The sequence below is a fragment of the Muntiacus reevesi genome, chromosome 10 (assembly GCF_963930625.1).
Source record: "Muntiacus reevesi chromosome 10, mMunRee1.1, whole genome shotgun sequence".
NCBI classification, from domain to species: domain Eukaryota; kingdom Metazoa; phylum Chordata; class Mammalia; order Artiodactyla; family Cervidae; genus Muntiacus; species Muntiacus reevesi.
The window spans coordinates 12,479,741-12,623,919 of record NC_089258.1 but is presented as its reverse complement, the minus strand read 5'-3'; the positions used below and the strand labels follow the sequence as shown (position 1 = coordinate 12,623,919).

The 144,179-nt window shown below is 40.4% G+C and overlaps 1 protein-coding gene, 1 long non-coding RNA gene and 1 pseudogene across 2 annotated transcripts; 2 read left to right on the top strand and 1 right to left on the bottom strand.

Moving 5' to 3' along the window:
* Window positions 1–61,992: 61,992 nt before the first annotated feature.
* LOC136176649 (uncharacterized) lies at window positions 61,993–127,801 on the bottom strand. The gene is made up of 5 exons (XR_010664605.1): window positions 127,163–127,801; window positions 108,985–109,049; window positions 66,248–66,333; window positions 64,769–65,024; window positions 61,993–64,171 (listed from the first exon to the last, which is right to left on the bottom strand). It is a non-coding gene; the product is annotated as an uncharacterized lncRNA (long non-coding RNA).
* Window positions 81,132–81,235, top strand: LOC136143919 (small nucleolar RNA SNORA70; annotated as a pseudogene).
* Window positions 127,802–129,016: 1,215 nt separating the features above from the next.
* Window positions 129,017–131,442, top strand: GAS1 (growth arrest specific 1). Its single transcript, XM_065947110.1, has one exon. It carries the CDS (start codon window positions 129,156–129,158, stop codon window positions 130,197–130,199), a length of 1,044 nt encoding a protein of 347 aa, XP_065803182.1. The 5' UTR covers window positions 129,017–129,155; the 3' UTR covers window positions 130,200–131,442.
* Window positions 131,443–144,179: the final 12,737 nt, after the last annotated feature.

Here is a 144,179-nt window from a genome sequence, read left to right as displayed (position 1 = left end):
AGACATGCTCCTTCCTCACTCTACATCTGTGTGGTTTGGGGCAGGGCTCTATTTAACCCACATCCCCAAAGATGTATACATGACCCAGACTCAGCCAGTCAGAATACCCTATCCTTTCTGACAACGGTAATATGTTCATGAACAAGCACATACTCAGTGGATTAAATGGGACAAGAATCACTAACTTTTGTACCAACATCCTGAAATCTCAGTGTTCAGCTTCTCACTCACAAAAAACCCAACACAAGCATTCATTATCAAGTGTCTCATCATGATGGTTTCTTCCATCCCTGGTGACCCAGAGATCCAGGCTCCTTTCAACAATGGCTCTGTCATATCCTGGGACCTCGAAATCCTCTGGGACCCTGGAGCCATCCGCTAAGTCATCTGTTCTAGCCAGTCAATGAGTGGAGACAGAGGGTATGTGGAGATCACTATACATGACCCAACAGAGATGCAAGTGACCTGGGAAATGTAGGTTAGCTAACTTGTATGTCCAGGAAGAAAAGGAAATAATTGGGGGACCACATAGTATTAAATGATTCTGCCACACCCAGGTTAATCAGAGCCAAATTCTTTCTTGAATTTACAAGAAAAGTGTTTTGAAGGAGACATATGTGGAAAGGGAAAAGTTTACTAAAATGACAGAATCATGCCTGGACCTTATGGTCACTGCAAGGGAAGAACTACCTGAAAAAGAAGTTAATGTGAAAATAAGAGCTGAGAGGTGGAGATGTCCGAGGGCCTTGACAGGTGATACTAGCAGGATGCCTAAGGTGCAAACACAAGAAGGCAAATCCCGGTAAGCAGGCTCTGGCTCTCAAGGTCAGCACTTACAGTTGTCTCCAAACCTGCAACCTAAATGCTGAGCTTCCCTCCCTGCTGCCCCTGCCCTGAGAAAGATGAGTTCTTGGCAGTATTATTTGAACCCCTGGATCTTTCTGAGAGCTGTCCCATACCTTGGGATTTTTAGCCACATAAGCCAATAGACATACTTATTACCTAAACCGTTTTAAGCTAGGTTTTTGTGCCTTGCTACCAATAGAATCCTGATGACTATTCATTAATGTCAAAGAGAACCAGTGCAAGGTTTTAAACAGGTTAAACAGTCAGATTTGTGTTTCAGAAAGGCCACTGTAATTGCCCAATTGTGCAGCACATGCTGGCCATTCTCTCTGAAAACAGGCAGAGTTATCTCACCTCCATGGAGATCTTTCTCTATGTAATTAATGTTAATGCTGCCATCAGAATTCACATGCAAACACAAGTGCAAAAATTTGTCTTAATCAAAATAGCATTTGTATTTGATGCTTTTGAGTTTCCTGCTTTGAGCACAAAATTTTTGAAGCTGGTACTGCAAGCAAGGGTTCTTCTGTACCTTTCCTGACACCTCCAAATCCAGTAAAATTTCAAATCTTACAGCAGAAAAACATGTTAGAATTTTTAGCCAAGAGTCTTAAGAAAGTGAGGAAGTGAAATGAGTGTTTGCCTTTGGGGATTAAATTTGACGCTGGGAAAGAACCAAAAAGTTTACATATTCTTTGTGGAGCACTGCCAACGTCACTCCCATAGGCAGTCTCAGTGGGGGCAGTTGGGGACATTACCCTAAAGTCCAGAATGTGGAACAGACCCACTGTCATTGTAAACTATATTCCTAGATGCTGAGAGTCACTACCAACATTTCTTTCCCTTGCTCTACTTACTGTTGGAGCAAATGTCAGAGAAGTGCCAGTCTTTACATCAATGACCCCAGTGGACACAAACAAGACAACGGGCCTTTGACCTAACAGCACTGCTGCTCTGGGTGGACAGAGGAGCCAAGTTGCTGGTGGCTAAGACCTGCAGGCTAAGGCTGGCAGGCAGTCGTGTTTCAGCGAGTCTCAGTTGCTACGCAGATCGGTTTCTATTTACACTGAGCATATATGCCTAGAATGTCGTGGTACATGCTGCCTTCTTATTATCAAATACCAAAATTTCTTCCTGTCAGTGATTTCTTAATTTTCAAGAGATAGAAAGCAGACGTTTCCCTTGAAGCTATTTCTACTGATAAATATCCCAGATTGTCTTAGGAATTCCAATTTATCTTATCTTCCCAGCAATACTGCCAAGGGAAACGTCAGACTTCTCATTCAGAGCAGCCAGAAGGTCGCTTGAGTTCATATAGGAAATGAGCAGTATGTATATACTTTTCCATTTCACCATTAATTTTGGTTGCAGACTGTCCCAGAATGTTAATAGGTGATTTCTCCTTCGATCTGTCTCTCCATAGATTTGAGGATGGTATTAGGAGGCTTGGATCTGCTATCCTAGGGAAAATCCCTTAAGTGCTCTGGGGCTGACTTGCCCCAGTAGTAAAACAGAAATAAACACTTTGTCAGAATCTCTGAAACACATTGCTACATAGCCTTATAGTTTTATTTAAAAATGAATCTTGAATTCACATCCTTGTGTTTTCTACTCTAAAAACTCCCTATTATAGACTTCTCCTTGTCTTAGATTGTTTTATGAGAATTCTAGAGTCAAGTCACCATCTCCTTCTAAGAGTCTTTGTGTTCTAAGAGGTAGATCCAAAAAGCTCTTTACTTTGCATTATTTTTAATCATTATAATTCACCCCAGGATCCCTTGAAACTCTTTAATGAAGACATAATGAGCAGTTATATGCTTACGGACAATCAAAACATAAGTCTATGCTAAACATATGGATCTGTTGTCATTAATCTAGGTATTTACCTGAGCTTATCTCTACTCTACCCAAAATACTACTTTGTTGATGGAGTCTATTTGCATTTTAGAATCAGGAAGAATTCCTTCCCCTTCACTAAAGTGATCAGGGCTTGGTAGAGGAGACAAGCAAGGATAATGAGCCCACTCTGGAAATGTGTGGAGAAGTGTTCAGTCATACAAATCCCTAACCATTTCAAAGTGATTTAGCAAAGTGGGGTTTACCCCACCAGAAATGGCTTTCCTTTGGATTCTCAAAAGCCTTCTTGTCATAAAAGGCATTCATACATTCATTCATTCATTTGTCAAATATTAAATTCCTACTATGAGCCAGGTGCTATTCTAGGCACCTGGGATGCACTGTTGAACAAAATCAACCAAATTTTCAGCCTTCATGGTGCTGAAATTCCTGTCTGCAGCCTTCATTGGTTTCTCTTTCTTTCAAAGTACTGCAAATTGAGAGCTGAAACACTGAATTTAAACTTTACCCATGTACTCTCAGGAATGATGCCCTAATTATTTTATGATCTAGACTTACAGCATTGAATTAAATGCACAGATGACTTTTTGTCAGCTGGCCTGAGTCATATCTCACTCAATAGGGTCTCAGCTTGAGCTAAGTCACAGGCTTTCTCAGCCTCATTTTCCTCATCTGTGCAATGGGGAAAGCAAAATCATCAAGCCCACCGAGCTGCTGGGAAGATTGTATAAGATATTAAAGCAAAGTACTTAACTCTGCTTGTAGAACACTGAAATGCACATTAAATATTAGCTGTTATTCAGTGCTGAGTATGAAACACTTGACAAATTCAACCAGTAAAAAATATCTTTAAAACCACCCTCACCCTCACCGTCACCCTACTGAGCAGCATTATTTTTAGACGCTACTGTGGCCGTGAATAGCTCCCCTCGCCCAAGGTCGGGGTTGGGGTGGGGGGGGGGACCGAGAGCGCCAGGCTGCAACAGCGCAGGAGCAGCGGAGAGGAGCTACCCAAGTGCGAGGTCAGGGGCAGAGGCCGAGAGGAGCTACCCGACCTCCAAGGAGCTGCAGCTGTGCGGGCGCAGGAGGGCCAAGAAGAGCTACTCCACATTCAAGGTCAGGAAGGGTGGCCCTCAGGAGATACCCCTCGTCCAAGGTAAGGAGCAGCGGCTGCGCTTTGCTGGAGCAGCCGTAAAGAAATACCCCACGTCTAAGGTAAGAGAAATCCAAGTAAGAAGGTAGGTGTTGCGAGAGGGCATCAGAGGGCAGACACACTGAAACCATAATCACAGAAAACTAGCCAGTCTGATCACAGGACCACAGTCTTGTCTAACTCAGTGAGATTGAGCCATGCCTTATGGGGTCACCCAAGACGGACGAGTCATGGTGAAGAGGTCTGACACAATGTGGTCCACTGGAGAAGGGAATGGCAAACCACTTCAGAATTCTTGCCTTGAGAACCCCATGAACAGTATGAAAAGGCAAAATGATAAGACACTGAAAGAGGAACTCCCCAGGTCGGTAGGTGCCCAATATGCTACTGGAGATCAGTGGAGAAATAACTCCAGAAAGAATGAAGGGATGGAGCCAAAGCGAAAACAATACCCAGTTGTGGATGGGACTGGTGATAGAAGCAAGTTCCGATGCTGAAAAGAGCAGTATTGCATAGGAACCTGGAATGTTAGGTCCATGAATCAAGGCAAATTGGAAGTGGTCATACAGGAGATGGCAAGAGTGAATGTCAACATTCTAGGAATCAGCGAACTAAAATGGACTGGAATGGGTGAATTTAACTCAGATGGCCATTTTAACTATTGTGGGCAGGAATTGCTTAGAAGAAATGGAGTAGCCATCATGGTCAATGAAAGAGTCCGAAATGCAGTACTTGGATGCAATCTCAAAATGACAGAATGATCTCTGTTCGTTTCCAAGGCAAACCATTCAATATCACAGTTATCCAAGCCTATGCCCCAACCAGTATTGCTGAAGAAGCTGAATGGTTCTATGAAGATCTACAAGACCTTTTAGAACTAACACCCAAAAAAGATGTCCTTTTCATTATAGGGTACTGGAATGAAAAAGTAGGAAGTCAAGAAACACCTGGAGTAACAGGCACATTTGGCCTTGGAGTATGGAATAAAGCAGGGTAAAGGCTAATAGAGTTCTGCCAAGAGAACGCACTGGTCATAGCAAACACCCTCTTACAACAACACAAGAGAAGATTCTGTTGACCACCAGATGGCCAACGCTGAGATTAGATTGATTATATTCCTTGCAGCCAAAGATGGAGAAGCTCTAGACAGTCAGAAAAAACAAGATCGGGAACTGACTGTGGCTCAGATCATGAAATCCTTATTGCCAAATTCAGACTTAAATTGAAGAAAGTAGGGGAAACCACTAGCCCATTCAGGTATGACCTAAATCAAATCCCTTATGACTATACAGTGGAAGTGAGAAATAGATTTAAGGGACTAGATCTGATAGACAGAGTGCTTGATGAATTATGGACGGAGGTTTGTGACATTGTCCAGGAGACAGGGATCAAGACCATCCCCATGGAAAAGAAATGCAAAAAGGCAAAGTGGCTGTCTGAGGAAGCCTTACAAATAGCTGTGAAAAGAAGCAAAAAGCAAAGGAGAAAAGGAAAGATATTCCCATTTGAATGCAGAGTTCCAAAGAATAGCCAGGAGAGATAAGAAAGCCTTCCTCAGTGATCAAAGCAAAGAAATAAAGGAAAACAACAGAATGAGAAAGACTAGAGATCTCTTCAAGAAAATTAGAGACACCAAGGGAACATTTCATGCAAAGATGGGCTCAATAAAGGACAGAAATGGTATGGACCTAACAAAAGCAGAAGATATTAAGAAGAGGTGGCAAGAATACACAGAAGGACTGTACAAAAAAGATCTTCATGACCCAGATAATCATGAGGATGTGATCACTCACCTAGAGCCAGACAGCCTAGAATGTGAAGTCAGGTGGGCCTTAGAAAGCATCACTATAAACAAAGCTAGTGGAGGTGATGGAATTCCAGTTGAGCTATTTCAAATCCTGAAAGATGATGCTGTAAAACTGCTGCACTCAATATGCCAGCAAATTTGGAAAACTCAGCAGTGGCCACAGGATTGGAAAAGGTCAGTTTTTATTCCAATCCCTAAGAAAGGCAATGTGAAAGAATGCTCCAAGCCAGGCTTCAGCAATACAGGAGCCTAGAACTTCCAGATGTTCAAGCTGGTCTTTGAAAAGGCAGAGGAACCAGAGATCAAATTGCCAACATCTGCTGGATCATCGAAAAAGCAAGAGAGTTCCAGAAAAACATCTATTTCTGCTTTACTGACTATGCCAAAGCCTTTGACTGTGTGGATCACAATAAACTGTGGAAAATTCTGAAAGAGATGGGAATACCAGACCACCTGACCTGCCTCTTGAGAAACCTATATTCAGGTCAGGAAGCAACAGTTAGAACTGGACATGGAACAGCACACTGGTTCTAAATAGGAAAAGGAGTATGTCAAGGCTGTATATTGTCACCCTGCTTATTTAACTTCTATGCAGAGTACATCATGAGAAATGCTGAGCTGGAAGAAGCATAGGCTGGAACCAAGATTGCCGGGAGAAATATCAATAAACTCAGATGTGCAGATGACACCACCCTTATGGCAGAAAGTGAAGAGAAACTAAAAAGCCTCTTGATGAAAGTGAAAGAGGAGAGTGAAAAAGTTGGCTTAAATTCAACATTCAGAAAACTAAGATCATGGCACCTGGTCCCATCACCTCATGGGAAATAGATTGGGAAACAGTGGAAGCAGTGTCAGACTTTATTTTTGGGAGCTCCAAAATCACTGCAGATGGTGATTGGAGCCATGAAATTAAAAGACGCTTACTCCTTGGAAGGAAACTTATGACCAACCTAGACAGCGTATTAAAAAGCAGAGACATTACTTTGCCAACAAAGGTCCATCTGGTCAAGGCTATGGTTTTTCCAGTCGTCATGTATGAATGTGAGAGTTGGACTGTGAAGAAAGCTGAGCACAGAAGAATCGATGCTTTTGAACTGTGGTGTTGGAGAAGATGCTTGAGAATCCTTTGGCCTGCAAGGAGATCCAACCAGTCCATCCTAAAGGAGATCAGTCCTGTGTGTTCATTGGAAGGACTGATGCTGAAGCTGAAACTCCAATATTTTGGCCACCTCATGTGAAGAGTTGCCTCATTGGAAAAGACCCTGGTGCTGGGAGGGATTGGGGGCAGGAGGAGAAGGGGACAACAGAGGATGAGATGGCTGGATGGCATCAGCGACTCGATGGACATGAGTTTGAGTAAACTCCAGGAGTTGGTGATGGACAGGGAGGCCTGGTGTGCCGCGATTCATGGGGTTGCAAAGAGTTAGACACGACTGAGCGTCTGAACTGAACTGAACTGTGACTTCTCTCCAGACTTTTTAAGAATCTGAGACACTTTTGTTTGAAGTTTGGGGGGAAGGAAGGGTCTCTCACATCCCTTTGGTTGCAATCACTGTGATAAAGCATGGTGGCTCTGAGTTTGGGGACCACACATGAGGCTCAGAATCTTTTCTGAGGCTGAGATTCCAGTTCCTGAGACCCTACAGGTGCCTGTTTCCCCAAGAATTCAACACCTCAACTTGCTTCCTGGTTGGCGGGGAGTACCTCTCTGCTTTCTCCTTTTGCTCTTAAATATACACCTGTTTCAGTCCTTTGTCTCAAGGATACCCAGGAAAATTTCTTTATCAATTTAGGATTTATAAAGACCAGAAGAGGCAGATTACTTGTTTCCAGAAGTTTAAGTTTCCTACTCTGCCACAAAACTCCCCTGAGGCAAAGGAGTTCCTCTGGAAGCATGGAGGGGTTGGGAAAGGGACTGTAGTCAGAACAGACTCAAGAGAATATCGCAATACATTTCCTGCAAAAGCGGGTTGTTCTTTGCAGTTGGAGCCATTTCTTGTGCCTTTTTTCACGTCATCTGACAAATAGCACTGAACACAGGAAACAGATGTGAAATGCATGAGCTAGGCCCATTCTGAGCATGTCTGAGTCAGGTTGAAATGTGTGATTTAGTTCCAGGACTTTGATCCATGAGTCATAGACCCATGGAGTCTCTATGTCACATGACTCCAGATGGTGTTCCCTAAAAGGCATGTCAGCCTTGTTCTTGGAGAGGGAGAAACTAGGAAGCCCAGGAGGACCACTTTGTCTCCCAATCAAGGCCCATCACCTGGACTCTGAGACTTTCTCCCTTTTACTTTTATGGAACTGTTGTAAGTAAATAGTACAACTTATATTTTGTGAGCTACCCAGTCCCATCCTCTGATCCTTGGGACGTATAACTCCACCCTTGACTGTAACATCATTCCTATCTCTCTCAAAGAGTTACTGTTCTTTGTTTCCTTTTAGATAATTTGCCTTCACTCTTAATAGAAACGTTGCAGACTTTATCTTGGAGAATCACCCAAGAACCATCCAAGAAAAAGGAGAAGCACATTCAGAAATATTTGTTCAAAGTTGATAGAAAAGGAAAGAATATATTATCATCAACAAATTTCTTCTTCAGCAAACTAGAAAATATGCATTGTTAAGACCTCTTTATGATTTGAAGTGGAATATTTTAGGGAAAAATACTCAGAGGGATGAAATTAATTTTGATTCCCTTTATAGTACTGAAGAAGGTAGACTATGGCCAAACCAGGGGATAGGACCCCAGCTCCTGCACTCGCTGCCTCTAGGACCTGGGGCAACGCACCTAACCACCCTGGATCTCCATTTCCTCTCTGTCAAATGTGTGTAATAACAGTATTGCTCCAAGTAGGGCAGCAGGCGCTGATGGCCCCTTTAAGGCCCTGGGCACACCGCCTCCTAAACACCAACTTCTTATTGCAGCCTCCTGGGCCTCTCTGGAAGGGGTTCTCTGACCACTTAGCCACCTGTGAGGCAGGCCAGAAGTGCCACGGAGCTAATGGCACCTGGGAGCTGCCCCTTTAGCTACTGAAGGAAGAGATGGGTAAGAAATACTCCAGCATCCTTGCTCCTGTGGGGAGACTCTGAGGTGTTCTCCATCCTCTCTCAGAGAGCCCCAACAGAATCAAGCCCATCTTCCCACAATGGTAACCGCTCCTGAATGCACCCACCTGGCTTCTTTCCTGTCCCCATCCCATTCTCCAACTTGACAAAAATTCCTTGAAGTCACCTCCCAAACAAACTACTTCCTTTCAATTCTCATTACAGGGAAATGCAACTTAAAGCAACTATGAAGGAATTTGTATTATAAAATGCTTTAGAACTCTTTTTTACTCACAGTAAGCACCAAGTAACTATTGGACAAACTGAAAAAGATACCAATAATAATAAAGTAAACATATAAGCTATTTTCCCATCCTTAGATAAGTTGGAGTTGGTAGGGAACCCACAACCAAGGGAAAACTAATGTCTAAGAAAGAGAGCATCTGGTAACATAAGATTCAGTACTATTTTTTTGTGTACCTCTTATGTGCTAAAGAATTGATGCCTTCTAACTGTGGTGCTAGAGAAGACTCTTGAGAGTCCCTTGGACAGCAAGGAGATCAAACCAGTCAATCCTAAAGGAAATCAATCCTGAATATTCATTCGAAGGACTTATGCTGAAGCTGAAGATCCAACACTTTGGCCACATGATGCAAACAGCCGACTCATTGGAAAAGACTGTGATGCTAGGAAAGATTGAAGGCAGGAGGAGACGGGGATGACAGAGGATGAGATGGTTGGATGGCATCACTCACTCAATGGACTGGAGTTTGAGCAAATTCTGGGAGATGATGACAGGAAGGCCTGGCGTGCTGCCAGAGTCCTGGCATGCTGGGATCGCAGTGTCAGCATGACTGAACAAAAACATTATATGCAGATGATGCAGCATTATATACAAATATCTTCAGTAACAAGGGAAAATGTGAGGCTTCATATTTTCACTCCAGGCTCAGAAATTTCCTGACATGTACATATACACATATTGACAAACATATATTATAGATCTGTACATATACACTCAACACACACAATCCTACACACTATAGAAACATAAGCAACACATATTAACATGCTTTCTTTGATAAACAATGATTGGGAAGGCCATGGCCAAGGGCAGAGTAAGTTTCTGTAATAGTCATGGCTAATACTGAGCTAGTATGGTGCAACCATAACCAGATGTTAAAATATTGAAATATCTTCATACCTATTGGTTAGTAGCATTGTCCTTTCCATTCAACTATTTACAATATTTCGTTAGCAGAAAGTGTAGTGGTTAATGTGCAATAAAGTGTTCTAATTCCTAGTCCAGAAATAATTGGAATAGATTTCTTAATATTGTCATGATAAATATATCTTTCAATGAACAGTATGATTTTATGTGACCAAACAACTCACCATCAAGAATGGTGATTTTTAACCATAAGGTCTGATAACCTTCAACTGGAAATACAGTAATAATAATGAAATAAAATAAAGGAAAATAATAAAAACACCTTTGAATTATTAATATGATTTTATACTATATGCTTTTGTGTTCAAGAATTCCCTATGTATGGATAATTAAAGTCAACCTTAGAAATTAAACATAGAATAAACCATGAACATACATCTTTCCACAATTAAATTCACTACTAATAAACTCAAATTTAATTTGAATTTAATTAGCTTTGAGCAAAACACCATTACATTACTGTTGTTAATTCAAATTTAATTGATTGTGCAGTTTCCTTTGTATTTAACCTGAGAACTTTCTATTAAAGCTAAAAAGTTTACGTTCTTACACATTTAAGTGACATCATAATAAGGATGATTTGAGTTGAGGTCCATGGCATCTTTCTCCTTTTACAATAACTTTCTAAAAGTTAAAAAAAACCAGGTCTGGGAACAAAGAGTTTGTGGGCTTTTGCACCCAGCAACCCAGGTTTGCATTCTGACCCTGCATCAGACGCCAACTCAGTTTCTTGGGCAAGTCAGTTAACTTTTCTGAGCCTCTGTTCCTTCATCTTGAATATGAAGCTAATCCCTCCCCCACCCCACCCCACCCCACCCCACCCCACCGGATTCTCTGCGGGGATTTAAAGGATGGTGTCAGTAAAGCATCAGCCTCATTCCAGCCTGGGAAGGGCATTAGTAAATGTAACTTTCCCTCTGTTTTCCCTTTCCCCTTCACTGGGGAGATGGGTCCTTTTGGTTAGCTCTTTGTTTTGTGTTTTGTTTTAATCTGTGAGCGTTAAAAAGTGAGTCAGCCTTTACCCTTGGAATCTGAGCTTCCCAGCAGGGCCCCTCCACAGTTTAATAAGTCGGCCCAGCACAAAACGAAAGTACAAGGCTCCGTTGCAAACAGGGCTGTGGAAGGTGTTAAAATAGAAAACGTTTCCTTTCTTTTTTGGCCTCTTTCCATCTGCCTTGGTGTTAATTTCCTAGTTAACAGCACGCCACCTGGGCACCTGAATGCCCTGAGTTGGGGGCACTCTCATGGACCCCCAGGGACCTGCCCGCAGAGTATGCATATGCACGTGCGCGTGCGCATGCGCAGCCTACTGCCTGCAGAATTCCTCCGGTCCTTTCCCTCGGTGAGTCCCCTGCCTGCCAGGGCCATCATGTGACACCGCTGTCCCCATTCTTGTACCCAGTTCCCCGCTTGAGGCCCTTGCTGGGTGGGAGCTGAAGGAGGCCGGGGAAGACCCAGTGCTCCAGAGAGTGGAGAGGAGAAGGCTGACTGTGTCGCAAAGAGGAAGCAGGAAGCTTCCTTGTGTGAAAAAGCTTTCAAGATCCAACACCAGCCCCGTTGTCCCATCAGACTTCTTGTATAAAACCAAGTTGAGGATCATGTTGTTACAAATTGCAAGATGGCATCCTCAGAGTAGGGAACTCTTAAGAGCGACCCTCCTGAGAGCAGGGCCCTGTTCCAAATTAAGTTGGCCAACCTACATGCTTATGGTGGTGGTTATCTTCCCACGTACTTCGCAGAAATTAGAAAACTCATCTAGCACATAAAAAGGCATGCCTCCGAATGGGAGGAAATAGAAGGGTTTCAGAAGAGCTTTGGGTGGCAGAAGTTAATGCCTTCCACGGAGTAAGCCTATGCCTGCCCCTGCCCCTCCACCACCCCATAAACACCAGGCACTAGGACCAACTGGCTAGTCTCAGATCTGAGCAGGTGTCCATGGAGGGCAGAACGTCTGGGCCATATAGCATTGGGGTGGAACTCAGGTCAGGTAATGTTTTCCCTCTGTTATCACAGAGCAACCGTGCTGCTGTCATGGGAACTGCCGCTCTCTTGACAGCCAAGATCTCCTGTGATGTGCCCCGCATCCAGGCTGGGCTCCATTCATTCCTCTTTGGTTGCTTGGTTTTCTGTTTTAGTTTCCACGCATTCTGCAGCCAAATATAAGGTGAGAGACCCAGAACTTTCCAAAATACTCAATTCTGTTTATATTAATACGTACTGAGTCCTAGAAAGAAATCCAACAAAGTTCATGTTATTAACCACCCCACAAGTCAAACTGAGTTTCAGTTCAGAATATTCCTCCCTCAGAGTGAAGACTTTGTAGCCCCAAGACATAGCATGGTGCCCACGCAGGGTACACACTCAGTGAAAGTATTTGTTACCTCAATGGCTGAGTGAATGGCGCATTGATCTAAGCTTTGGTGTTTGCTGTTGCTGGGATTTCTTTTCCCTCATAGTAACTAAAGGAAAAGCAGCAGAATAAGTATTATTCCCCATTGCACATATGAATAAACTGAGGCTGAGCCTCGGGAGGGATAAGTTCCCAAAGTTAGAGGGCTAGAATCAGAATATAGGTATCCTGAGCCCAAATGCAGGGATTTTGGCTTCTAAATTTTTACAGCAAAATTAAGCTATCAACTTGAGTGTATTTTGATTGTGTTGACAGCCCTACTTTTCTTAGCAAGGCATATTTGCTGTTATCTTATAAGTTGTGTCTTATAAGTTATCCCTTTGGTGAGCCAGAGAGACAAAACACAATTTGAGGGGAGTCATGTTTTATTAGCTAGAGATGATGATGAGCCAACAAAAGTAAAAGCTTTAGATAGATCATTGTCACTGTTGCAGGAAGGGGAACACCTGCCAGGACCCAAAACTGGGCTCTTGTCTAACATTCAGAAATGAATTGTCCAAGGAGACACACGTGCTGACAAAGCAAGAGATTTTATTGGAAAGGGCGCTGGGGTGGAGAGCAGGAGGTAAGGGAACCCAGGAGAACTGCTTTCCCACGTGGCTCGCAGTCTTGGGTTTTATGGTGACGGGATTCGTTTCTGGGTGGTCTTTGGCCAATCATTCTAATTCAGAGTCTTTCCTGGTGGTGCAGGCATTGCTCAGCCAAGATGGATGCTAGCGAGAGGGATTCTGCGAAGTGGACAGTCACGCAGTGTCTCCTTTCAACCTTTCCCAAACTCTTCCTGTTGGTGGTGGCTTATTAGTCCCATATTCCTTACCAGGACCTCCTGTCATAAAACAACGCATGCAAATGGTTACTATGGTGCCTGGCCAGGGTGGGCGGTTTCAGTGCTTCCCCTAACATCACTGTCCAAAGAGAACTGTCTCTCCAGTGTCCTTTTGATACAGCTACTAGACAAGCCCCCATTTCTGAGCAATGCATGCTTAGAAAGACAGGGCAGTGCAAAATGATGACTATAGGCCCAAGTTCTGGAGCTAAACACACCAAAATTTCTGCTTTAGCACTTAATAAGTGGGTGACCTTGGGAGAAATTCATCTCTCTTGGCCTTAGTGTCTCATTTGTAAAACTGAGATCATAAAAATAGAAAACTTGGAAGGTGGTTGTGAGACATTACTGGTAAAGGGCTTAGTAAGTCCCTGGCATGTGGTTAAGAGTATCATGTGTATTATCTACACTCGTGAAGGCAGATGACCACAGGAAGGAGGGGAATGTTGCCTTCAGACATGAATTAATCGGTGAAATATTCCCCTTACACGTAGGTCATGGCACATCCCTGTGTGAGTGCATGAAGAGATTAAATTCCCTTGTCCAGATGTCTAAATAAATTAAAGACATCAACCCAACTGAAGTAAAGGTGCAAAGTTCTGTATTTTCAGCCCACCGTTAGTGGCTTCTCCTGTGTTTTACGGGACTCAGCCGGTAGGCACTAAACTTGTCTCAAGACACAAGGCCTTATATAGACCTTTCTGACCTTTCGGAAGATAGTTTCAGAAAGTAAAGCTGAAAAAAACACAACAGAACTAAACTTAACAAAAACTTATGTTTGTTTCTAAATTCATACGCAAATTTGATTGGGGATTTCATTGACAATAAGAGGATTCAAGATCATTCCTAGTGAAAAATTAATTACCCCAGGCTTGTGTTTCCTTAAATGTATGAGATCTCTCTCTGCAATTTGGAAATGCACAATTGCCTTGTGATCCTATTTCTCATACTCAACCACAGAAAGCTATTACTCCTTTCTTAGTTTTCCTCCTTCAAGACAGATCAGCTCAAAGGGAGGATTAAAGGGGATGGCAGAGCCGTGCCAGCAATCTTCAGACAAGTGGAATCCAACCAATACTTTCAGAGTCTCCTCCCATAAGCCCAGCTGTGGCTGTGTGAGCCTAGTATCACCATAGTAATTACATCTCCACGCAAACTCAGGTCTCATGGAAACTTTAGAATGCACACACCAATTTGCTCGTTCCAGCAGTGTGGAGAGCAAGCAAAACTATCCAAACTTTTGTTTATATTGCTTTTCTTTAGAGATAAACCTGTTAATGGGTTTCTAGGCATAAGGACCCATTTGATTAATGCTAAATCTCCAAATAGTAAGAAAAACTGAAGTAGCTGGGAAGAGGACAAATTTATTTTAAAAGACATTTTGTGATATACCTATTCAACAGATATTGAGAATCTTCTGTTTTCCAGACACTGTCCTAGGTTTTGGGCATGGAGCCCTGAGCAAGACAGACCTGGTCCCCTCCTTTTGGGGTACCTATGTTAATGGGGAAGACAGACAGTAAACAGATCTTTTAGGAAATACATTTTAAGGACTAGATGCCAAAAAAAAGCAACAAAAGAGCAGCACCTTAGATTTCTTATGAAGAAGCAATGTGCATTGTCCTCCTAGAATAATTGGGAATTAAATCTAAGGCTCAATTTCTTCATGAGTAAAACGGGATTGATTCAACTTATAGGTTTATGGTGAGGCTCAGGTAACGAGCATTAAGTTTGGTTTTGAAGTTTGGATGCTATGAGTCTTTATTAAGTTATAATTTTGTAACAAGCAATACTCAGAGCACTTCAACAGAAAACTCCCCATCCACACTTCACAGGACAGGCCTTGGAAATTGGAAATAACACCAAATGAAGGAATTTCATACCAGGAACTGGTTTCACATGGACTTCTTGCCTTGATTGGAATATAAGATTAAGATAAGCCAATTTGAAATCATCCTCAATAAAATCAAGCTGTTAATTTTTTATCCTCACACTCAGTGATACTCCTTCTTTATTTCTAACTCTCTTTAATTTCTCAAATCATTTTGGAATTAAACCAGTTCTGATTTGGGGATTTCTTTTTTTTTTTAAGGAAAATGGTGATCCTCTTGTCTCATGCTTGCATACGTGGGAGTCAGCCAAGATTAGAAAAATCAATTTGAAGCTGATACAGAGAAGCCTTAATTAGTGGCTCATCTTTTAAAGCTTATGAATCCCTTTGATGGTCAATGAGTCACTGTTCATTTTAATTAACTTGGGGAAGAGACACATAGGAATTTAAAATGTGGCTATGGTTAAGAATTGGCCCATGTAAAAAATGACATTGACTTAATGTATTTTGGGGCTTCCCTGGTGGCTCAGCTGGTAAAGAATCCTCCTGAAATGCAGGAGACCTGGATTCAGTTCCTGGGTTGGGAAGATCCCCTGGAGAAGGGAATGGCTACCCACCCCAGTATTTTGGGCTGGAGAATTCCATGGACTGTATAGTTCATGGGGTCGCAAAGAATTGGACATGACCGAGCAACTTTCACTCAGTTAACATATTTTTTACCTCGTATGCCTGATTCTTGGCCATTACAGTCATAGATATAAACAAGTTTGTGCTGTTCAGCATTGGATTAGCAGTTTACTCACCCTTGAACAAATGATGGTGCACCATCTCATGCAACATCGGCAAAATTTTGATTATGTTACTTGCCTTCCAGGAGAGAAGTGTCAGAGGAAGGAAGAAAAAGAAAGCTGCAATCTTTGGATTGTAATTAAGTTCCTCCGTGGTCTCCCCAAGTACCCTATCTCTCCACCACTTTTATATTCTTAAAAAATCACATTGTGAACACACACACACACACACACACACACACACACACACACACGCACACACACATGATATCTCTCTCAAAATGCCCCATATTTAGCCTCATAATTACATATTCACACTAGAGTATACAGCTTCCTACTCCAGAGGTACTTCTGTTGATATCTTCCCCATCTCAGAACATTATTTTCCAAGTTTCAACTCAAAATCACACCTTGCAAAGTGTGTATCTTGAATCTCCTCAAGTCAGGGTGAAGTTGCTTCAGATTCTCTACTCCCCTGCTCATAGGCTTTCTGCTGACCAGGGTGCTGGGTGAATGGGGTGGTGGCCACAGAGAGCCTGCATTGTGGTTCAAACAGAAAACGTAACCACTGCCCCTTACCCAGAAGCAGATGGGCTGCAGTGAGGTACATGCGAACTAGGCAGTGGCAGAACAGCTTTGATTAGGGGCTCCTTACCGAATAATCCACATATGATTCACTCAGCCCCAGGTAATCAAGAATCCACAGAATTTAATATCCTTTCTGATTAGGCTTTCATGAATTTAAGACCACAGTTTTACACCCATGAGCAATCTTAAGATGAGGCCCAACAATCTCACATAAGTGGCAGCATCTGTCTCTTGCCAAGCCTTGCCACCCTTGTCCCACCTCTAGGGCATGGGCCCATATTCACTCTTGTTCTTCAGGTCCTTGCATATCTACCATTGATTTCTTAGGTTTTTAGTACTGCTTGCACCAGTGACTCCAGAACTTGCTTGATTTTGAGTCCCGCAGCCACATCATCTACAGATTTCCACTAATCTGGGCAGTAGCAACATCCACCTTCTCTTGACCTTCGTAAAAACACTGACCTATTAGAGAATAGTTTGCTTGCTTTTTTTTTTTTTTTTTTAATATTTACTTATTTATTTGTTTGGCAGTGCCAGGTCTTAGTTGGGGCATGTGGGATCTATTAATAGTTCCCTGATCAGGGAGCAAACCGGGTCCCCTGCATTGGGAATGCAGAGATTAACCACTGCACCACCAGGGAATTCCCTGTCCTTATAGTTTTGTCTAGTCCAAGTGTTGGATAAATGAGATCCTACACTACATAGCCTCTTGTGTCTGACTTCATTTGCCTAGCATAATGCACGTGAACTTTACGCATGTTGTGTATATCGGAAGTGCATTTATTTTTATAAGTAAGGATGTTTTCAAGTACAGCTCTTTAGATCATCTCTTCACCTGAATCATGCCCGATCTATAAAAATACGTCTTCTTTTTCCTGTCCCCCATGCTTGCTCCAAAGTCACACAACCTTGTACTTTTCACTGCAGTGACCACCACTTATCCTCCACGCTGAGCTCTTTGGTTTAATTATATCTTAACGTGACCCCAGAGCAGGAAAAATGTTATTAAGGCTTTTGAATACCTGAGAAACAGGCTTTTAAGAAGATGTTTTCTGCCCTCTTCTAAGAATATTCATGATGTCTTCTTGGGTCCAAGGTGTCCTCTGAGATTGATTTAGAAAGACTTGAACAAGGCTACACATTAAAGTATTTTCTCCAATTATATTTCTTCTGTCTTCTTTCCTTCCTTTCTTCCTTCTTTCTTTTTCTCTCCTTCTCTCAATTTTTTTCTCTCTCTCCTGGTAAAAAGTATCTTCCCACCTGGAGCAAATCAAATAGGAAACTGGTGAGGTTTGTAATTTGAATAGCTTCAGAGTTTGTAAAGAATTTTTTCTGAATCAACTGCTGGCAATCAACAAGCACATTTTCCATAGAGCATATTAAGTGGTAATAATGCTCTGAAAAAGAATAAGTCAAGAAAAAGATGGGAAACCCCTGGGGAAAGGTAGTCAGTGAGTGTCCCTGCAGGTAGACATGTACAATAGACGTCCGTGCAAAGCAGATTTCCAGCAGTTGGGAGAACGAGGAACAAACCCCTGAGGTGGAAACACATTGATGAATTTCTTTATACTCCAGTTTGCTGATTCTTTAAAAGATAATCTTTTAGAAGTTTCTGATAATAGAAACTGTAAATTCAGTTGATCTTGAACAGCAGGTGTTTGAACTGTGTGGGTCTACCCCTTACATGTGGTTTTTTTTTCAATAGTAAATAATACAATATTATGAGGTCCCAGGTTGGTTGAATCTGGGAATATGGAACTGTAGGTATGGAGGACCGAATATAAGTTACACAAGAATTTTCAACCAAGCGAAGGGCTGGTACCCTTACACTCTGCCAATCCCTACCTCCCCAAGTCCCCCATGTTGTTTAAGGGTCAACTTATTAAATATCCTTTGGGTTAAGAAAAAACCTAACACAGTAGGAATACCAAAGGCCAGGGAAAGCCCTGCATTTTATTTCTGCTGAGGCATCTGTATTCCTGAGATGATGACCTGGTCAGTTTCCTTTGACAGCAGCTCTGACCACTAATCACAAGCTCCAGTCCCAGCCTCTCAGGCTGCCTGGTGAGACTGCTAACTCTGACCCCACTTTATTTTTAGTTGAACCAAGCTCATAACAGACACACACACACTGTGAATGACCCACAAACCCTCAAATCAAAAAGTCAACTGGAAAGAATGTCTGTGGCTGTGCTGTTGCAAAATGGAATAAATTGTTTTCAGGGTTTATGACAACCTTTTAGAAAGACAGTCCATGATATACTTTCTTTTTTTTTTTTTCCTCATGCTGTTGTCTCTTTGAAATCTTTTTCTGTTCCTCCCCAGTCACATCAGTGATCTAGAGGGAAGATCTTTAACTGCAGCCTGTAGTTTGCCTAGCGAGTTATTTTGTTTGAGAGTTTGATAAGTAATTCCTCAGCGGATCATCTGTAAGTGTGTACCGCACTTGAGATGTTCTTGAAATAAGGCATTACTGAAAACTTTACATTCTGCAAAATCGTGCTCTTAAAATAACTGGGCTTATGAATTAAAGGAGATGGGTGCTGATGCCAAGGCATATCTAGAGCCTTAACAAAGCAATGACTTGAACCTGGGGAAGATGTCATGAACTTTCTTGGCAGCAGACATTAAAAATGAATAAAGCCATTAGAGAAAACATGGCAGCAAGTCATTGGATAGGATCACAGCTGCAGGAGCTGAGACCAGACTGATGGAAGGGCCCTGTTGCTAAGGTGGGAGGCAGGGCAACCTGCCCTGAGCCAAGAGCAGCCTCACAGCAGGGAGCCGTATCTTGGGGGAGAGTAGGGGAGAGGCAGGAAAGACAGAAGGCAGGAATTTGTGTGAACTTTCTTTTTTTTTTCCCATTTATTTTTATTAGGAGGCTAATTACTTTACAATATTGTAGTGGTTTTTGCCATACATTGACATGAATCAGCCATGGATTTACATGTGTTCCCCATCCTGAACCCCCCACCCACCTCCCTCCCCATCCCATCCCTCTGGGTCTCGAACTTTCTTAAAGGAGTTGAAGGGGCTCTTTCTTCAGGTACAGCAGCCAGACTGAGGGGTTTTCCTTCTCTGTGAAAGGTTATAATTCTATTCTTCCTTCCTTGCTTCCCATTGGATAGGAAGATTCGTGTGTGAGCTAGCACAAATGTCCTGTTACACTGATAGCATTTTCCTATTTACCGTGTGTTTGTGGACTTCTTCACATTACAGAAGTCATACCTTGCAGGAAAACTGACTGTATTTAATTCATTAGAAACTGGATTCTCTTAAACTAGGAAAAACAGTTAAGGATGTTGCTATGGTTACTGAATAAGAATGGTGACAATGATAGATCCTGTTTATTTAGTGCTTCCCATGGGCTAGACACTTTGCTAAATATTTTGTAGATATTATCATATTCAATCATCACAGTGATCCTATGTCAGAGGAATTTCTATCCCTTTTTCACCCATGACAGAATTGGGATTAAGAGAAGTGCGGTAAATTGACTGATGTCACCTCGACAAGAACTCAGAACTCATTTCCAAGCCTCATGCACTTAGCCATGTCTTGATTGATTCTGTGAACCTAGAGCTAAGCCTTAAAATGATTATTCATTAAAAGATGGATTTAATACCAGGAGAACATTATAAAGTAGGTCCCAGGCTGCAGAACTCTTCTCTGAATAATAAAAAATGCATCATTTTATACTATTTTAAATTTTTTTCCCCTGAAATGTAGTTGATTTACAACATTGTATTAGTTTCAAGTATACAGCAAAGTGATTCAGACATATATAGAGATACAGATATATTCTTTTTCAGATTTCTTTTCCTTATAATTACAAAATATTGAGTATAGTTCCCTAGAGCATCATTTCTGTGCTCCTTTTACCTCGGGTTCCCACTTTCTGTGTACCAAAGCAACAGCTATCCAACCTTAGTGTTGTGGGCACGCCATCAAATCAGGTGGGCTCAACACATTGTTTTGTGCTGTATTTTGCTAAACGCACTCCAAACAGTCTGCTGAGAAGGGCTATAGGAAGTTTGGAGACCAGAATGAGAATGTAAGCCTAAGATGCCAGGCAGATATGGACAAAGAATAGGAAGGTTTAAAATAGCAAATAATTACTCTCTGCCTCTGCTCTTTGTTTTTTGTGTTGTTTTTTGTTTTTCGGCTTCAAACAAAAGAAATTTATCATCTCACATTTCTGGGAGCCAAAGAACAGAAATCCAGGGGTCAGCAGGGCCTTGCTCCCTCTAAAAGAGTTCAGGAGTTCCTTCCTGGTGTCACCTGGCTTCTGGTGGTTTGCTGTCAATCTTCAGTCCTCCCTGACTTGCAGCTGCATCATGCCAGTCTCTTCCTGGTAATCACCTGGCCTTCACCCTGTGTCTCTCTTTTTATAAGGACACCAGTCCTATAGGATTAGGGACTATGTTTTATGACCTACTGCTATTGTGACCTCGTTTGAACTTAACTAATTGTATCTATAATGACTCTACTTCAAAATCAGGTCACAATATGATACACTGGATGTTAAGACTACAACAGATATCTTTGAGGGATACTATTCAACCCATAATATAATCAATTCTTTTTTTTTTCATTTTCACTAAGTATATTGCTTAACCTTTCATGGCTTGGAATAATGCATCTGAAAAATATCTTCTTTATTAAATCCTGTATTTATGCCTACATTGAGCTTCCTGGTGGCTCAGATGGTAAAGAATCCACCTGCAATGCAGGATACCTGGGTTTGATCCCTGGATTGGGAAGATCCCCTCAAGAAAGGAATGGCTACGCACTCCAGTATTCTTGCCTGGAGAATTCCATGGACAGAGGATCCTGGCAGGCTAAAGCACATGGGGTCACATTATGAGCCCCTGAGTAATATTTGACAGTGCTTTTTGAAATGCTTAAAAATTTATATGTTGTTCAGACATTCAGTCACTAAGTTGTGTTCACCTCTTCATGACCCCATGAACTGCAGCACACCAGGCTTCTCTGTCCTTCACTATCTCCTAGAGTTTGCTCTGACTCATGTCCATTGAGTCCATGATGCCATCCAACCATCTCATCCTGTATCGTCCCCTTCTCCTCTTGCCCTCAATCTTTCCCAGCATCAGGATCCTTTCCGATGAATTGGCTCTTCACATCAGGTGGCCAAACTATTGAAGCTTCAACTTCACCATCAAACCTTCCAGTGCATATTCAGTGTTGGTTTCTTTTAGGATTCACTGGTTTGATTTCCTTGCAGACCAAGGGACTTTAAGAGTCTTCTCCAGCACCACAATTTGAAAGCATCAATTCTTTGCTGCTCAGTCTTCTTTATGGTCCAACTCTCACATCCTTGCTTGACTACTGGAGAAACCATAACTTTGACTATACAGGCCTTTGTTGGCAAAGTGGTGTCTCTGCCTTTTAATATGCTGTCTAGGTTTGTCATAGCTTTTCTTCCAAGGATCAAACATCTTTTAATCCTGTGGCTGCAGTCATCGTCTGCAGTGATTCGGAGCCCAAGAAAAGAAAATCTGTCTTTGTTTCCACTTTTTCCCCTTCTATTTGTCATAAAGTGATGGGCCTGGATGTCATGATCTTAGGTTTTTGAATGTTGAGTTTTAACCCAACTTTTTCACTCTTATCAAGAGCCTCATCAAGAGGTTCTTTATTTCCTCTTCACATTTTGCCATTAGAATGATAACATTTGTATATCTGAGGTTGTTGATATTTCTCCCAGCAATCTTGATTCCAGCTTGTGATTCATCCAGCCTAGCCTTTTATATGATGTACTCTGCACAGAAGTTATATAAGCAGGGTGACAATATACAGCCTTGACATACTCTTTTCCCAATTTTGAACCAGTCTGTTGCTCCATGTCCAGTTCTAACTGTTGCTTCTTGACATGCATACAGGTTTCTCAGGAGACAGATAAGGTGATCTGGTATTTCCATCTCTTTAAAAATTTCCCACAGTTTGTTGTGATCCACACAGTCAAAGGCTCTAGCATAGTCAATGAAGCAGTTGTCTTTCTCGAACTCTCCTGCTTTTTCTATGATCCAGTGGATGTTGGCAATTTGGTCTCTGGCTCCTCTCCCTCTTCTAAATCCAACTTGAACATCTGGAATTTCTCAGTTCATGTCCTATTGAAGCCTAGCTTGAAGGATTTTGAGCATTATCTTCCTAGGATGTGAAATGGGTGCAATTGTATGGTAGTTTGAACATAGCTACAAAAAGAGATGGGCTTCCCAGGTGGCTCAGTGGTAAAGAACCTGCCTGCTAATGCAAGAGATGTAAGAGACAAAGGTTTGATCCCTGGGTCATGAAGATCCGTTGGAGAAGGGCATGGCAACCCACTCCATTATTCTTGCCTGGAGAATCTCATGGACAGAGGAGCCTGGCAGGCTATAGTCCATGAGGTTGCAAAGAGTTGGACACTAGTGAAGCAACTTAGTATGCATGTACACACAAAAACAAATCTGATTTCAAATCATGAAGAATCTAGAAATAAATACATGAAGAACCTGGAAATAAATAACAGAGATCTAGAGTTTCAAACATTAAGAAAAATTAAAAATTGACAATAGCATACAAAACAAAGAAAATATTACCAATGGGAGCACTAAAGGGTTAACCTTATTTTCTTCTTTGAACTTATAAGCTGACTTTTCTTCAGAATCAGCTACCTTTACATAACCTATTGTTCTTGTAACTCTTGGCTTCCTTCTGACATCAAAAATGACAAAATCATAAAAAACTGAAAAAAAGAGAGAGAACTTTGAAGTAATAGCAGGAAATAACTGTACCATATCAAGTATTTTGTTATATTTAGTAATATACAACATGGATTAAAAATGAAAATACATTTTATAATTCTCTACTATTCCAAACTCCAAATCAGTGGAAGTGGCTCTAAAACCATTTAAATCTTTAGAATACCTTGAGAAACATTCACATATCTTGTTAACCAATTGTTCTATACTTACTATGTTGATTTATGGTTCTCATAGTTTATGGTCTCAAAAATGTAAAAAATGTGACCCCTGGAAGTTGAAAAATAGACATCAAGTAGTTTGGGTCAAGCCATATTACCTACTGTGAGTAAAAATTTCAGAAGTTAAAATCGTGAATAAAGAGATAAAATAAAAGCATTGATTTTTTAAATCTCACATTAAAATGCCCTCATGGTGGTAATTCAGTGTAATGTTCTATAAGATTTGGGAAATGTATCAACAGTCTAGTGGTCACCAAGTAGATGAAGCCAAATCAATCCATAATCTCACTTCATCTCTGTATCTCTATTCATTTCCGACCTCTCTCTGTATCTATCTTCTGTTAGATAGGAAAATATGGATATACATTGTATACATATTCTTTTTTTTTTAATGTTTTTTGGTTTTACCTTTAATTTTCTTTTTACTGTGATTCCTTTTTAACATTTCAATACCTTGTCAGATTAAAAGAGGAAAAAGAATTATGAAAAAAAGAAAGAAACACGTGTTTGGAGACATAGGTATTAGAACTGTAAGTCTGATTCATTCTGATCCAAGGCTTTCTCTTCAACAATCTCAATTTTTGTGTAAACTTGTTTGATCTTTTTTATGTTTAAGACTAATTAATGCACTAATTTTTCTCTTAAGACCAATTAACACAGTAATTTACACTTTTTTTCCTGAGATAAGTGTGGGTGTCTGATTCACTGTGTTACTTCCTTCTCAGTCATGTTATGAGCAACAGAAAGAAGTCTGATCTCACAATTTTTATAGAGCATATTGTAAAATATTTACCTGTTGAATCATTATAGCAACTCCAGGAGCTAGATTTTTTTATCATTATCATTCTGTAGTTGAGGAAACACTCATGCATCTATTCATTCCTGTAGACTCAACTGTGTCAGGAGAAACTGTGCTTCATATCTTTGGTTGTCTTTCACAATACTGTCCTTGAAGACCAGACCAAAGTGTGGGTAATATAATCAACAGTGAGTATGTGAGCTTCTTAAACTTTTTCTGTACATACTCTACGAGATGGGACAGAAGGAGTTCATTATGTCAACATCGTTAGCTTTTTTTTATTTTTATAGACATCAACGAAAATTTAGCCCAAGATAATCTTCATTTTAATATTTGAATAGAAATAGTTATTTTTCTTAATAAGCAATTACATAAAAGGTAAAAATCATAAATTTTAAAAAGGATAGAGAAAATTTATCATGCTCAGAATCTTACTATCTAGACAAGCTAGACATTAGTAATAGGCAAATATATTTGAAAATCTTTATTATGAGTTGTATGTATGTTAATAACAATAGATTCATTATTGTTATAAAGTATCTTTTTCCAAATGATATGCTTTTGATATTTCATGTCAATAAATACATATCTACATTGTTACTCTCACTAAATGAATATTTTTTCCACTGTATGTGTTACATAATTTATCAATCATCTACTTCATTTAAATAAAGGATACTTTACATCAGAGCTGGGTAGGTATAAGTAATATTGTATGTGAAGGAGAGAAAGGGTATTTATAAGGATATTTCAAAGAAGAAGATTAAGGAGAAACGTCATAGAACTCCAAGTCTAAGATTAGTTTGCATGGAAGACCAACTTACTCTGTCTTCAAATACAGCTGAAGTTCAAGATCACGGGATCTGTGTGTGTGGTAGGGGCAAGTGCCATAGGCAAGGTGTTGAGCCATAATTTGTCAAACATCTGTATTCTCCTTCCATGCTCACACATGTTTATAACAATCCAATGGGTGGTTTTAGCTTCAACTTAAAAAAAAAAAAAGACATTTTAGAGGTGACAGTATTTTAGTGTTCTCTGAAATACTTAAGTAAATTTGACTCAGATCTCAAATATTTACCTTATGAACAATACTTCACACCACATTGCTATACTGTTCACTGATGGTAAATTATGGTAATCCCTTGTTCCTTCAACTCTTGCTCTTCAAACTTTTACTATCTGCACTTAAAAACCAGAAAGATTAGAAAGCAACTTTGGATAAATTCCTTCCTAGTAAAAGAGTTGCTGCTTGCTCTCTGAAACTTAGGAATCAAATCAATTCAGATAACACTTCCTCTCTTGCTATCTAAACTTGATGGCTGAGTAGTCCATATTGGCCCAGAACTCAATATCTTGCTAGGAGATGGATACTTTAATCAGCTCACAAGTACATATTTCATGGGGGAGAAGGAAGGTTGGAACAAAACAGTGTAGATTTAAGAAAACTTAGTAGACATTTTTGTTTAACTGTGATCAGGCAATGGGTTATGAATTAATGAAAAGATCTATCACTCTGTAAGAGAACTGAGAAATGACTTGGGGAGTGGGACTGAGGAAGAGATTACATAGAGCAGAGAAACATTGATACTATGTTCAGTTCAAAAAATCCCTTCTAATTATTCTTTAATGAAATGAATATATAATTTCCTACTTTCCTTCTTCCCCCATCTTCTTTTGCTTCCTCTTTATGTTTGTAGGTTTGTTTATTTTTTTATAATCTAAGTGACAGTTCTCATCATTGTCTCTGTATAGTATTTTATTATCTGAATGCTCGACTCAACTAAAGGCATAAGTGAAAGCAAGGCAGCTAATGAAACCAGAATTCACTTCATAACAGGGAAACATCTGGAAGACTTTGGGTAATATTTTGCTTCTTCAGCTGGTGGCTTGTTTGCCCTTTGCTTCTGATCTGCTCCTAGGTTTTCACATATGAGACAAAAAATACTTTAACTAAAGCAATGTTTCTCAACCTTGCGGGATCATGAGTATTGCCTGGGGACTACTGGTTAAATGAACAGACCCAGGCATCACTGAATCAGAATTTCTAGGGAATTGGTTTGGAAATGTGTGTTTTTAGCAAAGGTCTCAGATGATTCTTATGATCAGATGAGTTCAGGGCTTACTGGACTGAGATATAGACTTTTGTACATGATCTAAAGCAAGTCTACCCATAAGTCAATGGTACGGAGTCCCCGGTATCTGTAAAGCATGAACAACTCAAGTGATTCACATGAGGATCTGAGACTTTCCTCAAAGTCATGAACCTTAGCACTATCATTCATAAGCTTTAATGTCCACCATTGAAATAAGCTGTCCATTTCCTCTCCTGTGCCAAAAGTTTCTAAATCAGTAGGCCTTAGTTCAGTTCAGTTGCTCAGTCATGTCCAACTCTTTGCGACCCCATGAATCACAGCATGCCAGGCCTCCCTGTCCATCACCAACTCCCGGAGTTTACTCAGATTCATGTCCATCGAGTCGCTGATGCCATCCAACCATCTCATTCTCTGTCGTCCCCTTCTCCTCCTGCCCCCAATCCCTCCCAGCATCAGGGTCTTTTCCAATGAGTCAGTTCTTCGCATGAGGTGGCCAAAGTATTGGAGTTTCAGCTTCAGCATCAGTTCTTCCAATGAACACACAGGACTTATCTCCTTTAGGATGGACTGCTTGGATCTCCTTGCAGTCCAAGGGACTCTCAAGAGTCTTCTCCAACACCACAGTTCAAAAGCATCAATTTTTTGGCACTCAGCTTTCTTCACAGTCCAACTCTCATATCCATACATGGCCACTGGAAAAACATAGCCTTGACCAGATGGACCTTTGTTGGCAAAGTAATATCTCTGCTTTTTAATATGCTATCTAGTTTGGATATAACTTTCCTTCCAAGGAGTAAGCATCTTTTAATTTTATGGCTGCAGTCACCATCTGCAGTGATTTTAGAGCCCAGAAAAATAAAGTCTGACACTGTTTCCACTGTTTCCCCATCTATTTTCTGTGAAGTGATGGGACCAGATGCCATGATCTTAGTTTTCTGAGTGTTGAGCTTTAAGTCAACCTTTTCCCTCTCCTCTTTTACTTTCATCAAGAGGCTTTTTAGTTTCTCTTCACTTTCTGCCATAAGGGTGGTGTCATCTGCACATCTGAGTTTATTGATATTTCTCCTGGCAATCTTGATTCCAGCTTGTGCTTCTTCCAGCTCAGCGTTTCTCATGATGTACTCTGCATAGAAGTTAAATAAGCAGGGTGACAATATACAGCCTTGACATACTCCTTTTCGTATTTGGAACCAGTCTGTTGTTCCATGTCCAGTTCCAACTGTTGCTTCCTGACCTGAATATAGGTTTCTCAAGAGGTGGGTCAGGTGGTCTGGTATTCCATCTCTTTCAGAATTTCCCACAGTTTATTGTGATCCATACAGTCAAAGGCCTTGGCATAGAAATAAAGCAGAAATAGATGTTTTTCTCGAACTCTCTTGCTTTTTCGATGATCCAGCAGATGTTGGCAATATGATCTGTGGTTCCTCTGCCTTTTATAATACCAGCTTGAACATCTGGAAGTTCACAGTTCACATATTGCTGTCTTTCAACAACACAAGAGAAGACTCTACACATGGACATCACCAGATGGTCAACACCAAAATCAGATTGATTATATTCTTTGCAGCCAAAGATGCAGAAGCTCTATACATTCAGCAAAAACAAGACCGGGAGCTGACTGTGGCTCAGATCATGAGTTCCTTATTGTCAAATTCAGACTTAAATTGAAGAAAGTAGGGAAAACCACTAGACCATTCATGTATGACCTAAACCAAATCCCTTATGACTATACAGTGGAAAGTGAGAAATAGATTTAAGGAACTAGATCTGATAGACAGAGTGCCTGATGAACTATGGACGGAGGTTCATGACATTGTACAGGAGACAGGGATCAAGACAATCCCCATGGAAAAGAAATGCAAAAAGGCAAAATGGTTGTCTGAGGAGGCCTTACAAATAGCTGTGAAAAGAAGAGACGTGAAAAGCAAAAGAGAAAAGGAAAGATATTCCCATTTGAATGCAGAGTTCCAAAGAATAGCCAGGAGAGATAAGAAAGCCTTCCTCAGTGATCAATGCAAAGAAATAGAGGAAAACAACAGAATGAGAAAGACTAGAGATCTCTTCAAGACAATTAGATACCAAGGGAACATTTCATGCAAAGATGGGTTCAATAAAGGACAGAAATGGTATGGACCTAACAGAAGCAGAAGATATTAAGAAAAGGTGGCAAGAATACACAAAAGAACTGTACAAAAAAGATCTTCATGAGCCAGATAATCACGATGGTGTGATCACTCAGCTAGCCAGACATCCTGGAATGTGAAGTCAGGTGGGCCTTAGAAAGCATCACTATGAACAAAGCTAGTGGAGGTGATGGAATTCCAATTGAGCTAATTCAAATCCTAAAAGATGATGCTGTGAAAGTGCTGCACTCAATATGCCAGCAAATTTGGAAAACTCAGCAGTGGCCCCAGGACTGGAAAAGATCAGTTTTCATTCCAATCCCAAAGAAAAGCAATGCCAAAGAATGCTCAAACTACCACACAACTGCACTCATCTCACATGCTAGTAAAGTAACGCTCAAATCAGTAGGTCTAGGAGGGCAAAGAATAGCTCGAGAAGCACAGATAAATTGTCATCCATCATCCCTGCTAGTCTTCAGACGAGCTTTAGACAAAATACTAAAGTAAGCACAGTTGCTTGCAATTAACTCTCTCTCTCTCTCTCCGTTGAAGTAGCCTTACATTAACCCTCACAATGGTTTGAATTGCCAGGCAGTCTCTTCTGGATACCCATCAGCTGTCTCTCCTCTTCCCCCAATGTTTCATCCCTTCTTCCCTTTTCAACATACAAACTCTCAGACAGTCCTCTCCCACCCATCACCTAATGCTAAGGTCTCCCTAAATTTCTCCAGTCTATTAACATATCTCCCTTGAGTTTCATGTCTTTTTATTAAAAAACTATCCACTTGAATATCTCAGGCATGCTTGAAAATTTGGATGTTTAAGCCATAAGCTCTCATGCTGTCACTATCCACTCATCTGCCCAAGAAAACACTGGGCATTTTTCTTAATTCCCTCCATTTTTTCTCAATATCATAATCATAGGCAGGTTTTGTCACTTCTTTATCAAGTACATCCATTTGCCTGAATCTACTGACATTGTCCAGTTTCTTAGACAAATCCCTTGATTTCTTCCTCCCACAAAACATACAAGCAAATATACCCTGCTCCCATGTCTGACTTTCCCTTCCCAGTCAACGACAACACTGTGAATTCTAGAATCTTATGGCAAAACAACCTGGAGTCTTCACCTCCTCTCTAAGCCCCCTGCTGCTGCTGCTGTTAAGTCGCTTCAGCCGTGTCTGACTCTGTGAGACCCCATAGACGGCAGCCCACCAGGCTTCCCCGTCCCTGGGATTCTCCAGGCAAGAACACTGGAGTGAGTTGCCATTTTCTTCTCCAATGCATGAAAGTGAAAAGTAAAAGTGAAGTCACTCAGTCGTGTCCTACTCTTCGCGACCCCATGGACTGCAGCCCATCAGGCTCCTCTGCGCATGGGATTTTCCAGGCAAGAGTACTGGATTGCGTTGCCATTGCCTTCTCTGCTCTAACCCCCCTACCTGCATCCAAACCATAAGCAAAGTCTCTTGATCCTACCTTTAAAACATAGCTGACATCTGAGCACCTCTCCCTCTCATTGCTGACCCCACACTGGTCTTAACCACATCAAGTATTGCCTCAAATACTGCAATGACTTTTCTTTTTTGTTCTTACTACTACCACCACTTGTTGATCACTCTCCATAAGGTAACTAGAATCAGCATTCTGAAATATAAACTGTTATACCACTCACTCCTCATCCAGTGGCTTTCCACTCACTTAGAATAAAATTGAGCTTCCTCGCAGTGGTCCCCTGAACCCTGTATTACCTGGTTGCACCTACCTCTCTACCCTCATTTCCTACTCATGCCTCTCCCATTCTTTCTGTCCAGCCACATTGGTCTTCTTACTGAGGACTTTGCTCTTGAATGTTCTCTCAGCCTGCAGTGCTTCTCTCTGAGGTCGCTGGGATACTGACACCTTCACCTCAAGTCTCTGCTAACCAGTCTCCCCCCTCAGAAAGTCCTGCCACCTGGCTGGGCTACTCATAAGTGCCTCTTATCCAGGGACAGTCCCCATGAATGCCTCTTTTCATGGCATCTTGTTTGATTTGGCATTTGTCCCTGTGTTTTGTTTTGTTTTTTAATTTTGAAATAAAGTATAATTAGAAATAGAAACAAAAACTTACCAAGATTTTGTTTCATTGGCCTCCATTTTGATCTTCTGGATTTTGCTATGAGCTGGTCTGTCTGGTGACCTGTGAGGATCGTGTGCAGTGAACAGAGTTCACACTGCAACTTGTAATTAAATCTGAAAGGCCTCCAGAGATTACTCTCTTTCTCTCTCTTTCCAGAAACAATATTCCTAAAACTTCCATTTCAAACATAAACACAGAGGGTTTGCTAATGAAACAAATTGTGCTCGGGCACTTAAAGTCCCAGTTATTGGATGGTGGTGGTGGTTGTTCTTCAGTTGCTAAATAATGTCTGACTCTTTTCAATCCGATGGACTGCAGCACAACAGTCTCCTCTGTCCTCCACTATCTCCTGGAGTTTGCTCAAATTCATGTCCATTAAGTCAATGATGCTATCTAACAATCTTATCTTCTGCCACCCTCTTCTCCTTTTGCCTTTAATCTTTTCCAGCATCAGGGTCTATTCCAATGAGTCAGCTCTTTGCATCATGTGACCAAAGTTATTGGAGCTTCAGCTTCAGCATCAATCCTTCCATTGAATATTCAGGTTCATTTCCTGAACTAGGATTGACTGGTTTGATCTCTTTGCAGCCCAAGGGACTCTCAAGAGTCTTGTCCAGTGCCAGTTTGAAAGCATCAATTCTTTAGCGCTCAGCCTTCTTTATCTTTCACATCCATACATGGCTACTGAAAAAACCGTAGCTTTGACTATATGGACTTTTTGTCAGTAAAGTGATGTCTCTGTTTTTTAATACACTGTCTAGGTTTATCATACTTTTCCTTCCAAGAACAGGTGTCTTTCAATTTCATGGCTGCAGTCACTGTTCACAGTGATTTTGGAGTTCAAGAAAATAAAATCTGTCATTGCTTCCACTTTTTTTGTTCTATTTGCCATGAAGTGATGAGGCCATGAGGCTTAGGTTTTTGAATGTTGAGTTTCAAGTCAGCTTTTTCGCTCTCCTCTTCCACCCTCATCAAGAGGCTCTTCAGTTCCTCTTCACTTTCTGCTACTAGGATAGTGTAATCTGCATATCTGAGGCTATTGATATTTCTCCAGCAATCTTGATTTCAGCTTGAACTTCATCCAGCCTGGCATTTCACATGATTTACTCTACATGTAAGTTAAATAAGCTGGATGACATTGTACAGCCTTGTCATACTCCTTTCCCAGTTTTGAACCAGCCAGTTGTTCCCTGTAAGATTCTAACTGTTGCTTCTTGACCCACATACAGTTTGTTCAAGAGACAGGTAAGGTGGTCTAGTATTCCCATCTCTTTAAGAATTTTCCACAATTTGTTGTGATCCACACAGTCAAAGGCTTTTGTGCAGTCAATGAAGCAGAAATAGGTGGTTTTCTGGAATTGCCTTGCTTTTTCTATGATCCAGCAAATGTTGGCAATTTGGTCTCTAGTTTCTCTGCCTTTTCTAAAACCAGTTTATACATCTGGAAGTTCTCAGTTCACAGACTACTGACCTAGTTTGAAGGACTTTGAGTATAACCTCACTAGCTTGTGAAATGAGCGCAGTTGTTTGGTAGTTTGAACATTCTTTGGCATTGCCTTTCTTTGGGATTGAAATGAAAACTGACTTTTTCCAGTCCTGCAGCCACTGCTGATTTTCCAAATTGGCTGACATATTGAGTGTAACACTTTAACAGCATCATCTTTTATGAGCTGAAATAACAGCTGGAATTCAGTCACCTTTACTAGCTTTGTTTGTAGTAACGCTCCCTAAAGTCCACTTGACTTCACACTCCAGGATGTCTGGCTCTAGGTGAATGACCACATCATCATGGTTATCTGGGTCATTAAGACCTTTTTTATATAGTTCTTCTGTGTATTCTTGCCACCTCTTTTTAATCTCTTCTGCTTCTTTTAGGTCCTTACCATTTCTGTCCTTTATTGTGCCCATCCTTGCATGAAATGTTCCCTTGATATCTCCAATTTTCTTGAAGCCTAGCTTGGAGGCTCAGTGATAAAAAAAATCTGCTTGCCAATGCAGGAGACATGGATTTCATCCCTAGTCTAGGAAGATTCCACATGCCACAGAGCAACTAAGCCTGTGTCACAACTATTGAGTTGTCTTAAGTAGTTTAGCTTTCTTAATGACTACAGTGATTAGATGTCCTAGATTTCTCAGGATAATCTAACTAAGAGAATGTTGGAAAACAGGAATATGTATCATACCTTGCTGCAGATAATATGTCCTGATTTTTTAATTCAAAACTTGATCTCATGGCCCTAGTTTCCGATCTCATTATTTTTATATTTGTCTGCACTCTTATTCCCAGTGTCATTCTCATTGAAACAATTCCCTCACTCTTTTTTCAATTTATTTATTTTAATTGGAGTATAATTACCTTATAATATTGTGATGGTTTTTGCCATACATCAACATGAATCAGCCATGGGCAGGCATATGTCCTCCCATACTGAACCCCTTCCCAAATCCCTCCCCACCCCATCCCTCTAGGTTGTGCCAGAACATCAGTTTTGGGTACCCTGCTTCTTGCATCGAACTTGCGCTGGTCCTTTATTTTACACATGGTAATATACATGTTTCAATGCTATTCTCTCAAATCATCCCCTCACTCTTAATTTACAATTGATGATGGTCTGGCCAAAGCTTATTGACTGAAGCTTCAGTCTGAATATTGGCGCTACTACATATAATTCCTACACATTTACCCCAATGCATCATTATTTATTTTGAAATAAAAATTTCTCAGTATGTCAATAATCTTCTCTCTTAAAATGCAGAGCCATGTATTACGATTCTAATACGTGTATAATATATATTCTAATAGTATAATTCTATACTTTCCTTGTCCGTTTCTTCACTTGCTTTTGTGTATGTGTGAGAGAGAAATTTTCAAAAAGAAAACTTTTTGATTTAACTTATTTTGTTAACATTCATGAAAATACACTGACATGGGAAAAAATCAAGGAGATCAACTGGAAAAAAAAGCCCCCTTACTTAGAGTTTTCTTGCATGCCCCTGTCCCTCAGCAGAGGCAGCCACTGCTACCAGTTAGGTTTGTAGCCTTCTAGACACTTCTGTGCATTTTCATATATAGTTTGGTTTTGACTGAAATGTTTGGATAGGCCCTCTTTCTTACTGATTCAGATCTTTTGACATAAACTCTGCAAAGCAAGTCAATTATTAGCCTTACAATTCAACTCCTCCTTACATAGAAGGGAGTCATAGGCATTCAACTAATTTAGTTATCTCTGATTGAGTTTTAAAAATAAATGGGTTTTCAGCACATAACTTCTCAGTGCATTTGATAGCCAGTAAGCTCTCACTAAAGAAACTAACAATTGAACTGAAATTAGCTGGCCCTCTCTCTTGCCGCAAAGGCCTAGTATTATCACTACCTCCAACTGCAGCTTCTGACAGAATGCAGGGATTGGGGGGAGAGGTCTGCGAAAGCCATTTGTAGAGCCAACAGGATTTCCCATCGGTGTGATGTCATCACATCATAAATAAATAGGAACATTTTGGAAAATGGTCATAATTTGATGAGGCTATAAATGGCAGCCGTTAAGAGCAAGGGTATTGTAATTAGAGGTGACTTTTACACCCCAAATGACCACTTAACTAAATTCAGAATTAATTTAGGTGTTAATTAATTGTATTCCCTCGTACTGGCTTCTCTGAGTCTCAGTATTCTTTTCTGTAAAAATGGGAAAACAGTCACCCTTACCTCAGAGTGATGTGAGCATTAAATGAGATACTGTGTACAGAGTGATTAGTTCAGCACCTAGCTTGTAGGACTTCTCAGATGAGCCTCAAAGAGGACAGAGTGACTGTTACTTTATTGATTTGCATAAATAATTCTTTACAGTGCTTTACTTCACTTTGCTTACTGTAAAGATCTCAGTATATTATGGTTGCTCTATGTCCTAGAACTCCAAAGACAGTCAAGACTTCAAATATTACTATTATCAGTATGATCATGTTTCCAGAGGAAAAAAAATATTTTAAAGTTTCCATGTCACTGATTTCTAAGGTGATTGTGCATATGCAGGGGGTAGGAAAGATACTGTGCTTGGATGAACAAAGAAATATTAGAGTCTTTACATCAACTTTCTTTCTTTTGCATTTCAATTTGGCATTAGTGCAAAAGAATGTGTATAGAACTTATAAATAAATGTACTAGTATCACAGAGGCATATTTCTAAGTATACAGTTACAAAGTTTTGGAAGACATTGTTATAGAAAAGGATCTGGCACACTACATACAGTCCATAGGCCAAATCTGGCCTTGACTTGTTTTTTAAATTAAGTTTTATTGGTATATAGCTATATCAATTTGCTTATATATTTTCAATGGCTGCTTCCATGTTATAATGGTAAAGTAGAGTAGTTACAACAATGACTAGATGGCTTGCAAAGCCTACAATAGTTGTTAACTAACCCTTAAAGTTTGCCAACATTACAATGGAGGATGGTTTTATAAGAGGAGGGATATAATGTACACTGAAATTTGCTTTTACTACCTTTCCACACCATTATTACCAGATCCACTTGGCAACTCTAAAAAGTGGTAGATTATGGACCAGCAGCATCAGCATCATCTGGAAGCTTGTTTGAAATACAGATTCTTGAGTCTCACTCCAGACCTTTCAGAATCTGCCTTTGAACAAGACCCACAGCAGTTATGTGTGAACATTAAAATTTGAAAAATAGCAGTTGTACCTCTATAACTCTCAGGTTAAATATTAGTGAACTGCTTGGAACCTCCAAAGAACCTAAGTGGATATTAGTTTTAGATTTCTCACTGTATGTATATTTGCTTCTGCATTGCACTGATGAACTGACTTGCCGTATATGTATAGAAAACCAGGGGAGCTGGCATGGTCTGGCTCTCCTCCAATTCATGTTTAAATATGGAAAGGCTAAGTCAACCGTGCATAAGCTTTGAGGCATCTCTCTTTTATTAAAAGATAAAAAAAGGTATCTTGTTCTTGAAGCTTAAACCATGGTGATGTATTCATTGATGAAGAAACTTGTAATGAAGGACTACTGATCTCTAGATTTTGTTGTTCATAGTGTTTTAGTTTTTTGTTTGTTTTACAGCTTTTCTCTATTGAATTATTAGTTGATTTACTATGTTGTGTTAGTTTCAAATGTATAGCAAAATGATTCAGTTATGCACACACACATACATATATATCTATTCTTTTTCAGATTCTTTTCCCTTATAGGTCATTACAAAATATTGAGTATAATTACCTATACAAGACAGTAGATCCCTGTTGGTTGTCTATTTTATATACAGTAGTGTGTATATGTTCATCTCAAACTCCTGTTTTATCCCTCCCTCTCCCTTTCCCCTTCGATATGCTTAGTTGCCCGGTCATGTCCGACTCTGCGACCCCGTGGACTGTGGCCCGGCAGGCTCCTCAGTCTATGGAATTCTCCAGGCAAGAACACTGAAGTCGGTTGCCATGCCCTCCTCCAGGAAATCTTCCCAGCCCAGGAATCAAACCCAGATCTCCTACATTGCAGGCGGATTCTTTATCGTCTGAGCCACCCGGGCAAGCCCTTCCTCTTTGGTAACCATAAGTTTTTCTTTATTTGTGGGTCTATTTTTTAAATTATGAAAATTCTGTAAGAAGATTAAAAACACATTTATCTATCCTTCCACCTCACACGGAAGAAACAAATGAAGAATTCCCTGCAAGAGAGCAGTCAGGACAGAATGAACTTCCCAAGCACCCAAGCTGATCCTCTGGGCCCGGCATCTGGCTCGGGAGCTGAAGCCCAATCAGGCCCGCTGTGCCGTCTGGGTCAGAACCAGCCAATCCCTTCCTTTCTTGAGGTTCTGTCATGGGGTTTTCAGTTTTCCTAATGAAGTATTAATGAGGTGGGTGTAATTTATTGAAGAGGGCAAGGTACACTTGCTGGGCCTGAAGTTGAGTTATGTTTCCTGAAGGGAAAAGAAAGTTATGAAATAAATCATCCCCTCTTTAATTAGAAGCTTTGGCTAGCCGACTTGAAATGACTGAGCAAAGTGGGAAAATAAGCCAGGAATTTTGTCAGAAACCCAAACATGGGTCTCATTTGCTGCTCACTGAGAGATTTATGCAGTTAGGGGTGAACATGTTGGGAGATCCGAGTCAGTTACATGAAGCACTACAATGAAATGCTCTCCTTCTGTTCTGGATAAACCTTAAATCAGGTTTCTTTCCATTTAATTCCAGTGTTATGTTCAAAATGAAAAAGGCCCGAGAACATTAGGGAGGAGAGGCAGCAAATTAGCACATCTTCCAATATTTTCCAACACCCTCCTACCTGCTTATCTCTACCAGTAGGTTTTCCTTCCATGTATCACTTTTACTTTCTCCGCCAGAATGTGTATTCTATAATTTCAACAGCACAGGCTCTTGGCCATCACTTCATCTAAGCCAGAGGCATAGCACTCTGTATATGATCAGTACATTGAAAACACATGTCGTTTCAGCTCAGGTCAGTTTCTGCAGAGCCTTGTAGAACATGCCAGGTACTGGGCCAGAAGGACATGAAAACAAATCTGTGAGGTAGAGGGTCACAGATGATGTTAGAGGAGAAGAATTTTTGAGCATTCATGGGAAAAAAGAGAATTGATTTTGGAGAAATTTTGACTTGTTTACCATGCTAGTTAGAGTACATTTACATTATTTTCTCCATTTCACAGTACAGATCATGCTCAAAAGCTCAAAAGAACTTTGGCCCATTGCCCCTCAACTACCTGCACTGAAAAACTACACAAGTAAAATGTACATGTTCTTCGTCCTGATATTTCTCAGCAAAGCCCAGTCATGCCCTGAGGCTGAGTTTGAACCTGGCCCTCCTGGGGTTAGTATCCACCTTCTGTGGCCCAAAATGGTTTCCTGCCTTGAAGAAAAATGACTTAACAAGTTTTGTGTACATGACTGCCCAAAACATTTTGGTAAGCTAAATGTAAAAGAATCAAAAACATATGAATTACGCTTTCTTGAATATACATGTGATTTTAAGAGAAATGAATTTGTCCTCAAGCATTTTGTTCTCCTGAACATTCTGTCTGGACTCCAAACCTTACCATGATCCCTAGAAGGAGAGGGTGCGGCCTGGCATTTCTAGGCTGACAGTGTGAATCTATTAGAAACTGTAACTTCTTTCCTGCCTCCTGTTGACAGATTTTTGTGAGGGATCGGCCCAAACGAGCCCACTCTTAGCTTTTAAATCATCCTTCACCCGAATGGTTGTTCTTCACTGCCTGCACCCAACCCCCACCGCTGAAACTCAGAGTAAGCAAAGATTTCCCATACTTTCTTGGGAAATGCTCATTCCCCTAACTCAGGCCTCAAAGAAAAAAATTTATCCCAACAGCCCCCATTTTAGAAAAATGAAAAGACAAAGGATCTGAGGCTTTTTCTCCTGCTGCAGAGCTGTCATGAAGTCTGTAGGTCACATTTTCCTCTTTACATACATCCTGTCCACTTTGTCAGCTAGTACTTCATATTCATGAAATTCAAACCGTGATATTCCAGGCCCTTCCAGGCCTTGCTTTGGAAGAAAGAAACTGCTTTCCCAGAGGCCACTGTCTCTCTCACCCCCTTGATTAAGGCTGCTATGCCCACCTGCTGCCGAGAAAGCAGAGGTGATTCAAACATGGGCATGGCCTCCTGGAGTTGGGGGCCGAGGGCTCATTTGAGGAAGAACAGACCACTAATAAATTGCACGGTCATTACCCTTTATGCATACTTGTTCTAATAGGTGTCGCAGATTCCTGCCTCCTAATAAGGAAAGGAAGTTGAAAAACACATAAATTCTCTCAAGGGAGTCAGACAGCCCGAAGCCACGTTCAACAGCTGCGAACGTTACCATGAGCACAAAAGCAAAACAGGGCTTAAAAAAGTGATACATTGCCAGGGATTTTGGCAAGATTTCCTTGGATCCAGACTATGTTTTACGCTGTTTCAGTTGAAAAGAAGAGCAGTGCGCCTGCCTGCCACATGTGATGGAATTCAGAATTAAATAAACAGTGGCATTAATTGATCTAAAAGGGCTTCATTGAATGCAGCCCAATGTTTGCCTCTATACCAAAGATTTGTTTGTTTGCTTAGTTGCTTATTTTAACTTTTTCTTTTCTCTCTCTTTTGCTTTTTTTTAAGTCTCAGGAGTTCATGTTTTGGCACAAGATGGAAGTTTTCTGTTTGGTTGGTTGGTTTCTGCTTTTTTTTGTTTTTGTCCAATGCCACAATGTCCCTAACTCTAAATTTTGAATGTTTGAAGGTTTTCTTGGGAATGGTTCTTTCTCCTCTCTCCTTTCTTCTTTTCCTTCTTTTCTAGGATTTAGTTTCTCTGAGATGATCTAGAGATTTGCTGGAGATGTGCTTTGTTTATTTATGGTGATGGCAAAGGGGAATTCAGATGCCTCTTTAAGAGGCCATTAGTCTACCCCCCTGAGAGTTTATGGGCTTAAGAAGAAAATCCATGAGAATATATAGGACTGGAGTTCAAAGTAGACCCCGAAGTCCAGGGCAACAGATATGAGTTTCTTTTGTATTTTGATTTGGTTCAAATTTACTTTTGAGTTTTGTTAAGACTCAGTCTTTCCTATGAGCTACAATTTGTTTTTCACAAAGGATGTGTTCCAAGCTTTATTTCATAGCAACTGTTTTGTTTCATCTAGTCTTGCTCACTCTGACTTTGGGAAGTTACTTTTGAGAAGAATGTGTGATTCTGATTTTCTTTTAAAGTGATTTGTTTCATCCACTTTTGTACAAAGTGATATTGGGGTATTGAGTTCCTGGAGAGTTCCTTATCTGAATGCAGAACCCCACAGAACTGGATCACTTTCACTTTTTTCCCTCCATTACTTCCCAATATTTTTAATGCTTGCTCTGAAATGCAAGTCTCCTTTTACCCCCTTCTGGGAACCATTTTTCCTTTGCCACATTAGAAAGTATGTCTAAGAAAATGAGAAGTCAGGTCTACACTCAATTCGCTAGTATCCAGCCAGGCAGTTTTCTTTATTTGTCCATTTTTTATGTCATAGACAAGGAAACTAAGATATTTTACAGAGCTCTACATTTAGCCAAGGACACATAGGCAATCATGGCAGAAACATAATGACTAAAATCCCAAGGCCAGTGGCCTTCAAAATGTTCCAGGAAATTAAAGATTTTGAAACAGTGCTTCAGAGGTAGAAAACTTCAATTCCAAATAAACAGATTTTGGAAAACTATCTGGCAATATCTATTAAAATGAACAATGCATGTAGGCTTTCTATACATGCACACATAATCTTTCTACACACACACACATAATCTACACATGTAATCTACACAGTACATGTGATCTTTCTGCATATACATGTTCTTTGTTGTTTAATGAATCATTCAGTTCTGTGGGGTTCTGCATTAATGAGTTATGCATAAGGCTTAATTAGAGAAGAAAGAAAAGTCACGCCAGGTGGTGACCCCCCCCCCCCCCAGAGAAGGAAGGGTTCAGCAGAGGAGGGGCTATGAATATCTCATCTGTATTTGTAATGTTTTGTTTCTTCAGGTGGATGGTTAGTATAAGAGGATCATCATGTTATTATTTACACCCTTATATGTCTGAAACATTTCAAAAAGTCTTAAAGAGTATTGAACTTGACAATGTTTTGAAGCCTAGAGGTTAGTAGTTTACTACAGAGTAGTAATTCCAGTGAGAACCACTGGCTGATAGAGATGGAGAATAATATTCCCAAAGATGTCATGCTTACCTTCCCACAACTGGGCCTCCCAGTTGCCGTCTGTATGAAAGCATCATGACATTCCAGAGAAGAAAACATTTTAATTTTTGAATACATGATGGTCCATAAATCTTTATAGTATGTGAATTAGCACCGGCAAAAATTGATCAAAAAGAGATTTGGTCACGATTATTGTAAAACATAGGTCACATTTCTATTTACTCATGTAAACTTTATAACTGTTAGTCACAATAGAAACTACAGTGAGCATCATCTCAGAGAAAATCTGCTGTCACTACTGATAATCAGGTCAATTAGATGTGCTGTCCCCCCGGCTCTAGCATAGTGACCAAGTAAGCACTTAACCATGAACTTCAGGAGTAAACAAGATGCCAGAGCCATCTGGTATAACCCTCTCCTTCTGCAGGGATTTTAAAGGATTCAGATTCAGATTCTTCTCCATTCCTACCTTCTGTATTTTGGACTGTATTACACCTGACACCATCAGTCACAGGGCCTCTTCGCAGCACACTTCAATTAAACCATCATCCTAAAACATCGACTTGCTTAATTATATTTAATTCCCTAAACTTTCTCCTGTGGTAGGACAGGAAATGCATCTGGATATTGCTTTCTCTTTTAAATATTTGGAAGAGCTGTGCTGGAGTGTTAGAGTAAGTATCTATTCCCAGGCAGAGGAAGCTGCCTTTCAGCAGTGGTGAACCATGGCCACTTGCCACCAGAACCAGTCATCTATCACTTTACTGTGGAATGAGTTGTAACATCTAGAATGTGCTGCTCCTCTTAAAGACTCAGAATATTACTCAGGAACTTACTTCGAATACAGTTTATTGTCATGGTCAGATCAACTCAATGTGGCTACATATAACTCCTAGGTTATTTCAATCTTTGTTTACATATAATGACTTATTTTGCATTACCATGGGTGTTTTGTGTTATAAAATGCTCTGATTTCTGACAGCAGCAGGAAAGGGAGCGATATTGTGAAGTGTACTAAAGCTGTCCCCAGGAGGCAAGTTGAATAGGAAACACTGAGGCAAACATGCTGGCCTCTTATGTGTCTAGTCTCAAGGGGAGAGGAAGGCAGGAAGAGGAAGCTGGCCCCTAGAGACAAGAAAGAGAGGATAAGGCAAAGCTGGATGCAGCAGGCTCATGGAGAAAGACCATTCGATCAGACAACTCACAAAGAGTGATCCAGGAGCTCTGACTGTTGGTGAGATGCAAAGCTGTGTTTGCTTGTTTTCTTCTATCTCGCAAGACCTCATTCTTATCAGCTGAGGTGGAGCACAAAGATTAAGCAGAATTAAGGCAAGAATAATTCTAGGATGTGTATGCAATGACAAGTTGGTTTTATGTTTCTTCCTATCTGTGTGCAATGTATTTGTTTACTTATTTTTGGAATAGAATACAGTAATTTGTCATATCTTTAATGCACAACTAAAGTCATCTTTTTCCTCCCTGAACCAGCATCTCCCCTTGAACTATCATCTCCTCCTTAATCACTACCCTATACAGCGAGGCCCTCCACCCATAACCATTGAAACTCAAGAACTATGATCCTGCTCACTCCCCAACAACACCACCTGAGCATTCCTTCTTGAGAAAATAAGATATGATTGGCTCAAGAAGCAATTACTGGTTTTTATAATGTCAGTTTATTAAGATATATTTACATATGTGTTATATATATATACACACATATACTTTATATATAGATCTATAAAATAAAATTCACTATTTTTAAGTGTACAATTCAGGAGTGTTTAAAATACTCACATAATTGTGCAACCATCATCAATTTTTTTCACTGTACATCTTTATCACCCAGAAGTGAAAATCTGTGACTTTTAGAGGCCATTCATAATCCATCCTCAGCAACCACTTATCTATATTTTGTCTATGGATTTGCATATTCTGGATATTTCATATACATGTAAACAAACAACATGTGGACTTTGGTGTTTGGCTTCTTTCACTGAGCATAATATTGTGAAAGTTCAATCATGTCGTAGCATGTATGAGTGCTTCAGTTCTTTTTTGGGCTGAATAATATTCTACTTTATGGCTATACCACATTTTGTTTATCTACTCAACAATTGATGGATGTTTGGATTGTTCCACTTTTTGGCTACCGTGACCAATGCTGCTGTGAATATTTATTTACAAGTTTTTATGTAGACATATGTTTGAGTTCTCTTCGGGATACACCAAGGAATAGAATTGCTGGGTTATAAGGTAGCTCTAATTCAACATCTTGAGATATTTCCAAACTGTTTTCCAAGGTGGCTGCACCATTTTACAACCTTACTAGCAATGTATGGCCCTGAAGGAGGGCACAGCAACCCACTCCAGTATTTTTCCCTTGAGAATCTCATGGACAGAGGAGCCTAGTGGGCTATAGTCCATAGGGTCGCAAAGAGACGTGACTGAAGCAACTTAGCAGCAGCAGCAATGTATAAAGGTTCCAATTTCTCCATATCTTTGTCAACATTTTATGTTACCTATCTCTTTTATTTTAGCCATCCTCATAAGTGTGAAGTTATATCGTGTTATGTTTTGACATGACTGTTCCCAAATGACTAATGATATTAAACATCTTTTCATGGGCTTGTTTTCTATCTGTGTATAATCTTTCCAGAAATATCTATTCAAAAAAACTAGTTATTTTTAAATTGAGCTGTCTTTTTATTGTTGGATTGTATGAGTTTATATATTATGTATTCACATGCTTTATCAGATATATGATTTGCATATAAGATATAAGTATTTTCTCCCATCCTGTGGATCATCTTTTCACCTTCCTGATGCTCTTATTTGCAGCATAAAAGTTTATACTTTTGATTCAGTATAGTGTATAAATTTTCTATTTCATCACTTGTGCTTCTAGAGTCATATTCAAGAAACCATTGTCTAATGTAAAGCCATGAAGAGTTATCCTTTTTTCCTAGGAGTTTTACAATTTTAGCTTCTACATTTAGGTTTTCAATTTATTTGAGTTAATTTTTATATGGTGTGAGGTAGGAATTCAACTTCCATTTTGTGCATGTGGGTATCAAATTTTCCCAGCACCATTTATTGCGAGTTTCCCCCATTGAATTGTATTGGTACACTGTAGATGATCAATTGACCCTAAATTTTAGGATTTATTTCTGTATCTCAGTTTTATTCCATTGAACTATATGTCTGTTTCCACACCAGGACAATACTATCTTACTATCTTAAAGACCCTGATACTGGGAAAGATTGAAGGCAGGAGGAGAAGGGGCGACAAAGGACGTGATGGTTGGATGGCATCACTGATTCAAATATGTTTGAGCAAGCTCCAGGAGATGGTGAAGGACAGGGAAGCCTGGCATGCTGTAGTCCATGGGGTCACAAAGATGTGGACAGAATTGAGTGACTGAACAACAACAAAGTAAGTTTTGATATCAACAACTTTAGGTCCTGTTACTCTGTCCTTTTTCAACATTGTTTGAGCTATTCTTGGTCCTTCCTATTTCTGTGTAAAAAGAACTTGGCTTACCTTTATCCCTAAGTCCTGGGAGGTAACCTCTAAACCCTTGGAATTTCTTGAGTGAAAGAAGTATCTTTTATTCACACTGGGTCCCTTGGACCACACCTGATAGTTTGTGCTAATGTAGTGACTTATGGTGGTCCTCTAGATAGTTTATGCTAAGGAGATGACTTGCAATGGGGATTGGTCATTTCAAAGAGACCAACCACATGACTACAGTGTCAGGGTTTCAAGCCACATGATACCAGTCCAACCTCTGGGAAGGGGAGGCAAGCAGGAGATTGAATTTAACCACAGAGGCAATCATTCAATCAATTTTGTCTTTGTAATGCCTCAGCAAAAACTGAATACTGGAGCTTCCCTGGTGGATGATACTCTTTGAGTATGGTCACACTTTGATATTAGGAGGGTGGTAGATACCCAGGTACAATGAAAACTTTCCATTTGGAATCCTCCTAGACTTCACCTCATGTGTCTCTCCCTTTAGCTGGTTCTGATTTGTGGCTGTGATCCTAAAAATAGTACTTCCCTGAGTCCTGTGAGTTGTTCTAATGAAATTATCAAACCCCAGTATGGTTGTGGGAACCCCTGAATTTGTAACCAGCTGGTCAGAGGTAAGGATAATCTTGGGGATATCAGTCACAAGTCCAGGGATCCCCAAGACTATCCAATCTGGATGTCTTTTAATTTCCATTTCTTTTAAACAACTCTGGCTAGAGTTTCCAGTGCAATACTGAATTGAGGTCCCAAGAACAGACATTTTTGTCTTGTTTCTGACCTTAGGAGAAAACATTCACTGTGGCTTTTTCATAGATGGCCTTGATAAGCCTGAGAAAGTTTACTTTTATTCCAACTTTGTTGAGTCTTTTTATTAAGAAAGAATATCCATCATTTTCTGAAGAGCCAAAAAGAGGAGGTGAATGAAACGTCCTATTAAAAAAAAATATGAAATGTTCTTCCATTTAGCTAGCTCCTTATTCTCCACTGAAGTTGTGGTTGTTGTGGCAAGAACCCCTGAATCATAGACAGGCTGCCATTAACTTTGTGTAGAGTATGAGGAGATTCCCCTTCCTCTTGCCTCCACACTGATCTGCATTCAAATCATCTAATCAAGAAAACATCCATTTAAAGTGCTCCTGACTTCTGACTTCCTTAGCAGCAAAGGGGTCCTGAATCAGGAATAACTATTTCAGGGAAATAATTTTGTAGTTCAGAGAAAGCCCCTGCTTCTTAATGGAAAGCAAATTGTTTCTTATTAGAACATTTTTTCAACTGTTCTTCCCCCAAATGAGAGATATTTAAGCAAAGGAAAGATGTGGGACTGAGAATTGAGGGTTCCTTTATTCTCCGTGGTGGCTTAGTCCATCCTTCAAGGTATGCACGAATTCTCATAAGCATGGCCTTTTGTAGTCCCCTGGACCCAACTACACAAGAAGGGAATTTAAATAGAGGAGATTCAGAGAGAGGACCTATACCAGTGAGAGCACTCCCTAGAATATTTTCTTTTAAAAGACAACACTCTATCATGCTATTATTGTTTGCATTATCCCAAGTGTGTGATGAAATTGTCATCCTTTGCACAGCCTGATTAAGTTTTGTGACCACCATATGAGGCTGTCTCAGGACTCAGTGACTCAGAGTGCTCCAGTCAACTAAGGATGCTTGGCAAGGCCAGATGCAGGAAAAGTGGTATCTTCTCTCGATTGTTCCTTCAAGGTAATTAGTAGTAAACTTCCAAAGTTGTTGAGATTATTGCAAAGAAAGGAACATAGGGAAGCTGAGAGGAAATGTTTCTTGGTCTAGGAAGAAGATGGAAGGAAGAGAGGAATTACATTTTTAAATTGCTGTAGACAAAAAAAAAAAGCCAGAAGAAAAAAATGAATGTGACCAAGAGGAACTAAGAATTGACTTTAAAGTTTAGCTGGAACTCTATAGCTGCAAACAATTTTGGATAAAATGCAGAAAAAAAACTTGCTTTTCATGATCTGGGAGACTTACAGAGATGACTGCCTCCATTCTAATACCTTTCACGTTGCATCTGCCACTGAGTGGACCATGACATGGCTTTGAGACTTCCAAAAACATCAGTGTTGAGTCTCTTTCACACAGGTCTAGAACTATCCCTGGTACAGCAGGTGTAAAAGGAAAGCCAGGGTCTTATCTTCCTCATTGATCACCCTACTTTGCCCTGGCTGTAAGAAAGACCAGGGGAAAGTTCAGGCTGGGACAGAAACCAAGCAACACCTCCCAAGCCAAGACAGGCCAGAGCTCCTAGAGTCATGTCATCATGGGAACAGGTGTGTGAACTCTTAAGCAGTGCTTCCAGTGTGTGCCAAGGACGGAAATCAGAATGGGTGATGGAAAAGTAAAAATACCAGGTCACTGCCATGGGATCCACACATGGAAGTTTGAGTGAGTCACATACTCTCTAAAGACACTCAGATAGGAATCTAAATCCTGACTGTGCACATGTAATTTAGAAAACCCTTGACAATGCTTTTATATATATATATATATATATACAATGTAAAGGTTATTTTGCATTTACAGTTAATACAAAATATTGGCTATATTCCCCATATTGTATAATATGTCCTTGAGTCTATCTTACACCAATAGATTGTACCTTCTACTACCCCCTCTATACTGCCCCTCCTCAATTGTAACTACTAGTCTGTTCACTATATCTGAGAGTCTGCTTCTTTTTTGCTCTATTCACTAGTTTATGGTATATTTTAGATTCTGCATATGAGTGATATCATTCAGTATCTGTCTTTTTCTGACTTATTTCACTTAGCACAATGCCCTCTTAGTATATCCATGTTGTTGCAAATGGCAAAATTTCATTCTTTTTTATAACTGAATAGTATTCTATTCTGCATATATACCACATCTTCTTTATCCATTCCTTTCTTATGGAACACTTAGGTTGTTTGGACAATGTTTTATTTCCTCATCTGTGAAAAAGAGCATGTGACTCATGCAATGAGGTGTATAATGAAAACAAAACAAGATGTGTATGTGTGTGTATGTGGTGGGGGGGGGGAGGGATAAAATTTTACCAGATTTCATGAGTAACATTTAAGGCAGTAGGAATAGAAATGCTCTAGTGTAGATTAGAGTTTATTTTTTCAATATCAGGTGTTCTAATCTAAATAGGAATTAAATAAGAATCAGAGAAAAGATCAACTTCAGGCTGGAGAAAAACAACATACTCTTAAGAAAGGCTGTAAGGGGATAGGGAAGAAAAGCTAGAAAAAACCAGAAAAATATGCTTTTCCTTCTCTAGCAACAGGAGCACTTGGCCAGTTCACTGGGCACCCCATTGGGGCCTAGCTGAGGAATCCTGGTGTGGTATAAAGTCTGCATCACTGGGATGAAAACCTTCAGTTGGCAGAGGACCCACTGCAGGGCCGAGTCTCACTAGGTCCTCAGAAATTTTGACATGTTCCTGCTGACACAACTGATGATATACTCATGTGCTTGCTTGACATGTAAACTTCTTGAGCTTTTTTTTCAATATTTGTGAAAGAGTGACTGAATTGGCTTCAGTTTCAAAATGCAAAAGATAGAGATTAGGTGCTCTGTGTTAACTGTCCCCAGTCCGAGGCTGAGCTAAAAGCTCCCAGCTTTCAGCTAGAAGGAGCTCTTGATTTACAATCACACCAGGATAGATTACCTGAAAAAAGCAACCTTCAGGCAAACTGTGATTAACTTGACCAAAGACATCTGGGAGAGCCATCGATGGCCTGAAATTATGACCTTAGTATTCTGGCCTGAAACTAGACACCACTGGAATTGCCTTCCTGCAAGACTCCAGCACAGGGGCCTTTGTTTAGTATTCCAACAGCTTTTTTTTTTCTCTTGGAGCAGTTTAGTAAAAAAACACCTCCGCAGGGACAGTCCATGAAGAAATAATCACAACTTCCCAGCTTAGCAGAAGTTGCTTTTCAGAAAACAAACTCCAACTTGCTCAAAGCATGGGAGCAAAACAATGAATGCCTCCATGATTAGCTACTGCTGAATATGTAGTTTTATCAGAGCAGTGAACTAAATATAAAATTTGGGGCTTGAAAAAATTCATATGCTCACAATTAGCTGGGCTTTCCTGTTGGATACTGTAAAATCGCAACGGGCTGTCAGGATTCATTTTCAGTCGCTGTTATCAGCCTTGAATAAAGGTTGGAGTGAAATGTGAAACAGACTTACAGGTGCTAACACCAGTAATTTATCAGCTTGAGGCAGGCTCCTTTTTGTTCTCTGAAAAGCCCTGGGAACCTCAGTGCCTCCTTTTGTGTGGGGGAGTTGATGATCCAACAACAGTCACACAACTAGGACTTGGGAAAAAACTAAAGAAAAAAAAAAACAACCCATGAGCCCTCTTACACAAAGGTGCCTTTCAAGAAAGTATTTGGGCTTAAAATTAAAGTTTTAGAGACCTAGGAAATATTTCCTTCTGTGCTTTCTGCTCTCTCCTGGCTGTTGCTGTGCCCTCTTATCTGGATCTTTTGGTCCTCGGGGGATTTGAACTGATTTTTGTCTTAGCAGGGTACAAAACCTCATGCCAGGAAGGGCAAGAGGCCTCCAGAGCATGTGCCCTTGGGCTGAGAGGATTGTGTTTACATTCATAGAACAAAAATCAACAAATTCACCTATTCCCTTTCTAGTTGGGCCGCCTTGAAGGCAGAGAAAATGGGTGAAATGAGAATATCTAAATTTATAAAATTAAGTCAGTATTCAAAAAAAAATCACAGAGCTAATGAAGCACATTAAAAAAAAAATAAAACTATTTGTGTCCATGAACTTTCCAAGAAAATTTCTATGGTGGGTTTTCACACTTAAGAAACCAGAAGAAAATAAACATAAATTAGGGGATTAAACTGATCTCAGAAGAATAACAGAGTATTAAGTAGCTTTGGAAACACTGAAAATTTTACTAGAGTTTAAATCCCTGAAATGAATTAAAAATCTTTTGTTTTAATGAGAAACAATCAATGGACATGGTTGGTAACAGATAGCCTCACTTCTTGGATGAAGTTCTCATACAGGAAGGGACAAGGGAACAGGTGTAGAGAGATGAGTTTTCACTATGTCAAAACTGTTGCGAAATAAGCTCATCAATTTAGTTTTTCCCTCAACTTCCCTTAATTTTCCCACAATTTCATTCTTAATATACCTTTTATAGTACTTAAACTTCCTTCCCTAAAGATTTTAAACATGAAAATCATTTTTGAAATAGAGATTTGTTTTTCTATGGGATTATGAAGATTTTTGTGTAAATAATCTAAGTAAGAACCCCTTTAGTTTGAACCTTTAGAGGTTTCAGTAATTTACAAGGAATGGAGAATATTTTCCTAAAGGAAAATCACCACTGAAATATAGGCATACCTCATTCTACTACACTTCGCAGATATTGAATTTTATAAAATGAAAGTTTATGGCAACCCTTCGGCATTGAGCAAGTTTATTGGCACCATTTCCCAACAGCATTTGCTCCCTGGGTGTTTCTGTCACATTTTGGTAATTCTTGTAATATTCTATCATTATTACATTTGTTATGGTGATCTGTGATCAGTGATCTTTGATGTTACTATTGCTACTTATGGAAGGCTCAGATGATGGTTAGCACTGGAATATTTTTAAGTTAAAGTAATACATTGTTTTTTAATATAGAACTTATTGAACACTTAATAGTCAACAGTTCAGTGTAAGTATTATTTTTATATGCACTGGGAAACAAAACAATTTATGTGATGTGACTTATCATGATATGAGCTTTACCGCTATGCTCTGAAACAGAGCCTGCAACATCGCTGAAGTATGCTGGTACAAAAACTGACAAGGGTAAACATATTCCCAGAGAACTTTAATTTGTTGGATATACGTTAAAAGTGCTAACTTCAAATTACAGATTATCAGTAAATTTTGGTGATGTTTCAAAAACATATTCAGGCAACATCCTCTGAGGTTTATTTTCAGGACCACATGTTAAGAATTTTCCAATCTTCGAGTTTCTTTAAAGGCCCCAGGATCTAAACTGACTTCCTCATCAGCCCCTTCCCTTTTGCAGTTCTGTGGGCTTCCTGAGCTGGCAAGGGTGAAAAATAGGAAAGAATCCTTGATCTAAAGGAAGAAAAGTGTTTCTGCAATCGATTATGGTTGCCCCTCACTCTTTAAATAACTTAAACAATGTTGTTAGATTTTTAAATCCTAGATAATTTTAGCTAAAAATGTGTGATTCATTTGGCATAATGTTAAAAGAGCACAAGCCAGGAGTGGGTTTTTTTTTTTTTAAATCACAGATTCATTGGGCAAGATACCATGGTAGCAACACTTTGCTCATCTACAACCTGGGGATAATACACATTACATCACAACATTGTTGTTAGAACCCAAATAAACAATATCCATTGAAGGCACCTCACAGAAGGTAAAGTGCCTTCGAAACAGGAGTTGCTATCAGAGCTGTTTGTGTAAGGCAAGTGAGGGAAGTATATCAGAGCTCACTTGTAATAGAAATGAGCAAAATTTGCAAGTTACATCAGAGTTCCAGACTCTTCTTTTTGACTGTCACTGAGTAACTCCAGCTCTTATCACGGATGCAAAGGGTGGTTCCTACAGACATGATCTGCCTCTTTGGTGATGAAGTTGACACACAAATTTCCAGAGAATGTGCTGGCCTGTATTTCAGGCTTATGTGGTCTTTTCTTGACATACAAAGTCCACAAAGGATGCAAGTCTGGTCATCTTTCTCTAATCCACTCAGCTCCTTCCCCTGATTCTTGCCAAGAATGTGGCAGGACTGGCAGTCAATTGGCACACACTGGGAAGGCCATACTGATTATTAAATATTGAAATACTGACATAATGGTTGATAAATAATGGTCACTTCCTTGAACCCCACAGAGTGCTCCCTTGATGCACACACATGGTGGCCCAACCATCCCTGAGGTTTGACAGTTAGGATGACACTGTTATGGTTGAGTGAGTGAAGTCACTCAGTCGTGTCCGACTCTTTGCAACCCCAAGAACTGTAGCCTATGACGCTCCTCCGTCCATGGGATTTTCCAGGCAAGAGTACTCGAGTGGGTTGCCATTTCCTTCTCCAGAGGATCTTCCTGACCCAGGGATCAAACCTGGGTCTTCCACATTGTAGGCAGACACTTTACTGTCTGAGCCACCAGGAAGTCCTTTCTGTTATGGTTGATTAGTACCAACTGGTTAAATTTTTTAACATGAACTGTGGGGTGAAAGACCTTAGTCTTTGACTCTTGGCTCACCATTCCCAGTCCTACAGTTGGCAGTTCAGTTCAGTCACTCAGTCGTGTCCGACTCTTTGCGACCCCAGGGGCTGTAGCGCACCAGGCTTCCCCGTCCTTCACCAACTCCCAGAGCTTGCTCAAACTCATGTCCATCAAGTCAGTGATGCCATCCAACCACCTCATCCTCTGTCCAGTGTCTGTCTTAACCCTCAGACCTTATTCCTTACTCCCCTACACTTCATCCCCTCAAAGGTCCAGCCTCTTCGTGTCTGGCCTCCATAGTGGGTTTTTTTCAGTCATTCTCTGTTTAGTCAGATTCCACTGATGAATGGAGGACTGGAAGAGAGTGAAGGAGGTGAGAGGTAGAAGCATTCTGCAGAGCAGTCACCAGGAGGAGCATCCAAAGTCAACAAGATCCCATGAAAATCAAAGACTGAGCCTCTCAAGGTCACAAATATTGTAAGATATCACTCAAAATACTGCTGAAAGCAGCTTTTTTTTTTGCCCCTTTCCTATTTGCTCATTTCTGTTCCCCTCTAATCTTAAAAGAAACTAATTGTAGAGATTAGACCAGGAGGTAATTTAACCTAACTCCTGACTTAGGCTCTCCTGAATGCACAGCACGCTTTGCCTAACCTGTGGATTCTTTCCCTAGGTTAAAAGAAGTAGGAATGAAGGATCAAGCAGTTAAAGAATGACTAGCTGTCGACCCTCAACATTGCCCTTAACAATCCTCAGGTAGATCATGTGGGCAAAATAACATCTGAGGAAAGAGTCAGCCAGTTTGTACTCAATGGAGAACAATGCAGAACCTAACCTCCTGCCTGGATGACTCACTGTGATTCTTCCCCATTTTCCCCTTTAAAAATTGCACTATCCCATAGGTTCTCATTAGTTATCTATTTTATACATATTGTCAGTATTGTATATATGTCAATCCCAGTCTCCTAATTCATCCCACCGCCCTTTCTTTCCCCCTTGGTATCCATACCTTTGTTCACAATGTCTGTGTCTCTATTTCTGCTTTGTAAAAAAGATTGTTTATACCAGGTTTTTCAGATTCCATATATATGTGTTAATATGCTAAATTTGTTTTTCTCTTTCTGACTTACTTCACTGTACTCAATGCTCTGTGGTGACCTAAATGGGAAGGAAATCCAAAATAGAGGGGATATATATATACACACACACATATATCTTTCTATAACTGATTCACTTTGCTATACAGTAGGACTAAAGCAACATTGTAAAGCAACGACTATACTCCAAAAAAAATAATAATATTAAAAAAATACAGAAACTGAAAAAAAAAATACAGAAACTGTTATGGCTGAGCAGAATCTTTGGAGTTGCTCTTAGCACATGAGTTCACCTTCTCTCCAGTTGGCTAGTTTTTCTGATTAAAGCACCTTTCTTTTCCATTAACGCTTGCCTTTCAAATTATTGGCCTTTTGAGAGGTAAGCAGCCAACCTGAGTTCAGTAATAGCGTGTCTCCTTCCTCATCTTCTGTTCTATCTGAAAGCCTTCATTCTATTTCCTTGGCTGAAACAGATTTCATGAAGGGATAATGGAGGAGGAAAAAAATCTATGTGGAATAAAGATTTGCTTTCCCATGGGACTGTGAAAGTTTTTATATGAATAACTCAGTTTAGGACACTTAGTTTGGATACTGAGAGGTGTCCGTCACTTATAAGAAATGCTCCTAAAGGGAAAGCGCTGTTGAAATACAAAACATGCCTGGCTCCCCTTACACCTGCCTAACAAAAAGTCATCTACTGTTCAAGTTCAAGTTCAAGTTCAAATCAAAATTGTAAGTCTTTACCTAGATACATTTGATATCTTCCTATTCATTAAAAGAATACTCTTGCTCATCAGAAAGTTTTCTTAAGTTAGTGAAACATTCCTTCCCACTTCTGTTGGATCTAATACAACATCAGACTTTTTCCCTGGGTTCCCCCTATGGAAAATGTAGGGGTGAAGGAGAAGCAAGGGAAGCAGGAAGTGTTCTTGTTTGTGGCCCTTTGTAGCCACATGGTAATGCTCTCTCCCCCGACTCCCTTTCCGCTAATTCATTCTGATCAGTTTGGGTGCAAGGAGAGAGGAGGACTGTGTCTCCTTTGTGAGCACAAAAGGTGGCTCCTGACTGTTCTTGCTCTTGCCACTGATGCGTGGATGAGTGCTTTTCTGTAATGAATGAGGACATGCAAAAGATGGAAATCTATAAATTATCTTTTTATTTTGGTTCCTGTTATATGATAAAATATGTGTGGTAGATATAAAATCATTTGTATAAAATCATTTTACAGTTCCAACTATACAAATATGTAATACCTATTAATGGTAGTATTGCCATTCTTAGAAAGTTAACAATTCATTACATTTGAACAAGATAAGATCTAACTAATGATATTAACCAAGTCAAACATTGATGAAGGGCAGGAACCTCTCTGTCTTTTTCACTACTCTGAGTTTACCAGAGTTCTTCATGTAGCAGAGCTCAATAATTGTTGCTGTTGGATTAAGAGACTAGAATATAAAATGAAGGCCACATGATAATGCATTTGTTTCCAAAAAATAATGTTGGCTCTTCTTTGAAAAAAATAAAGTTACTTTCATACCTCACACTATATAAAAAGTATTCGGATGAATATACCTTATACTATATAAAAAAATTCAGAATGCCAAATGTAAAAACCAAAATTACACATTTATATATAATTTATATATATATAATTATAAATTTACTAGAAGAAAGTAAAGGAGAATTTCTTTTTTTAATTAACTGCTGTGACTTTTTTTTTAACTGAGTGTACAAAAATGGGCTAAATGACAGCATAATAAAAAGTTGAATATTTAGTTGTATAATCTAATAAGCATAAATATTATTAAATAGCATAAAAGAGATGGGCATACCAGACCACCTGACCTGCCTCTTGAGAAATCTGTATGCAGGTCAGGAAGCAACAGTTAGAACTGGACATGGAAAAACAGACTGCTTCCAAATAGGAAAAGGAGTACGTCAAGGCTGTATATTGTCACCCTGCTTATTTAACTTACATGCAGAGTACATCATGAGAAACACTGGGCTGGAAGAAGCACAAGCTGGAATCAAGATTGCTGGGAGAAATATCAATAACCTCAGATATGCAGATGACACCACCCTTATGGCAGAAAGTGAAGAGGAACTAAACAGCCTCTTGATGAGAGTGAAAAAGTTGGCTTAAAATTCAACATGCAGAAAACTAAGATCATGGCATGTGGTCCCATCACTTCATGGCAAATAGATGGGGAAACAGTGGCTGACTTTATTTTTCTGGGCTCCAAAATCACTGCAGATGGCGGTTGAAGCCATGAAATTAAAAGATGCTTATTCCTTGGAAGGAAAGTTATGACCAACCTAGACAGCATATTATAAAGTAGAAACATTATTTTGCCAACAAAGGTCCATCTAGTCTAGGCTATGGTTTTTCCAGTGGTCATGTATGAATGTGAGAGTTGGACTATAAAGAAAGCTGAGCACTGAAGAATTGATGCTTTTGAACTGTGGTGCTGGAGAAGACTCTCAAGAGTCCTTTGGACTGAAAGGAGATCCAGCTAGTCCATCCTAAAGGAGATCAGTCCTGGGTGTTCATTGGAAGGACAGATGTTGAAGCTGAAACACCAATAGTTTGGCCACCTGATGGGAAGAGCTGACTCATTTGAAAAGACCCTGATGCTGGGAAAGATTGAGGGCAGGAGGAGAAGGGGACGACAGAGGATGAGATGGCTGGATGGCATCATCGACTCGATGGACATGGGTTTGGGTGGACTCTGGGAGTTGGTGAGGGACAGGGAAGCCTGGCATGCTTCGGTTCATGGGGTTGCAAAGAGTCGGACACGACTGAGTGACTGAACTGAACTGAAAAGTAACTTAGCAAAGGGAAGAAAATCTGAGGTCCCTCCTAAGGAAAAGCTCTTTATAATCTTCATATGGAGAAGTTTTCCTAAGAAAGATTAAAAAAAAAAAAAAAAAAAAAAAAAACAGAACCCAGAAAGGAAAACAAAATTGGATTTGGTGACTTTAAGAGGGATATGTTATTCACTATGAAAGATACCATGAAAAACATTAAAAAAAAAAAAAAGTAAATAAAAGCCAACTTGGGAGAAAATATTTGGAAAATATACAACTGTTAAAGGAAAGGCAGACAAATTTACCCTGTAGAAAAAGGGTCAAAGGATACGAGCAATTAATGCAAAAATGAAAATACAAATGGCCAGGCCATCCCTAGTGGTCCAGTGGTTGAGTCTGCCTTCCAATGCAGGGGATATGGGTTTAATCCTTGGTCGGGAAGTAAGATCCCACATGCCACAGAGCAACTGAGCCTCTTCACCACAACTAGAGAAGCCTGTATGCCACAAAGATCTAATGCAGCCAAATATATAATTTTTTTTAAAAAAAGAAATACAAATGGCCAATGAACATTGGACTGAAATGTTCTGTCCAGTCCAAAGAACATTGGACTGAGAACGGACTCAGTCTCACCAGTAGGGAGAAAAATGTAGATGAAAAGAAAATGAGATGCTGCTTCTGCCTACCTGGCAAAAATGGAATAGACTGTTAATCTCTAGTGGTGGTGGGCTACAGCCTCCCTTGGAGACTGCTGCATGGAGTGCACATTGGTAAACTTGTGTAAATAAATATTGATACGTAGAACATGTGAGTCACTTTATATCAATAGACTCGCACCTGTAGCAAGAAGCTCAAAAGCATCTTGGACCTGGGTGCTTCTTAAGAGGTAGGAAGAGTCCAGAAACTATGTAGGATGATGAGTAAGAAGCACCGACAAATGAATGGGACCAAAATAGGGCTGTGGGAAGAACCAAAAAGTTAGCAGAAGGGGGAGCATTCAAATGACCAAGAGAAGGTCCTAATGGGACTACTCTGATGCCCAGGCCAGGGACTGGAGAGGAGTTCATGGGCTGTGACCAGAGCACACGCATGTATAGTTTATTGTACCTACATTTCCATGCAGCAGCAATTACCTGGACTCTGGTTTGCTGCATCAACACCGATTACTCTATTGTTTACACTAGACAGTGTCAGGCACTGATGTTACTGGGCGGCCCCCTTAAAAAGCTTCAAAAGTGTTTTTCCTGTGTCTTCTGGATTAAGTCCATGTTGCCTTGCACCAAGAGAACAAGACAGAGCACAAGTGTGAACTGATAGCCTTCCCCTTCCTCCATCTATTACTCTGAAGTTGCACCTGTTGAAAAAGTACCCTGTGAAATTCAGATGATAAAATAATATCTGACTACAGAGGAAGAAGGGCTTCCCTGGCAGCTCAGCTAGTAAAGAATTTGCCTGCAATGCAGGAGACCCCAGTTCAATTTCTGGGTCTAGAAGATCCCCTGGAGAAGGGATAGGCTACCCAATCCTGTATTCTTGGATTTCCCTGGTAACTTAGATGGTAAAGAATTTGCCTGCAATGCAGGAGACCTGGGTTTGATCCCTGGGTTGGGAAGGCCCCTGGAAAAAGGAACAGCTACCCACTCCAGTATTCTGACCTGGAGAATTCCACAGCAGATGGCAAGATTGAACATTGACATCTTTGGGATCAATGAACTGAAATGGACAGGAACAGAAAAATTTAATTCAAATGACCATCATATCTACTACTGTGGTCAAGAATCTCTTAGAAGAAATGGAGTAGCCCTAATAGTCAACAAAAGACTACAACAAATGCAGTACTTGGGTGCAGTCTCAAAAATGAAGAATGATCTCAGCTTGTTTCCAAGGCAAACCACTTGACATCAGAATAATCCCAGTCTATGCCCCAACCACTAAAGCTGAAGAAGCTGAAGTTGATCGATTCTATGAAAGCCTACAACAACTTCTAGAACTAACACCAAACAAAGATGTCTCTTTCATTATGTGGATGTACATGCTAAGTAGCTTTTTTCATGTCCTACTGTTTGTGACCCTATGACTGTAGCCCACCAGACTTCTCTTTCCATGGGGTTCTCTAGGCAAGCATATTGGAATGGATTGCCATGCCCTCCCCAAGGGGATCTTCCTGACCTAGGAATCGAACCCATGTTTCCTGCAGCCCCTGCATTGCAGGCAGATTCTTCACCTCTGAGCCAAAACGCATGCCCTGTTTTCATCATAGAAGATTGGAATGCAAAAGTAGGAAGTCAAGAGATATCTGGAGTAACAGGCAAGTTTGGCCTTGAAGTAAAGAATGAAGCAGGGCAAAGGTTAACAGAGTTTCATCAAGAGAACACACTGGTTATAGCAAACAATCTTTTACAACAAACCAAGAGACGATTCTCATATGGACATCACCAGATGGTCAATATAAAAATCAGATTGATTATGTCCTTTGTAGCCAAAGATGGAGAAGCTCAATATAGTCAGCAAAAACAAGACCAGAAGCTGATTGTGTCTCAGATCATGAGCTCATTATTGCAAAATTCAGGCTTCAGTTGAAGAAAGTAGGGAAAACTACTAGGTGATTCAGGTATGACCTAAATAAAATCCCTGACAATTATACAGTGGAAGTGACAAATAGATTCAAGGGATTAGATCCAATAGACAGAATGCCTGAAGAACTGTGGACAGAGGTTCATATAATTTCTACAGGAGGCAGTGATCAAAACCATCCCCAAGGGGAGGGGGGGAATGCAACAAGGCAAAATGGTTGTCTGAGGAGGGAAAAAAACAGAAGTGAAAGGCAAAGGAGAAAGGGAAAGATATACTCATCTGAATGCAGAGTTCCAAAGAATAGCAAGTAGAGATAAGAAAGCCTTCCTAAGTGAACAATGCAAAGAAATAGAGGAAAACAATAGAATGGGAAAGACTATAGATCTCTTCAAGAAAATTGGAGATACCAAGGGAACATTTCATGCAAAGATGGGCTGAATAAAAAATAGAAATGGCAAGGACCTAACAGAAGCAGAAGATATTAAGAAGAGGTGGCAAGAATACATAGAAGAACTATATGAGAAAGATCCTAATGACCCAGATAACCATGGGGATGGTGTGATGACTCTGGTCACCTAGAGCCAGACATCCTGGAGTGTGAAGTCAAGTGGACCTTAGGAAACATTACAACAAATAAAGCTAATGGAGGTGATGGAATTCTAGCTGAGCTATTTCAAATTCTAAAAGATGACGCTGTTAAAGTTCTGCACTCAATATGCCAACAAATTTTGAAAACTCAGCAGTGGCCACAGGACTGGAAAAAGTCAGGTTTCAATACAATCCGATTATTTGAGAATGTTCAAACTAACATACAATTGCACCCATTTCACATGCTAACAAGTTTATGCTCAAAATTCTTCAAGCAGTACATGAACCAAGGACTTCCAGATGTACAAGCTGGGTTGCAAAGAGGCAGAGGAACTAGAGATAAAATTGCCAACATGGAGAAAGCAACAGAGTTCCAGAAAAATATCTACCTCTGCTTCATTGACTACACTAAAGCCTTTGACTGTATGGATCACAACAAACTGTGGAAAATTCTTAAAGAAATGGGAATACCAGACCATCTTACCTATTTCCTGAGAAACCTGTATGCAGATCAAGAAGCAACAGTTAGAACATTACATGAAACAACGGACTGTTGCAAAATGGAAAAGGAGTACAACAAGGCTATACATTGTCACCCTGCTTATTTAGCTTACATGCAGAATGCATTATGCAAAATGCCAGGCTTGATGAATCACAAGCTAGAATCAAGATTGCCAGAAGAAATATCAACAGCCTCAGATAAGCAGATGGTACCACTCTAATGGTAGAAAGTGAAGAAGATCTAAAGAACTTCTTGATGAGAGTGAAAGAGGAGACTGAAAAAGCTGGCTTGAAACTCAACATTCAATAAGTAAGACTCAAGGCATCCAGTCCCATCACTTCATGGCAAATAGAAGTGGAAAAAGTGGAAGCAGTCACAGATTTTTTTTTTTTAAATCACTATGGAATGTGACTGCAGCCATGAAATTAAAAGACGCTTCCTTCTTGGAAGGAAAGCTATGACAAGCATAGACTGTATTGAAAAACAGAAATATCACTTTGCTGACACAAGGTCCATATAATCAAATCTATGATTTTTCTTGTAGTTGTGTACAGATGTGAGAGTTGGACCATGAAGAAGGCTGACTGCCAAAGAATTGATGCTTTTGAACTGTGGTGCTGAAGAAGATTCTTGAGAGTCCCTTGGAGTGCAAGATCAAACCTGTCAATCCTAAAAGAAATAAACCCTGAATATTCATTAGAAGGACTCGTGCTGAAGCTGACGCTCCAATAATTTGGCCACCTGATGTGAAGAGCCGATTCATTGGAAAAGATCCTGATCCAGGGAAAGATTGAAGGCAAAAGGAGAAGGGACCAGCAGAGGATGAGATAGTTAGATGGCATCACTGAGTCAAAGGACATGAACTCAAGCAAATTCTAGGAGATAGTAGAGGACAGAGGAGCCTGTCCATGAGGTCACAAAGTCAGACATGACTTAGGGATATAACAACAAAAATAACAAATGAAGTTTACAACACACTGGTCCCTGTCTTCCGGAAGTTTACCATTGGGTCTCTGAAACAGAGAAACACAAGCTCCCTGGAAGGCAGCCCCCTCTTTCACATTGCTGAGCCGGCGAGTCCTTGGAAAACCTCGTTTGTCTCCTGTCTTCCCCTCACACCTGCCTCCCATCCATTAGCAAGCCCTGTTAGCTCCACCTGGATAACAGGGTCAGTCTGACCATTTCCCATTGCTTCCTCTGCCACCAATCTGGTCTAAGCAGCTGCATCATAAGCACTCTGACTGCTTCTTATCTGGTCTCCCTTCTCCTAAGCTTGTCCACTTCAATCCAGTCTCAATACTGCAGCCAGGGTGATCCCTGGAAGTCAGGTCAAGTCCTCCTCTAAAATTCTGCAATGGCTGCCATTTGAAAGGAAGAGTCAAGATTTCCATGGTGGCCCAGGAGCCCCCACATAATTTCTAACCCCTCCCCCATGTACGCTCTGACGTCACCCTCCATAGCAACACCCCTCCCCCCTCTCTCCAGTTGCACTGCCATCCTGCGACCAGTCCCTCCTCCCTTTCTCCTCCCTTCTCAGGACTCTTGCACCATTTATTCTGCCTGCCTGGATCACTCCCTTCTTTTGACTAACCTGCTCCCCTTTGCAAGTCTTTACCTAAAAATCACCCTCTTAATGAGATTGACCCAGATCCCCACTCCTCTTGCCCCATCTAAAGTTGCTATCTGTTTTCTCCTCATCTCCCCTCTGGTATTCTGTTTTCTCCATAGAACCTATCATACTATATATTTTACTTATGTATTATGTTTATTCTACACTGACTAGAATTTAAGCTCCATAGTGACATTTTTGTTTGTTTTATTTTCTGATGTAATCCAGAAAGGTTAGAATGAATGAATGAATAAATGACTAAAATGGTCATTAACAAAGACTGTTTATTAAATCTTGAAGCATAGATTAGTGTTTAAAAATTAACAAAATGGGGATCTCGTGTTTTCTTAAATAAATGTATATCAACAAGGTATAAGAGGACTTAATTCGGGGATCATTTCGGCCCTTTCAGGCTGAATTCAGACAGTTCAAGGACAAATGTGTGCAATTTAAAGACTGAGCTCTTCAAAATAAAAGACAACACTCAACTTTCTGACCTTCTCCTGAACTTTGGCATTTGTTTATCCAAGCAATCAATCGGCTCTTAAGTATTTTGAGTTCCACTTCAGTAATTCATAAATGCTTTTGATTACTGTGGTGATTATTTAAGGACAAGAAAATAAAATGCCAAAAAAAAGAAAATTAAATAGGTATTAAGTACTTTTGAACAGTGGATTCACATGCTGTCAGATCTAATGCATGTCAAGTCATGCATTTTCCAGCTGTTTTAAGTCTCAGAGCAGAGCTAACTCTGTCCTGAAAACTGTTCTTACAAAGAAGATAATGAGCACCAATTGGGAATACTCAGGTTGGCTCCAAACTGGCTAATCTCAGAGCTGCTGCTCCAGGAAAGATTTTTCCCATAATTACAGGAGATTGCAACCATGGAAAAATAAAAGGCAGGAGAAATGGAGAAGTAGATATTCTGGAAATATAATCTTGGTTAAAGAGAGAGAAACAACTGTCACAGCAGGAAACAAAGTTATCATGTCTCATCCACAAACACAGTTCAGTCCTGCTAGTCTATTCTGTAAATATCTGAAAATGATAATAGCTCACATCTTTAATTTGAATTAAATTATCTTTTGTGATTTCTGACAACCTTGATTTGTTTGGGATTTTTGTACATAAGCACATACTTAAAGTATTTTACTGTGTTCAGGTTTTGGGTGCCTATTTTAACATTATTTATTTTTAGTGATTTTTAAAATACATTCTTGTAGAGAATTTTGCAAAGAGTAAAAGGAGATCACCTGAAATTTCACCATACAGTTAACTTTTCCACATTATTTCTCTTCAGTCTTTTTTTCTGTGCCTGTGTAGTAACTCCAGCTATCCAATCAAACTGTTAAGAAGTTGTCTCTCTCCTCTTTCCAGAGAACTCCAAACCTTCTTGACATGAGCAAGAGGTCAGGCCCCTTTCATTGTCCCTTGAGGGACAGAAAACCAGGAATTTAAACCATTGACTAAAAGGCTCCTTTTGGGGGACTGTTGCTTTTGTTGTAGCCAGATTCAGGAAGTCTGGAGCCAGGCCAGTGTAATGCAGTGACCCTGCAGGGAGAGAAGTGGGGGCCTCAATCAGGTAAGTGTGTCTGATGGTCTAGACCATCCACCAGCAAAGGAAACATGCATCTCTCTACCATGATCACTGCCATTCTGGTGGAAGCTTCTCTGGAGGAGAGCTCAGAAGCAAAGGAAGCCTCCTTCACTGGTATTGCTCAGGCCATGCAATTGCAGCCTGGAGTCGCCTAAAGTCATGTCAACCTTTCCATTGACACCCACACCCCTAACCCCACCCCACGAGATACACTGTGTTTCTGTAGAGGTTCATCCATATGCAGCAGCATTTGGTCAGGAAGAGACAAATATCAGCCACACACTGTGTCTCCTACCGGCCTTTCTCATCCACGATTTTACAACTCTGCTACTGGGCTCAGTCTCAAACATCCAATCTGAACACAGTCTTGTTTGCTCCAAACTGCTTATCAGTGGAAACCAGCAGTGGGAGTGACAGAGGGCTGCCCCACCACATCCCTAAAAATCATGCGGTGAGATAATATAACACTGGAAATAAAGAAGGATGCCTTCCCCACTTGCCTTGTAAATATCACTGACTCCTAGTTTTGAGAGAACTATAGAGACAATTCATCTCTTCTGCTCTCTGTCTTTATTTATCTGAAATGATTCACCCCAAATTGCTGAAAGCCAGTTACTATAAATTGTTTTTCACTTATTAAAAACAGTATCAAAGATCATATTATAATTGAAGGCAGTTTTTAAAAGAACCAAAAAAACAGGCAATGAGTGAACATCATTGTCAGCAACAATGGTTCGTTATCAAATGCAGTTTTAGCTATGGGTTATTCACGATGGTGTAGTGTCTGCTCGGTGACTGTGCACTCGGAGCAGAAAAACATTTTGAACATCAACAAATTATACTTACAAAAACCACTGAACAAAAAAAACTTAAGTGTTTTGAAATATATACTATATATATATATATATATATATATAGAGAGAGAGAGAGAGAGAGAGAGAGAGAGATTCATTTTGAAAACTACTTGCTAAAGAGTATACTTTCTACCCTTAAATAGGTTACAACTGAACATGGGCATTATTGACACAAAAAAAGAGAATATTTCTACAGAGAACATCTAAGCCATGGATGCAAACAACAACCAATACCTATGAATAAATAATAAACACACAAATAAAGTATACACACAGTTTATGTACAACATTTGATTTCATATCTGGAGGCTCTATAGAAGAAAAACAATAAGGAGAAAAAAAGCTTTTATTATTCAGGGAAATCATGGTGCTTCAAGAAACATGTGAAAGAAGGAGTGGAAGTGCTGGACAAAGCATTGCTGGGATCAAATTCCTGACATGAGAGAGGGTGGGTGCAGACTTGGTCTTGTGAGTGAAAAACCACATGGAAGTCTAATGCAAACACCAGATGGCCTGAGGTGGGGAGAGTGAGTTCATGGGTTCTAGGGAGAGAAAGGACATTTGCAGGACACTTAAAGCCCATCATATTTCTAGATTATTGAGGAAAACAAGGGCCAAGTCTCAATCTGTATTTACTCTTTATAGAGATCCTTCAAGTTATACTGCCTCAGACTAATTCTCCCAGAAGGAATAAATGCAAATTTGCTGTCCAATAAAGTTAACTGTATTCCCATCAGTGACTTCCTTGCTTTGAGAGGAATAATTATCTTGGGAGTTAAAGAGCACAACACCGTGATATGTGAGACATTAGTAACTTTGCGGAAAACTTGAGTTTTCACAATAGGGATAGACAGCGTCAGGAGGGACCTCTTAAAATAGTTGGGAGCAAAGCTGGGAATTCCAAACCAAATTTTACTATGCTAAACTTATAAATCTTTCTTCTCAGTGTTAATTGCCCTCTATCTTTGATCACCACTGAAGACCTTCATCCCATTATCATAAAATGTTCTTGAAAATTATTCCTGAAGACATCACTCCTCCTCCATGGCTCTACCCATTCCCTTTCCCTCTTCATGAGAGTCCAACCAGCATGGTGACCTGCAGTGGGGTTTATTGGCCCTCCAGAGGGCTCTTCAGGAAGGGCACAATTCCACTGATACACACTAGCTCCATCAAACTTCTGGAAATTTTCCCAAAATGTCTCCACCATAGGCATCTGGAGCACATTGACTTTCTCTCTTCAAATGTTTAAGTTTTCTTTGGCTTGGTGGCTTCTTTCTCCTCCTCATTTCCTGTCTTAGGTCAAGATAAATGAATTTTTCACTGGGAAAGTCATTTGGATCTCTGAGGCTTTAACTCCTAATTCATGTTATCTAGTCCATTGCCTTTAGGTTTTCGCCAGCTCATTTTACCCTTGTCTTGACTGTTGTCTTCTGTAGTTCTGTATCCGCACAAGCTAGGAGTCTTCTGAAAGCCCCGCCTATGTGAATAGCTGCCTTGTTTTACCTCTTCAATATTCACTCCACAGATAGAGGATCAAACAGTAGGAATTTCTGACCAAGCAAAGAACAGAATAGATTATATGGGAATTAATTATGTACTTATTTATTTTATTCTATAGAACATGCTTTCTGATATTAAGCCACTCTGCCCCATCATCCATGCAAAGGAAGGATCTTTCAAAGACACCGTAGGAAAGTTTTTAATCCTCGGTCCTAGTTTAGATATAAGAATATGACAGAGTGATCTGAGGAATCAGTTTCCAATATGATATGATCTGTGGGTTTGAAGAGGTCTTGTTTATCTATCCTAGTCCTTAGAATAGTGGCAATAAAGATTTATCCTTTTGGATTAACTTTATCATGATAATATATTTGAAACCTAAAACTGGGTTTCAAATGACACACAGGGACAGAATAGATTATGTTCAAACAGATGAAATGCTCAAAGAAATGTATGTCCTTATTCTGTAAGTATGAACAAATTACTTGAAATGGTATTCCTCAAAATGCTATCAGTCATTCTTACCTTTCTGTGAATTAATCTTATTATGATATTACTGCTTTCAACTACTCACAATAAAGGGAAGAGCATTTTTTTTAAATGAAGATAATCATGAAATATGGAGTTTTGTCCCCCAGTAGACTTACCTTGGCAGAGAATATAGACACCTGGGTAGATAATGGTTAGGAAGTCAGGAGAAAGGCTCTACCAAAATAGGCAAACAGTGCCTTCACACCTGTAGGCGAAAACCTCCAAAAAGCAGGAAAGCTAATCACCATGTTGTTTCTTCCCAAAGGAAGTGCTCAGGGTATAGCCTTGTATCCACTTCATCCATAGTCTTGGTCAAGAGCATCAACTTCTGAAGAGTACTTCCTGTTTCAAGTGACTATTGCAGACAAAAAGCTGAAAACAAATAACATGGAAACAAGTAAAAGGGGCGACTGACTCAGGGAGAAAAACACTAGCCAGTTCCCCCAACAAACCAATGGTAGGTTAATAGACTTCTTAAAAATCACTTCTTTGTGGGGTTTGTTTATTTATTTATTTATTTATTTTTATGGGGTCTATTTAATAAAGATGAAAACACAGTACACTTTTGCAAGGCATTTTTTCTTCAGTTGTGTCATTTACTGTGTTGCATAAGTGGCAAACTCTTTTATACTCTTGCCAAAAAGAAAAGTAGGGGGAGGACTAACAAAGAACATTCTCCAGAGGAGAATCCAAAAGGAAAGAATTGGCAAAATGTTCTGAAATAATGGCAGATAGTTCTGCTGGTCCCATATTGGACTTTATCTTGAAAAGATCGTGTATTAAATTATATAGGGCTCTTAAAAATTCAAAGAACTCTTACTTTGACAAAACATTTTTCTATCATCTGGTTAGAATTCTTGGACCAGTTAGCTCAGATCTGCTATTTCCTCCCCATGTGTTTTGCAAACCATGGGAAGAGGGGGTCATTTTTTTTTTTTTCTGCAGGAGTCAGGAATGAGACGCAATTATGGGGGCCTGTGTACAGGATGGATGATATTGTCCCCCAAGCCAGCCAACATAGAAGACCACTTGTCTGCATCCAGGCACTGCTGATTGAATTTGGCCTGATGTATCTTACAAAGGGCCTTATCGGCCAGCTCTCCTCCTCTGTTTATTTAGAAAGGAACCATTGTGTGATGTGGTTATTCTAACAAGGACTGCAGAGCAAATACTGCTTTTGACATGATGAATCTTCAGAGTGCATGTGTGTATGCATGTGCATGTGCATGCATGCGTGCACACACACACACACACACACACACACACACACACACACACACACACACAGAGTCCCAGAGGCTCTCCTGCCTGGTATGTATGGAAAAGCCTCAGATTGGAGGTTATATATCTGAAGTTCCAGCAGACAGATTTGCAGTCAGCCAGAGGATTTGCTATCCTCCGTCTTAACCAACAATATTTTGGGGGGCAGTTTATATTCAGAAATCCTGTGTGTTGGAATGCTGGAATAACAGCAATTTTTGGTAATTTGCCTGGGTTTGCATTTGTATTTTCTTTGGCCTAATCTGCTTAATTAAGACCTGAACTCTGGCTGGCTGCCAGCATTCACAGAGCATGTAGGCACCAGATTGACTTACCTCTATTTCTGTTGACTGAAAAATGACATTCCTCTTGCTTTGTGAGCCTCTTGCCCTGGGGAAAGGCATATATTGAATCCACTTGCCTGAAAATAAAACTTTAAGTAAATAAAGATACAAAGTGAATGTACCCATTTTCCCATTTATCCCTCATCCTCTAAAAATCAAGATGTGTTAATAAGGACTCCATCTCAAAGGGAAACCAGTAGTGAGCATAAATTAGCTCTTACTGAACAGATGAGGGTTCACTCGGAAAGAAACATTCAGGCATATGCTGACATGTCTGCTGAGCAGCCCCCATGTTCAAGCACCGATGGGAAGTCTAGACAAAGGTCCCCCAATCTTGCTTAAGTCCAGAAAGGGACAGAGACGTGTTCATAGCAAGCTCTCATATGAGCCAGCATGGAAGAAAATCTGTTTTGGAGATGCAAGCAATGTGTGCCCAGAAAGGGACTTTTATTTGTTCTGGGAGGTGGGGTTCCTATAGAGGCCTCATCTGAACTGAAACTCTTTCCCATCAGTAGCAGTCACATGCATATGCCCTGACACGGAACAGCACAAAATGAAACACACTTTCCTTCCCAGTGAATTGGAACATCCATATGTGCATGGATGCCTGTACAAATGTGTTTATAGGTGTGTATGTGTGTGTGTGCTTGTGTATTAGTCACTCAGTCATGTCCAAATTTTTGTGATCCGCCAGGCTCCTCTGTCCATGGAATTCTCCAAAACGAATACTCGAGTGGGTAGCCATTCCCTTCTCCAGAGGATCTTCCCAACCCAGGGATTGAAATCTGGTCTCCTGCATTGCAGGTGTATTCTTTACCATCTGAGCCACAGTGATAAATTAAGGAGAAGAAAAATAGTTGATAATTTTTTATGATATATATATTATTGTGTCTTCCCAGATGGTGAAGTGGTAAAGAATCTGCCTGCCAATGCAGGAGATACAGAAGATGTGTATTTTATTCTTAGGTTAACAAGATCCCTTGGAGTGGGAAATGGCAACCAACTTCAGTATTCTTGCCTGGAAAATTCCATGGACAGAAGAGCCTGGTGGGCTACAGTTCATGGGGTTGCAAAGAGTCAGATATGACTGAGCTTGTACAAATGCACAAATATTGTCTAAACTATTTTTCTATATTCTAAATTCAATTCAGTTCAGTTCCGTTGCTCAGTCATGTCTGACTCTTTGCAACCCCGTGGACTGCAGCACACCAGGTTTCCCTGTCCATCACCAACTCCCGGAGTTTACCCAAACTCAAGTCCATTGAGTTGGTGATGCCATCCAGCCATCTCATCCTCTGGCGTCCCCTTCTCCTCCCACCTTCAATCTTTCCCAGCATGAGGATCCTTTCCAATGAGTTAGTTCTTCGCATCAGGTGGGCAAAGTATTGCAGTTTCAGTTTCAACATCAGTCCTTCCCATGAACACACAGGACTGATTTCCTTTAGTATGCACTGGCTGGATCTCCTTGCAGTCCAAAGGACTCTCGAGAGTCTTTTCCAACACCACAGTTCAAAAGCATCAATTCTTCAGCACTCAGCTTTCTTTATAGTCCAACTCTCACAACCATACATGACTACTGGAAAAACCATAGACTTGACTAAACAGACCTTTGCTGGCAAAGTAATGGCTCTGCTTTTTAATATGCTATCTAGGTAGGTCATAACTTTCCTTCCAAGGAGTAAGTGTCTTTTAATTTCATGGCTCCAATCACCATCTGCAGTGATTTTGGAGCCCCCCAAAATAAAGTCAGCCACTGTTTCCACTGTTTCTCCATCTATTTCCCATGAAGTGATGGGACTGGATGCCATGATCTTAGTTTTCTGAATGTTAAGCTTTAAGCCAACTTTTTCACTCTTCTCTTTCACTTTCATCAAGAGGTTCTTTAGTTCTTCTTCACTTTCTGCCATAAGGGTGGTGTCATCTGCATATCTGAGATTATTGATATTTCTCCTGGCAATCTTGATTCCAGCCTGTGCTTCATTCAGCCCAGCATTTCTCATGATGTACTCTGCATGTAAGTTAAATAAGCAGGGTGACAATATACAGCCTTTACGTACTCCTTTTCCTATTTGGAACCAGTCTGTTGTTCCATGTCCAGTTCTAACTGTTGTTTCCTGATCTACATACAGATTTCTCAAGAGGCAGGTCAGGTGGTCTGGTATTCCCATCTCTTTCAGAACTTTCCAGTTTATTGTGATCCACACAGTCAAAGGCTTTGGCATAGTCAGTAAAGCAGAAATAGACGCTTTTCTGGAATTCTCTTGCTTTTTCGATGATCCAGCGGATGTTGGCAATTTGATCTCTGGCTCCTCTGCCTTTTCTAAATAGTGAACATCTGGAAGTTCACTATTCACGTATTGCTGAAGCCTGGCTTGGAGAATTTTGAACATTACTTTACTAGTGTATGAGATGAGTGCAATTGTGCGGTAGTTTGAGCATTCTTTGGCATTACCTTTCTTTGGGATTCGAATGAAAACTGACCTTTTCCAGTACTGGGGCCACTGCTGCTGGGTTTTCCAAATTTGCTGGCATATTGAGTGCAGCTCTTTCACAGCATCCTCATTTAGGATTTGAAATAGCTCAACTGGAATTCCATCACATCCACTAGCTTTGTTCATAGTGATGCTTCCTAAGGCAAACTTGACTTCACATTCCAGGATGTCTGATTCTAGGTGAGTGATCACACCATCATGATTATCTCAGTCATGAAGATCTTTTTTGTACAGTTTTTCTGTGTGTTCTTGCCACCTCTTCTTAATATCTTCTGCTTCTGCTCGGTCCATACCATTTCTGTCCTTTATTGAGCCCATCTTTGCATGAAATATTCTCTTGGTATCTCTAATTTTCTTGAAGAGATCAGTAGTCTTTCCCATTCTGTTGTTTCCCTCTATTTCTTTGCAGTGATCACTGAGGAAGGTTTTCTTATCTCTTCTTGCTATTCTTTGGAACTCTGCACTTAACTGTACATATATTACATATATGGTGGTGCTAGTGGTGCTAAGTCGCTTCAGTCATGTCTGACTCTGCAACCCTATGGAATGTAGCCTGCCAAGCTCCTCTATCCTTGGGATTCTCCAGGAAAGAATACTACAGTGGGTTGCCATGCCCTTCCCCAGGGGATCTTCCCAACCCAGGGATCCAATCTGCATCTTTTATGTGTCCTGTATCGGCAGGTGGGTTCCCTACCATTGGTACCACCTGGGAAGTGGGAGCCTGGCGGGCTATAGGCCATGGGGTTTCAAACAGCTGGACATGACTAAGTAACTAAGCATACACATATATATATACCCTATAAGTTTACACAAACATGTATAAGCATATATATATATACACCATTATTGGCTAAGTTCCTATCTGTTTACATATCTAAATTAACTATTTCATTCAAGAATAATTTATAAACAATAGTATGTTAGCTCTAGGTGCATATAAAGTGAGACAGTATTTCTTTACATCACAAAGTGATCATACATGGCAGCTACATGGCAAGCTCAGTGCAACCAACCATAATGGAGTCTAACTTTTCTCGTTCAAATCCTGGCTCACCCCATCCACCATGTCTAATCATGAAGTTACTTAAAAGTATTAATATTCTCCTCTACAAAATAAGGATGATGACCATATCTGTGTCATGGGATTGTTACAAATCTTTAGTGAGACAGTATATACAAGACGCTTAGCATATTCTTTGGTACAAAGTGAGCATTCAATAATGTCATAGATTACTATATACAACTGAACTAAATACACACATCATGCAACTTAAACAATAGAATTGGTTTCCTTATAATTAGTTTACTGTATTTCACTAACTGTATAATAATTGAATTATTAAAATATCATAGACTAAGCAATAGGCCAACACGTTCTTTTCTACTTGTATTGATTTTTCTTTCCTGGTCAGCCATAATTCAAGTCATGTTCATCTAAATGCAAGGGCATTTGTAAAGGTCAATAAAGGTGGTGATTCCCAGTTGTTATAGCTCATCAAGACAGACTTAACATCAATGAGAACTGTATTTTGAGATTCCTGTTATCCTTAGTGCCTCTTTGTGATGAATCACCACAGATAGGTCCTCATAACTATAAAAGGCATTCATGTAAATGCAACAAAAACAGGTCATTGCTAGATATTTTGGTTTGTAACTCTTCCTCACAAGACTTTATGACCTTTCTAAAGATGGACACATTTATCACAGCCTCTCCCACAGCAAATGGCAGTACATTTGGCTTATCTAGGACGGTTGCTGACTTCCCAGGTGGCACAGTGGTAAAAAAAAAAAAATGTACCTACCAATGCAGGAGATGCAAGAGACACAGGTTCCATTCCTGGGTCAAGAAGATTCCCCTAAAGTAGGAAATAGCAACCCACTCCAGTATTCTTGCCTAGAAAACTCTATGGACAGAGGAACCTGGCAGGTTACAGTTCATGGGGTTGCCAAGAATCGGACATGACTGAGCAACTGAGCACACACACAAAGGACTGTTGGCATGAATAGGGAAGAAACAAGCACCTCCTTATTTTTGAATGTAGGGCGTATGACATGTGACTTGATCCATTTGATTTAATGGCACAAAACTTCGTGGCCTTTGCCTGGTTACAAATCTTCAAAGACTATCTCTAACCAAAGAGTCACATTCAAAATTTTAATCTATGTAGGAAATGGAAGATATATGCAGTTTTTCTGTAAGAAAGTATGTTAGGTTCTGAGAAACACAAACAGTAGCTACTCAATATTTGTGTTAGGGAACAGTGTCTGTGCCACAGGGCTTAGGAATGTAATCTTATAGAAATTTGTGAGAAAATATCCAGAACTTTAGAAAAAATAAAAACCATAGACACTTAGGCCAGTGATGATAGGGACCATCTTCTTGAGAAGTGCTCAAAAAGAAATTGAAGTATTCATTTAATAAAATTTCCATTCAATACTAGTTTCAAGACTTTCCCATTGACATAATGAAGGTTTTCTTCATCACCCTGGCCACTGATCCTTCTCCACCTTCTAAATTTCTAGAGCAATGGCTGTTTGTGTGCACCTCCTGCCATAGGACATAGAGTATAGAGTTCATTATGTTTTCTGTGAAAATTCACCAGCTCCCAGTCTTGATTCTAAGCTGAGTCCAACCCTGAGCTCTATTCCCCTGTGACTGATCATGACTTAAGTAACACCTTGCCATCACACAATTCCTTGCCAAGTGAATACTTAATCCAGAGTAAGATGCTTGGAGATTAGAATCCTTGATATGTGGAGTTTTCATGTTTCTTCACTTCTTCAGGAAACACTGGACTTTATTGTTATGCAAGAAATTCCCTCACTGTAAGTGAGTCTACATATGCTGTATGCCAGACAAGAGCCACTTGAGTTACTTGAGCTGAGTTACCATCTGCCCAGGGGTTAATCTGGGTGGGAGTGTTTCCAGTTTATGTTGTATGTCTGTGTAAAGACACTGGGCCAATCAGAAAGTCGATAATAAAAATAAGTGAAATTAGTAACAAAAATATATAAATACCATATTATGAATAAACAAATATACCATAAGGAGATTTCAGAAAGACAAATGTGGGTTATTTGAAAATACTAATAAAATTAACAAACCTCTGGTAAGATTGAACAAAAAGTTTGTTTAAAAAAAAGAGAAGATTTTTCATACTTCCATTCCCAGCCTAGACGGAGTATAAGGAATAGGATCTACAAAACCACCTGAAAAAAACAAACACAATGGAAAAAATATTTGAAACAATGGTTTTCAACACTTTGGACATCAGAGGCAGAAGACCATGATCCCTAAGAGGCACAGAAAAAATAAGATAAGGCCTAGGATTGTTTCATATTTATACCTTGCGAGAGATTCTAAGCCACAGCATGGGAATGGAGAGATCAGGCAGGTCCCCAAATCGAAGAGCTGACGATAAACATTTGGATAGGGTAAGGTGGCTGGAGTTCACAGGGCAGCATACAAGGAGGGTAGCTGCATAGAGAGAGAACTCCAGAGATAGCTAGAGGTTTTCCTTTATGTATGCAATATAGTGAGCAGTGCATATATGTGAGGAGGCTACTCAAGTCTGGGGAAAGATCTTCCCCAAAGACTCAGATACAACAGTACCTGGCATGCACACAAGATGGCCAGCAGTGTCTGTTACCACCAGGAAAACAATATAATTCATCTAGCATTGAATAGAATATTCAGAAATGGGAATAATTAGCACTAGACTAAACACTACTCTGGTCCCAACTGATAAATACTAAAATCAATCTGCCTCCCAGTAACTCAACAGCATCCCATAGAAAAAAAATAAAGAATATTTAGAAGAATGCAAGAATATCCAGCATGTTTGGCATCCAATCAAAAACTACCAGGCGTCCGAAGAAGCAAGAAAATGCAAGCCACAATGATGAGAAAAAAATCAATCAAAAGATTATACATTGCAAAAGGAAAGAACAGTTGACTTGAGAACATAGCAAGAGACACCATCTAAAGTCAGATACAAAGGGAAAAGTTTCTCAAAACGAAAACAAGAAATAGAGCTTCATTAAGTTGTGAGACCACATCAAGTGATCTAATATGCACAAAATTGAAGTCTTCAAAGGGGAGGGTGCTGGAGAAGACTCTTGAGAGTCCCTTGGACAGCAAGGAGATCAAATCAGTTAATCCTAAAGGAAATCAACCCTGAATATTCACTGGAAGGATTGATGATGAAGCTCCAGTACTTTGACCACCTGATGCAAACAGCCAACTTATTGGAAGAGACCCTAATGTTGGGAAAGATTGAAGCAAAAAGGAGAAGGGGGAGGAAAGAATGAGTGGTTAGATAGCGTCACTGGGTCAATGGACATGAAGTTGAGCAAACTCCGGGAGATAGTAGAGGACAAAGGAGACTGGAGTGCTGCAATCCATGGGGTCAGAAAAAGCTGGACATGACTTAGTGACAGAACAACAACAACAGAGACCCTAGCCAATATGTTGACTTCTTAAGTAGACCATCAGGAGTAAGAGATCCACAGTTAAAAAAGTAGAGAATATGGGAATCACACCCAAACTTCACCCGGTATATGTTATATATATATGTATATGTATATGTATATACAGGCACAAAGTATATGTTAGTGCCTGGCATTATTATTCTATTATTACTCTTATTCCCAGCCATCCTAAATCTTAGTAGCAATTATCCCCAAAAGATTCTTCCAGCTGTACACTCTGCTTCATCTCTGTAGATGGGACCAGTGTTTTCTCTGTGAAAGGATTGTCCCCAGGCCATCACCAGGACCTTTAGAATATGTTTGAATGGTATCTGAACTGGGCTCAGTTTGTGGCTTCACTTTGTAGTAAACATGTCACCTTGGACAAATTACTTAAATTCTCTGGCTTCAGTTTCTTCATCTGTAAAATAAAAATGGTGTTTATCTCAGGGTTGTAACCAGGATTAAATTAGATAGTATGTGTAAAATGCTTAGAACAGTGCTTATCACATGGCAAACTATAAATTTTTGTTATCATTGCCATCAACAATTTAAGATTATTCTATTAACATCCAAAATTTTAATATTGCTTCTTGTCATTGTAGAGACTGCCTCCCTAGAACTGAAAAATTATATGATACAGTTATTTCTTATCTATTATATAACTGGATTTCTAAAATCCAAAGATATAACCTAGTGTAGTTGATTTGCATTTCATTTTCATGTGTTTTACTTTTCTCACTGCCCCCTTCATTTCTTATTTTTCTATTATTGCTCACTACAAGTATGATAAAAATTAACCACATCTGTTATTTATCTTTTCATCCTGGGGCAAGGCAAATGTGTATAGTTCCCTCAGCATAACAGGAACCATATGGAGCCCATGGAATTATATGTATTATCAGTTTACAAATTCAAACTTTTCCAAAGATTGTCCACTAGCAGCCCAGGGTTCTTGGGTGCAAGAGTTTGCACTGTGATGTTTATACTCCGCAAACATGTTGGTATAAAACATGCTTGCAGCTGGCGCCTCATCAGAGTGATGGGGCTTAAAAGTGGTTTCCAGTGGTTCTCAGACTCTGCTGTACATTAGAATTGCTTCAGGGGCTTTAAAATTCCCTGTTCTCAGGCCACACCTCATACCAGTTAAATTAAAATATGTTGGGTAAAACAGATCGGCAGTGACATTAGTATTTTTTTTTCTTTTTAATTTTTAAGTTGATTCCAACCTGCAAGCAAGTTTGAGAAGCAGCAAGAGCTTTTTAAAAAAAAAAAAGAAAGACTAAATTACTTGGTCACTATAAGGGGAAAGACCAAAACACACTTTAGCTTGATGCCACTTGTTGCCATCCTCATTGGGTGATGCACATGTCAGGGTAAAAATTTCATCTCAAATTCCAATTAGCATCCCTGAAGTGCAGCACCTCATGAATATCCTTCTCAGAAACAGTGAGCACTGATTGACTAGGCCCAGAGGATACAATCTTGCTCTATTAAAAATAAGAGAGAAAGAGAGAGACTTAAGAGAAGAAACTTAATCCATTTGTCCAATTTTCAAGTCAATTGCTCTTCACTCAACAAGTTACATCCGGGGCTTAACACAAGTTCTGTGTCTGTTATGCTTAATCACATACAGTTGGCCTCCAGACAGAGATCAGAAGGTGACATATAAGGTATGTTCCAGGCACCAGCTGGCTCCAATTCAGTGTCCTGGAAAGAGCTATGCTGAACAGTGGGTCACTTTTCAGAGGATGGCCCACTGGACGCCTCTTAGAAGACAATCTGCTTTGATCTCGAAGGGCATGTTCACTCTCATGAAAATCTCTGGGTCCCACAGTCTCTACAATGAGCTCAGTGTCTACAGAATCCTTTCCCAAGTCGTAGTCTTGTTGCAGAGAAACAATGAGGCACTTGAATTTTCTATGAAAAGCTGTGTTGCCATCAAGAACTGGATCCCTCATCTTGATTTCTTTTTTTTTTAATAGAAATAAAATTTCAAACAATAACTCTCCTTTGATATGTAAAGATGTCTTGCTCCGTAGAACTGACCTCTGATTGGTTTGGGTTAGAGATTTTAGTGATTACAGATTATCTGTAAAATGAGAGACGAGGCTCTGAAATGATATAATCTCTGAGACTACTTCTGGTCTTAAGTTTAAGGTTATCTGATTCTGATCATCTAGAGGTAGCTTCGTATAGTTAAAATTAGACAAAGGTTAAAGTACCAATTTTACTATTTATTTTAGGCAAATTACTTATTCTTCCTGGACCTAAACTTTTACACTTCTGAAAGGTGATTTTCTTTATTCTTGCCCACTCCCCCCAGATCTAGAGTCAGATGGCTAAAAGCACGTATCCTAGAATCAAACTGCACATTCTGTATCCCAGCCAAGCAGACTAAGCTATGTCATTTTGAATAAGTTATTTAACATCCCCATGCTTTACTTCCTTTCCTTATAAAATTGGAATGTTTACAATTAATATTTCATAAGGTGATCACAGGGATTAAATATGCTGATGTGTGTTAAGCCTAACACAAAATCTGACAAATAATAAACAATTAAACATAAAAATCATCGCTATCATCATCATATCATCAGTGTAAAATGACACTGTATGAATAGCATAATTATAGATACAGAAGACATGTACATTCCCATCCCCCTTGCCCTCCCTTATTTCCAAGAATCCTCAGTCCTGAAAGCTTTGTTAACACCTGAGACCACAATTGTCAGAGCCTCAGTCTCAGTTGAGGAAAGAGGGACAAGCAGAAAAGAAACTCTTCATATTTCTGTTTCTAATTCTTTTCTTATTTCTTCCTATTTCTCAGAAACTCTGTATTAGCAAAATAAGTTAGGGAAAATCTAATCTTTTCCTTTCTTTACTTAAACCACTCAATGCCTAATAAAATATTCTCAGTTTTCCAGAGGTAAAATATAAATTTCCTCTGCAGGGATGAACAAATGGAAATAAATTACCAGATTTTTAATTAACATATAGTTGATTTACAATATTATATTAGTTTCAGGTGTGATTTGATATTTTTAGAGATTATACTCCATTTAAAGTTGTTACAGAATAATGACTATGTTTCCCTAGCTGTACAATATACCCTTGTTGCTTATTTATTCTACATAGTAATTTGTATCTCTTAATTCCATACTCTGATCTCCTCCATTCCCGTTTCCCTCTTCCTACTGGTAACCACTCATTTGCTCTCTATATCTGTAAATCAGTTTGTGTTTTGTTATATACATTCATTTGCTTTATCTTTTAGATTCCAAATATAAGTGAAAACATAAAGTATTTACTGTTTTCAGTCTTGACCTATTTCACTAAGCATAATACACTCTAGGTCCATTTACATTGTTGCAAATGGCAGAAGTTCATCTTTTATGATGATGAAGTAACACTCTAACAGAGTTTTACCAAGAGAAGGTACTGGTCATAGCAAACACCCTCTTCCAAGAACACAAGAGATGACTATACACATCAATATCACCAGATGATCAATACCAAAATCAGATTTACTATACTCTTTGCAGTTGAAGATGGAGAAGCTCTAGACAGTCAGCAAAAACAAGAGTGGGAGCTAACTGTGGTTCAGGTGCTTTTGCAAAATTAAGACTCAAATTGAAGAAAGTAAGGGAAAAGACTAGGCCATTCAGGTATGATCTAAATCAAATATATTATGATTATACAGTGTAGGTGACCAAGAGGTTCAAGGGATTGGATCTGGTAGACAAATTGCCTGAATAACTATGGACAGAAGTTTGTAACATTGTACAGGAAGTGATGACCAAAACCATCCCCAAGAAAAAGAATGCAAGAAGGCAAAGTGGTTGTCTGAGGAGGCCTTATAAACACCTGAGAATAGAATAGAAGTGAAAGGCAAAGGAGAAAGGGAAAGATATATCCATCTGAACGCAGAGTTCCAAAGAATAGCAAGGGGAGATAAGAAAGCGTTCCTCAGTGATCAATGCAAAGAAATAGAGGAAAACAATAGAATGGGAAACACTAGAGATCTCCTCAAGAAAATTGGAGATACCAAGGGAACATTACATGCAAAGATGGGCTCAATAAAGGACATAAACCACAAGGATCTGACAGAGGAAGATGAGATTAAGGAGAGGTGGCAAGAAGACACAGAAGAATTGTACAAAAAAGAAATTAATGACCCAGATGACCACAATGATGTGGTCACTCTCCTAGAACCATCCTAGAATGTAAAGTCAAGTGGGCTTTAGAAAGCATTACTATGAACAAATAAAGAGGAGGTGATGGAATTCCAGCTGAACTATTTCAAATCCTAAAAGATGATGCTGTTAAAGTGTTGCACTCAATATACCAGCAAATTTGGAAAACTCAGCAGTGGCCACAGGACTGGAAAAGTTCAATTTTCTTTCCAATCCCAAAGAAGGGCAATGACAAAAACTGTTCAAACTACTGTACAATTGTGCTCATTTCCCATGCTAGTTAGGTAGTGCTCAGAATCCTTCAAGTTAGGCTTCAGCAGTATGTGAACCAAGACATTCCAGATATACAATTTGGATTTAGAAAAGGCAGAGGAACCAGAGATCAAATTGCCAACATTCAATGGATCATAGAAAAAGAAAGGGAATTCCAAAAAATAAAAAATAAAATCTACTTCTGCTGCATTGACTATATTAAAACCTTTGACTGTGGATCACAGCAAACTGTGGGAAATTCTTAAAGATATGGGAATACCAGACCACCTTACCTGTCTCCTGAGAAATCTGTATGCAGGTCAAGAAGCAACAGTTAGAACCAGACTTGGAGTAACTGATTGGTTCCAAATTGGGAAAGGAGTACAACAAGGCTGTATATTGTTCCCCTGCTAATTTGACTTATATACAGAGTACATCATGTGAAATGCCTGGCTGAATGAAGCACAAGTTGGAATCAAGATTGCCAGGAGAAATATCAACAACCTCAGATATACAAATGGCACCACTCTTATGGCAGAAAGCAAAGAAGAACTAAAGAGCTTCTTGATGAGAGTAAAAGAGGAGAGTGAAAAAGCTGCCTTAAAACTCACCATTCAAAAAACTAAGATCATGGCATCCGGTCCCATGACTTTATGGCAAATAAGTGGGGAAAAACTGGAAACAGTGACAGATTTTATTTTCTCAGGCTCCAAAATTACTGCAGATGGTGACCGCAGCCATGAAATCAAAAGAGGCTTGTTTCTTGGAAAGAAAGCTATGACAAACTGAAACAGAATATAAAAAATCAGAGATATCACTTTGCCTACAAAGGTCCATACAGTCAAAGCTTTGGCTTTTCTAATAGCTATGTACGGATGTGAGAGTTGGACCATACAGAAGACTGAGCACTAAGGCTTTTGAACTGTGGTGCTGGAGAAGACTCTTGAGAGTCCCTTGGACAGCAAGGAGATCAAACCAGTCAACCCTAAAAGAAATTAACACTGAGTATTCATTGGAAGGGCTGACGCTGAAGCTGAAGCTCAGATAATTTGGCCACCTGATGTGAAGAGCCAACTCATTGAAAAAGGCCCTGATTGTTGGGAAAGACTGAGAGCAAGAGAAGGGGGCGACAGAGAATGAGCTGGTTGGATGGCATCACTGACTCAATGGACACGAGTCAGAGCAAACTCAGAGGCATAGTGAATGACAGGGAAGCCTGGCTTGTTGCAGTTAATGGGGTCACAAAGATTTGGACATGACTTAGCAACTGAACAAGAGCAACAACAACATTCTATTGTTTCTGTGATTCTTCCACATCTTCTTTCTCATCTGTTGATGAGTACTCAGGTTGCTTCTATAAATGGGCTATGGTAATGCTGCTATGAACACTGGAGTGCATGTAACATTTTCAAATTAGGGTTTTCATTTTCTTCAGATATATACCCAGCAGTGGAATTTCTGTGTCATTGCTGTAGTTCTTTTAGTTTTTGAGGAACCTCCAAAATGTTTTGTGGCTGCACCACATAATGGCTGCACCAGTTCACAATACCATCAGTGTACTAGGGTTTCCTTTTCTCCACATTCTCACCAACATTGCTATATGCAGCCTTTTTGAGGTTAGTCATCATTTTGACACTGTAGCTTTGATTTTACATTTCTCTGATGACTGTTGTTGTTCAGTCACTTAGTTGTGTTTGACTTTTTGTGAAAGTTTTATTTATCATTCGTAAGTGAAAGTAACTGAAAGTCATCTTCAGGAATGAAAGGCTTCAGAAAACATTTAATACGTATACTCTTACTTTAAAAATTGCTCAAAGAATGCTGCAACATATTCAAGAATGGAGAAGCGATAATATTTTCTTCAAATACTAGTGAACAATGAAATTAAAAAATCCACAATTTAGACTAGAAAGTTAATGCATATGAGGCATAACACGAATGTCAGCAGTATGTCTAAAAATAGAAAACTATTGCTGTATTGTAAAAAAAAAATAGCAATCTTTATCTTGAATCCTAAACAATATCAGTTAAAATGAGAAAGAAAAAGTCTAGAGAGGAAAGAAAAGTATATCAAACGTGTAGTCTTTCAGAGAGGAAAGTAAGAACTCTTATTTTGGTTTTCACACTTTTTTGAGATAAAATTTACATAACTTGAAATTATCCATATTAAAGCAGCAATTTAGTGGCATTTGGTCCATTCACAGTTTTGTGCAGCTACCACCTCTTAGTTCCAAAGCATCTTCATCATCTCAAAAGGGGAATGGGAGCAACTGATTAATGGCTATGAAGTTTCCTATGTGTATGGAGTTGCCTATTCTGGATATTTCACATAAATGGAATAATATCACACTTTAACTTTTGAAGCTTGCTTTGAAATTTGAAATATAAAAGATGCACCTAAAACAATATGATTTATAAATTAGCAATGAAGAGGTGGACCAAAATGTCCTAGGCAGAGAAATTCTGTTTTGTTCTCCTAAGCTACCAAATTGCCTATGGAACATTTGCTAGACTACCAGGGAACCATCATCTGTTAAGTAGTTTTATTTGGGGAAACCATAGGAAGATTTAAACTTAGCCTCTCAAATCTATGTCTACCTGATGTCCAAAAACCTGGACCGACTGAAAAATCTGATAATTACTACATGGAAAATTATGGCACCACTCAAGTCAAGGTTTATGCAAAAGAATACAATCAGATATGACTAAAAGAATTTCTTGGTCTTGAATGTCTGGTTAGGAAAACTGCCTTACAAGGGATATCAAAAGTATCCAAGTTCCCTGTTTTTTTTCACATGCTTAAACAAATAAGTTCAGACATCCCCCCTTTTTGTTGAGTGTTTAATAGTGTTTCTGTGGTCTAATGTAGACAATCACAATAATTTATATTCATAGAAAACCGTTTATTCATGATATTTCAAGTACTTGAGCAGAACAAGCAATCCCAGGTCCCTGAAGTCCCAATTACATTGGAGGTTTGCAGTTTTCCAGGGGTGTTGGGCCTATTCAGATACCATTCTGCCTCCATCCTTTTTTATTTTTTCCTCTCACATTAGAAAATATGCTATAGGACCATGCACCCCACATATTTGCTTCTGAGAAGCCTTTTTCTAAAAAGGAAATGTCCACAGGGGGTCACCTCTTGTTTGAAGCCTTTTCTTATCCTTCCTCCCTCCCCTGCCCCAACATGACTCAGCACTGGCAGCAGAATTAATTATTTTTTGCATTTCAATCTGCATTTTGGGCTTCCGTGGTGGCTCAGACAGTAAATAATCTGCCTGCAATGCAGGAGACCCGGGTTCACTGTTTAAACCTCTACCATGTTTTAATAAGGTCTATGACCTTTATGATTTAAGAAGTCCTAGATGTGAATTCTAGCTCCTTCCACTAATTAGTTGTGTATATTTGGGTCTCCGTGTGCTCATCTCTAAATTGGACACAACAGCCAGAATGATCAGAAAGAATCTTTATGCAAATCAGAGCAGATAGGCTGCAAAGAGCAGCCTCCCAGGTAAGTGTATGCAGCCTCTTGCCTGTACAGGTCGCCGTAAGGGACCTTGGAAACAGCCCTTTATAGTGAACATTCATGATTGGCCTGCTGTCCTCAGCCTAGGCTCCAGACAAGTGTGCAAGGTAGCTTTGGAGAGTCCCAGGGCACCGTGGCCAGGGTCTACATTGGCCAAGTCATAATGCCCATTTGCACCAAACTGCAGAACAAGGAGCATGTGATTGAGGCCCTCTGCAAGGCCAAGTTCCCTGGTCAGCAGAAGATGCACATCTCCAAGAAGTGGAGATTTACTAAGTTTAAGGTGGATGAGTTTGAAAACATGGTTGCAGAAAAGTGACTCATCCCAGATGGCTGTGGGGTCAAATACATCCTTAATTGTGGCCCTCTGAACAAATAGTGGGCCCTGAACTCATAAGAGCCTTACCTTCCTTACACCTACCGATAAATCCTACTTTCCAATCAAAAACAAAAAAAGAAACAGTGCAGATAAAGAACTTAAGACAAAGCTGGTACATAGGAAGTGCTCAGTCACAGGTAGCAATGAGTAGCAGTGATCCCAGTAGTCATCCTGGTTTTCAACATCACTGTATAACTACAATTTGGGCCATATCAATAAATTTTTTCCATATACTTGCTCACATGTCTTTCCTACTAGGTTGTCTAATCCCAGAATGACAGGCCCCTGGCTTGTTTGACCTTGTTTTCCCAGTACCAAGCACAGGAGCTTCATAAAAGTTGATTGAATTTATGAATGAATTACTTTTGCCCACGATTACCATTTTTAGTCTTTTTTTTTTTAACTTTCTAGACAATTCATAATCCTCAAACTATCAACAAATGGCAGTTTAGACTTATTTTCAACTGTCCTTCCCTTGAAAGCTATTTATCCAGTCAGTAACACTGACAGCCTTGAAATTCCCCTCTGGCTAAAAAGATAAGCCAAATGAGCTCATGGGGAGGAGAAAAGAAGTGCTTGGAAGAAGAGCTTTACTTATGATTAAGTAAACTCACCCAATCCTTAGGAATGAGAAGGGTTTGTTTAATATTGTTTCTTCTTATCTGACTTACAACACTTCAAGTTCAGTTAATTTTGAAATTTTATTTGTGCCTATTGATAATATCTCATGGAATCTCAAGGTGATGGGCTGGAGACCCTTAAAAGTTTTGATGGTATGTATGAATTTTGTCTGTTACACCAACACATGCTTAAAGGAAGCTTCCATTTGTCGAGGACCCCAGGGCTCCCCTAGAAAGCCTGTATATTAACAACTATAACTAATGTAAGCTATATGATTGACAGTTGTTTACTAAGTGACAGGCACTTTCTAGATGCTTTACCTATGTTGTTCATAATTCTCAGATTCGTTTTGAGAAGCAGACATCAGAGAATCAGTAACACTTTTAGTTGCAGATGAGAAAATATTTGACTTAGTTTAAGCATTAATGATCACATACAACAACAAATATGAAGATGGATGGCCAAAGACTCATTCAGCAATTCTATAATGTTACCAAGAATCCTTCAACCTCTTTCCAGCAATTCCTCCCACCATTTTCAGCACACTGGTTTTATCCTTGTGACCGAGACCTCATGGATTCAAGATGGCTGCCAGTTCTCCAGGCATCACGCCCACCAGTGGCCACCCCAAGTGGGAAACAAGAACCTGTTTCCTCTTGAGGCTCTGACTTAAGAATTTCCTTACTACTTCTTTAGGTAGAAGTTTAAATTATTTTTGCTCATCCTAAAAGCACTTACTGGTGAAGTATGGGGTTTTCATTGCTGTCTTCTATCAGAATTTGTCTACTGGGACTGATCTTCCCTGAGTTTGAGAGATCTCTGCCAGTTATCTGAACCCAAAATCTAGGTTCCATTGACACCAACCCCAAATGGAATAGAAGAGTGGAGAGTTCTGACAAAATGTGGTCCACTGGAGGAGGGAATGACAAATCACTCCAGTATTCTTGCTGTGAAAACCCCATGAACTGTATAAAAAGGCAGTCTTCAACACCACCACCAAATTAAGGATATTTGAGGTTTGCAAGAAAAATAAAAAATAAAAAGTCCTTAGGACAAAGGCATTTCTGAAAAAGCAAATAAGGAGAAGAGTAAAGAGAAATAGTTTTTTTTTTTTTAATACCTACTATAAGCCAGTAACTGTGTTATTTACTTTGTCTCAATAAGATTTAGAACAATTGATTTTTCAGAGAGGGGTCCAGAGAGGTTAGGTAATTAGCCCAAGATCACACAGTATTTCAATGTGATACAGTAATTTGAAACCAGGTATTCTAATTCCACAGCCCATGACCTTTGCACGTAACTGCCCTGATCTTTTGTATAAACACACAAAATGAGATGTCTGGAATAAAAATGTATACCACGAGGTAGAAAGTCTGAAATCAAGCAAAGGTTTGCTGGGGGAAGGGAAGTAGAGGGTAGGTGGTTGCCCAAGAAGCCCTTCATTCCTCTAATTGCCTGGGCTTATGCTTTCAGACTGCATCAGTTGTCTTACTGCCCACTGATTGGTCCCTCAGAATCATCTCTGCTTCTGACAGTTTCCCATAAATCTGTCCAGATTCAAATTCTTTCTCATTTAAAAGGAGCCACACATTTACAGCCACGTGAACAACTTGATGGCCACGGAATGTGTGGGGTCTGGTAGAATAACTGAGGTCACTTAAATTCTGTGTAATTACCTACCCTCATCTTCTCATCTGACAGTCTCCTTCTGAGATGTCATCTGGATTTGAAAGCGGAAATTAATTTTGAGCTGAGGTATATTACAAATGAATTCTGCAAAGCTCTTACTGCCATATGTAATTCTCTACATGGGAATTCTCTAATACTAGGGATAATATAAGTGATAAAAAGTTCTGAAGAGCAAACATCAAAGTATCTTTTAAGAAGTTTCAATGGGGATTAAGAATGAGGAGAGACCCATTACTTGTCAAAGCTGTGTAGATAAGTAAAGCTCCAGAGGCAGGCAACTTTGGTTTGCCAGCTCTGCCACTCACTGGCTTAAGATGATCGACTTATTTATCTGACTTCCTTAATTGTCTAAACGAGACTGACAAAATTGACCTCTCAAGTGTTTGTGACCATAAGTGAGGCAAAATTCAGCACACTGCCTGGAACACGACAGGCCCACACAGCTGTCCCCTTCCCAGTTTCCCTTCTGAATTGGCACATTTCTGCCCACTCAGACCAGGACTAAAAAGCCAACCTGCCCCAAGGCTGAGAATCAGATGAAGAAAAATGAGTAAAACCAAATCCCCTTTCAGCATTTGGTAGTCATCAATTAGGAGCCCCTCAAGTCATAGGTCAGAGTTTGACATTATGGCTAAGGGAAGCCAGTTGGCCTAGAAGTGGAAAAACTGTCTAGCAATTAGGAAAATTTATAGATATTTCTCAAAACTCCTTGAGTCCTGAGCTGGGGAAAAGTGTAGTGGTATGTGTTTTATCAAAAGCTCAAATAAACCCAAGTCCCATCAGAATCACTGCTTAAGAGATGTAAGAAGACAGGGAAAGAATGAAAAGACAACGAAAAGAAATATTTCGCAAGTTTTATTAGCTGGGATAGCGGGCAGTCACGCACTCTATTTTTCTGTCTCCTCAGGCAAGCCTCTGCAGACCAGAGGGAGAGTCATCCTCCCCTTGTTTGTTTTATCCACAGCCTCCAAAGGAAAAGATTTTAGAGATTGCTTTTTCACAGACGTATATACTGTCTCACTCTGTAATCCAGAAAGCAGATGTTTTCAACTCCCCCTTGGAAATGAGAAGTGAATGCCATTTCTTTTTTCTTTTCTTTCTCTCTTTCTTCATACAGAAATTTTTGCACAATTTAAATATACTCTATGCAGAGAGTATTTCAATTCAGAGCTTCATTTTGGCTTTTTCTTTCTTTGCATAGATTTCCAATTTAGTGTGGATACTGTAATGCTTTGGCACAAATAGAAAAAAAGGAAAAAAGTTCTTTTCCAGGACAGAATTGTTTGCATTTTGCCTTGACGGTGCCACCTGACCCCTCTGGGAAGGGTTGGATTTCTGCACATCCATCACACCCACAGAGGCCATGTCAAAGCCCAGCCCAACCTCTCTTTTGCACATGTATGGCTGGTTATTCACTACATGTAGGCTGAAGATGAGAACCTGAGGTGGAAAAAGTGGATTCCCGCCCAGCCGCTCAGGACACTGACCCTTTTGTGGGCCAACTCTCCTCTCTTGTTCCTGTAACTGTGACATTCCATCACTGTTCAGAGCTATTTCAAGTGTGAGCTTGTAAGGTATCACTTCTCCAAAAATTCTAGCCCATAACCACTAGCTTTCAGATATGAGGGAAAAGATAAGTGTGTAATAAAGCCAAACATAACAATTAATGCATCAGGATTCCTAAGTGCATTTTGCAATAGCAGATTGTGTTGCAGCTGATGTCAGAGCTGACGTGTTGTTAATCCAATAAAAGTGCACAGGGATTTCTCTAAACCTTGACTGGGCACACATGAAAATGCTATCAGACAATTTGACATTTTGTTTGAGTTCACTGTCTATCATCTTGAAAGTACTCCAGCTTGATTTATACATATATCCTTTAGACAATTTTTCCCTTACCTGTTGAAGTCAGTTTTCTATAAATTCTTCAAGGAGCAAAGGTTTAGCTGATCAGAATGAGAATCATAAGTAGGTCTGGAAATTCCCTGTGAGGCACCAATGCCAGTGTTTCTTGGTATTGCTTAGGCTAAGAACTTGGATGGAATGGAGGGATGAATCAAACTATTGGGATTCTTTGTCTCTGAAATCAGTGAAGGCATTCTTTGCTATCATATATGATAAAAGCATTGAAAGTGGCTAGATTCCCTTTGGTACCTTTCCCTAATTAAGCCAGTTCTGAAATGAGTATTGCACACAAGCAGAGTCCCAGGGATTGCACACTGGTCCCTCGGAGCCATGTGGTAGGGTGACCGGGAGAGGGTGTGAGACGGTAGAGCAGAGTGTATGGAGCTGACAGCGTGAGTGTGCTGTCTGAAGGGCAGCCACGACTCCACTCCCATGGGATTCAAGTGTGGCAACATTTTCTGATTAATTTTTTCCAAGAAAAGTCAGAAATCCTGATGCTTAAGTGGCAAGGTTAGGGGAAACACTGAAACCATCTGCACCGTACCCAGGCAAGATAGTAGCCACTTGCATGAGCTGTCTTAACCACAGGAGGTCCTGGTTAAGGATCATGGGACTAACAAGCTACCACGAGCCAGCAGAATTCAGGAAATATCAAAAGGAGATTGGAGACGTTAATCCATGCGTCCTACCGACCTCCCAGAATCCTCCTTGATGGAATCTGTCTTGGCTGAGCAATGCATGAACCAGCAGAAAGGACCTTGTGTTAGAATGATTGTCCATAAATCTCAAGACTGTGAGCCAAGTGGCAGGGGAGTCCTCCTGAGTTCCCTTAGCCTGTTCCTCTCCACCCAGGCACCCCTTCTCAATAAAGTCACCTGCTGTGTCAGTACGCGTGTCTCCTCAGACAATTCATTTCTGAGTGTTAGACAAGAGCCAACTCTCTTGCCCTGGAAGGAGTCCCTCTCCCTGCAAGAGAATCTTTAAATGTTGGAAACCAATTCACATTAAAAAAAAAAAATTCTATGTATGAATAAAAGCATCTGAGTACTGACCTCGGCTTGTATGATATCAGTTTTAACCTCTGCAATGATCAGAACTTGGACTTTTGTCCCATACAGCCCAGCAGTCTGGGGCTCCATGGCTGGGGAGTCACAATGACCTTTCCCCCATGACATCCCAAAGTCCATCAGTCAGCCTTCTGCATGGAGCATGAGCCAATCAGAGGGCTGCTTTCCCACAATGCATCTTGCCGGACGTCCACCACAGACAACAGGACACTGACTAATTATATAATTGTTTGTTTCCTGTGAGTGTTGTAGCAAGTTACCACAAACTAGGTAGCTTGAGACAACACAAATGAAGTCTGACACGGTTCTCACTGGGCTAAATTCAAGACAGGGCTGTGTCCCTTTCTGGAGGCTCTTGAGGAGAATGTGTTTCCCGGCCTTTTCCAGTTGCTTGAGGCGCCCGCCTTCTTTGACTCATGGCCCTTTCATCCATCTTCAAAACCAACAGTGACAAGTGGAGTCCTCAGGTCATACCACTCTGAGTTTGCTTCCCTCGTCACATCTTCTCTGACTCTTAACCCTCGGCCTTCCCTTCCATTTCTGAGGATCATTCTGATTATGTTGGGCCCACCTTGCGTGCAGGCATGCTCAGTTGCTCAGTCATGTCTGCCTCTTTGCCACTCCATGGGCTGTTGCCTGCCAAGCTCCTCTGTCCATGGGATTATCTAGGCGAGAATACTGGAGTGAGTTACTATTTTCTCCTCCAGGAGATCTTCCTGACCCAGAGGTCAAACCTGGTTTCCTATGGGTCCTGCATTGGCAGGTGCATTCTTTACCACTGAGCCATAATTTTCCTATTTTAAGGTCAACTGACTGGCAATTTTAATGCCCTGAAGGATAAATATGGAGCCAAATGTTCTCAATGTCTGCTTTAAATGTTTGGTTTCCCAGAATGTGTACAATGACCCTACTCACCTTTCACAACTCCTGTACAGTGAGTCCTCTACATCTGAACAAATTGAGTGATTTCTGTTCTAAGAGTAGTCATAGGTCCAATTTGTTTGTTAACACAACAAAGTTAGCCTAGGTATTCAACTAGCACAATCAGCTATATAGTACTGTGCTGTAATAGGTTTACAATACTTTTCATACAAATAGTACAGAAAAAGCAAACAAAAAATAAAGAAAATATTTTTCATCTTACAGTACAGTACTTAAAAAAGTATAGTAGTACAATACAGTAGCTGGCACACAGGGACTGGGATTGAGTGAACAGGCAAGAAGAGTTACTGCCTGGAGGAGGGAGAGGAGGTGGGAGATGGTAGAACTGAATGATCCCCAGCAATGAGAGACGGAGGGCAAGTTGCAATTTCAAGCACTCCTGTTGTCGATGGAACGCAAGTTCTAATCTTTGAACATTCTCAACATGAGGGTTAGTTCCCCGATGGTTCAGCGATAAAGAATCTGCCTGCAATGCAGGAGACAGGGGAGATACAGGTTCCATCCCTGGGTCAGGAAGATTCACTGGGGGAAGAAATGGCAACCCACTCCTGTCTTTGGCCATAAAATCTCACAGACCGAGGACTTTGGCAGGCTACAGTCCATAGGGTTGAAAAAGAGTCAGGCTAGAAACAGCAACTGAACCCACACACTCACACCTACACACACATTGGCATAAAGGGGACTTACTGTAACCCACAGGGCATTTCAGGATGACATTTATTCAGTTACTTTGCATTTGAATCACAGGAAATTTTCTTCAATTGTATTTGTTTTCCCTAATCTTTTGAGGCTCATACCTCACCACTTAGCCACTTGCTTTCTCCTTTGCATGAAAAAGAAAAGTTTCAGGTAGTAAAGGCCATTTCCTGTCTGCTCACTTTAAATTCCTAAAACCAATAAAAGACTTAGTTTTATTATTTTTGCCTTTAAAAAAAAATAATTTACTAAACCTTTATTGAATGACTTCACTATGTGTAACACTGTTAGGTCTGGTATGGGCAGACTAAGAGGATAGTTCAAAATGAATAAAATGACCTCCAGTCTTCAATTACCTTATCAAATGTATCAGTTGAGTGGTAGAGGTGACAAACAAGGAAGACTGGCTGTTGGAGAACAGAGAGTGCTCCACAGGAGATGCAAATGAGACAAGAGTTTCAAAATGCCAAATGGAATGTTGCTCTTATTGTCTGATTTTCTGCCTTACGATACCAATTCAGTGCTAATATGGAAAAGAGAGAATATTTCAAGTTGAGTGACAAGTTGAAGCAGGATGGGAGGTCAGAATCAGCACTGCAGGTGAGGACAAGGGGACAATCAAGGATGGGGCTCCCTTAGATTTCATCTCATTTTGCCCTGCTTTTGGCCAATGCATGCATTTTTTTAGAGGTCTGCAAAACTTTTAGCATGATCCTGTGTGCATGTGTGCATGCTAGGTCACTTCAGTCCAACTTTTTGCAACATTATGGATCATAGCCTGCCAGGCTCCTTTGTCCATGGAGATTCTCCAGGCAAGAATACTAGAGTGGGTTGCCATGCCCTTCTCCAGGGGATCTGCATCGAGGGATCAAACCCATGTCTCTTATGTCTCCTGCATTGGCAGGCAGGTTCTTTACCACTATTGCTACCTGGGAAGCCCCTATCATGGTCCTAAACACACGATAAAATACAACTTGCAAAATTCAAGAGACAAACATAGCCTATCAAAATAAAACCATAAAATTATTACTGTTGGTTGTCACTTTGCAAATAGCTTATTGTATCAAAATTATTCAAAAAGAAGTCTGTCTTCTCCTCTAGGAGAGACTTTGAGAAAGAAATTGATTCTGATTTAACTTGTGTTTCCAAACTTGAGTCACACTAAGCAACTTAGCACCTGTTTGATATGGACATGATTTGAATTCTACTCTGTACCCCTTTGCTTAATATCATAAAAACACGTTACTAGGTAAGACTTGGCTCCCATGAATTCCACCACCTTGACTTCTGCCTGTGATTATGTGATTATGTATAAAATTAAACTTGATAATCAGTGGACCTTAAGATAAAGGAGAGTATCCTGGATTACCCAGGTAAACCCAAGGTAATCTGGCCCCTAAGGGCAAAGGGGAAGACAGAAAGATGAAGCAAAAGAGACAGAGGAAGAAGAGATGGGTAGCCTGAGAATATTGATGCCATTTCTGGTTCTGAAGTTTAGGGATCATGTGTAAGAAATGGAGAGAGGCTTTTAGAATCTAAAGGTAGCCCCAGCCAACAGGCAGGAAGGAAATGGGGACCTCAGTCCTACCACCACATGGTACTGAACTTTGTCAATGATGTACATGAGCTTAAAAGTGGATTCTTCTCCAAAGCTTCCAAAAGAAACACAACCCTGCTAACATCTCGATTTTAGTCTAGTGAGATCAGTGTCAGACTTCTGATTTACAGTACTTGAAGGTAATAAATTTGTCCTATTTTAAGTCACTAAGTTTATGGTAATTTTTTAATGGCAGCAATAAATAACTAAAGCAAACACCAGTTGTAGCTTCCTCAAAATCCTTTCATAACCATTACACTCTTGATCTTTCCAAAGAGAATTGCTCTTTCCCTTGTCTTAGCAATGGAACAGCTATTGCTCTTTCCCCTCATCCTGCACTCATAACATGAGATTCATAATAATATTAGCCCTATTTCCTTGTCAATATCTTATGTGAAGCAGTTGATTGTAAGTTCCTTGAAAGTAGGGAACAGTTATTAGCCATCTTTATCTTGTTTCATAAGGCTTAGGAGAAGTTGTTTATTTCTACCAAAGAGATATCTGAAACTCATTTGAGGGAGAGGGGGAAATAGGCCCAATCAGAGGAGATGCTTTTCAGTCTGGGATCTACAGTGGGAAGTCTGACAGTCAAGTGGGAGTGTTGAGCTCCAATCCACTTAACCCAAAGGAGAACAACCACTATAGGAATGTAGAACAACAGCTATAGGAAGTTAGACAGCTGGATTCAGGGGGTGAATATAAGAACAAACATGTTGAGAGCAAAGCAGGAGAGATTACCTAAAATATCTGCTGGTGGGAGATTCACCTATTGAGCCCCCTGGGATGTGATTGGCCTGACTTGAAGGGTCCAGGGCAGTGTGTGTGATATGTGTTCAGAGAATGATGCTTCCCTAGATGACAAGGGATATACATCTCTGGACCACTATTGAGATACAGCTTCCAGCCAAGGTATTATCTCTGGAGTTCTAGAGATTTAACTCCACCTACAAAGAATTCTCTTAGAGGAGGACATGGCAACCCACTCTGGTATTCTTGCCTGGACAGAGGACAGAGGAGCCTGGAGGGCTACAGCCCATGTGATCGCAAAAAGTCGGAAACGACTAAGCGACTTAGCACACACACAAAGAATTCTGACTTCCCTGGTGGCTCAGACGGTAAAGCACCTGCCTACAATGCAGGAGACCCGGGTTCAATCCCTAGGTCGGGAAGATCTCCTGGAGAAGGAAATGGTAACCCACTCCAGTATTCTTGCCTGGAAAATCCCACGGACAGAGAAGCCTGGTAGTCTACAGTCCACGGAGTCACAAAGAGTTGGACATGACTGAGCAATTTCACTTCACTTCACAAAGAATTCTAGGGCCAGATTTATAGTGGGCCTTGCATTACCTTACTTTCCATGATCTAAGTCTAAAACTTCAAAAAATAATGTGTCCTACCCACTTCAATCCCCCCCAACTTCCTCACTCACCCCATCATCACCACCACCACCACACATGAGCACTTGATTTTACCTTGGGAAATTCTATTGTAGAGCCCATCTTCCTTTTGGATCTCAGCTAATTCCAAGAGAGCTTCTGTTTCTCTCTCAGAAATGCAGATCACCACCTAATCAAACTTTTCAGCTCACCAGTTCCAAGTTAGCCTCTCCAGCCAAGTTACCCATGGAAACGTATTTTAAACTCTTTTTAGCAGAGGAAAATATTTGGATTTTTGCCTACTTTGCAAAGGCTGAGAATCAAATTACAGACCCAGAGCTTCTGATTTTTTAATATTATGTGTCTGTATTATTTAAACATACATGGAAAATAGTATTTTTCCCTAACAAACTAAAGCTTGCTGGCGCCAACACTGCATTGGCGACTGTGATCATTGTGTGGGTCGTGTCACCGGGATGCAGTCAGAGGCCTCGGTGAAATAGTCTGAGTCCACGGAATGCAGCCAGATTGGGACATGGCATTTGGGCCTTCCTTTTGCTTTTCTGGAAAGGGATAATTACTGACTATACAAAGACTTTCCGTTAATTATTCAAATGTTGCATCCTGTGTCTCAGTGCAGGTCATGGTAGGCTCTCAGATACTGAAATGTTATTCTCCTTATATTGGTGGAGATTCTTTTCAATTAAAGGACTTTTTCTTCCTCTAATGTTTTGTTTTTAATTTTAAAAAACATTCTTAGCTCATGTATCTAAGCCATGTGAGCACAGGTGCTTTGTGATGTTCCATATTTCAAAAGGAAAAGAGTGAGATCCTTTGAACATATTTTCCAAGCATCTCAACTGAGCAATAACCTATTTTATCTTCCATGTCTGTGAATAGTTTGCAAATGAAGGAGTCTGTTACCCCTAAATTTCTTACAGCGTCATTAGCCTAGACTTCACTTGGGAGTTGGTTAACATTTGAACAGCGGCTGAACTGGTTTACAGTTCCACAGTCCAGAGAGGAAAAGTTAGCTAAATAAATTAATAATGCTAAAAAAAAAGAAAAAATCAGAGACTTTTTAAAACCAGTTAAGAAAACAAGCTATTCACAATCACTTTAGATGAATCATTAACATTCTAAATTCTAATAACAAATCTATTCATTTGCTTCATTAAGCCAGTCATTTCAATTTTCCCTGCTAGGAAGCTCCTTATTAACATAGTTCAAGTTACTATGTTTACCTGAGTTAAGTAAAATTATATATCTTAAATATTTCACCTCACTAATGATGCTTGACTCCATCTTTTTTCTATTTTTGTTGTTTAGTTGCTCAGTCACGTCCAACTCTTTGAGATCCCATGGGCTGCAGCACACCAGGATTCCTTGTCCCTCACTATCTCCTGGACTTTTCTTTTTTAATTTGAAGTAAAATTGACATATAACATTATATCAGTTGCAGGTATATAACACAATGATTCAATATTTGTGCACATTGAAATGATCACCACAATAAGTCTAGTTACTGTCTGCCACCATACAAAGTTAGAATTTTGTGTATGTGTGAATAACGAAAACTTTTAAGATATAATCTTTTAGTTATTTTCAAATATGCACTGCAATATTACCATAATGTACACTATGCTATACATTACATCCCCATGACTTATGTATTTTACAACTGGAAGTTTGTACCTCTTTACCGCCTTTACTCATTTTGTTCCCCACCAAAACCTGCCCCTCTGGCAAGCATCAATCCATTCTACAAGTCTGACTTTGTTCTGTTTGTTTGGCTTGGTTTTTAGATTCTACATAAGTGAAATCATACAGTATTTGTCTTTCTCTGCTTTATTTCCTTAGCATAATATTCTAGGTCCATCCATCCATGTTTCCATAAGTGGCAAGACTTCATTTTTTATGGCTAAGTAATATTCCATTGTGTGTATATAATATTATATATATATATATATATATAAACATAGGGATGCATATATGATTCCAAATTAGTGTTTTTCTTTTCTTTGGATTCCACCCAGCAGAGGCATTGCTGGATTGCCTGGTAGTTCTCCTTTTAACTTTTTTGAGGAACCTCCATACTGTTTCCCATAGTGACTGGACCGGTATACATTCCCACTAACAGTGCACACGTGTTCCCTTTTCTCCACATCCTCACCAACACTTGTTATTTCTTACCTTTTCAATCTTAGTCATTCTAACACTTGTGCGGTAATGTCTCTTTATGATTTTGAATTGCATATCCGTGGTGATTAGTGATGTTGAACATTTTTAAATGACCTATTGACCATTTGTATGTCATCTCTGAAAAATGTCTATTCAGATTCTCTGCCCATTTTGTAATCAAATTGTTTTGTTTTCACTTTGAATTTTATGAGTTCTTTATATATTTTAGATAATAACCACTTATCAGATAAAGGATTTACAAATATTTTCTCCCATTCAGCAGGTTTTCTTTTTATTTTGTTGATAGTTTGCTGTGCAGAAGGTTTTTGGCTTGATGTAGTCCCATTTACTTATTTTTGCCTTTGCGTCTGGAATCAGATATGAAGAATCTTTGCCAAGACCAATGTCAAGGAGTTTGCTGCTAATATTTTCTTTCAAGAGTTTTATGATTTCTGGTTTTATATTTAAGTCCTTAATCCATTTTGAGTTAACTTCACACATGGCATAGGATAGTAGTCCAGTTGTATTCTTTTGCCTGGTCTGTCATAGTTTGTAGAACATAATCTATTGAAGAGACTTTTTTCCCAACTTTATATTCTTGGCTCCTTTGGCTATGCATTTGGCCATATAAGTGGGGATTTATTTGTGTCCTCTCTATTCTTTTCCATGGAGCTATATGACTATTTTTATGACAATACCATACTGTTTCAATTACTATAGATTTGTAATATAGTCTAAAACCAGGGAGCAATGATGCCTCCAGCTTTGTTAATCTCTCTCAATATTGCTTTGGCTAATTGGAGTCTTCTGTGGTTCTATTCAAAATTTGGCATCTGTTTCTCTGAGAAATACCATTGGATTTGGATTAGCATTGCACTGAATGTGCAGATTGTTTTGGGTAATATGGACATTGTAACAATATTGATTCTTCCAATCCATAATCATTGAATATCTTTCTATTTATTTGTGTGTTCTTCAATCTTTTATAATTTTCAATGTACAGGTTAAATTTATTCCCATGTATTTTAGTCTTTTTGATAAAATTGTAAATGGGATTTCTTTCTTAATTTCTCTCTCTGAGTTTGCTGGAAGTGAATATGAGAGATCTTTGTATATTGATTTTGTACCCTGCAACTGTATTTAATTTGCTTATTAGTTCAAACAACATTTTGGTATAGTCTTTAGGGTTTCCTATGTATAAAATCACATAGTCCACAGAAAGTTTCACTTTGTTTTTTTGTTTTCTTGTTTTTTTCCTTCCTGTTTTGATGGAAACTTTTTCTTTCTTTATTGCTCTGGCTAGGACCTCTAGTACTATGTTGAAAAAAGTGGTGACAGTAGCTATCCTGGTCTTGTTTCAAATCTTAAGAGGAAAACTTTCAGTTTTTCATTGTTGAATATGAACTGTGGACTTATCACATATGGCCTTTAATATGCTGAGGTACAGTTTCTCTATTCCTACTTTGTTGAGAGTTTCTATCCTGAATGGATGTTGAGTTTCTTAAATGATTTTTCTGCATCTATTGAGATGATCATAAGATTTTTTATTCTTCATTTTCTTAATGCTTATTATATTGAGAAACTTATGGATGTAAAATCATTCTTCTATCCCTGGAATAAATCCCACTTGATCATGGTGTGCAACCCTTTTAATGTATTGATGAATTCAGCTTGCTAATATTTAATATTGTGTTGAGAACTTTTGCATCTAAGTTCATCAGAGCTATTGGCCTGAGATTTTCTTTTTTTGTGGTGTCCTTGTCTGGTTATGGTATAAGGTAATGCTGATTGGAAAAGGCCAGTTTTCATTCCAATCCCAAGAAAGGCAATGCCAAAGAATGCTCAAACTACCACACAATTGCACTCATCTCACGTGCTAGTAAAGTAATGGTCAAAATTCTCCAAGCCAGGTTTCAACTATACATGAACCACGAATTTCCAGATATTCAAGCTGGTTTTAGAAAAGGCAGAGGAACCAGAGACCAAATTGTCAACATCTGCTGGATCATTGAAAAAGCAAAAGAGTTCCAGGAAAACATCTACTTCTGCTTTATTGATTATGCCAAGGCCTTTGACAGTATGGATCACAATAAACTGTGGAAATTTCTAAAAGAGATGGGAATACCAGACCACCTGACCTGCCTCTTGAGAAATCTATATGCAGGTCAGGAAGCAACAGTTAGAACTGGACATGGAACAACAGACTGGTTCCAAATAGGAAAAGGAGTACATCAAGGCTGTATATTGTCACCCTGCTTATTTAACTTATATTCAGAGTACATCATGAGAAATGCTGAGCTGGAAGAAGCACAAGCTGGAATCAACATTGCCAAGAGAAATAACAATAACCTCAGGTATGCAGATGACAGCACTCTTATGGCAGAAAGCGAAGAAGAAAGAAAGAGCCTCTTGATGAAAGTGGAAGAGGAGAGTGAAAAAGTTGGCTTAAAGCTCAACATTCAGAAAACTAAGATCATGGCATCCAATCCCATCACTTCATGGCAAATAGATGGGGAAACAGTGGAAGCAGTGTCAGACTTTATTTTGGGGGGCTCCAAAATCAGATGGTGATTGCAGCCATGAAATTAAAAGACGCTTACTCCTTGGAAGGAAAGTTATGACCAACCTAGACAGCATATAAAAAACAGAGACATTACTTTGTCAACAAAGGTCCTTCTAGTCAAGGCTATGGTTTTTCCAGTAGGCATGTATGGATGTGAGAGCTGGACTATAAAGAAAGTTAAGCACCAAAGAATTGATGCTTTTGAACTGTGGTGTTGGAGAAAACTCTTGAGAGTTCCTTGGACTGCAAGGAGATCCAACCAGTCCATCCTAAAGGAGATCAGTCCTGGGTGTACATTGGAAGGACTGATGTTAAAGCTGAAACTCCAATACTTTGGCCACTTGATGGGAAGAGCTGACTCATTTGAAAAGACCCTGATGCTGGGAAAGATTGGGGGCAGGAGGAGAAGGGGACAGCAGAGGATGAGATGACTGGATGGCATCACCAACTCAATGGACATGAGTTTGGGTAAACTCCGGGAGTTGGTGATGAAAAGGGAGGCCTAGCATGCTGCGATTCATGGGGTCTCAAAGAGTCGGACACGACTGAGCAACTGAACTGAACTGAACTGAATGCTGAGTTAGTAAAATAAGTCTGGAAACATTCCCTCTTCCTCAATATTTTGGAAGAATTTGAGAAGGATAGGTATTCAATCTTTTGAATATTTGGTAGATTTACCAGTGAAGCCATCTGGTCCTAGACTTCTCTTTTTTGGGAGATTTTTGATTACTGATTCAGTCTCCTCACTAGTAATCAACCTATTCAAATCTTCTATTTTTTTTTTTTAATAATTCAGTCATGGAAGACTGTATGTTTTTAAAAATGTATCCATGTCTTGTAGGTTGTCCAATATGTTGCTCTTTAATTGTTCATAGTAGTCTTTTATGGTCATTTGTATTTCTGTGGTATCATTTGTCATTTCTCTTTTATTTCTGATTTTATTTGAGGTCTCTGTCTTCTTTTTCTGGTGAATCTAGCTAAAGGTTTATCACTTTTGTTTATCTTTTCAGTGAGCTATCTCTTAACTTCATTGGTCTTTTCTATTGTCTTTTTAGCTTCTATTTTAATAATTTTTACTGTTGCTTTCCTTAAGTATTGCAAAGCTTGAATCCTTGCTTAATTCACCTGTACCCCAAGTCCTCACTGACAGCTGAGTTGTGTTTCATAGGATGGCTGTCAAAAGGGCAGTAGTGAAATTAACTAGCAAAACCTTTCTATGCATGCAGTTCAACCAAAGTTCTTATCAAGTAGGTCTTACTTGCTTCTTCACAAGTAGAGGAAAGTGTTCCTATTTTTTGCCCATGTGCTCCATGCCAGGCTGTTCTAAGCACTTTAAATGTATTACCTTATTTCGCCCACCTGTAACAAATTTCGTCCACTGTAACAAAAGTACAGGTCCTGATAATTTCTTTCTCTACTTAGAAAACCAGGGATTTAGGCTAAGAACCATGTGATTCCAAATATTATGAATATACATAAGGGAATCGGTTCCTTAAATCTAAAAAAAATCCCATAGAATACATTTTTAAAAGAAAAGCAAAAAAAAAAAAAAAAGAAAAGAAAAGCAGAAACATTTCACAAACCCAGCACTTTAGTGGCACTGAACTTATTGTTCAATTTAGGGAAACCTGGATGGCTATAGCCCATGGAGTCACAAGAGTTGGATACAACCGAGCAACTGACACTTTCATTATCCTACAACTAGTACTATAAGCAATAGTTGTAGTAAATAGTTTTGAGGGAAATTATAATGGAGTTGAAAATCCTTGTAAACTGAATATTTTGGAGATAGCTCACATGGAGATTATGAGAGGGGGTTGTTTCTCCTTTCTCTTTTAAGAGTTCTCCAGGGAGGGTCATTTTCTGATGAGTCCCTGTAGGGGGTGGGATGGTGGGTCATTGCTGTGTAAGACCAGCTGGGTTGGTGGTAGCAGTGGGAGAACAGCATTGCTAGAATCTTCTTTAAAAAATCAGTTACCTCCAGCCTCTCCCCCCGCCATTCCACTCTTCTGAGTAACAAAGACAATACTCCAGCACATTCCAGATGTCATTCTCTCTGCCTGGAGAAGTCACCTCAACTTTCACCTCAAGTGTCCCAAAGCATTGTTCTCCAGAAGGACTTTCCTGCCTCCTTGACCATGACTTCTCTTGTTTCTGTTCTATTCCCCATCTCCATGTCTGCCTCATCAGGGCAGCTGCCTCCATGCATTGGAATCCTTGTTCGGCGCATTTCCTTCTCACTAGATGTCAGATCTTCTAGGGTACACTCTGTCTTTACAGCTTGGCATGCCCATGGCTTTACTAAGTCATTTTGCATGTTTGGGGAATGAATGACACTCACATGAACCCATTATGAGGTCTATAAACCTATGTTTAAGCAATGAAAGGGAAAGACAAAAGGGCACAAATGTTACCCTCAGGGACTTGATTATTAATTGGCTGGAGAGCTTTGGGTTTCAGGGCCTCCGGTTCCTCATCCATAAAATGTGAGAGTTGAAATAATCAACTCTCGGTAATATTGCCAACAGCTAGAAATAGCTAGTCACAGGCTGATCCTCCGTCTGCATTCAGTCCCGTTTTTCTTATATCACAGGTCCTACAAACGGAATCTTTGTAGCCTAGCTTTGACATTGTAGCCAAAATCTTAGCAATGTAAATTTCAGGAAGGCCATTGAGCCCTAAATCTCAATTTCAACATTTCTCACTGATTTTGTTTGAAAGAAATGACCACCATGAACATTGAATTCAGATATGAAATCAACAACCTCAGATATGCAGATCTGAGGTAGATATGAGATCTACCACTCTAATGGTAGAAAATAAGAGAGACAAAAAAGCCTCTTGATGAAGGTGAAAGAGGAGACTAAACACGTTGGCTTGAAACTCAGCATTTAAAAAACTAAGATCATGGCATCCAGTCCCATCACTTCATGGCAAAAAGAACAGGAAAAAGTAGAAGCAGTGACAGATTTTCTTTTCTTGGGCTCCAAAAATCACTACAGTGACTGCAGTCATGAAATTAAAAGACTGTTTGCTCCTTGGAAGGAAAGCATGACAAACCTAAACAGCATATTAAAAAACATATCTCTTTGCCGACAATGGTCCATATAGTCAAAGCTATGGTTTTTTCAATAGTCATAGATGTGAGAGTTGGACCATAAAGAAGGCTGAGTGCTGAAGAATTGATGCTTTCAAATTGCAGCGGTGGAGAAGACTGTTGAGAGTCTCTTGGACTGCAAGGAGGTGACATCAGTCAATCCTAAAGGAAATGAACTCAATATTCATTGTAAGGACTGTTGTTGAAGCTGAAGCTTCGATACTTTGGCTACCTGATGCTAAGAGCTAATTTATTGGAAAAGACCCTGATGCTGGGAAAGACTGAAAGCAAAAGGAGAAGAGGGCAACAGAGGATGAGATGGTTGGATAGCATCACTGATTCCATGTACGTGAATTTGAGCAAACTCTGGGAGATAGTGAAGAACAGAGGAGCCTAGGGTGCTGCAGTCCATGTGGTCACAAAGAGCCAGACATGACTTAGTGCCTGAAAAACAACAATGACATGTAATGCCGTCTGATAATGAAGACATAGATTGCGTGATACTGAAAGTAATGAAAGGAACTTTCTATCACAAACTGTGGTCCTCTGTGCTACAAAATACTCTTGAGATATAAAATGATATTGGTGAATAAATATCCACATATCCACAAAATACAACGTTTTTTTTCAGGATATAACTTTCAAGATTTAAATTTTGCTTTAGCAAAGGAGATAATATGTGATCTTAAGAAGAGTCAATCAGTTCAATTCAGTTGCTCAGTCGTGTCCAACTATTTGCGACCCCATGAACCGCAGCATGCCAGGCCTCCCTATCCATCACAAACTCCCAGAGTTTACTCAAACTCATGCCCATTGAGTCGGTGATGCCATCCAGCCATCTCATCCTCTGTCGTCCCCTTCTCCCCCTGCCCCCAATCTTTCCCAGCATCAGGGTCTTTTCAAATGAGTCAACTCTTTGCATGAGGTGGCCAAAGTATTGGAGTTTCAGCTTCAACATCAGTCCTTCCAATGAACACCCAGGACTTATCTCCTTCAGGATGGACTGACTGGATCTCCTTGTAGTCCAAGGGACTCTCAAGAGTCTTCTCCAACACCACAGTTCAAAAGCATCAATTTTTCAGCGCTCAGCTTTCTTCACAGTCCAACTCTCACATCCATACATGACCACTGGAAAAACCTTAACCTTGACCAGATGGACCTTTGTTGGCAAAGTAATGTCTCTGCTTTTTAATATGCTATCTAGGTTGGTTATAACTTTCCTTCCAAGGAGTAAGTGTCTTTTAATTTCATGGCTGCAGTCACTATCTGCAGTGATTTTGGAGCCCCCCAAAATAAAGTCTGACACTGTTTCCACTGTCTCCCCGTCTATTTCCCATGAGGTGATGGGACCAGATGCCATGATCTTAGTTTTCTGAATGTTGAGCTTTAAGCCAACATTTTCACTCTCCTCTTTCACTTTCATCAAGAAGCTTTTTAGTTCCTCTTCACTTTCTGCCATAAGGGTGGTGTCATCTGCATATCTAGGAAGAGTCAGTAGTTATTGACAATTAGATTAACATGTTATGTGACAGGTAAAAGAATAAGTGAATTCCACTTACAAATCTAAACACAAAGCGCAACAACAACAACAACAAAAGTGAATTGCAAAAGCAAATGCATTGGATTCAGAGAGAATTTCTTTAGTCCAATTTTACCTTGCAAATAGCAGGAAGAAAAATGTTACTTCAGAGCATATTCAAAGGAAAGTCTTCCTTCCATGTAAAATCAAACCATCTTACAAATTAGAAGATATTGTAACTATCCCAACTTCAGGCAGATGGAAAGAATTTGTACAGTACACAGCTGTCCTTACATTGCCCTTTTGTTACTATAAAGTACAGTAAAGAGCCGGATCCCTGCAGGAATGAGATATGGCCTTTTTTTGTTGAAGAGAGTTGCACTTTCATGATTTCCTACAAAATAGCTGCAAAAATACCTACAGTAGGGCATCTGGAATTCTTAAAAGTGACTTGAGGATTTGTAGCTAATGAAACATTGTGAAATAACACTCACCATGTTGTAAAAAGTACCCTTAACCATTTATTAGCATTCTTTAAGACAAAAATAAAGGTGCCCTAAGCACATTAGCCCAGCTTGATTAGAAGAAAATGCTAATGTGACAAAGAAATTGTGTAAATAGATGCCTTGCCAGAAACAGACCTTGACATTATAAGACATTTCAATCTCTTTTAACAGTTATGAAGAACAGTGTGGTAAAATACTACCGTGATGGCTGCAGCTTAAACTGTTTGATCAGATTCTGGAGCATCATCAGTAATAACTTACATGTTCTTTAAAAATGTGGTTTCCTGTTGAGACCAAGCACTGTTCCCAGAAAAAAAAAAAGGAATTCTTTTAAAGATGTTTTTCATTTTTACCTCTCACAAAATAAGACTATCAAAGTGAAAGCAATGGCCTTTCCATGAGAACTTGGGTCAAATAAACCATGTATTGTTCCATCTTAAAATGAAACATCTGGCTGACTTAAGAAGAAAATGAACTTAATTATTTCTGAGTATCTAGCAGAGAGAGGTTAACTTCAAAATCTATATGTCTTTCCAAGATGGACATGGAAGAAAAAAAAAAAAAAGAAACAACTATGAAGTTATTTTTGACTCAGGAAAGTAGATCTGGAGGTAATTTAGTGAACACAAATTACCGCTGACAAGGGAAGAAATAATTTATTCTCCTGGTGAGTCTTTTTATATGAGTGGGCAGCATGGAGCTGTCAGCAGGGAAAAGGCATTTGGATGGATTTAAAAATAATTTAAACCAAGTCCAATATCCTATAAGATATCTAGGACATCATATGAAATTGTGGGATTTCTTGGAGAAGTTTTATTTCTAAACCAAAGCTTGAAGGTGAAACTATGAGATATAAATTCAGGTGGAGGAGAACTTGGAGATAATGTATTTCTTAGCAAATTCTTCTCTTTAGCCTCACTTTTGTTTTTTTTCCTTTTTCCTGGGTCCTCAATCTAATAGTCTCTGCTCACCAGAGTGTTTATAGATGTCTACTTGGAAGTCCTTCCTCAGGTCCACATTCTCCTCCCAATGGCTCCATCCTGCTGTGAGCCTTGGCTTCCTTCACTGATGGTCACTACTAGGTATAATCCGCTTGGAAGGGTGTTGTCATTTCTCTGTTTGAACCATGGCACATAGTTGGGCTAGGATACTGACTGGATACATGTCCCTGCTTTCCCTCATTTTCCTATTTCCTCATCTCCACTTTGGGCACCACTTAAAAATGAAGGTGGAGAAGGCAATGGCACCCCACTCCAGTACTCTTGCCTGGAAAATCCCATGGATCGAGGAGCCTGGTAGACTGCAGTCCATGGGGTCACTAAGAGTCGGACACGACTGAGCGACTTCACTTTCACTCTTCACTTTCGTGCATTGGAGAAGGAAATGGCAACCCACTCCAGTGTTTTTGCCTGGAGAATCCGAGGGACTGGGGAGCCTGGTGGGCTGCCGTCTATGGGGTTGCACAGAGTTGGACACGACTGAAGCGACTAAGCAGTAAGACTGAAGGGGTGATCAGGCTTTCCTGAAGGCATAAAGGAAGCAGATGCAAGATAACTACATCCTAGAAGAGAAAAATTATAACTGTACTCTAAATCCATTTTCTCCCATAGTTTGAAGAGAAACCACACATAATTGGAAGGAAAAGCATCTTCACAAAGGGTATCCTTGGGGACATACTCAACCTTGGCCCCCTGACTTGCACCTCTCTCAATGATTTCTTCTCCTAATCTCCATGGTGTTAAACTCCACACACTTTTGGGAAAACCCATCTTCCTTACAGGCCTCTCGTAGGGTCTGTCCTCTTTTCCACCCAGCATTATATTTCCTCCAATTCAGAATGTTCTCTGGCAGGAAGGGGGTACTAGGAGGGAGTCGTGATTGCTGGTCTTTGACATTTTAAGTCTTGTAGAATATAGCTCTCTAGCCATCTAGCCCTCTTCACATGATGGAGGCATGCTGAGTTGAACACTCATACTGACATGTATCACAAGGACATATCTTAAGCCTCAGAGAGAGTATCACCTAAACTTACAAGAAATAAGAGGAATATGATCAGACTGCCTTTCTCACAATGGACTTTCACTTGCCACATAGAGTACTATGACTTCCACCCCTGAATCCCAGCTGCCTCCTCCATTGTCCTCTCTACCATCTGCAGAAATGACCATATAGCTTTGGTCAATTCACTCCTTTAACTCTACACATTTTTATCACCCAATTTGATATTGCCAAATAATTCAAATTCTTATCCAAGAATCATCTAAGGTGGTCCCTTTCCAGGATAAGAGAGTTACAGTAATATCAGGAAATATTTTGTTGAAGATTCCATATCCAGTCATCATTCGTCTAATTAGAGAAGTTAAAAATTTGAAAATTGACCAGAACTCATAGGAAGTACTGGATCTCTGTTCTAAAGACCAAACGCATGTGGTGCCGAAAAGAACAGCAGGGTTTCAATAACCCTCCAAGCAACAGCCACGCTTCTGCAAATTGAAGTGATTGGCCTCGTTGTTTAGAATATTCTGAGACTCAGGCAAGTCCCGTCTTCAGCGCTGCGACTCGTTCTTTCTTGGGAAAGGTGTGTTTGTGAGAGTATTAGCAATAATAGAAGGAGTAGTAACAGTAATGGTAGATGTGTGGGTTGGGGCGGGGTGGGGGTGGGTATACAAAGGAAAGAGCCACCAAATGCTTTTCATGGCAAAATGGTATAGGAAAGGAAAATTTCGTGTGAAACCAAGAATGACTATAGAAGATCTCTTGATTCATTACCTACCTACCGTATGGAAACCTTTCAGTACTTTTAGCCCTTTGTCTTCCCAAGAATCAGTTGTACAAGTTATTTGCTCAGTAATCCCACAAAATTAGGGAATCATAAAACTCACTCACACTAACTACATTTTCTCACTGTAACTTCTTGGGTTCATGCTCCTGCATCTGTTTTTTAAACCGGTGTGGGCAGGGCAGAGCTTCAGCCCAGGTGGAGGGAGTGGAGCCTGGAATGAGCTGCTGGAGGTCTCATTTCAATCACGATATGGAGGCAATTACCTGCGCAGATGTGACCCACTCGGTTTACACCAGGTCGCTGAGAAATGAGTCTGCATTTGTAGGGCTCTTGTTTTCAAGGCTATGTAAATATACCATGTAGGAAAAATGGATAGTTAACCTTTACTTTAAGAATAAACCAATAATAAATTCATAAATTAGAGTTCATTTTGAATCATATTATGAAAGATAAATAAATTATATAACTAAACAAAGTCATTTAACTCTATTTCAAAACCTGATATGAGTGACTCAAAATATTGACTAAGATGAATGCAAAATAACCAGGTGACTTTAATATTCTGTTGGCCTTTGCATACTCTTTTTTCTTTCAAGGATAAGAACATCACTTCCCAGCCAAGATTTTGAGTTGTTTTGATAGTTCTCTGATCATTCCCAGAACGGTGAAGGAATTCTCAGTTTTAAATCCTCTGAAAAAAAATACAGGTACTCGTAATCCAATATTTGATTATTTTAATGGGGCATCGGAGGTTTAGGCAGAGTCATGAAATCCAAACAAACAATTGAATGTTGCAACCCACTTAATAAAATTAGTTCCAGGACACACAAATCACTCAGTTGGAAGAGAATCTTCAAGAAGAGGCTATAATTAAAGTAAGAGGGTTTCTCATCAAGACAGAGCCTTAGGACTTTGGCTCTGAGGTACATAAGCTTTGCACATTCTTTGAACCTGTCTTCACTGCTTGAAAAGAGAGAGAGGGGGGAGATGGAGCTAGAGCCAGAGAAAGAAAGGAAAGGAGGGAGAGAATTTTAAGGAAACTATGACACATAGGGGATAAAAAGAAAAAAAAAATCTGCTGGATAATTAGCAAATTCCTTCACAAAGAGAACATTTAAAAGTTTAAAGTTTTCAACACCAACTAGACCACATTTTTTCCAAAATAATGCTTACTATTATTTTCTATTCTAAATTCAGTCAATTCAGAAAATTCTTTAAACAGGAAAGTAGGGGAAGGAGTGGAAAGAAGGGCCCTCTTCAGTAACTACCAATTGAAATCTCAATCTGTTGTGAAGTTTTGGTATCTTGTGTCACCCAAGCGGGGGAAAGAGCCTTAAATATAATTTCCAAACTGGCTCAATATTTGTTTGTCCTCAATCTGAACCAAATTTATTTGATATCCAAATGTACTACTTTTTAACCAAGTGATGTGCTAATGTACATTCACTCAGTCGTGTCTGACTCCACAGTCCTTAGGACTGCAGCCAGCCAGGCTCCTCTGTCCGTGGGATTTCTCAGGCAAGAATACTGGAATGGGTTGCCATTTCTTCCTCCAGTGGATCTTCCCAACCCAGGGAACAAACTCGAACCTCCTGTGTCTCCTGCACTGAAGGTGGATTCTTCACCTGTTGAGTCATTTGGGAAGCCCAACAAAGCAAGTAAACTATACATTTCAACTCCTTCAGTTGCTGAAGTTGGAAGGGGTGAATTGTATTTTTAGCTGAGCAAATATAAAAGGGAGCTGGAAATGGTTTGGGTCCCATATCCAGTGGGGAAAATGGAGAACTGGTGGGCAATTAGTCTACAAAGTTGGCTGAATTTCAAGAAGAAAAATGGTGGTGAGAAAGGTTTTCATATTTAACATTTTAAGAATAAAAAGTAAACTTTAAGTACAGAAGGATAAGGATAGGTAAGATAAGGAAGTGAAGCTTACTTCCTACCTGAGCAAGGAGATGAAAACAAATTCAAAGTCCTTCAACCTATCCTCACAGGGCCAGGGCAACAAGAAGGGCTGTAGTCCCCACTGCTAAGGCAATAGGAGAAGCAGGAAATGGAGGGAAGCAGGAAGCGTTCAGGCAACAGCATCTGGAATGGCTGTGAGCTTATCCATTACAGTTTCTTGACTGTTTGTTACTCTGAACTTCCACCCCTCCTCTTTCTTTCTCTTCCACTCCTTCCTTCTTTTCATGCTCTTCTCTACTGCATTGGGCTTCCCTGGTGGCTCAGAGGTTAAAGTGTCTGCCTGCAATGAGGGAGAACTGGGTTTGATTCCTGGGTCGGGAAGATACCCAGGAGAATGAAATGGCGACCCACTCCAGTATCCTTGCCTGGAGAATCCCATGGACGGAGGAGCCTGGTGGGCTACATTAGTCCAAGGGGTCACAAAGAGTCGGACACAACTGAGCGACTTCACTTTCACTTTCACTTTCTCTACTGCATTGGGTCTGCTACATCTTCTAGCCTCTTCCTCTCTGAGGCTAACACAAAGAGGAGGTCTAAATAAAAGCAAGATTCTGGCAGTATCAGGGAAGAGTGGTAAAAGATACTTGTTACTCCAAGCTCTAACTTCCACTGCCTTGAGAAATCAGGTGATTTTAGTCAGTGAAAATCCATGATTTCTTGGCATCCCTCAAAATATCATGATTTATAATATAAGAATTTGCATGCATGTTCTTTGGTAAATAAAATGCACAAAATTAATCAGTCAACACAGTTTATTTGGGATTACCCTAACCACTAGCTTATTTGCTCACTTAAATGTTATAAACAATTACAAAGGGCTCTTCTCAGGCGTCCCTTATTCTGTCTCTTCCCATCCTTACTAGTAAATTTATCTGGTGGGTGGACCTCACAGGCTTCATAGTTCAGTGACTGATGGTATGGAAGTTCTTAATGGCCCATGGGGTTCAATCCTCATGTATTTGTATTGAGGGTGGGAGGAAACATGTGTACCACCCGCCTTTCTGAATATGATCCTAACTTTTCCTGCAAGATAATCAGTATAAATTACAGTTTGAATGAACTTGCTCACATTCTCTGAGAATACACACCAGTAGGCAATCTGATGACACCATCATAAAAAAAGCCCTGACTTTGACACAGCTCAAACAGTAACATTCATAAATGTTTCCATCTCCAAGCATCTTCTTATTATATGCAGGCAGAAAATTGACTGAGTCAATTCCACTGACCTGAGAAAAAAAACTTTTTGCTGATCTCAAATTTTTAGACCCTGTGTAACAATCGGTAAATTGTTACTTATGTAACTGCTTTGTGCATGAGTAAGAACTCACAGAACATTCCTAGAACTGAAAGACCCCCATTCTAGATCTTACTAAAATCTTATATCAAAGGCAATTCATACACATATAAAACAAATTCTGAATAAAAATTATATCTGTCTGGGTCCAACCAGGAAAACAAACCTCTCTAGGTATATAAAACAGAGGAAATTTAATTCCTTCTACAGATGATAAATGGGAGATGGGGATGGCAACCCACTCCTGTATTCTTGCCTGGAGAATCCTATGGACGGAGGAGCATGGCAGACTATGGTCCATGGGATCACAAAAAGTCAGACACGACTGAGCAACTAACACTTTTATACTTTCATAGATGATAGAAGCTGAGAAGTAGAGTCCACAATAGTGGTATAACCCAGAGACTGGCAAGAGCCAAGACCCTCTCTGAGGCTGGAGGAATAGAGAGAAAGATCACTGTTATCTTAAAATCCAAAGTCAAGGTCATAGGAGCAAATAGCCCAGATCTGGTACCATGGCAGAGTGTTAGCTTAGTTAATATGAACACTGAGTGCAAAATAAATTCAGGAAAAAGTATTGCTCCTGACACATTATACCATGAGTGCTCAATATATATTTATAGGTCCCACACATACATCAGGATGACTCAAAGAAGTCATCAAGATTTTATGCAAAATTGGGAACAGGGACATTTGAGATAGCATCCAATAATTATTTCTTTTCAGTTATTTCTTTCCAGTTCTGCCTAAACAAGCAAAAAGAATCACCTGATACATGTGAATTTATTGGGATCATTACCCTGAATCCAAGATAACTAACTTCTTAGTTTTCATTCTCTTTATGAAAGCAAAGCTTGGCAGGCCTGGAAAACCCACAGTCAACAGGTCGCCCATTTCTCTCCAAGCCTTTTGCCCAGCCTTCTCACCAGTCTGCGAGCCTATGGTGTCTGGCTTGTGGCTAGACCACAATTCTGAGGCAGTTGGCAAGTGGGGGCTGTGCCAGGCTGACTTCACCGTGATGGTATCAAAGTTGGGGTTGGACTGCCAGTCTCAACAAGCTGATATCAAAGTCAGCCCCCTCCTCCAACCTGCTTGGTTTGTCTGCTGGAATAATTGGCCAACATTAAGCTAGAGACTATAAAGACCACAGGATTATTTAAGACCCCAGTTAACCAGTTTCCCAATACCAACTGTTCCAAGTAAGCGTTGTATATCATGTCATGTACAATGAGGTAGATTTAGAGTCATCTAGACCTAGCTCCAAATCCCAATTCTTTTGCTTACTCACTGTACAGCACTGAGCATCTCAACCTTTCATTGATAAAATAGGAAGGATGAGGTAGGATTAAGGGCACGTTGCACATGTAAGCTCAGTTCTCCATGTAACATACACTTTATGTTCAACCAATGACAGGTACTGTAAATGTGAATGTTTAGTAACAGCTATTCGTTGATAACAGTGATAATCCATGAAGGATATAGTTTTGCAAGATAGAATACTGGGCAAGCCACTACAGCAAAGTTACAGTGCAAGTAGCCAAATATTGCATATGGATGTGTAGTTGACGTGTGCTCTCTCCATTGGAGACAAAAATGTTCTCTAGGCTGCTTACCTGAAACTTGAGGTCATACTTCCCACACTCATGATGGTGATTCTGATCCATAAAGTCAACAGCCCCTGCAAAGGAACGTTCCAAACTGACTCAACAAATAGGAATTCAGAAGCAACACCACTACCCCTGATTTCATCGTGACTGGGACAAACCAGCTCTGAATCGTTTTCACTTTGTATATGTAGATTGTTCTGTACTGACTGTAAATGGGAACAGAAGCACTAATATTTGCGGTAGGAAAACGGTGAAGACTAGGAGTTTCAATGGAGAGGACCGTCTGCGGAAGCCATCCACACTCTGTCTGTTCTCTCCCCTCCCTCGTCTTCCCTTTGCCCCTCTGCTCCTCCTGGCATTTCTTCTCTCTCCTGTCTGCCCCCTCACCCACAGGGACTGCTCGCCGTAAGATGAGAAACGTTTCATTATTCAGAGCGAAGCATTCAACAGGCCATCTAAAATTGTGATACATCTCCAAATAATCATATTAACTATTTTGTTATTTCAAATTTAAGAAATCTGCACATGAGAACTGTCCAAAAACTAGGCAACTGCTTTTCTTTCAGGGGGTATGTTGACATATTCAGCAAATAATTTCCAAAACACTATGTGATGTTTGAAGTTGTTTTTCTAACTAAGACAGTGTGTGTGGCTTGAAAAACACATTTGTGTGGTATGTTTTCGTAGATTGGCTTGCCAGGTGACCAGAAATAAAAAGCATGTCCTTAATATTCCCTCCTCCAAGGTCTATCTTCCCCAGTCAAGGGGTTCAGTGCATTCCAGCTTTACATTTTTTGCTCTAACGCCCTGTGTGGCCTTGCTCAGTTTAGATTTGAACCCAGTTCAAAAAAGCACAAGTCCAGGAAAAGATTGTGCAAGACTTTTATGTTTACACTGCACTGTACATTCTTAACAATACTGGCTATTTAATCCATAAACATCGATTTAAATTTTATGAGATTACCAATCAGTGTCTCAGAAAATATTACAAATTTAAAAGCAAAAATAGAGAAAATACTAAATAAAGCAATGTTTTCCCAGAAGTTTATGTAAGATAATGAACACAACTGCATTGATCAAGTCAGCGAGGCAAACATTGGTCGGGTGACTGCTCTGTGGCTGGGTGCTCGAGGAACATAAAAGTGAGCAGGATTTCCCAGACCTTTATCACATCATACTGTAATTATGATTAAAAACCAAATTATGATTAAAAAATTATCAATTCATTAGAAAATCATTGTGCAGTCTCTATCTGAGCTTGTAAGGACATTGATCTTGGGGGGTACTTACAAACTGCTTCATTCTGCTCCAAATTTTCTTATGAAGTTTTAAAGATGAATGAGAGAAGAGCATTTTTATTAAATAATTCTTTGAATTTCCCATATTTATCAGTGGAAATTTTATCACAATAATGATAAAAGCTAACACTGAGGAAAGTCAACTTATGATGCGGTTGGCACTGGTCTAGTCTTAAGCATTTTTACATACAATCATTTCTTTAGTTCTCAGAATAGCCTTTGAGCTGGGGTTCAAGTTACCGATCGCTATGTAACTAACTAGCTTAAATTTAGTGGCATTAAAGAATAACCACTTTTCTATGTTCAAAGATTCTGTGGGTCAAGAAATCAGATGGGGCACAAGGATTCAGACAGGGAGGACTAGGTTTCCGCTCCACAGTATCTGAGATCTGGGTGGGGAAAACTTAAGCAGCTGGAGGGGGCATGACCAGAGAGCTGGGGGCTGGAATTACCTGATGGTGTTTCCTATACATCGGACAGCTGGCCTGGGATGACTGGAAGACTGACTCAGGTGGAACTATGGACTGGGACCCCTATTCGTGTAATGTCTCCTTGGAGCTTGAGAGTCCTTACAACACAGCAGACTTGATCTTCTTACTTGGCAGCTCTGGACACCAGTGAGCAAGGCAGAAGATAGACATCAATGGGTTGGCTGACCTTGAGTCAGATGTTTATATTTGTGGCCAGTGAGAATAGGACTATGTTTTCAAACTTGGACATCTGGGCTCACAAGTCTGGGTATTTCCTAGTGAAAGGAACTATTTTACAGTAAAATTCAACCTAGTGGAAATTTCTGCAGTTGCAAGTTGCAAAGAAGAAAGTTTATGTTTTCCTTATAAACACTTACTAAGAATAAACTTTATATATGATGATAAGTAAAAATTAAATAAACAGGAATCAAATACATAAGAATGAAAGCATTGAGGTTGAAAAGAAGAAAGACGATTGAAATGCAAAGGAAAGAAAAGGTGCAAATCAAGAGGAAAAGAACAGAATTCACCAAATGAAATGTTTCCCTGAGTTTGTGTGTGAGTATGAGATCAGTGGATCAGTAAGGAAAAAAATGAATCAGGGTTTTAGAGAAACAAAAATTCAAAATGGAGAAAAAGAGGGGGTGGGATATTAGTTGGATTATAGCCAGTTTTCCAGCTCCAAACATCTGGAGCCAAGACAAGGAAAGGTGAGGCTCTGTCCTTTGCTGCAACACTTGCCTCCACGGGGGCTGGTTACTCAGGATATTTACATTAAATTAACGTGGCTGGCTATGGCTGTGTTCAGCACTTGGATACGCGGTTAAATAATCAGTGTGGTTTGGCTGCTGGTTTCTTTACTGTGGTTGAATAATTGGTGTTGTCTTGGTTGCTGGCTACTTAAAAAATGTATATGTGCACTTGTTTCTCTTTTTTCTTTCTCTTGAGCAATTTTGACAAGCCCTTGGCAGAAAAGTGGCTGACCAGCTTTCAAACCAGTGCTTTTTCTCCTTGTCATTTATGCTTCCCCCAGATGCTTTTTAAGGACTTGAGAGTCTTAAAGACTTTTCTTCCCGGGATCTAGACGATGTGCTCTGTGTTAGGAAAGAATTCAGCTTGCTTCTTTTTGTTTGTAGCAAAGAGATAAGGCTGAGTCTAAGGGCAGCTGTGGTTTACCAGAAATGGATGCCTCTTTTCTAGGTATGATTCACTAGATCCTCAGATCCACCATAAGGACGGGGAAAGACAATTACAATGACCTTTGGATAAAACAACTCTGAGTTGGTGCTATGCTTAGTCACTTAGTCGTGTCTGAGTCTTTGCGACCCCACGGACTGTAGCCTATCAGGCTCCCCTGTCCATGGAATTCTCCAGGCAAGAATACTGGAGTGGGTTGCCATTCCCTCCTCCAGGGGATTTTCCTGACCTATGAATCGAACCCACTACTCTTACGTCTCCTGCATTGGCAAGGGGGTTCTTTACCACTAGTGTCACCTGGGAACCTCAAAACATCCCTATATGCAGGTATGTGTCCCATGTTAGTCATTTGCTAGATCTTTAAAACCCAGAACAGTACTTGATCCATAGTAGGTGCTCGATATTTGGTAAATAAAGGATAATAACTGTGAAAATAAAGTTTGCTTCATTCAGTCTTTTTGTTGATTTGCTTAACAATTGTCAAATTACCACAAGCTGTTCTGCCCTGGGAAACCCACTCCTCCCCAGATGGCTCTGTCTTCCCTCATATTCCAAGACCCAACCCTGACTTCAGGCAAATGATCATCAGGGTGAATAATCCTCCTTCAGCAGCAAACTGGGACAGGAGTGTCAAGAGACAGCACAAGCCAGGGACAAGCCTCCACCTGCCAACAAACTCCAATGAAATATGCATATAAGTCATGAATGAAGGCAAAGTCTAACTGCTACTCAGAAACCACAGGTTCTCAGGGTCCCAGAGGATAAGGAACCCAAAGGTCCAAGTCTGAAGCCACATACAGAGAGGAAACTAGTGTTTCAGAGTGGGAAGTAAGAAAGCAAGAGAGTTTTTTCAAATATGTCTCATCAGTATTAGGATAAATTCACCTCTACTAGAAGTCTAGAACATGAATTTTATGTCAATCATTATGGTTACTCAGATTCAGGGTAATCTGAGTAAAATTGATTGGAAAGTATCAAGTTTCTTAATATTGATTCAGATCTATCTCAGGGCAGAGGTGAGGGTGAATCCCTAAGATTTTAAAGGAATTTGGGGAAGATTCTTTAGAATTCACTGATCTTGCCATTTTAGTAAGGAGTTTTATTTCCCTTAATAAAAGGCACTCTTCAACACCTTTTTTGAGAACTACTAAGACCAAGCATAGAGAAACTCCCTGGAAAGGCAAACCTCTCATCCCCCACGCTGTGTTGGGTGCTATAGAAACAAGGTGGGGTGGTGACCAAGGCGACAGGCTTAGCAGATCACTTTCTGGGCATTCTCACTTATTCGGTGTTGTTGGATCACTTAACTGCCTTCAACTTAAACGCCATCAATCTTTACCTTATTAATTTTCTGAAGACATAAATAATAATGTTTGTCTTACACATAATAAGAGAAATTAAAATTAAAGCTACAATGAGGTATAACTTTCATCTATCAGATTGGCAAAGATCCAAAAGTTTAATAACATGTTGTGTTGGTGATGATGAAAGCAGACAACACTCCCGTACGCTGCCACAACTTCTTTGGAGAATGGCTGACCCATTGAAACAGCACATAACCAGCTGAAACTGGTTTTGCCTCCTTAAATAGGTTGATGGATTAATCAAAACTTGAGTTATTTTAGAGAATAGCACTGCATGTGTGTAGGTTGGAAAGCCATGTCTCCAGGCTGACCTCGGAACTAAGAACCCCCAGTCCACCTAACTCAAATAGAAATGCCACCAGAGACCTTTGTGAAGCAAGAAATTGGTCAATATGGAAAATCTGACTTCCAACATCAGTCCATACATCAGTCCATAGCTTATATGAACTGATTCAAGACTAGCCAATCAGCCTCCAAGTTTGAAACTCCCCCAACCTTTTAAATTTCACCCTGAACCGTGGATCATGGAGACAGATTTGAGTCCTGCCTCCTGTCTCTTTGCTGGTCAACCTCACAATAAAGCTCTTCGTTTTCTCAAAAACTGGTGTCATGGTATTGGCTTCTGTGTACGTAGGGGCAGTGAACTTGCTTTGTAACACTACCATAAATAGAACAGTTGATCTATCATAGTTTAAAATGTACCTCCTCTTTGATGCAGTAATGTCACTTCCTAAAATGTATCCTCTGGCTGTATTAAAGTACTTGTGAGAAGACAAATGTGCAAGGTTACTCACTGCTGCATTGAAACCACAAAAGATGAACTTTGTTCATCAGTAAAGGACTGGCTAAATAATGTATGGAACATCAAAAAAATGGGATACTATGCACTCATCAAAAGGACAAGCAAGTAATAGGTCATGCTTGGAACAGCATCCAAAATGTATTATTAAGGGAAAAAAAGGCAAAGATGATTATTTTAAAAGATTTATTTTATATACATATGTAATATCTCTGGGGACACATATAAAACTTTGATAGCAGTGGTTGAGGGAGGTGAGTCTGTGGGTGCAAAGGTGAGTGGAGGCTTTCTGGACACGTGAATGTTTTTATACCTTGTATGTTTTGCACTATATACATATATTTCCTATTCAAAAATGCATTTGAATAATAATAAAAATAAACCGGCAAAGAAAACATGGTGAAAGGAGTTTTGGTAACTAAATGTATATCTATGCATGAAATGAAGCTCTATAGCATAAAGCCACCTATCACAAGCACCCCAATCAGAACACTATTGGAACAGAGTGCTGATCCAGGTAAGAACTCAATAAATATATCTGAGGTGGGTAACTGAATTATATGAAAGAGTCTATCAATATAAATGGTTAATCATTTAGGGATATGTGTACAAATTTTGGATTCAGATGGCATGTATGGCCTCACTATTTTTTTAACAGAAGAAAAAAGAAATACTGGACTTTCCTGGTGGTCTAGTGGTTAAGAATCCTGCCAATGCAGAGGAAACATATTCGAGCCTTAGTCTGGGAAGATTCCGTATACCATAGGGCAACTAAGCCCATGTGCTGAAACTACTGAGCCTGTGCTCTCTCTAGAGCCCAGCAACCACAGCTACTGAAGCCTGCATGCCCTGGGGACTGTGCTCTGCAACAGGAAATGCCACCACAATAAGCCCATGCACTGCAACAAGAGAGTATCCCCCTCATTGCAACTAGAGAAAGCCTGCGTGCAGCAACGTAGACCCATTGCAGCTAAAAATAAATTTTTTTTTTTAAAAAGAAAAGAAATACTAAATGTTGAAACTTTAAATAATAAAGCTATAGATGAAAAGATTCAATTTGACATCCATGATTCAATTTAACATCAGCTTTAGGTTAAAACAGAAAGTTTCCAAGGGGTTGTCAGTACAGTCAAACTATTCTGTATAAAAATAGTATGATATAGACTGGTCAATATACATTATACATTTGTCAAAACCCATAGAAAGTATAACAAAGAGTGAACCCTAAGGTAAACTATAGGCTTTAGTTAGTAATAAGTGTTGATATTTGTTTATTGATTGTACCAAATGTACCATACTAATAAAACATGTAAATAAAAAGGGGAACAACCCAGGGAGAAGAGGGCAGGAGATATGTGGGAACTTGATACTTTCCAATCAATTTTTCTGTAAACCTAGCAGTGCTTATAAAAATAAAGTCTACTAATAATAACAATAAAAGAACAAAGAAGAATGTAGGAAGATTCTTTTTAAAAATGCTTCAGCTTTCTGACATATATAATTAAGCATTCCATGAATACCTGTTGGCTTCAACTGAATCAAAGTCAGTAAAAAAGGAGCAGATAAGTATGAAAGCAGCTTTAAAATGTAGGATGACTATCAACTTATTTGTGATAAATTTGATACAGTCCTGGGATTCACATTTCAAAAGAGCCTTAGACAGTTTGTCAACAATCAGTCAATAAGATCATAGATATATGTAGCAATAAAGATAGAAGCAATTCTAATGCCTCTCTCCCAAATTCTTTGAGAAACAAATTCTTTGAGAAACATTAACCACACACTCATAAATTTTATGCTAACTTGTTGATATATAATTTTGTTGTTGACAAGGTTTTCTTGACCGGGGAGGATGGAATGCAGAGAGGAAGCCTATTGACTTTGTTTAGACTCTTACAAGGAAAAAAAGTAAAATTTTAAAATAACTGAGAAGCTCTCTCACAAATTATGTTTTAATGTTTAGAGAACAGTTTATCCATATTTATGACACATTTACAAAAAAGTTTCTTCTTGATATCAATAGTGAAAAACCAGATTTTAAAACAAGGCTTGGCACAGCTTTCAAACATCCTACCATGTCCACTAAAGAATTGGCTCTAATTATTGAAGAACTTAAGATGTCATGTCCAAATGTGCATAAGGTGCTATCTTGGAAAAACTACTCTTTGTAGAAAACTATACTGACTGCACATTCAGAACTCAACTCAACATTCAGAAAACTAAGATCACGGAATCCGGTCCCATCACTTCATGGCAAATAGATGGGGAAACAGTGGAAACAGTGAGAATCTTTATTTTGGAGGGCTCCAAAATCACTGCAGATGGTGACTGCAGCCATGAAATTAAAAGACACCTGTTCCTTGGAAGAAAAGCTATGACCAACTGAGAAAGCATATTAAAAAGCAGAGACATTACTTTGCCAACAAAGGTCTGTCTAGTCAAAGCTATGGTTTTTCCTGTAGTCATGTATGGATGTGAGAGTTGGACTATAAAGAAAGCTGAGCGCCAAAGAATTGATGCTTTTGAACTGTGGTGTTGGATAAGACTTTTGAGAGTCCCTTGGACTGCAAGGAGATCCAACCAGTCCATCCTAAAGGAAATCAGTCCTGAATATTCATTGGAAGGACTGATGCTGAAGCTGAAACTCCAGTACTTGGGCCACCTGATGCAAAGAACTGACTCATTGGAAAAGACCCTGATGTTGGGAAAGATTGAAGGCAGGAGGAGAAGGGGACAATTGAGGATGAGATGGCTGGATGGCATCACCGACTTGATGGACATGAGTTTGAGTAGGCTCCGGGAGTTGGTGATGGACAGGGCAGCCTGGAGTGCTGCAGTCCGTGGGGTCACAAAGAGTCGGACACAACTGAACTGACTGACTGCCAACTGCAAGCCTGGGAAGGTAAAGCAGATTATGCTTCAAATGGTCTACTTGGACTTTAGATTTCTGTTTCATTAATATCTCTCTTTCATAAACTCTGAAAGTTAAGTTTTGTGAGAATTGAAGTGCCTGCTGATTCAGTGGGATTTCCTCTTGTTGACACACAGCCAGTATCTTGATCTCACAAAGCAATAGTGTGGGGTACACTTCCCACCCCCGGAGAACAGCTGCTCTTGTCTGCTCTATGGAGAATCAGAAAATCTGGGTCATGCTGCCACTTGGCACCCTGTAGCTGTTAATGACATTCTTTGAAGAATCAGAAGTTTGTTTCCTACATTTTTATTAATCTTCAGATAGTGGTGAGCCCTTGAGTTCCTACACCTAACAACTTATTTGCCTCTAAAACAAGAGAAAACAGCTAGCATCAATATACAGCATAGAACTTCTCCAACAATTTGTGGTGAAAGACTTGGTTATTTTTCCATCTATCACTTAAAAATAAATAAATAAAAATATATGAATAAAAATAAATACAGATGCATGGTCTAAACCAGAATCTTAAGGTCCCAGTGTCTTTGTGGATATTTTCCTGAAGGGGTGGGGCAAAGTGAGCTCTATCCTCTCTTTACCAAGAAGGTTTTGTAAAGACAATGTGAAATGACAGAAGTTCATTCAAACTTTATTGCAACAAATTGATTGTTTCTATTCAGGGTTGGAAGAGTCACTTCATAAGTACAAGCATCACCGATGTCAGGTTCCCCAGCATACTGTACTGCTGGCAGACATTTAGCTGCTCAAGGCGAGTGCTTTTGGTTTCCATATACTCTAGCTTGGAAAAGTTCCTATCTGCAGAGAAGATTCCATATCACCCAAGTGAAATGACACCTACAAAATGGAAACTCCCAATTTTTATTGGTCGACTCAACACACATAAAATTACCCTTCCAAATTATTATAAAAGAATCCAAATGCTTATTCCTACCTTCTCACAGGGCTTGTGGACCTGGACCGACTTATGGAACACATTGGTGGGGCCCTGGTAGAAGGGAAACTTTTCTTCTAATGACACCTTGGTTTTCCTTCAGGGCGCCTACTCTCTCTCACTCCTAAGGAACTTTGTCTAGGACTTTTGGGGAAAAAGTAATTATTTCTAATGAGATTGCTAGGATAAACACAGCATTCTTTCTTATGTAGTTTTTTTTTTTTTCCTGGAGAAGGGGTACAGGGAAAGATTCTCAGAATTGGGCTGGGCCGAGTGGTTGTATTTTACATTTATTTTACATTTTAAAGGTGTAGCTAGATCTGCTTGCAAAGAGAATTTGCATTTCCATCAGAGGTATCCTAAGGAGAAGGACTGTCACAGGGCTTCCACCGTGTTTAGCCTGTCTCCTGGCTGTTAAAGTAATATCTCATTGTTTTCTCACTTCCTTTAATCTAACTACTAATTAATTTAAATATCTTTTCACTTGTTTGTTGACATTTGGATTTGCACTTCTATTTGTCTAGAATTGTCTATTTACATCTTTCCCCTCTTTACTCTTAGATTATCTTTTGCTTGTAAGAGCTCTTTGTTTATTAAAAAATTGGCCTTTTGTCATCTCCGTCATAAACATTCTTTGCAGATCTGTGGTATGTCTATTGACTTTGTCTCTCGTTATCTTTTCTATACACAACTTCTTAATTTTTTATATAGTCAAATATGTATGTTTTTGTTTCATGTCTTCTGATTTTCCAGTCTTGGTTATAAGATCTTACTAAATTCTAGGATATATGTCATAGCCTAAATTTTCACATTTGGTTTTTATTTTACTTTTTATATTTAAGCTTCTATTCAATTTTTTTTTTATTTTTACATTTCCTCTTAAATGGATGGCCAGTTTTCCAAGCATCATTTATTTAAGGGACCATACTTTTTCCACTGATTAAATCATAACCTTTGTGAAATAAATATATGACAAAGGTTATGGTCTAATCAGCACCATATTGCTTTAATTATTAAGGAGGTATCATATGTTATGATACCTCTCATTTGAGTTTTGTAATTTTTTTAGGTATTTGTAATCAACTTTCCTATATGAATTTTAATATAACTTCATCCAGTTCTAAGAAAAACCCTGTTGAGATTTCAACTGGAATTGCATCAAATTTATATATTATTTAGAAAAATTACCACTTTATTTTGTGAATACTTTATCTATATATTCAGATCTTATTTCCATTCTCATTGTAATATAACTACTTATGTGTCCAATGTCTTCCTTATAAAATTTATTCCTAAATATTTTATATCTTTTGCACAAATATACACAAATATATTTTTCCAAACTGTTACAATCGTAGTGATGGTGATGACCTTGGGCATTTTCCCAAAGAGTTCTGTTCTGTATTTAGTTGCTCATGTCCGACTCTCTGTGATCCCATAGACTGTAGCCCACCAGGCTTCTCTGTTTATGGGGATTCTCCAGGCAAGCATACTGGAAAGGGTTGCCATGCCATCTTCCAGGGGACCTTCCCAACCCAGGGATTGAACCCAGATCTCCCACACTGCAGGCAGATTCTTTACTGCCTGAGCCACCAAGGAAGCCCAAAGAAGTACTGGAAGTCTTTAAGTGGAGTAGTGACTTGGTCGGACTTAGCAGCAGCATGGAAGATTACTTTAGAGTAGTGATTCCAAAATGCTGACTGAAGTCGCAAAAACTCCTGAAGTCTCCCTTGTGTCATAACTTTCTGGTAAAATAAGAAAAAAATAGAACAATATATTAAATTTTTAAAAAATCTAAATGCATTCAATTTAAAAGCTTCTATTCTCAAGTTATTCCCACACTGCTTTGGGGGTTTCAAAGTTGTCTTTATTTAATAAAACACTAATGTTAATAATTGGTAGTAAGGATTTTTTATTTGTTAATATTTGACAGAATTCAAAAGTTGGTATCGTTTTTTCAAAGACAACCCAATTTTTTAAAAAGTGAACTGATCTATGAAATTCCCACATCTGGGGACCACTTGCAGGATTATTTGACCAGAAATAAACCTTTGTAATTTTTTTCTCAAAATACACACTCCTGGACCCTTAGGGAAGAATTCAAGTATAATGGAACTTATATGGGTATATGTATTTTTAAGAAACCTCCCAAGTGATTCTGAGACACTTCCCTGGTTAAGAACCTCTGATTTAGAGAAAGAGTCGGGAAACACCTAGTGGTCAGCAATGGTGAAAACCTCTAAGAAGCCAGGGTAATGGGAACACAGAAAGGCTGGATAAGAGAGACTTTTTCTTCAAATGAAATCAGTAAGACTTGGGATGGTCCTTGCGGGGGTTTTAAGAAAAGATGGAGCTTTGGAGAAGGCCCCACTTCTTCAGCTGTGGGAATAACCCAATTTTATTGTGCATGAATGGGGTTCCCATCCGTATGAGATTCCCATCCTATTTTGTTCCCAAGAATTCATTCTTCTTAAGAAAGCAATGGAGAGAGACAAAGAAGACTTTTAGGAAGAAAGGGGTAGACATTCAGGACGTAAGGTAGCGTACAGAATTCTAGAGTAGATGTTGTTGGTTTGTACTGGATGTCTGCTACCAAGTATTCACATTCTCTACATATAAAAACAAAAATAAATTAAAACATGTGAGTGGGCATCTATGGCTTAAGCCTTCAGCTAAGTGGTATGCATCTTAGACACTCCCCAATGACATATTGCTAAGTCCCTGAAAGGGCAGAGATATGCTTCTCATGGCCTTCTCTCTGCCATATTGCTAAACACCAACAGGTAGGTGATGCTTAACATTTAACCTTTTTTTCTTACACCAAACCACACAGCACTCTGGGAATATCATTTTATATTTCAAGACTTCAGAACTGATTCTTTTAACTTCTCAGGGCCTCTGTTCTCTTTTCTATAGTATAAGTGGTTTAGAAGTTCTGAAGTTGGCTTATTTAGAAGACAAGCAATAAGTTTCTGATTTTCACATATGAAGCCCATCAAATATTTTATTGACTGCCTTTGATGGGCCATCAATTGGATGTGGGATGTAAAGAAAAGGGAAGAATCCAGGTAAATCTTTGACCCAAGCAATTGAGTATGATGGCAAGTGTATATATGATTAACTGTTGGTGAATAACAAACTACTTCAAAATTTAGTGGCTTGAAATAACATCTTGGGTTTTTTCTTATGATTCTTTGGGCTGACCAGGGTAAGCTGTGCTGTCCATTCATGGGGCAAGATTGGAACTAGGATGAGGTGAATGAAGTGTCTAGTGTACAGGATGTAAAGGTCACTCTCTCAAAGTCCCTGCAGCATCACTATGAAAGCAAACACTTTCTTAAATTTTATATCTGGCTGCTTCACCTCCCCTCATCCTAGTCCTGACCTTGGGTTGGGGTTTCTCTTATATGCCTTCCATCACATGGCAGCTGCAGCTACAGTCATCTAAAGATTCCACAGGGCTAGATATCCAAGATGACCTTTTCATTCACACATCTTGTACCTTCTCACTCACATGGCTGAAAAAGCCGGGAGCTCCCCAGCCATCTCTGTCTCGCCACGCATCTTCTCCACATGGCAAGCCTGGCCTTCCTCACAGCATGGTGGTCTGAAAGCATTCAGAATGCCTACACAGTAACTGGCTTCTCCAGAGCAAGCATTCTGAGAGGCCCAGGTAGAAGCTGCAAAAGATTTTGTGCCCTCACTGGATGGTCCTAGAATGTCAGTCACCAATATTACATGACATTGGTCAAAGTCATTAATGTCTGCCCAAGAGTTAAGGGAAAAGAAATTAGACTCTGCCTCTTGATATAAGTAGCACCGATATAAAAGGAGGAGGACACTGATGGAGATGAATTTTGGAGAATACAAGCCACTGAAAGACCAGGCAACAAACATGTTTTGGGGATGGGAAAACAGAAGTGCTCCTGGAGCAAGCTAAGTTTGTGATGCTCATTAAGCAACCAAGTGAATAAATATACATGGAAAACAGAGAAAGACTGGGGTTGAAATGATCAAATCAAGGGATTTAACTCAGCATCTAGGCACTGGATGAGATCACCTAAGGAGTGAGTTTCGAGAGAGAAGGACCCCCCAGCCAGTACAATGGGGAACAGGAAAATGCAGCGTCTCAGAAGCCAAGCAAAAAGGTACATTGAAGAGAAGGGTTATCGTCCTGTCATGTGGTACTGAAAAGTCAGACAGAATGAGGACTGAGCAGTGATCATTGGGTAGAGCAAGATTTCAGTCATCCTTGATGAGAAAATTACTGGGATGAATCTTGATTATAGTGAATTGAGGAGACAGCAGAGAAAGTGAGTAAAGGCAACTTTTACAAGAAGTTTTAATAGAAATGGAGTAGTTACTGAGTGGGGAGTTGTGGTCTAGGAAGAGTTTGTTTCGTTTTATGATGGAATGAAGTATAGCCTATTGCAAGTGGATGGGCATGATACAGTAGAAAGTGAATTAAGAAAGTAGCAGAAGTAATTACAAAGAGCATTTTGAACAGGTGACAACACTGAGCCAGACTGGAAAGACAGGAGTTGGTAGCAAGTGAGATGACACTCCAGCTAGAGATTCAGAATTGGAAAATTTCAGGTGACACAGTTACGGCAATGGTTAGGCTAGGGTACCGTTCAGAGCTGTTGCATGAATGTGAGGGAGTCAAGGAACCCAGAGGTCAGGTTTGTCGTGAAGAGTAGACTGGAGAGAAACCAGTGAGTCAGATGCTGACACCATGAGGAAATGTACCCCTGAGGAAATTAAGCCTGAATGCCCAAATGCACCAGCAATGGTTTTATACCCTATCCACTGAGCTGAGATGGAGCTATGTTCCCAGAATTCCTCTCCCCACGCGGTTCCCTGTTGGTGTCAGCCATGAGGGGAATTTTGCACCAGCTTTGGAAGAAGGAAGTGAAGCAGCAGCACCACATTCTTTGTAGTCTGTGTGGCAGCTGGCACCCTTCCTTGCTGATTTAAACCTCCCCTTGGTTGGGATGGGTCAGCACCTGACCTGAGCTTCCCAAGCTCCCTCCACTCTCTTACTTCGGCTTCTCTGAGTCCTGGACAAAGTGCGTATCAGCTCCAGGTTTGAAGGTACCAGCTTTCCCTACAAGTTACCCGCTGAGGTACCAAGCCTGGAAGTGATGAGGAAGATGCTAGTTCCAGTTCACCCTGACTGGTTCCAGCTTTCCTCACAAGTTGAAGTCCCAGTTTTCCTTTCCAACCACCAATCTGGCCAACCCCAGTGAACTCAGGCTGAACGGCAGACAGAAACAACAGGCCACACTGCCCACCGCCCAGCTACCAGCCCCGTGGGAACTCCCCTCTCCATAATAAATCTGTCTGTCTTGCTCACACATCCTACCCTGGTCAAGCTCTGGCTGACATAGCATCCACTGTGATGGACCAACTTCTCCTCTGTGCCCAGGGTGGTACCATTGCAGAACCAGGTTCATCTGCCTGATATGCGGCAAGGCAAACGCTGACATGCCAAGGTTTACAGTGAAGTGTGTATTCACAAGGCAGTCAAATGAGGAGACCCAAGAACATTTCTCATGTGCCTCTCCAAAGGTGAAGGGTTCAGGGTACTTAAGGGATAAAGCTAAGGTGTAGGGAGCATGGGGAAAGGGGATTGGAAGTAAGAAAAGGGGGAAGAATCATCATTCTACCCAGGCACATCTAAGCTACAGGTGTCTTCATGAGACAAGTGTTTAGAAAATGGCACATTAGTATGTTCTTAGGGTAGAGTTTTCGGTTCTCTGATGTCAAGAGGTCACCAGGCAGACAACCAAGCATGCTCAGTTGATGCTTGGGTGGTCTTAACCGGCTACAGCTCCAACTGTTCACAGCTGACTACAAGTTCCTATAAAACAACTTGGGCAAACACCTTATTGTTTAGGTTACATGACACTTGGGGGCTTCCCAGGTGGTGCTAGTCGTAAAGAACCCGACTGCCAATGCAAGAGATGTAAAAGACACCGGTTCAATCCCTGGGTCAGGAAGATCACCTGGAGAAAGACATGGTAACCCACCCCAGTATTCTTTCTTGGAGAATCCCATGGACAGAGGAGCCTGTCAAACTACAGTTTATAGGGTCTCACAGAGTCGAACAAGTCTGAAGTGCTTTAGAATGGCACATGACACTTGGAGTAAGTTTTCTGTAGCAAAAATTAAATCAAGCTTGGTCAGTGAAGGCAGGTTACAGGTTTATTGGAGCTAACTGGTTACTGATGACCCTCAGTTTCAGTACTGGTTATATACTATACTTGAGGAGGAAATAGCCACTCAACTCATTCTCTGTCTTCCGTGGTTTCCAGGAGCAGTCCTGGCTGAGAAGAGCTGTGAGTGAAATGAAAGTTATTCAGTTGTGTCTGACTCTTTGCGACCCTGTGGACTATACAGTCCATAGGATTCTCCAGGCCAGAATACTGAAGACGGTAGCCTTTCCCTTCTCCAGGGGATCTTCCCAATCCAGGGATCAAACCCTACATTGCAGACAGATTCTTTACCAGCTGAGCCACAAGGGAAGTCCGAGAGGCACTGTTGATGGAGGAGAAGTCAGTGGGTGACTATTGGAGTAACAGACAGTCACTCAAGGAAGCTGAAGGTTTCTAGGGAAGAGGGGAGAGAATAGTTTGGAAGTGGGAACAAGGGAGGAACAACAGCCCATCTACTCCATTTCCAGGGCTGGTGGGAAGTGGGTTATGGAAGAAAAATCAGCCAGAAATGAAGACCATTTTTGAGGAAGGCTGCCTCAAAAGGCTAGCTGGGATGTATTTTTCCAGCTTTGTTGAGATATAATTAATGTATAACATTGTATAAGTTGAAAGTTTACAATTTGACAGTTTAATAAACCTGTGTACGGTGAAATGCATACCACAATAAGGTTGGTTAACACATCCTTCACCTCACATAATTACCATTTTGTTGTTATTGTTAAGGTGAGAATATTAAAGTTCTACTCTCATAGCAACTTTCAAGTATAAACACAGTAGTGCTAACTACAGTCACCATGCTATACATTAATTACATCCCTGGAACTTACTCATCTCATAACTGAAAGTTTGTACCCCTTGACAAATCTCATTTCCCCCAACCCTCAGTCTCTTGTCAACCACCATTATACGCTGTTTCTACGAACGTGGTTAAGACTCCACATATAGGAGAAACCAGACAATATTTATCTTTCTCTGACTTATTTCACTTAGCATAATGCCTTCAAGGGACATTCATGTTGATGCAAATGACAAGACTTCCTTCTTTTTTCTTTCTTTTCCTATGGCTAAATCATGTTCCATTATATGTATGTGTATATATATATATAAAACCACATTTTACTGATCCTTTCTTAGCCTGTTGATGTATACTTAGGTAGTTTTCTATCTTGGCTACTGTGAAAAATGCTGCAATGATCATGGGAGTGCAGATACCTTTTCAAGATAGTGATTTCATCTCCTTTGGATAAAGTATTCTGAAGTGCAACTGCTGGATCATATGGTAGTTCTATTTTTAATTTTGTGAGGAACCTCCATTCTGGTTTCTATAGTGGTTGCACAAATTTATATTCCCAGTAACAGTGCATGAGGGTTCCCTCTCCTCTATATTCTCACCAGCATTTGTTATCTCTTTTTGAGGACAGCCATTCTAGTAAGTGTCAGGTGATATATCATTGTGGTATGATTTGCATTTCCCCAATCATTAGTGACATTGAGCATCTTTTCATGTATTTGTTGGCCATTTGTATGTCTTCTTTGGAAAAATGTCTATTCGAGTTCTCTCTCCATTTTTTAATCAAATTGCTTTTTTTTTTGTTATTGAATGGTATGAGTTCCTGTTATATTTTGCATATTAATCCTTTATCAGATATGGGGTTTGCAAATATTTTCTCCTATTCTATATGTTCCAGCTGGTTCTAATTAGAGCAAGAAGGTGGAGCTTCAGCTCAGAAAGCAGCTTGGGAATATGCAAGATTTTGCTAAGAACAAATTGAGATTCCAGTTGAAGTGGGATTTGAGGGGGTGGGGTTGGTGGGGGGAAAGCTCAAGATGGGAATCATGACTTAAGCTTAAGTCAGCTTAAGGGATGTACAGAGTGATATGGGGATTAGTGTGGGGGCGATGAGAGAGGGCTTGGAGGTCTGGTGGCTATCAATGAAAACCTGGATGTAAGGCAAGGTGATACCCAGTCTCTGGGGCCAATGCAGGGGGGCGTTCATTCCTCCTTCTATCTCATCATCATAGCCTCCTTTTCAAAAGTTTGGTCTCTCCAGCTGCTGAAAGCCATACAGGCCTGAAATGCCATGAGGCAGGGGTGCTGAGGTGACTCCCTTAAAGTTCTCAAAGCTCTTTGCCTTTCTGAAATCCCACTGAGCTCTGTCAAGGCCAGGATGGGGGCTAGTGTTACAAAAAACCAACAAAACATGTGCACCTCTAGAAAGGGTGTTCTCAAACGTTGGTTCCCAACGGGCAGCAGCAGCTTTCCCTGAGAATTTGTTAGAAATGCAGAGTATTGCTCCCCACCCCCACTCCAGTCCTACAGCATAAGGAACTCCAAGAAGAGGACCCAGCAGTGTGGCTTTAATCTAGGCCACCAGGCGAGTCTCAAGCTCACTAAGGTTTGAGACCCACTATTCTAAAGGAACTCAACAAACCAAACGTCAGCTTAAAATGCAGCTGACTGCCAACCTTGTTCTTAGGGGCCTAAAGCCACAGCGTATTAAATGTGAAAGGACTTTTTCAAGGATCCAATCTGGCCTTGTACCTTACATGTGAAAGGTCCAAGTCATAGAAAGGGAGTGTGACTTGTCCAAGCCCTCCCGGCAGGACGGAGATTACAATTCCAAATAACTAAAAAAATAAAAAGAAAAACAAACAAAAAACACCCCAGAATCTGGGAAATGGTTGTTCCAAAGGGCCATCCAGTTGCAGACTTAATATATTTAAATACAGATTGCTATTGTTTGTGCGTTCTCCATTAATCAAGCCAGAGCAACGAGGTCTGTCTTACTTCACCCTGGCTCTTCAAGGTTTATTTGGTTTCGATTCGTTTTGGGGAATTGCTGAAATGCAATTCCTAACGCAGACCCTGAGCCTCAGGAATGCAGCAGGCTCCGTAGGAACAGGAGGCTTTTCTGCAGCCTGATAAGTCTGCAGACGCTGTGTCTCTGTTCTAAGTTTTGCCATTTCCAACTCACCGGGCCCCTGGGGGAGAGGCGGACAGCCGAACGCTGTGCGTACTGGACCGCGGCTGCCTCGGCTTCACCAGAGGAGATTTAGCCTGAAGTTTTGTGACAGATGGAGTTGATAGTCTCTCCACGGAAAGGGGAGGAAAAAAGCGCCAGTTTTTGACAGGCTGCAGACGCCCGGTGCCTCCGGTGGTCGAAGGCTGCGTTGCGCCGCAGTTAAGGTAGTTCGCAAACTCCCGCGCCTGTAGGCGGCGGTTTCCCTTAAACCGAGGGAGACTGAAACATACGCTTGAATAGAAACCTTGCAGGATGCCAAGCTATCCCCTTCCTCTTGTGTTCTGACTGCGGCCAGAAGGTACTGCGCAACATCCCTAAATATTTTTAATGTATTGTTTCTTTCATCACTGTCCGTTAGAAACTTTCCTTCTTAAAAAAAAATTAATTGACTTATTGGATTTCTGTCTTGAAAATGACAACAATGCCTGGCTCCAGGGCCATACCTGCCAGATCGGTAAATGGGGACCAGGGTGCTGGGTGGGGGCTGAAAAGGGTGGTAAATATCGATATCCCCCTAGCTAAAGCATTTGCCTCTTGTGTGTGTCTGGATTTTTTTTTTTTTTTTTTTAAAGTTTCAGAGTTCCACATTAAATTCTCTGGGTTCTCTTCCCCCCCTTCCCCCCCACCCCCGTGATGATCCGGCAAAGATGGGGAACTCGGAAAACAAACTGAATTTTGAATTCAGTCGAAAGCACAGATGAGAGCCAGGCAGAATTAATAAAAGTACCAAATAAATAAATAAAAGAGAAGAAGAAGAAAGGAAAAAAAGCAGAACCAAACAAAAAGGACCGTGGCCAAGCCGGATGCAAACAGCTGCCCCTGCGCCCGGCCCGCTGGTTCCGTGCGCGGGCAAGGGCTCCACATCCGAGCCTCCTTAAGAGTAGGAGGAGCTCCCGGGCCTCTGTCAGGCTCCTTAAGCCGATCCTTTCAAGCCCTGAATGCTTGAATGTGAGCTGCCCACCACCCTCCCCGCCCTCCCCCACTCCGCAACCCCACTCCAGCGGCTCGTAAAAAAAAAAAAAAAAAAAAGTTTCAACAACAACAGGCGGGACCAATAGCATCTCGAAAAGCCGGGAAAGGGGGCCGAGCAAAGGGCGAAGGAGAGTGGAGAAAGGAGAAAGCGGGCAGGCTCGGAGCGCGCGGGGCCGGGGCTCGGCGAGCCGGAGGAGCGTTGCTAATGTTTTTGTTTGTTTGCTTTTCCATGCATGCATAATGAGGGGGCACCGCGGCACCACGCGGGGGCTCCCGGCCCACTTTTGTATTTAAAGCCTCGCAGCGAGCGAGTCCGCAGCCGGGCTCAGCGGATCCGCTCCCCGGGCTCCTTGTCACCCGAGAAGCCGCCGCCGAGGGAAGCCCGGGAGCCGCCGCTCTCCCGCCGCGCCGAGTTTCCCGTTTTCACCGTGCCGCCCGGAAAGAGCTCCCCGGAGCCGAGGCCGGGGTCGCCGCGGGCGGAGGGGGAGGGGACGCGGGCGGCCGGGCCGCGGGAAGGCGGGCTGCGCCCGGACGCGAGCCAGGAAGCGGCGCGATGCAAGAACCCGCGGCGGCGGCGCGGCGCTGAGTCCGGGAGGAAGGAACTGCCGCGGCCGCACAACGGATCTGCAGGCGCAGAGCAAAATGCACCCGCGGCGCCGCGCGGTCCCGCAGCCCCGCCGCGGCCCCGCGGCCCGCAACCTCCGAGGGCGGCAGTGAACGCCTCCCGCCACTGCCGGGGGCCGACCGGAGGGGCTCTCCACGGCCGTGCACTTCTAGGAAGCCCCCGCTGCCCAAGCGAGAGCCGACCTTCTGCAAGCAGCGGGGCAACAGCCGGCGGCGCGCATGGATTTATGAAAACACTCATGCAAGAAGTTGGCAGGACTGGGGCAAACTTTTTCGCCGGCTCTGCGTCCGCCGCTCCCCGCGCCTCGTCTCCTTTCCGCTCCTCGCCCGGCGGCCGCCGCTGCCCGCGATGGTCACAGGGCTGCTGGGCGGCGGCGGCGGGGCCCGCAGGGGAACCGTGCCGGGCGCCTGGCTGTGCCTGATGGCGCTGCTGCAGCTGCTGGGCTCGGCGCCGCGGGGCTCGGGGCTGGCGCACGGCCGCCGCCTCATCTGCTGGCAGGCGCTGCTGCAGTGCCAGGGGGAGCCGGAGTGCAGCTACGCCTACAACCAGTACGCCGAGGCGTGCGCGCCGGTGCTGGCGCAGCGCGGCGGGAGCGACGTGCCGGGGGCCGCCGCCGCAGCTGCCGCCTTCCCGGCCTCGGCCGCCTCCTTCTCTTCGCGCTGGCGCTGCCCGAGCCACTGCATCTCGGCCCTCATTCAGCTCAACCACACGCGTCGCGGGCCCGCCTTGGAGGACTGTGACTGTGCGCAGGACGAGAACTGCAAGTCCACCAAGCGCGCCATTGAGCCGTGCCTGCCCCGGACGAGCGGCGGCGGCGCAGGCGGCCCCGGCGCGGGCGCGGGCGGGGTCTTGGGCTGCACCGAGGCCCGGAGGCGCTGTGACCGCGACAGCCGCTGCAACCTGGCGCTCAGCCGCTACCTGACCTACTGCGGCAAGCTCTTCAACGGGCTGCGCTGCACCGACGAGTGCCGCACGGTCATAGAGGACATGCTGGCCATGCCCAAGGCGGCACTGCTGAACGACTGCGTGTGCGACGGCCTGGAACGGCCCATCTGCGAGTCGGTCAAGGAGAACATGGCCCGCCTGTGCTTCGGCGCCGAACTGGGCAATGGCCCGGGCAGCAGCGGCTCGGACGGGGGCCTGGACGACTACTACGACGAGGAGTACGACGACGAGCAGCGCCCCGGGGGCACGGGCGGCGATCAGCCGCTGGACGACGATGACGGGGTCCCGCACCCGCCGCGCCCGGGCGGCGGCGCTGCTGCGGCAGGCGGCCGCGGGGACTTGCCCTACGGGCCCGGGCGCAGGAGCAGCGGCGGCGGCTGCCCCTCGGCACCCCGAAGCGCCTGGACCCTGCTCGCCTCCATCTTGCTGCTCCCGCTGCTCTTTTAGCCCTCGCGCCCCCCGCCGTCGGCCACGGGAGGGTCGGCGACGGGGCACCTGTGGCTCGGGGACAGAGGGGTGGTCGGAGATTTTTTTCCAAAACGTTTTCTAGGTGGCGTCTGCCCAGCCGATATCCCGCCCTCGACTTGCCGCACGATCCTCGCCTCCTCTCCGGAGCAGGACTTTTTGGACATCCTTCCCTGTCCCCATTCCAGGCTCCAGAAACTCCCCGCAGAAGCCTGCCTAGCTCCAGACCCCCGGCATGAAACTGGCCTGGCAGGGGGACAGAACCGTAGTTCTGGACTCCGAAGAGAGGATGATGACCAGAGGGGCCTTAAGAGTTTCAAGGGACTGGGTTTGGAGCGGGAGTTTTGAAAAAGGATTTATATTTGCATAGGGACTGTTTATTAGTATTTCTCCTGGAGGGAGGGGGGTGCCGGTTTCGACTTTTATTGTGGCCAGTGAGGACATTGCAATCGTAACTGATTCTCGTTTACTCTTGGTTTCCGCGCCCAGAATTGTTTTTGTGGGGGGGGGGTGGGGTGCGGGAGGTGTGGGTGGCGGTCATGAGAAGGGTTAATTTTCCTGAGTTTGGATAGTTTTGAGCCCTTGACTTTAATTTCATTGCCACCACTCTGATCTCTTAGCACATTGCTTAGGATTAAGGATCCAAAAATGCTGTCTAGAGAGTTGCTAGTGGTGTTGAACAATGCAAGTTTTTATTTAAAAGAGCTCTGCACTGCCATTTATGAAAGCCTCTTTATGATGTTTGTTTTGTTGTCATTTTTGTTCTTTACACCAAGAAATTGTATGTACAAAAATGCAGAGAACATATATTGCCTCTGCTTTTATCAGGGCGCTCACCCCTGGTACTTCGTATATAAAATGTATTAAAACTGGGATTTGTTACCAGTTGCTGTATTTTGTATATAGAATTTTTATAAATTGTATGCTTCAGAAATAATTTATTTTTTAAAAAGAAATTAAAAAATTTAAATCCACATCCATGGTACACCTTTCTTGCCTGAAATGTAAAGAATCCAATTGTCACCAGAGATCCAGAACCACCATCAATTGTGAAGTGTGCTCTATCTAGAACAGTTTAAAAATGTACAGTGTATTTTATAGATTTGAAGTTAACATTCTTATTTTCAAGAGAATTTATGAACATTGTAGAAATGTATAAATGCATTTCCAAACTGCCTTAAACATTGTATTTTTATAGACTTTAAAAAAATCCTATGTTTTAAGTAACTGTGGCTTTGTGTATTTTTTTTTTTTGGTTATTTGATTTTATTAAAATGTGTACATCAGTAAAGAGTTTTAAATAATGAATATGGTGTAGTTACTTTCCAGAGTCACATTGTGGTTAACCCAATAATGGGTGAGAAGCAGGATGGAGGGGCCAGTGGGAATCTATCAACCATCAACTGAAATTAAAATACAGTTCAAGACTAGAAATGAGGGCTATTATTTCTGCCTTCAATTTAATGAACAATTAAACATCTGTAAATGAGGCAGCTAAAAAGATATAATTTGACTGGTCTCCATTGGTATTCACATTTGTGGAGAGGCTTGGCATAGTTTGGGGCTAACCCACACATCTCTTTACCCTCCCTCCTTTCCACTGGGACCCCCCACCCCCACCCTCTGGAGTGTCCTCTCTGGCTACCAGCAGTCCTTGTCCTACCATCAAACATGCCAATAACATCTGTTACCAATAGGTCTTAGGAAACCTGGGAGACTCAACTTCAAAGTCATTTTCACACTTTGGGTGAAAAAGTACAAAATTTTGTTACAAAACATTCAGGCGGGCAAAAGTAAACATACTGGGGAGAGGAACAATTACCAGAACTTGTAATATTGTTGTGAGGAGTTGTTTAGCAGTGGGCTGAAGGCTGGGTTCCTGCCAGAGCTACTGATCTACACTCAAACGCCCTTAGATAAATAATTACACTCTTAAGCTGTGTCGAGTGCTGATACACTTGACCTTGTAAATAGAAATGTTTGCAGTAGGAATAAACTCCGGCATTGGAAAATCTTTTAAACATTAACACAAAAGAGAGCGCTCTGTCCTCTGGGGATTTGAGTCTGAACCTCGCCAAGCTAGGCACTTGCAAGGGGGAAAAAAAGTTTATTTATCTTCTATTCCTGGTGTTTATTTAAAGCTTTTCATTTTAAACTCGGTGATTGGAAGGCAAGTCAGGAGTTTAAAAGTCACCACAAATAAACTTTGTCTGAGGGGTCGACAGATTAGCAAGATCTCGTGTCTCTTTATATGATATTAACATGTGCTGAGAAAACATAACCAGATTTCTCCCCTGCCTGAAGTAATTAACAAAGCTATGCCCCCTTCCAACTTCCTCCCAGTCACTCCCACCCCTACACTGGAAGTTTCTTTTGCCTCTAACTCGCTCGGCTTCGAGGCATTTCTTAGTGCATCTAAAACCAAGATTCATACATGCATAGCATCAGAAAGCCTGAGATAGTTGTGGTGTCAGGTCAGCCCAGGAGAGTGGTGTGTGGCTAGAACCAGGTCACCTGAATGGTTGAGTAAACATATTGTTAAAATAAAGCTGAAAGCGTTGTTTCTTTGGTAAGTGAACAAAGAGTATTTCAAGAGACTTGTAAATGAAATCAGCTTTCTTTACAAAACCAAGAGTTAGCAAATGCTTCTGCATTTGTCCTTAAATATATTTAAATCATCTCCTCCTGTTATTTTAACACATTCTTGACTAAAAGTTAAGTCTTTGTCCCAGTAAAAGGCCCAGTTTTCCCCAGTACGAAGTAAAAGGCATTAGCACTAGAAAAGGCCTGATAATTAACTGCTACAATAAACTCAGGACTTGATTTTACAGGGTCCTGTCAAAAGCATCTGCCTGGAGTAAATCAACACAACTCGCTCTTGGGGAGCGCAAGGACTTTCTGCTTTCTTCTTTGGAGAAAGTGAACATTGATCGGTGGTCCATTTTAATTTAAGCAGTTCTACACTAGAGCCTGGGAGCCCCCTCAGCCCTCTGCAGACCTAGTGAATTCCAGAACAGGTTTCTGAGATGTTAGGTTCCTGGATTATAGGTTGCCATCTGCTCCTGGGCAGAAAAGATTTTTACAGATGTTGACATCTGTAATATCTCACGTTCTCTGGGGAGCCTTTGGAATTTTGGACATTTGAGAAGGCCAAATGTCTCATGGAGAATGCCTGGAAGTACCATTACTGAAGGCAAGGGAGCCTTGGCTTTTCCAGGGTAGTATTAAAAAGCACCCAACTTCTAACAGAAGTCTTCCAGGGTGAGAGCAACTCCTTTTTGGACTTCATGGAAAATCTGTGTCCTCCCGGCCGCTCCTATTTCCCTGTTAGCAGGTTTGCATTCTCTGTGACAGTTTATTTGTCTTTGGAGGCACTTCAGTGACAAATGTTTAAGGGAGTGTGGGACAATGGTGGAGAACAAGGGGGCAGTTCATTGAGCTGACAGTGACCATACAGTAAATGGAAGGAGGTTCAGGCTTCACTGCTCACCCAAGCACACGGCAACGCTTTTGTGTATGACCACAATGGACATAACATAAGGTCTCTGTTTATTTTCAACAATATCTAGCAATGTACGCGGGCAATACACGTGTGGCAAGTGGGAAATGGCCGGAGGGAACTAAATTCTTGCACTAAGGAGCAGGACATCCTTTAGCCTGGGCAGGGTCCTGACAAAACGTCTATAAGGAAGGAAGCCACACACTTCAGGGACCACCATGTCAGGGACCACCGCATGTCAGAACATGTCTAGGGTACACTGCAGCTCTCCTAGGGGAGTAGGGTGAAGACAACTCAGAACCAGCAGTCTCTCTGGATTGAAGAGTCATGAGAAATCATGTAGAGTGGGAGGTTCATTCCTCACCACTCCAGCATTTGTGCCCCGATTCCTCCCAGCAATGCCGTGTTGTATAAAATGAAAAGAGAGGAACGTGCCCTGAGAACTTTCCAAGACTGCAGACTCAGCACTGAAAATCTTCCCACTTTCAACTTTACCTTTGCATGATTAGCTCACAGGTTGCAACAGTGGAAGTTCTCCAACTTCCTCATGTGACCCTTTTTGATCCCGCAAAAAAGAAAAGCACACACGATTTGGTTTCTGACATCTTACACCAAGGACCTTGGGAAACAGGGTCAGCTGACCCGGTCTCTCCCAGCTCCCCAGAGCAAGGTTGTTGGGAAGCATCTTGTCACAATGCCCATGGGCCAGGAGCAGTTCCGGGAGGCTTGGGCTTCCAGTGGGTCTTGCAGCTTTGTGAGTTGAGTAAAGTCAGAAGTTACTGTATTCTATTGGAGAGATTGCTCCTGCTGGACAGTTGAAAAGCTTCACCCTTGACTATTTGAATGACATAAGTAATGTGCTATTAGCATAAATACCTTCTAAGACATCCATTTAATCAATTTCTTAAATAACAGAATGATCTACTACAAAATAGTGGACTGTATACACTATATTTTGGCACAAAGATGGTCATTCTCCCACTAGTAACCAGGGGCTCTAAATAAATGATTTCAACAATGTTTTATTAAAGGACGACAAGAGCCCTCCAGCTGCATTAATCGGGGAGAAGTCGAGTGGCACTTTTGTTATGGAAATGTTAAGCACATAATGGCCCTGGCGAACAATGTGCAGCCACTTCATTCTTTCAGCCATGCTGACACCTCTTAAAGAGGAACTGCAGGGAAGGATGTGGGAAAGATTTGCTTTGCGAGAAGGCTTTCAGCTAATATTTTGGAGGGCTACCTCCAAACCGTGTGGAATATGCATGCAATGGAAGCAAGAAAGGCTGCTGACATATTGCAAGTTTCCTTACCTTATTTCGGGAGCTCGGGTTCCTTGAGAACATCATATGTCTACATTTTTTTTTGACATGGCATTTGTCAAAATTATATTTGGGTGATTTGGTAGTGCTGCAAGTCCAGTTTTGGAATGTGGATCAAAGACAGTTTCCCTCGATGGTGCTGAGATATACTGCAGTAGCTTTACTGAGTTCCCCTTCAGCAAGCAGGGTTAAGTCTGCAAACAGGTGAAAACACACGTCATCAAGGACATCTTCAATCTATAACCAAAAAAATAAGTCCTATTATCTATTTCCAGACTTTATGGACACCTTTATATTTTCTGGTTGAATTTTTCTGTTTATTTCTATATTTAAATATAGGGTATTTGTATGTTCTCAGGGACTAGAATGGAGTCATTATTCTCACAACTACCAAGTACCATAATAAGGAACATTTCAGTGAGATTTGAGGACTTTTTGACAGGCACCTCTTTTATGAAAGTGCCAGTCATCTAACCTTTAATTTTAACCCTTGTCTCCTCTTACCTGTCAAGTAGTTATGCCTGTTTGGAGCATCCTTCTATAGTGAACATTGATGTAAGCTCCTAGGATGAGCGAGACCTATGCCTGTAATCCTGAACAAGTGAGGGGACTGGAGGGTGAACAAAAAGAATCTGCTTCAATTCTACAGATATCTGTTGAGGAGCTACCATTGTGTGTATGATGTACTTTTATCCCTGGACAAGCTGGCAGTCAGGATGGGGATACAGACACCCATGTCATTTCAACATCACATGGCGAGCACAGAGAAGGAGGATCAGATGACTTAGCCTGGGTTTAAGGAACACTTGGAGAAAAAGACAAGCTTGGAGCTAGGAATGACAGCTCTAAGACAGGAATGGACATTAGCAAGAATGGTGGGAAAGACATTTCCATCACAGGGAACCACATGTCCTAAGGCATGGAGGGACTGAGCAACATAGCATGCACACGTGTGTGTGTGTATGTGTGTGCACACATGCACATGCGCACGCTGGCATATGTTTATATGTGTGATTGAGTCACCAACAAAATGTAAAGTGGAAAGTAACAAGCCCTTGGAAGAAGGGCTAATACCACGTCACAGAAGCCTTGAAAGTCATTTTAGGCATTGCCTTTATCCTGCCGTGTCCATGATAGGAAACTTCTGCAAACTCCTCGCTGAAGGCTCCAGAAGTTCACCTTCTTGAACAGAGTACATGGTGGTTTTAAAGCGTGAAGTCCAGAGACAGAGACAACAGTTACTGCTAGGTTCAGTTAAAAAAAAGTCAGATCACTTTGATGGGTCAAACATGGAGCATTCAGGGAAGGAAAAGGCCAACCACTGGACTACTAGGTTTCAGGCTAGCAGTCCTCAGGAAAGAAAGATTCAGGGGCTAGTTGTGTTTGGGGATATAAGGAATATCCATTTGGCAGCACACTGTAAAAAACCAGCTTCAGGGATGAAGCTTGAGGCAGGAGTCAGGCAGTGGTCATGGTTAAGACTCTAAGAGTGATGCACCCAAAGGAAGTGTAGAGAGAAGAGGGCAGTGGGCAGAGGAACAAGTGCCCAGGAAACGAATCCAAGAAGGGAGAAGAAGGGCAGAAGCCTTGTAAGAGAAGCAGAAGCGTGGAATGATAAAGCTTCTGGACATGGACACCTAAATATGAAAATGCTTGAGACCAGTGCATGTGTGTGTGCTGAGTATATACAATCTAGGTGTGCTTGTGTCAAGAGATTGAAGTCATACTTTTTGTACCACATTGATTCTCCAAATGTGGCATTGCAGGTAATTATTATTTTCCTTCTTATATAAATATTATTGTTCTTGTGCAATCACTAAGACATGTCCAATTCTTTGAGACCCTATAACCTGCAGCAAGCTTCCCTGTCCTTCACTGTCTCCCGGAGTTTGCTCAGATTCATGTCCATTGAGTCGGTGATGCTATCTAACCATTTCATACACTGCCACTGCTTCTCCTTTGGCCTTCAATTTTTCCCAGGATCACAGTCTTTTCCAACGAGCTGGTTCATCGCCTCAGGTGGCCAAAGTATTGGAGCCTAAGCTTTAGTATCAGTCCTTGAATTGAATATTCAGGGTTGATTTCTTTAGGATTGATTAGTCTGATCTCCTTGTAGTCCAAGGGACTCTCAAGAGTCTTCTCCAACACCACAGTTTGAAAGCATCAGTTCTTTGGCACTCAGCCTTCTTTATGGTCCAAATATCATAACCAAACGTGACTACTGGAAAAACCATAGCTTTGACTAGATGGGCCTTTGTTGGCGAAGTAACATCTCTGCTTTTTACTATGCTGTCTAGGTTGGTCATAGCTTTTCTTCCAAGGAGCAAGAGTCGTTTAATTTCATGGCTGCAGTCACCATCTGCGGTGATCTTGGAGCCCAAGAAAATAAAATCTGTCAGTATTTCCACTTTTTCCCCTTCTATTTGCCACGAAGTGATGGGATTAGATGCCATGATCTTAGTTTTTTGAATGTTGAGTTTTAAGCCAGCTTTTTCACTCTCTTTCACCCTCATCAAAAGGCTCTTTAGTTCCTCTTGTTCCTTAGTATGATAAGGCAAAAAGAAATGACACTGGAAGATGAACTCCTCCCTGACCCAGGTTGGAAGTTGATACACTACTAAGGAAGAGCAGAGGGCAATTACTAACAGTTGCAGAAAGAATGAAGCAGCTGGGCCAAAGCAGAAATGATGCTCAGTTATGGATATGTCTGGTGGTTAAAATCCAATGCTGTAAAGAACAATATAAGTATATGTTTCTGAAATTTTATCAATGAATATATATTACTTCTTTTCAAATTTCAATGTTGTTTAGTAATATTCAGAACCCTAAAGAAGAAATAAGAAAGAGTAGTCTTACACCTTTGATAGCTACCACTGTCACCTATGTTTCAGAGGACTATGACCTCCCTACCCTTCCACTCAGTCTACCTCAAATTCTCATGAAGCGATATTTTTCTAAGGCTAAAATAATTCAAACTGTAAAATTACTCTGTTTCAAAAAGCAACATGACAAATGAAAATAAATCATAAAAACATTGTTTCTTGTTAGAACAAGAACTGTCTCAAGAGATCTTTGATTCATCAACTCATTCACTGATTCATTCATCCATTCAACGTGCCAAGTGACACTCTAGATACAAGGTATACAGCAGGGAATTAAAAAGTGAACCTTCCTGCCCACAAGGAGTGTGGGCCATGGTATAAACCTGTTTTCTGAATCTTGTTCCCTTGTGCTTTGCGGTCTTGTAACAAGATCATTCTTCCTGTATTAAGGAACAACCACACCCTCTTCTTTCTCTATACCTGCTCACTAAGCGTTTTGTTTATCTTTCCTTTCTCAAAATGTGTTCATGCCTCACAGATATATGTGGGAAAATATAAACTTTTATATGTATGACTAATCATTCTGGGGTTTTTTATGTGTTTTACAAGTGGAAGAATTAAATCCCATAATTTTCAGTTCATTGTATGGTTGTCTTCTTCTAGCAAAGTTCTGATAGAAGAGTTAAGCCAAAATTTATTACAGCACTTTTAGGAACTAAAACATACCTTAATTCTCGACATGTGCCTAAATTCAGACATATGATTATATTCTGGCAGAACAAATTATCTGCAAGTAAATTAATCAATCACAAACTTGAATATTACATATTATTTTTTAAATAACCATTAGTAAGCTCTAGAAATAGACAACAGACCCTTAAATGGTCAAATAAAGCCCTTTGTTCATTGTCAATTGACATTTTTTTATTTTTGCAAAAATTAATCTACTGTAACAAATAGTTTGTTTTTTTTTAAAGAGACTGCTATTTAGGGTGCTTGCAGGAAACTGGTTATTGTTTGGCTTCTGTTCACAGTAGACCACCCCAAAACTTAGTGACTTAAAGCTGTTATCATTTATTTGCTCATGATTTTGTTAGTAGGCAATTTAGACGGTGGACTCAACAGGGCAGTTCTTTGCTGACCTTTTCTGGGCTGTCTTGGCTGTGGTTAGCTGGGGGTCAGGTAGCGGGAGGGTATGATCCTGATGGCCTCATTCACGTGACTTGGAATTGGCTGGTGTGATGGAGGCAGCTGAGACATATGTTCCTTAAATCTAGCAGGTCGGCCCAGGTCTCTTATTATGACAGCTGTACTCCAAAAGCAGCAAGAGAAGAAAGAGCCAAAGTGCAAGCGCTTTTCAAGCTGCCATTTGCATCACATTTTACCAGTGTCCCATTGGACAAAGCAAGTCACAGGACCAGGCCCAGCTTCAATGAGATAGACTCTGCATCTTGATGAGAAGAAAGGCCAAGTCCAATTGCCAAGGAACATGCAGTCAGAGATGGGAAGAATTATGGAAGCCAATCTGTAAATACTCCCACAGTCATGAATGTGGCGCTTGAGTTCTGGCAGGGATAATAGGAAGAAAGAAAGGTTAGAGAGTAGCTTATACCTTTAATTTTCAGAATTTATAGAATGTTAGATCCACAAGGCAAGAAAAGACCTGAAATATCAATCTACTCTTTTATTTGCCAAAAATTTACAATGTGTTATTATACATAGTAGGACCATTATTTCACTTTCTTTTGCTTCAAAATGTTTTACTTTGCATAATAGTGTACTTTTTGCCTTCCAGTGGAAATTTAGAATTAGTTTCTGATATTTCTTTCAGAAACTTTCATTGAAACTTTGATTGGGATTGGATGCAATTCATAGATTGATATGGAGATAACTGTAGCTCTCTAACAGTATTTTCATCTTTCCAGTTAGATAAATATTATACAGATCCATAAACAGATTTTACTATACATTTTTATCTTCTTTTTTTAATTCAGATTTTACTTCTTTTTTTTTTGATTTATTTCTGGGCATTTTGTAGTTTTTGTTGGATGATGATAATGATGAGGATGACATTGCCTAATTCATTATTGCTGGCATGTAGAAAACTTGGGTTTTGAATGTTGATCTTGTTTCTAATCACCTGTTGAGCTCTTATGGGCTCTAGTTATTGGCAGGAGATGCTTCTGATATTTTAGACATATAAAACTGTATTAACGATTATCAAACTTTTTGGTCTAAGGAAGATTTATACTTTTAAAAATTACTGAGATTTTTGTCTACGTGGGTGTGAAGAGTTAGAGGGGCACAATTTCTAACCCTGCTATGATTTCTGATACCAGTTGCAACTTTGAGGTTCAGTAATTCACCGGGAGGACTCACAGAACTCACTGAGAGCTGTTATACTCACAGTTTCTCACTGGGAAAAAGTTTATAGAGCAGAAACCGGGCAAGTTGTCAGCAGAGCTTCCATGCTGTCTCTTGATGGAGTCAGAGTATATGTGAAAATACATGTAGATTACTGCCAACCGGGGAAGCGTGCCTGAGCCCCGTGTGCAGAGTTTTTATTGGGGCTCCATTATGTATACATGGTTGCTTGATTGATTGCCCAAATGGTTGATCTCAGTTTCCAGGTTGACTGATAACATGTGACCCATGAATCACATTATTGGCCTTTCTTGTAAAACCAGCTCCTACTATAAGATGTGGCCAGATCCCCATCTTAAATAGCTTCCTTACTACCTGTTTAATCCAAGGCCTCCAAGCAAATAAAATTACCTCCAGAAGCTGAGGGCAAAGGCCAGACCTTTTCTGGGCAAGGTTAACCCAGTGGGTTCTGTTCATCCGTATTTGCTGTTGTGCTGTTCTCAGTAGCTCAATCCTGTCTGACACTGCAATCCCATGAACCATAGCCTGCCAGGTCCCTCTATCCATGGGATTGTCCCAGCAAGAATATTGGAGTGAGCCACTATTTCCTCCTCCAGAGGATCTTGCTGACCCAGAGATCGAACTTGTGTCTCCTGCATCAGTAGGCAGATTCTTTACCACTGAGCCACCTGGGAAGCCCCATAGTTTATATTATATAATTATATATAATTATAAAATTATAAATATACATATAATTATAAAATATATAAATTATATAATATTTACCATATTATAAATCAAAACAAATGCATTTTAAAAACATAAAGTAAGTAATTGAGAATAAGAAACTTATACAAGTTAACATAAATATTTTAGTGGAAAATGTCTTTTTTTTTAAAGTAGTGAAAAGACAGCTAAATTTCCATATCTGCTTCTATGTTCAATCTATTCCTATGTGATATAAGAGATACACTGTATATATATATGTATACGTGTATATATATATGTAAAGCAGGGATAATTTAATTGTCTTTTCAGATAATTATGGACATTCTTTTTTGATATACTACAATACTCAATAAGTGGTAGATTTTTAAAGCTTAGTTGTTAGATAGGATCTGAAACCATATCAATAAATATTTCATAATCTATGATGTTAATTCTTCTATCTTGCCATTTTAATGAAACTTTCATTTATGCATGATTTTAAATCTGTTTGGTTTTTGAAAAATGAAAGTGAAAGTTACTTAGTCATGTCTGACTCTTTGCAACTCTGGATTGTATGGTCCATGGAATCCTCCAGGCTAGAATACTGGAGTGGGTAGCCTTTCCCTTCTCCAGGGGATCTTCCTAACCCAGGGATCGAACCCAGGCCTCCTGCATTGCAGGCAGATTCTTTACCAACTGAGCTATCAGGGAAGCCCCTTTTGAAAAATATTTGTTACTGAATTATGAAGATAATTCAAATATCAACACATACTAATTTATAATATAAAATAAACAGTGCTTGTTAATATCACCACCAATCTCACTATAAAATTCTCTAATTATTGGAAATATATTAGGTTCATAGTGAGAGATACAAGTTTTCCCAAAATTCTCATTTTTGCATGCAAGATCTAATGTTATGTTGACAACAAATCCTGTTACTTTCCTTTGATTGTATTTATTTCTAACAAAAACATTTACCAAATATTCAAGTTTGAATAAAAATAGTTTCTCTTTCATTCTTTCACATAAAAGCAGTGTTTAATGGAAAATGGCTACTTCAGTTCATATCTCAAACAATCACACAAACATACAGGTGTTTTTCTTTGACTTGATGGACACAGGTTTGGGTGGACTCAGGGAGTTGGTGATGGACAGGGAGGCCTGGCGTGCTGCGGTTCATGGGGTCGCAAAGAGTCGGACATGACTGAGCGACTGAACTGAACTGAACTGAAAACATTTAATAAGGCAAAAATACATTTTCTCCCCATTTTGTCATACAGAATGTTAAAAAGACGTGTACTCTAGTGTTGAGTTTAAACCAACTTTCTATTGTTTCACTACAGATTCTTAGGTGGCGCTGTCAAATCTTTTTAGTAGTAGTGCAAGGCAGTGAGGAGTATGACTACTAGTATAGTTTGGTACTATTGCCTTGATGTGTGCTAAATCAATATCAGTTTTAGTCACCATTGCTTTTGCTCCAACAGTCAAATGTCAATACAGTGAAAAAAGAAAATAGTGCCTAGGGATTATTATGAAAACCATTTTTACCTCATGGTAACCTTGAAAGTTATTGAGGGCCCTCCAGAAATTCATACACCACTTGTGAAAACTGCTAATACAATTTTTTTCTTTCTGCACGGTGCCGCGTTGAGGCACTCAGTGGGGTCCAACTCTTTACGACCCCGTGGACAGTAGCCCCCCAGGCATCTCTGTCCATGGGGATTCTCTGGGCAAGAATGGAGTGGGTTGCCATGCCCTCCTCCAGGGGATCTTTCCAACCCAGGGATTGAACCCAGGTCTCCCACACTGCAGGTGGATTCTTTACTGTCTGAGCCACCAGGGAAGCCCTTCTAACGTTTATAGTATTTATGCCTCATAATTAATTTTTATGTCATATTTCCCTGGCTAGAATTGCCAGTATAATGTTAAATAGGAAGGCATGATAAGAGGTGGCCATTCTCCTTGTTTCCTGACGTTAGGAGAAATAGTTCTGTTTCTGTTATGATGCTTGATATAGGTTTCTAGTACATGTTTTATGAAATTAAGGAAAAGTTTTTTACTTTACTTTTTGCTTATTGGCCTACTGAGCAATTATACTTCTTGAGCTATTGTTGGTGATTTGTAATTTTACAAAATAAAATCAATTTAACCTAGATTTCTAAAACATTAATATTGCATTGTATAAATTAGTCCCTTTCAGATTTTTAGTCTCTAAATTTTATGTTTATGTCATCCTTCTTTCTTAACCTTTTATGTACCTTCTTTCTTTTGATGTTTTGCTCATACTGTTATTTTTTTCAAACAATGTTTTCTTGAGTTTCATCTATGAAATTCATGCTGGGATTGTTTCCTCTATTATTAATTTTTGCTGTATCATTATTGGTTTTTTATTTCTACTTTATTTTTCTTTCTTACTTTTCTGGGTTCTTGAACTAAATTCTTAGCTCACTTAAAAAAAAAAAAAATTTGTTTTTCTCTCTGCTGGGTGGCCATTGCTATGTTACCTTTTCCCTAGTTGTGGACAGTGGGGCTACTCTCTCTCTGTGGTGCACTGGCTTCTCATTGTGATGACTGCTCTTGTTGCACAACTTCAGGGCACTTGGGCTTCAGTAGTTGCGGCTCTTGCGTTCTAGAGCACAGGCTCATTAGTGTGGCTCATGGGCTTAGCTGCTCTGCAGCATGTAGGATCTTCCTGGATCAGGGATTGAACCTATGTCTTCTGCATTGGCAGGTGGATTCTTTAACTCTGAGACACCAGGGAAGCCCTATGTTTTAAATTTACCATGTTTCTGTCATTTTGCTGTGTGCCCCGCCTCCCGCCCTAACTCTCCTAATTGTTTGAAAGTTATACCTTTCATTTCTGTTTTTCCTACTGTTTATCTTAAAATTTAACTCATATATTCATTAGCTTTTCTCATTGTTTAAAGTTAGTCTACATTTCCCCCTAAAGAAAAAAAAATCACTTTTCCTAAGACTTCCTTCCTTCCACCACTTCCAAGCTGTGTCATAAATCATTTGCTCTGTTTTGCTACTCATATCTTTCTTTTCAATCTATCTTTTCTTAGAATTAACAATACATACCACAGGCTTTTGGGGGAAAATAGAAAAACTGAGGTTATCAATTATACCTACCATTAGTGAATTGCTATGAGATAAAAGCATACCTACCATTAGTGAATTGCTATGAGATAAAAGCAAAGTAAGAAAACTTATTTTTTCAGCTAGAGCTGAAGTTCCTCTTAGG

Coding starts and splice junctions, on each gene's coding strand:
- GAS1 (XM_065947110.1), top strand. CDS start 129,156: ATGGTCACAGGGCTGCTGGGCGGCGGCGGCGGGGCCCGCAGGGGAACC.